Source organism: Candoia aspera, chromosome 3 (assembly GCF_035149785.1).
Source record: "Candoia aspera isolate rCanAsp1 chromosome 3, rCanAsp1.hap2, whole genome shotgun sequence".
Taxonomy (NCBI): Eukaryota; Metazoa; Chordata; class Lepidosauria; order Squamata; family Boidae; genus Candoia; species Candoia aspera.
The window spans coordinates 183,621,721-183,765,899 of NC_086155.1; the positions used below are offsets into that span (position 1 = coordinate 183,621,721).

General features: G+C 38.3%; 1 protein-coding gene across 1 annotated transcript; it reads left to right on the plus strand.

Moving 5' to 3' along the window:
- Positions 1-3,794: 3,794 nt before the first annotated feature.
- SLC26A7 (solute carrier family 26 member 7) lies at positions 3,795-76,325 on the plus strand. The gene is made up of 18 exons (XM_063300258.1): positions 3,795-4,248; positions 17,502-17,612; positions 21,109-21,281; positions 24,334-24,498; positions 34,046-34,198; positions 36,002-36,084; positions 39,141-39,288; positions 39,463-39,576; positions 41,040-41,117; positions 42,772-42,867; positions 53,865-53,971; positions 55,296-55,362; positions 56,203-56,343; positions 59,882-59,930; positions 61,570-61,706; positions 70,409-70,463; positions 70,561-70,664; positions 75,812-76,325. The coding sequence occupies exons 1-18, from the start codon at positions 4,056-4,058 to the stop codon at positions 75,845-75,847; spliced, it is 2,010 nt and encodes a 669-aa protein (XP_063156328.1). The 5' UTR covers positions 3,795-4,055; the 3' UTR covers positions 75,848-76,325.
- The last annotated feature ends 67,854 nt before the right edge of the window (positions 76,326-144,179 follow it).

Genomic DNA, 144,179 nt, shown 5'->3' on the forward strand with positions numbered 1-144,179 from the left:
CTTCCTCTGAGTGTAAAATTGCATTTGGCGTAAGAAATCTTTCTGACATCCCTGGACTGAAGAACACTCCAGAATCTTTTTGCATTTACACTCCATGGTCTGTCTCTTTTGCCTTTTGCAATGTTACTTCTGTGCGTTCTTCAGTGATGCTTTGTGCTTCATATAACCTAAGATTACAACTTTGTCAAAATTAGAAATCACATTTTAGAAAAAAGATGAATGTCTTTTATGTAAAGGAGATTAGTTTGAATGTTACTCATTACCCACTGGGATGGTAGGGAAAATCCTTAATGAGTTTTATGGACTGGATTACTTGACATTCACATTGTCACCGAATCGTTTCTATTACATGTAAACACAAAAGGATAGTATATACTTTTAACAGAATGCCTTTATTTCCCTTTTTCTTGGATGCTATAAAATGTATGATACTTAAATGCCTAGGCTTTTATAGTAGAATCATATATTCAATAGAATAACATCTGGAAGAAAGTATTTGAGTTAGGGACAATAAGAAATCACTAGGCATTAAAGATATTTAGAGAATTGTCTCCATAGAAAGCATATTAGCTATATAAACTGCCAGTAGGGGACAGGAGATTAAATAGCTATAAAATAAGACTCACTGGGTGCAAATTACATATTAGAAATTGTATAGCTAGGTAGCTGTACTTATCAGGGCTAGATTAGTCACCCTGCAAGGTACTATAGATCCTCAGTTATTTACATTATTATACTATGTAAATCCCAATTTTTCCATCGTAACAAAAGCAGTCTGTCTCTATTGCTCTCTCCACTGGATGTTTTTAAAACTCCTAGTAATTCTTAACAGTTACAGATTTATTACAAGGTAAGGATACAATACCCATATCTCCGGCTGGAGAGACTAATATGTCAGCATTTTCTGATGTTCACTTTTACAAGCTTATCACCTTAAAGACATTAGGTTCTGTGGCTACAGATATTCTACAAAATTCTTTTATTTCTAGCTGCTAATATGTGTGCAAGGTAGGGGTAATTGGTATCATTTACACATTCCTTACATTCTGTGTGCCTTCTTAAGCATGTAATTCAGAGGTAGTTCAACCGAATATTCATCTGACCTAGTCCTGCTTTGCTTTAGGAAAATGTATTTAGTTGTTAGATTTGTTAAGATGGCCTAATTCCACAAAGACTCTGGGAGGCTTACAAAAGTTGCTGTGTTATATGTCTTCAAACTGTAGCCTTGCCATATTTAGCTGGCATTTAACTTATGTAATCAATAGCTTGTAAGCTGATTAGAGTCAGTTTGATTGAAGCCACATAGAAGTTTCAGTAAATAAATGAATAAAATAATAAGGGTAGAAAATGCCCTTCATACATGTTTTAAATATATAGTGGTGAGGAAAAGTTTTTAATGAATTGTAATTGCATCAAGGTATACTTTACAGTTTATTCCATACTATCACTCTTATTTTATACAAGTTTTAAATCCATGAAAACCAGTGGGTTCTAAGGAACTAAGCTACATAGACTGGCTTATGGCAACTGACATAACAATTGGCATTGTACACTTGCTTTTAAGTTTTTGTGGGCCAGGTAAGGTATGATGCATTTATGATAGTTCTTCCAGAAAATCACATATCAGTTTAATTTATGATGGTCTCTTTTTCCTCAAAGACTTCAGATGTGGGGAAGGAGATTCAGCCAGTGCAGCCTTTCCCTTCTATTCATGGCCTGATGTTGGTATATAATTTTGTCAGGCTGTATCACAGCTGGATAAGAAGAGTTGCAGTGTTGGCAATCATATAAATGAAGAGTAATAATAATAATGGTTATAATAATGTTGATCTAAACACAATTCAACAGAAGGATGTGATGCAGGTATCAGTGGTTCAGGTGACAACAGGCATTCATACATTGTCATGTTGTGTTTCTCCTGGAGTAATTATTTAAAAAGGAACAGGTATATCCTATGGTGGACAGCTTCATGTTAGAAATACCTCCAGGTTTCTTGTAGTTTTGGCAAGAAACAAAGCTTGGACCAAAACACTGAAAAGTTCACCCAGTTATACAAGGACAGTTTCTTGAATGTCCCCTCCTAACTTTGCTTCACTGAATGGTTCATACAGCTTTGGGCTCAACTCTTTCTAGCAGTGACTCCAGCTCACCTTTGGAGTCCTCTCTTGTGCCAAGCCAATCCAGTTTACCAGGGTTCTTCAAACCTCTGAACAGCATTTTCAGGGATAGATTTGAAAGCGCTGTAAGAAATAGAAACCAGAAAACCATGTTTCATAAACTCTGTTCCACCAGTGAAACACCAAATATCACACAGTTTATACATGTTTTTTATGTACAGTATATCCCAGTTTACATACAAATACCATCAAATGTCTTTCAAACATTTTTATCTACTCCCCATTATCTTTCTTGTGCGCTTCAACATTTTAGGTATGTTTTCTAAAAGCATAGAGATGCAGAGGGCTTTACAAGAGACAGAACTTACAACTCAGTGGTACAACACATGCTTTCATTTATTAGTGTGGCTTGTATGATTGTAGGCAGCTTACAGTAAATACAGCATCAAGAGAATCAATTAAACAAATATCACAGTCAAATTAATAAAAAATATTATAGCCAAGTGCTCATAACATCAGCACTCTCATGTCCGTTACCAGGAAAAACACCATCATTGTTCACCTAACACCACCCTTCAGTCCTGGAAGCTCTGTGGAAGAGCATCCTAAATTCTGCGAGGGAAGGAACCATTCTTATCTCTGAGGGAGACCTGTTCCAAAGGTGGAGAGCCCCATTGTAACTAACAATGCTGGCTTCCTAGCCCCCTTTTTCTTATCTCCCCACAGATGGGGATTCACAGCATGCTCTCTCTGCTAGACTGTGTCAAACAGGCAGATTCTTTCTGGAGCAGATAATCCTGAAGCCACTGCCTTTCTCTACAGAAGGTCTCCTGCAGGGATCCTTGTCATCTCTAGTTCAAGGGAGCAGATAGTACCTAATGAGAAAGGACCCCTGCTTGTTCCCCCAGGGCAGGAATGGGCAGTCTTTTTTCTATAGCAGATCAAATTCCCTTGGGAATAATTGTTTGGAGCTATAGAGTGGGCAGAGTTGAAGCCAAAGTTAGTAGGGTTGCCTATTATCTTGAATATTCAATATTTTTTTATTTTCTGATTTCTCTCTCCCCCAGGTCACAAGGCATCAGTGGCAATATGTATGCACACAGACCATATTTACATCAGATCAGAGCACCTGAAAATTTCTGCATAGCAAGCACTTCTTAAAGCAGCAGAAACAGGCTAGCTCTGGGTTCATCTTTTCTGGCCAAACCTTGTCTTCGTTTGGCTTTTTCTCCAACTTACCAGAAAAACTGCTCTGCCTTTTCAACAGGTATTAGCTTGCCAAAAACAAACTCATCCCAACTCCTTTTCAGAAGAGAATGCTTTAATTAACATATTACATTTCAGGAAAGAAAAAAAAAATCTAACAAATCTGGATCCAGCTAAAGTTACAGAATATGTTTAGTGGCATTGGAATTCAAGGAACTTTTTAGCGCACTGATGAATCTTTGCTATGGGTAGAGACAGGCAGGTTTTGTGTTTTTTCATAGTAACAGCAGTTTTTTTTTAAATAATGGTTGGCAAGGAGACTCATGTCTAGCTGGGCACTTCCTGATTACATTAGCATAGCCCATCCCACATCGAACATACGCCCAGCACTACTTCATTTTAATGCTGGATCCAGGCCAAAAGCATAAGCACTACACTGAATATAAGGAGGAGAATGATTGCAAAGAGAATTATAAACTGTAATAGGACTAGGGTATATTTCTGTCTAGGACGGGAAATACTATGCTGAACATAAGGCTTTAGATATTTACACAGTTGAAGATATACTTAGCAGAAAGCAAGCAGGCTGTGTTTCTCTTCTAGCTCTGAAACTATAACCTGACAGAAGATTCACACAGATCTGGTGCAGTTCCATAGAGGAGGTGTTTTTTGTTTTTTCCTCCACAGAAAAAACGAATTATACAAAGGGAAGGAGGACAGTGGAAATAAAGCATGACAGGAACAAAGAGGAAAAAGGACAATACCATATGGAGGAGGATCCATGCCTTTCGCTATGAAGACTTCAAACTCTGGTGTGTAAGCAGGCTGCCGGTTTTGGAGTGGGCACCACACTATTGTTGGAAAGTGGAGCTGATCCCTGATATAGTTTCTGGGATGATGTTGGCAGTTCAACAGGTGACGCAAGGTACTGTGTTAAAAATGGTGTCAGTGACTTGTATTGCTTAAATTGAACTGCTCTAGCCTTGAGAGTAGAAGTTCTGTTTACCTACTTACTCCTTTCTTTATGAAGGAGATGGGCATCTCTTTGCTTTTCTAAACCTGGATCCATCATATATAACTTACCTTACAAACCTCTAGGTTTGCCTGGAAGTATGTCCCATTGCATGTAATGGGGTTTATTCTCTAGTATTCAGTTTTAAATAGGAGTAATTCCTTCTGATCATGTTAACCTAAAAGAGTATTATAGATTGGGAATCAAACAATAGTACTTCTCTTTAACATGCAGATAATGCTGTTCACACATTTATGTGTACACGTGCACACATATGCTCATTGTGGTGGTTTACATAATAGATGTAGCTTATCTTTCCATTTCTTCTCTTCCTATACTTATATCTATATAGAAAGGTTTATCTTTGTATATATAAAAGGAAGGCCCACTTTAATAATAGCTTATTAGGCATCCAGTTAAATAATCTTGCTACTTTTATCTTTGTGGTTGAAAAATTGCATTGTACAACATCAAAAGAAGGATTGCAGATACATATGATTATGCCTTCTGATGTAAACCTTAACAGTGAAAGGATTCCTGCTTTTTGAAATACTGAGTGTGAATGTTGTAAAACATTGTTTTATGAATATTCAGCATTTTGTTTTTAATATAGTAATTTTCCCTCTCTTCCTCAAAGTATGAAAAAAATATTAATCAGACAAATGATAGCATTACTTCCAAAATTATCTGGTATTTCTCTGAAAACAGTAACTCACAAGCCATAAACTTTCCAGTGTATAAAAGGCCAAGGCTGTGATGTCCTATTTTTCATATTACCCCGAACTGCCCTATATCATCTTATCCATAGCATCTTTTCTTGGAGAACTATAAATGAAGATAGTGCTCCAATTCAGTTAATCACCATTGATAAAAATAAGCCTGGGTTATATACAAGGGCATTTTTTGCAGGCGACAATTCAAAAAATGCTGCAATAGGTAAAGATTTTTCATATTATTGCATTTTAGGGAATTTCTGCATCTGATCATGTGTTAAAATGGACTATAAATCATTCAGAAGCAAAAGCTTTCTGATAGCTGCTCTTTTCCAGATTCCTTAACAGCTTGCTTTACTTTTCATTCATGCCTTGAAAATTATAAGCACTCCTTTAATTGAATTATTCTGCAGCTGGAATCATCCGGTTTGTGTATGTATTTGTGCTTTTGGAGTAATTAGTAACATCTGCATTGGCATGATTTAAGTTAAAGGCCTTAATATTGTAATACTGTAAAGAATCTTGTTCACTGATACATTCATACAAAAAATAGCAAATTAAATGGTGCTAATAATGACATTTTAGAAGCCAACCAAAACAATGAGCTTAAAAAAAAAAAAGCAACATGGGTACTTATTTCTGTCCTTTTGGTGAACTTCCACAGAACAGGATTTTTACTAGTTATGGCAGCTTTCCCCAATTTAATTCTTTCCAGATGTGCAGGGACTACAACTCCCAGAATTCTCAGTCCATGAGAAAGGCACCACCTGAATGGAAGGCTGTTACAACTTTAAATAACGCTGGTGATGTTGAAAAAAAAAAGTGGTTTCCTTAAAAACATAGAAACTGGTTTATGTACTTAGATTTATCTAATCCAATACTGTTTACTCTAAGCTTATGTTCCCTATGTCCTATGATGTTGCTTTTGCCATATCCCAAGCCAATAGCTAATGCAGCTGAAAGTTATATTTAGCTGTCCAGTTGGGAAATAATGTGTTCCCTTTTTTCCCCAATGCAAGTTTTGCTGTGAACACAACTTAGGATGATTTATTAACAATTTGGTTGATAAAGTAGTCATGGGCTGGCATTTGCCCAGCTTCTGGCCACTGGGTTGCCACTTAAGGCTATTGTGGGTACCAAAACATATACAGGTTCCTTATATATATGGAATTAGCAGCCTTTTGAAGGAGCACTAAACCTGCTGCTTTTATGAAAGAGCTAGCCTGTGCTGTGTGATTTGAACCTGCCATCTCTGTGTTACTGATTATGTCACCAATAAGTATATTACTGGGTTTCCACTGCTTCTGCCCAAAAAAGAGGTTTTATGATTGTAGTTTGTACTGTTTTTATTACTTTGGGAAGGGGAGCAGAATGGCATGTACTTTGCCCATGCCATGTACCACTGCTGACAACAGCAGCCATCTAGAACAGGATTTGTTACCAGTCACTCCCTCCCATTCCTCCCTATGCTCCTCCTTGACAGGTTACAGGCATAGAGACATGCATGGGGTGTAGCAGGAGGGAGCTCAGTAGGAGAGAGAAAACCCCAAGTGCTCCTTGCAATCCATTCTCTGCCCCTGTGATCTGTCAGATAGATGTTTCTGAAATGCATTGAGCACTCTCAAGATCTGACAGGTGGCTAAACCTGCTATTCATAGCATTCACCTACATTTGCCTAACTTTGCTTTCCCAGCCCTGTTAAGGAGGGTGACTGGTGTTTGTTTTTCCTACCTGCAGTTGATGCTTGGTGGAACGGAATCTCTAGTTGCTTTCTTTAACTTGCCCCACATTAAATATTTTAAAGATAGCACCACTCACTTGCCTTATTACTGAGGCAGTCTGGGGCTTATCCATTGGGACAGTGTAATTTAAGCTAACATACTTATCTGCCAGATCAAAAACTGGTGAACTGAATTTTAGTGCAGTTTTCTGGCTGTGCCCTCTGACTGGAAATACACTTCACCTGCAGTCTGCCCTTTTCCTTTAAATCTGGAAATGCCAGGTGTTAAACCTGAGAAGTTGCATGAAAATAATCTACTTTACCATCATATTGGCTGTTTAACTGTTGAATCACACCTTGCTTATATTCAGATGGTGGTCCACTGGTACTCTTGAATCTTCCTCACATGTATTGCTGCCAAGCCAGATCTCCCCAATGTTGTAATAATGCATGTGATTTTTCTTATTTGGACATAAAACCACTGACAATCATCCTATTGAATTTGGCCCACTGTTCAAGCCTGTTGAGGTCATTGAACTGAGATAAGTTATTAATGTGCTAGCTAATATATCTAGCTTGGTATCATCAACAAATTTAATAAGCGAATTTAATCTTCCTTTAGAGGAAGATTCCATCCTCTAAAGAAGTTGGATAATACAGATCTGAGGATGGAGCCCTGGAAGACCCTAGTGGGTACTTCCTTCCAGGTTAATGCAGAACCATTATGAGCTCTTTTGGGATGTGTTTTTTTTTAACCAATTGTAAATCTGCTGACCTGCAGTACCCTCTGCTGGTCTGTAGTAGCCTTTATCTATCTTGTCCACCAGGATATAATCAGAGATGTTTCATTTTTGTTATTGATATCAAGGTACATTACATCCACAACATTATCTTTGGCTAGTAAATGAATCACTCTCTCATAAAAAGAGAAGGTAGACTGACATGACCTATTATTGACAGACTCATGCTAACTCCTGATAGTAATAATTATATCCTTTTCTAAGTGCTCATGGATGGCTGCTTGACAATCTGTTCTAGAAACTTGTCCTGTACGGATGTTAAACTGGTTTGTAGTTTTCCAGGTCTTCTCTCTCCTCCTTTTTTTGAATATTGGGATTATGTTTGTTCTTTTCCAGTTTTCTGACATCTCACCAGTTCTCTAGAGAATACCAGTCAGTGATTCTTAAATTATATCTGCTAGTTTCTCCAGTGTGCTGGAATGTAATTTGTCTGTCTTTGGAATTTGTTCAGGGTAGCAAGGAGGGTTCTGCGTACATCTTTATCAATCTTGGCACAGAATGTGTAATATTTAAAAGCTAATGAACTACAGTGAAAAGTTAATGTGGGAGGATGGAATTAAAATAGCTCAGCTGTTAATCTCAAATTTTGTAACATAAACATGTTGCAAGGATATTCAACTTTAACAGGCAGGTAGAAACCCAACCCTCTCTGAAGAAAATTGGTAATGTTCATGGGAGTAGGTGGAGACACCTGTAGAAAAACAACTTATTCATTTTGCCCCTTGTCATTAAGTCCCAGGGCTTCAACTTTTCACATCTTGGCTGTCAAAGTGTCTTCATCTGTTCTTGTTGACTACAGTCACTTATGTCTTAAGTAGCCTCTTTTCTGCTTGTCACTATTTGCCCTCCCAAATCCTTTTCTGTGCCGAAACAGCTATCTTGTCAGTCTTATCAGTTGAACTGCTGATGTCATCCAAGTTAGTTCTGAACACAGCACCACAACCACCACTATCTATTTCACATCCTCTCTGCCTGCTGCAAATGTTGGTATGCGATCAGTCACATAATTGCTATCCTCCTAGGCATATATTCTGCTAATTTAATTGGTAAAGAATTGAGTTTTAAGGCAAATATCAAAGATACTCTTTGGTCAGTCCTTTTGCCTTCTGGTCTTAAAGATGGATTACAGTACTTGTTTGTGAGGAATAAACTCAGGGAGCTACATCAAGGACTATATATATGGATCTATTCCTGGTAGAACTACTGAATAGAATAGAATTATGGAGTCCTTGGTGCTCTCTGAGCCTTGTTGTTTTCTTGCAGATGTTTCATTGCCAGACTAGGCAACATCTTCAGTGTGAAGAGGGAGTGGGCCTTGCTCTCATTTAATATACAGTGGCTTGCCCTGCTTGTGTTGGTGGGGGTGTGTTCTCTCCTTGGGAGTTCTTTGATTGGGCTGTTGTTTGCTGCTTGGTTGATTGACTGTTGTTTGCTGCTTGGTTGATTGTCCCTTGATTAACATGTATTGTGCTGTTTGATTGTTCATCTGGTGTTAATCCTAGTGTTGATTTTTGCATATCTGGGTGTTGATTGCTGGCAAAGGAGTGTACTGGTCTTTTGGCTTTTCTATTGTCTCTTTTGAATGGTATGTAAATATTGTTTACCTCTATGGGTCTGTTGATGGCTGCTTTGTCAGAGTGCTAAGCTTCTAGGAATTCTCTGGAATTTTTGGAATTGGCTTGGTTTAGGATGCTCACAGTTTCCCAGTTGAAACTATGATTGAGTCTGTCCATGTGTTGTGAGATTAAGGAGTTCTCATTGTGTCTTCTGATTGCTGGTTGGTGTTTGTGGATTCGCTCTGCTAGTCTTCTGCCTGTCTGTCCTACATAGTGGCTGTTACAGTCTTTGCACGGTATGTTGTAAATAACTCCTGTTTTTTTCTTCTTGGGCTATTGGGTCTTCTGGGTTGCTTAATATGTTTTGAAGAGTTTTAGTTGGTTTATGTGCTATGGTGATGCCATGTGGTTGTAACAGTCTGTTGGTGGTTTCTGATCTGTTGGTATATTTCTCCATCAATCTGAAAGTAGGTCGTAAGGCAGAGGTTGATGAGGTCCATTATCCTGGGTATTTCTATTTTGGTGTATTTGGTAGTATCTGGATAGAATAGAATTGATCTATTCTGGATAGAATAGAATTAGTAGTATCTGGGGGGATTCAATCTTTGTTTAGTTACTATGGTTTGTGAAATAAATTAAAGTGTATTAGTGCATCCTTGCTTCAGCAAAATCATACATAATATCTGAAGCTATATGCCTCATGAAAATATAACATATATTCTACTGTATGCTTACATTGCATCTCTTGAGTCGCTATTAAGATTTAAAAAAACACTTCCTAACTCATCTTTCCTCAGTTTCCATCTCCATCTCCAACCCCATAACCTTTGCCTCATTTTGAGAGCTATCAACATTCATTCATCAGTTGACCAAAATTGTTTCATAATTACTGTAAGAAGAATAGTTGCTAGAGTAACCTTGCTGCTTATATTTGAACAGATCAGTGATGCAACAGTCATTTATAGTTTTTCATTCTCTAAAGAACAAATTTTGGTGTTGATTGATGACACTTTCCATAAGCAGAGGAATAAATTAACTTTGATTTTGAAAAAAAATGATAAATTCACAAAATAGAGACCCAAGAAAGACTGTTTCCATCCATGAGAGGTATCTTTAAACGGATGTGGATGGATGGACATGTTTTAAGAATATTTTAACTTGCAATGTGCAAGTAGTTAGACTTCTCTCTCTCTCTAATTTTATTTTATTTTATCTTATTATTTTATTTTACTTTTAACTAAATGGATTTTTCCAAGTGTACAGTTCCATGAATCTGTGAACCTTTTTCTTATCTAAGAAAAGTTATATAAACTGTTCCAATAGAAGAGGAGAAAACAAAGGAGGAAACCACACCCCCATCAAAACTGGCAGGGCAAGCTACTGTATATAAACAGGGAGCAAACCCCACTCTCACTCGCACTGATGTTGTTACCTAGTTGGGTAATGAAACATCTGCAAGCAAACAGCCTAGCTCAGAGCACCAAAGACTCCACAGTATATAAACTGTGATTTAAGCAATTGCCTCAATCACACAATTTCTATCCCTTTTCTATATCTGCTGAATTCAAAATATTTGCAATAATTTATCTTGGCTCTTCTTTTTAATAAATGAAAATAGGTTGATTAGTTAACTTTTAAAAATTAATGTAGTGCAGGATGTTTGCAAATCATATCTTCAGAATCCTGAGGTCATTCCAGCAGAAGTTACCATTTAATGTATACAAGATACCTATAATGAGAAAATAAGAGTTTTCATATTGTATCAGATTAAGAAACTGGGATATTTTCAAGGAAACGAGTATGACGTATGAACAGTATCTTTAAACTTCCAAAACCAGCAATGAACGTTCAAGGCTTAAAAATTGTGTCATTTGAAACCACTCTGAACTGTTGCTTTTTGGAAAGAAACTCTGTACAGTAATACCTTCACCTTTACATGGCAAAATGTATTTGGATACAAAAGGCAAGAATTTAAAATTCTTCAATCCTGTTTGACAAAAGAAGATAGGAGATGCCACATTTACTTTATTATTGTTTATTCGTTCAGTTGCTTCCGACTCTTCGTGACTTCATGGACCAGCCCACGCCAGAGCTTCCTGTCGTTCGTCAACACCCCCAGCTCCCCCAGGGATGAATTCATCACCTCTAGAATATCATCTATCCATCTTGCCCTTGGTCGGCCCCTCTTCCTTTTGCCTTCCACTCTCCCTAGCATCAGCATCTTCTCCAGGGTATCCTGTCTTCTCATTATGTGGCCAAAGTATTTCAGTTTTGCCTTGAATATCATTCCCTCAAGTGAGCAGTCTGGCTTTATTTCCTGGAGGATGGACTGGTTTGATCTTCTTGCAGTCCAAGGCACTCTCAGAATTTTCCTCCCACACCACAGTTTCAAAGCATCTATCTTCCTTCTCTTAGCCTTCCTTATGGTCCAGCTCTCACAGCCATATGTTACTACGGGAAACACCATTGCTTTAACTATGCGGACCTTTGTTGTCATTGTGATGCCTCTGCTCTTAACTATTTTATCGAGATTTGTCATTGCTCTTCTCCCAAGGATTAAGCATCTTCTGATTTCCTGACTGCAGTCAGCATCTGCAGTAATCTTCGCCCCTAGACATACAAAGTTTTTCACTGCTTCTACATTTTCTCCCTCTATTTGCCAGTTATCAATCAAGCTGGTTGCCATAATCTTGGTTTTTTTGAGGTTTAGCTGCAAGCCAGCTTTTGCACTTTCTTCTTTCACCTTCATCATAAGGCTCCTCAGTTCCTTTTTGCTTTCAGCCATCAAAGTGGTATCATCTGCATATCTGAGATTGTTAATGTTTCTTCCAGTGATTTTAACTCCAGCCTTGGATTCCTCAAGCCCAGCATGTCGCATGATGTGTTCTGCGTACAAGTTGAATAGGTAGGGTGAGAGTATACAGCCCTGCCGTACTCCTTTCCCAATCTTAAACCAGTCCGTTGTTCCGTGGTCTGTTCTTACTGTTGCTACTTGGTCGTTATACAGATTCTTCAGGAGGCATACAAGATGACTTGGTATCCCCATACCACTAAGAACTTGCCACAATTTGTTATGGTCCACACAGTCAAAGGCTTTAGAAAAGTCAGTCAAACAGAAATAGATGTTTTTCTGAAACTCCCTGGCTTTTTCCATTATCCAGCGGATATTGGCAATTTGGTCCCTAGTTCCTCTGCCTATTCTTGCTCCATGAATTGCTGAAGTCTACCTTGCAGGATCTTGAGCATTGCCTTACTGGCATGTGAAATGAGTGCCACTGTTTGATAGTTTGAACATTCTTTAGTGTTTCCCTTTTTTGGTATGGGGATATAAGTTGATTTTTTCCACTCTGATGGCCATTCTTGTGTTTTCCAAATTTGCTGGCATATAGCATCATCTTGCACGATTTTGAACAGTTCAGCTGTCTCCTGCTGCCTTGTTATTAGCAATGCTTCTTAAGGCCCATTCAAGCTCACTCTTCAGGATGTCTGGCTCTAGCTCACTGACCACACCGTCAAAGCTATCCCTGATATTGTTACCCTTCCTGTACAGGTCTTCTGTATATTCTGCCACCTTTTCTTGATCTCTTCTTCTTCTGTTAGGTCCTTGCCATCTTTGTTTTTGATCATACCCATTTTGGCCTGGAATTTACCTCCGATGTTTCTAATTTTCTGGAAGAGGTCTCTTGTCCTTTCTATTCTATTGTCTACTTCCACTTCTGCGCATTGCTTGTTTAAAAATAATTCCTTATCTCTTCTGGCTAACCTCTGGAATTTTGCATTTAATTGGCCATATCTCCCCCTGTCACTGTTGCCTTTTGCTTTCCTTCTTTCTTGGGCTACTTCTAGTGTCTCAGCAGACAGCCATTTTGCCTTCTTGGTTTTCTCTTTCTTTGGGAGGTATTTTATTGCCACCTCCTGAACAATGTTGCGAACTTCTGTCCATAGTTCTTCCGGGACCCTATCTACTAAGTCCAGTCCCTTAAATCGATTCTTTACCTCCACTGCATATTCCTTAGGAATATTAGTAAGCTGATATCTATCTGATCTGTGGGTCTTCCCTAATCTCTTTAGTCTGATCCTAAATTGTGCAAGAAGAAGTTCGTGATCTGAACTACAGTCAGCTCCAGGTCTTGTTTTTACCGACTGTACAGATGTCCGCCACCTTTGGCTGCAAAGGATGTAGTCAATCTGATTTCGGTGTTGTCCATCTGGTGAAGTCCATGTATAAAGCCATCTCTTAGGTTGTTGGAAGAGAGTGTTTGTTATGCAGAGTGAGTTGTCTTGGCAAAATTTTATCAGCCTATGTTCTGCTTCGTTTTGTTCTCCCAGGCCATGCTTACCTGTAATTCCAGGTGTCATTTGACTGCCCACCTTAGCATTCCAGACTCCTGTGATGAAAATAACATCTCTTTTAGGCGTGTTGTCCAGTAGGTGCTGCAGATCCTCATAGAACTGCTCTACTTCAGCTTCTTCAGCATCTGTGGTTGGGGCGTATATTTGGATCACTGTGATGTTAGATGGCTTGCCCTGAATTCGAATTGAGTTCATTCTGTTGTTTTTTGGATCGTATCCAAGCACTGCTTTAGCCACTTGACTATTAATTATGAAGGCTACTCCGTTTCTTCTGTGGTCCTCTTGTCCACAGTAGTAGATCTGGTGGTCATTCGATGTGAAGTGGCCCATTCCAGTCCATTTCAGTTCACTGACGCCCAAAATGTCTATCTTTAATCTTGACATCTCACCAATAACCACATCCAATTTGCCCTGGTTCATAGATCTTACATTCCAGGTTCCAATGGTGTGTTGATCCTTAGAACATCGGATTCGCCGTTCACCACCAGCACCGTCAGCTGATAGCCGTCCTTTCGGCTTTGAGCTAGCTGCATCATCACGTCTGGGGCTAGTTGAGCTCATCCTCTGTTCCTCCCCAGTAGCATTTTGACCATCTTCCGACCTGGGGGTCTCATCTTCCGATGGTATACCGACATATCTCTGGTTGTACTGATCCATTTAGTTTTCACGGCAAGAATACTGGGGTGGGTTGCCATTACCTTCCCCAGGGATCACATTTAGTCTGACCTCTCTGTCATGACCTTCCCGTCTTGGGTGGCCCTTCACGGTTTAGCTCATGGCATCATTGAGGTGCTCAAGCTCCAGCACCATGACAAGGTAACGATCCTTTGCTGAAGTTTACTTTATTACTTAATGGTAAATTGTGTGAGAGATTCATGTTGAGGCATCACTGATTAATCTATGATCAGAGAAGTAATTATATATGTTAACTGATTGGAGTTCACTGGAGTCCCAAACTGTCATTTGACCAGATGTTCTGACTTGAGGGTAAAATAAAATTGTTTTATGATTTTTCTCTCAATCACCTTCTCCAAGATTATGGGCTATGGGTGCCAGATAGAGAAGTTTGTTTTAATCCCCAGATTCCTTTGAGGCTGTTTATGTTTAATAACATAACTTATTAATATAATTTTTAAAAAGTTTTCACTAATTCCTATACCTGCTCTTTAGTAATTTCAATTAATCTGTGCTTTCAAAATAAAATTTGCTAGCAAAGGATTCTAGTAATAAGCTATAGGACAAAGCCATCTGCTACCTAAGGAAGCTCTCAATCTTTTACTTGGATTATGGGTTTCTTAGAAAGCCAAGGAACTTAAAAGCTTCATGAGCTGGCAAAGGCATTCTTTCTTGGGCTGTTAATACGTATGCTTGAAATGTCTATTTAAAAAAATTCAGAGAAATGGATCACGTGTATTCATGAGAGCTGCAGTCAATAGCTTCTTGAAATTCTAGAAGGGTAAGGGCTAGAAAGCTAGGGGGGGAATCTGAGTTTTAACTGAAATGATGGAGAGGAATATTCTTTGTAAAAACTAGCACTTCTGTTAGCTCTGCTGGCTCTCTCATTCTTTAGTGCATCACCTGGAGGAAGTTAGGAATGTTTACATTTTTCTGAAATTGTTTGGATTAAATACTTAGTAGTGCATTTCTATTCTTGTCTACTCAAAAGTAATCCCCATTAAATTTAATTAGATATACTCCTAACTGGATTCAGCCTTAGCTTAAATCTAACTTGATCTTAACTGGATTTATTAAGTTGGTATCCTAAATGTGCACTAAATTGTTCAGAGTAGTGGTGCTCCCAGGTGATTTTTAAATTCTCTTTTTAGTATGAGGATTAGAGTGGGTAGGGTTAGAAGCAAAGAGCCCAAGATCAGATAAGCCCTTTACAATAGTGATACACAGATGTCAACTGCTCCTTCTACACAAAAGTGAGAGAGATTTTGGACCCATTATGTCACAAAGGTGGGAGAAAGAGAGGTATCAGGTATGAACCTTCTGCTCTTTATAAGGTTGACTAATAACTAATTAATGTTTTTTCTAGGGTTTGGAATAAGACTAGTTTATCAGAGCAGTGTCTTTGAATCTCTGCCTATAGGTCTTACTGGAACTCTAAGTCTGGGAGAAACCAGGCATCTGCTTAGCTTCAGGGGTGACATTTTGATGGCCTAGATTTTTTAGACCATCTGTGTATTGCTTACTATTATCACCTTTTACCAGGTTTCTAGTAATTATATTAAAAAACTAATATAAATTAAAAGTAATTTAAAATAATTAAATATTTAATTTAAATTAATAATTAAACAATTTAAATAATCAATTGAAAGTTTAAATAATTAAATATTTAAAAATAAATTTAATATAAATTTAATTTAATACAAATTAAAATTAAGCAGATGGCTTTGTCCTATAGCTTATTGCTAGAATAAAACAATTTATTAAAACCTGGTTTTGTCAGCAGGCCTGGAGCAGGAAGAGGAATAGCCACTCCTGGGGATGGTTGGCGCCCTAGAATGCTCCTAGAATGGCCCTTAGCCTCACGGACTAATAAAGAACCTTTAGCCATCTAGATTTTATCATATTTTCATTCTTATTGTATTTTGTATTTATAATTGTTTTGAATTTTAATATTGCTTTTTATTGTAAACTGCCCAGAGTCCCTCCTTTGGTGGGGGGAGATGGGCTGTGATAAAAATTTGAAAAATAAATAAAATATTACAATTGCAAAATTATTGAAAATGTAGTTATGGGAAAATAGGTGTCCAGAAGGAGCATATTTGAACCCAGAAATATGCTCTACACTGAAGGCACTCATATCCAAACCCACTCTAGTGAATATCTTAAATGACTAGTTCGTAGGATCTTAACACCTACATTCCCCTTTCAATTCCCTTCAGTGCTCAAATACATTGATTTAATAATTTTTTGTTTATTTATTTTAAAGGCTTATATGGCCTTCCATCTTAGAGCACAACTCTGGGTGACAATGAAACCATAAAACCATAAAAGTCATAAAACAAAACCTAAAACCTGGCACCTCAATCATCCTCCTGGGATGCCTCAGCAACCATCTGCAGGCTCCCATCATACTCTATCCCAGTGCCTGGGGGAACAGCCAGGTCTTTATGGCCTTCTGGAAGGCTAAAAGGTGGGGGGGCCTGCTGGATCACTGGGGGGAAGGTGTTCCACAGGGTAGGGGCCAGCACAGAAAAGGCATGCTTCCTAGGTCCCACTCGATGGCAATACTTCAGGAAGGGACCTGGAGCATGCCCATTAAGAATTGAACAATTTAATATATATTTAAAACAAATTTGAAAGATGCCCCTGCTCCTAAATTAGACCTAGTTAAGTTTTTGATGCTTTTTTAGAAAAGATATTATAGAATTTAAAGCCAAATTCCAGAGCATAAGAATGACTAATGTGATCCTTAATCCTTAGTATTGTTTTAAGTAGACTTTTTGCCCTTCTGGTTATAACCTTGAACATGGGCAACATGGAAGTATTTCTCAGCAAATTGCACTGGAGTTTGGTTTATGATGTACTCTAATGGAACTTACTATTTGTGCATTACTTTCCTTCTTTGCTTTTCCTTTTTCTACCATTACATAATTTAGTGCTAGGCTATTCCTTCACTCATTTAGATCCTGGCAAAATGAGTAACTTTGCATGAGTCTACACTGAAGAAGGTATACCTATAATTTGTTTTGCTTTTTCACACAACTGGGCAGCACATACCTGTCATTTTATTTTTTAACATTGGCTTTGACTGCTGTATGACATACTGTTTCTGTGTGTAGTTCATCATTAACTATTCCAAATAGCAACAGCTTTAAAGGACAGAAAAATTCTTTTATTAGAAAGGGCCAGATTGAAAGAGATGGGGATTCTTTGCCTCAAAGCTATTGCCCTAATATAGCTATTATACTATATTACCTCTTAAAATAGCCCTAGAAGGGGATTCTCCCTGTCAATTATGTTTATATTTTCATAGTGACTTATACTGAAGCTTGTCATTCCCATTCTACAGGGCTTGCTTTTGCTGTTCTGTCTTCAGTGCATCCAGTATTTGGTTTATATGGATCACTCTTTCCTGCTATTATTTATGCCATATTTGGGATGGGTCGACATGTTGCTCCAGGTAAGTTGCTTCTAAGTCCTTGTAGTCCAGTTTGAAAAACTTAGCCAGTGTCTTTGTCAATTCTATTAATGTTATTTTCTATTTTATTCTGCAGTATTTCTTACAATATAATATGAGCTGAATATAATATATATGCATACAACATACATACACACTAAGCCAAATTAAGCAAAACAAATTGTATCATACAATTAGTGCTACATATACAGAGATACAATAAAATTTTGTTCCTTCCATAGGAGAATAATACCAGGTTGGCTTCTCTGAAAGTTGGCTGGAACTATTCAGCTTCTATTCATTTGTAAGAACCCCTTGCAAACCCATTGGAAGCAAATGGAGCATGGATTTTGTCAATGCATGATGAGTTGGGTTTTCAGTAACTACGTTCCTTAAGTCATTGGCTCAGTGACACATATATTAACATGAACAGTATGACTCTTCTAGGATTATGGTTTCAGTCATGTACTGTAGTTTAGAGGAGATAAACAATACATCCCAGAAGCAAGATTTTTCTTTCGTGCCTCTGTGTACTGCCTTTACATCTATATTCTCTCCCCATCATCCCATATTTTAAGAAATTTTGGGAGAGTAGGTGAAGCAAGTTTAAAATGTACCGGGAACTATGTTTTCTTAAAATTCCTGTAGTTAACGTATAGGATTGCTATGCACCTTATATGATTAAGTCAATAGTAGGTTCATGACATCCTATTACTTTTATCTCTCTTTTCTCCTCTTCCTTCCTATGAAGTTGCCTTACACTGAAATGCATTGATCGATATAGCTCAAAAGTGTCCCTCAACATATTAGCAGTAGATTGTCAAGGTTTCTCAGCCCTGCTTAGAGACTGAGTCTCTTGGTTACAAAACATATTTTTATTTATTCAGATTTTTTTATCCCACCTTTCTTATTTTTATGAACAACTCAAGGTGGGGAACATGCCTAATACTCTTTCCTCCTCCTATTTTCTCCACAACAACAACCCTGTGAGATGAGTTGGGCTGAGAGACAGTGACTGGCCCAAGGTCACCCAGCCAGCTTTCATGCCTGAGGCGGGACTAGAACTCAACGTCTCCTGGTTTCTAGGCTGTTGCCTTAACCATTAGACCAAACTGGCTTTTCCAATGAGTGACAATCCTACCTCTTTCTTCCCTCTTGATACCTTAGTCTCTAGTTAAGTCCAACAGGCAGGGATCATTCAGGTTTGTTGTGCTTCTCTGTATTTCATTCACTCTGAAATAATGACAGTCTTCAAGTTAATAATTAAAGACATTGAATTTTTAGAATGTGAAGCAGGCTTATTTCATAGAAGAAATCATCTGGTCTTAGTTGCAGAAAACAATGGAACTGGGTAGGGGGCCATGTCCCATTATTCAATATGGGTTGAAAATGATGGAGGAAGGTAAAGAGCTGTGTCTTTCAGATATTGGGGAGGGTGTCTCTCTACTCAGAAATTCAGAACTCTGTGGAACCACACAAAAAGCTAAATCCTCTGGGACTGAAAAGCTCAAGTATATGCACATTCCCGTTGGTTATTATTATGCTTTCTAAGGAGCAGTCATTTTCTTTTGAGTAATTGTGTGGCTTTTTGCAAATAGCCTGTATGCCAAAAGTGCATTCAGCATTACATTTAACAACTCTGTAGGAGCCATGTGGTCTACTGGGATAGCAACGTTCCATCCAAAGTACATAGGATTTGCATCAGAATGTATTCAAAGCATTTTGTTAAAGGCCCCTTGCAACTCACTGGCAAGTTGGACTTGAATTTTGTGGCAAGTTCCTTGGAAGAGATTATAGTGTTGAGTCAGCAGAGTAGATGTTACGTAGTTATTTCATTTTAAGAGTAATAATTGCCCAGCTGGGACATGATGCACTATTGGTTTCATTAAAAAAGGCATTTAAGCCATCTGATACTTTGGAAAAATGTGGGATGCAGTTTGATTCTTTTTTTTTTTAAGTGGTAAAGATCTGAGCAGTATGGGTGATACAGATTCTGCTGTTCCAGTATTTATCTTTAAATGAAATAAGAATCCCCAGGATGAAAGTATTCATTACAGGGACACATTCTGAGTACAGTAGTGGAAAAGTAAAGCTTCTATTAAAATAAGAAAATACAACAATTAAAAACTTAAGTGATTGTTGGTTCTTTAAGGACATGTTTAAACATTTGTTGTAAAAGTCTCGAACCTACATTAGAGATGAATAACTCAAGGCCTCAGGGTTGTATAGGGCCTTCAAAACTTTATTCCTTAAGATCTTCAAGAATTACCAAATTGTAACTGTTTAGCTAGTAAAAGGAAGGAAGTATTAAATACATAATTAAAGAACAGTCATATTAACTACATTTGATTTTAATATAGCAAATGTAAATTAAATTAAATTAAATCATTCTACAATCTTTTATCTCCTAGAGGTACCAGATTACAGTTCTCATAATTTGCAGTCTGCCAGCATCCTTGTTGGCTGTGCTGCCAAAAATGTATGCAGTTAACAGTCCCATGCATTAGGAAGGAGGCATATAGGAAGACATTCTTAGATCTCTGACTGATGGCTGCAGATGCAGTCCATAGGAAAAGGGAAAGGTGCTTTTTGCAGGCTAAACTATTTGTCCATCTAGGCCTGTATTGTCTACTTGAACAGGCACTGACTCTCTAAAAACTGAGATAGAAGTCTTTTCTATTACATGCTGTCTGTTTCTTTTACCCAGACAATCAGCCATTGATTTCTCAAGCAAAGGACCAGCTTCTACTTGTTCTAAGCTATACCTTTCCCCCTTATGTTACAACTAACATCTATACAGCCTAGGTCTCTGCTGGATAGGAAGCTATCCCTGGAAATATTTCCAGAAGAATTCAGATAGGCCTCTGCATAAGGATTCCATGTGCATGCAGGCATATGACTCATGTTCATGCCAAGAAGAGTGAACAGCTTGTTGCCTAGAATTTGTATAATGTAAAATGGAGCTCTGAATGTGGAAATGAATGCTCATGGCAAGAGGAAACATATAAAGATGATATTTGCAGAAAGCAAAATATATGCAGGGAAGACTTAGAGCTAGGGTATCTGAATGTAGAAATGGCACACTGCCCATAAGAAGAATTCAATCAATCAATCAATATTGTCATAACTCACAACTCTTGGAAGTTCAAAATGGTTATAAAATATGTTCACAATGAATTCAAGTTAAAATTAGAATTAGTTGGACATAGTCTAGAATTATACATCACATTTAGCTATGGTTTATTACACCATGATTTTGTTAAATACGCTATAAATGAGAAAGGTCAATCATCATAATAAGCCACATTTTGTAGTTTAAATGTAGTGGTTGGGTTCATATAACATGTCAAGCCCAAATCTAGCAAATTGAATCATGGTGTAGCTGTAGCATGAAAACTTTGCCCTAGATTTCAGTGGTATTTCTTTCCTCCTAAGCCACTTAGAGTCATTTGATAGGAATTACACAAATTAAAACTAAACCTTCTCTCTTCTTTCATAGGAACCTTTGCTCTGACCTCCTTGATTTCTGCAAATGCTGTTGAGCGTCTTGTTCCTCCCACAAACACCAATTTCACTACAGACAATACATCTGCAGTATTGGGCTTATCTGAGTTTGAAATGCAGCGAATTGGAGTTGCTGCAGCAGTTTCATTACTGGGAGGGCTGATTCAAGTAAGCTTTTCAGAATAGCCAATTTTATAACTGGAAAATCAGTTCTTGCACTAAAATAGTTTCCAGGAAAAGCAAGCCAACATAGAAGGAAGTATTTCCACATGATCTGAGATTATGTTTCACATATTGTATGAAGACATTGTTTAATCATGATTTGTCATGCAAGTTGAAACTGACTTGGTTCACATAACACAACAAATATAAACATGGCTTACAAACCACAGTACCTAGGTTCTCACAAAACACCGATTCAAAACTGAACAAAGTCTGCTTGGTACAGGAGTAGGTAATCTGTGCCATCCCAGAGATTAATAAATTATAACTCCTGGCATCCCTAGGAAGCATAGCCAATGATGAGGGATGATGGAAGCTGTAATTCTCAATATCTTGAATGCTTCTGCTCTGCATGATTTGAAGCCATGCCTCCGGCTTAGCATGATTTATAACCCATCAATGGGGTGATTGTGTTTGAGAAGAAATCTCATTGCTGTATCAGCAATGTTAATTTGGTTGATTTTTGTACATGAAATGGGGAAACCATCTTCTCCTTCACCTTGCATAGCAAATGTTAGTGTAGGGTATAGCCACATGTTCAACAGTTACCATGCACAGTTTCATAAAAAGGTGAATCATCTGAGTAACTCTACATAGTGACTTTGCTTATATCATAGAATACCATTTATAAACCAGCTCAAATAGTGAGTTGTACATATGCTCTTTTCTCTAAAAGTGATAATTATGGTTCTTCCATTTTCCTGGTGCAGATTCAGTCCCTGAAAAAATGTGAATGCGTGAAGGATGAAGAATAATTTGTGTTGCTGTATTGTTGCATGTTTATTTTTGGGAATCTATGGCAAAATGGACAAGTGTGCATGGATCACATGCATAGTGAACTACTGGATTCTTCCAGTTTTGACATGAAAGCAATTTTCATAGAAATTGTATAAAATATTAAGTGGGTCTCCAAAGCTGCTGCATATGCTTTCTTTCCATTTAGTTATAGGCCTTTGCTAGACAACATCCAACTCAAATCATTGATTGAATGATTTAGAATTGGTTTGGAAAAAATGGATTTGTGCATATGTGTAGAAGCATCCAGATTTATTTTAGAGGTACCCAGTTTGTCCAGTATGATATTCAGCTGAATCACCTTTGAATGGAATATCTGAATGAAATGTTACAGCAATAGAAATTAAGCACATATTAGCAATAGAACTGGCTGTCATTTTTGTTTCTGGAATCTGCCTTTCTATACTGGCTCTTGGTTTGCTTAAAGCCTTATCATTACTTACTGATAAATACTATCAGAAAGAAAACATCTTTTGTTCTCACTGAGCATGACCACAAAAGCTAATCGGTCTTTTCTATTCTAATCCTTATTTATCCAATTGAGAGGTAAGGAGTGCTTTTGAATTGAGCTACTCTGGGTACAGAATTCTGGGACACCTTTATTTCTTTTCAGAGTTTTATTTTATTCAATCTTTCATCTCTCAGCAGTTTTGGTCTTTTTATGTTTTCTTCTCTTTTCCTTCCATCTTACTCTCTTTTTTCATCAGCTACAGTACAGCTTCCAGAGATCTCCAGAAGTTAATAGCACATTGTAATTTTTAACATGGCAAACAGACAATTGTTAAACACATGTGATTGGAGAGTGATCATATTCATTAGTCCCTGCTGATATTTGTTTTGTACACTATTTTCATTATTTACCATGTTGTGTGAACCTGACCGATTGTGGCTTGTATCACAAACCATGCTTTAGCAGATCATAGCCTAGAGCACAATGTGCACACTATAAATGGTCTTTTTGTTCTAAAGGAAGGCCAACAGCAAAACTTGTTGGGGATGTTCTGAATGGCTGGATTCGTGCTCTGCTGAGATTTTTCTTTTTTCTTTTTAAAAAGTACAAAATAATGTGAGGTCAGCGTGGCAATGATCAGGGACAAGTCTGAGCTGCTAAAGCTGTTGAATTTTATTTCCCAGCATACAATCTTCATATTTTAGATATGAATAGATAGATGACTCTATATATATGGCAGAATATAAATATAATATGTAAATAAGTAACATATTACCTCCCAAGGGATGTTTAGTAAAGTGCAATGGTTCAGAAGTGGTGGTTGCCTTGAACCTCTGAACCACTTCCATCAGAACTTGAGTTCTATTTAATGGGCCTTGATTTAGCAGACTTTGGGTGTAACAAGCAAAATTTATTAACAACTTATCTAAAAAATGGCAGCTTAATCCAAGCTCAGGAATAGATTCAAAATGTTCAAAGAAACTCTGCCTTAATGAGCTCACTATTAAATTAGGATTGGAGGTTTCTAACACACTTTCCAAGATTCGGTACTTTACCCTTAATGAAATCTGTGTGATCCTTTTTTCTTTGGCTATGCCCTTGGTGCAGGGCTTGGCAAAGCTACCTACTTCACAAGGCTGTTGTGCTGAGAAATGAGAGGAGGGTGTCCATGTGTACCTCCTTGAGTTCCTGAAGAAAAGGTGGGCTATGCATCTAACAAAGAAACATACACACACACACACACACGCACGCAACTATGGCTCTTTCTTCTACCTCTTCAGTTTGTGGTGTCCAGAAACCTGACTTTTTAAATTTCAAATCTGTTAGAAGCTGAAATTTATGAACTGAATAGCTTTTTAACTATATCCAGCCTGACTTCTGTGGCTTAATACTTTTCCCATCCACAGAGCTTATAAAGTTTGTACACTGGAATAACTCAAAGCCAACATTCAGAGAGGTCACCGCAATGAATACACATTGGCAGAGCCAGCTGTTATAACTAATCTCAGCGCAGAGCCTGGTGGTAAACTAGCAATATGAGAGAGATAACACTGTAATAACTGTATGAAAGTTAACATATGTTGAAAGTTTATTCATGGGTGCAATGAGTAATGAGATAACTTCTAGTTGATTAGCTCATGAAACTATCTCATCTCACTATTAAAAAAAACACAGGATAGGCGTATTTTTTTCCCCTTCATTAGAATCAGTAACTGCATTTAGCTGTAATCTGTTATATCTCTGGTTTCTCAGGTAGCAATGTTTATGCTACACTTGGGCAGTGCTACCTTCTTGCTAACAGAGCCAGTGATAAGTGCAATGACAACTGGGGCAGCTACACACGTTGTGACTTCGCAAGTGAAGTACCTCTTGGGAATGAAAATGCCATATATTTCAGGACCTCTGGGATTCTTTTATGTGAGTATATTGGTAAATATTTGCCATGCTGCTTTGCTCATATTTGCATGTTGATTAAAGTTGCAGGATAAACCCAAAATACTGTTGTGATATCTTAGATCAGGCCTGACTCTATTATCTCTAATTGGAGTCAATTCTGGATGCAGTTGCAGGCTTGCTATCTGGGGGTCTTCGCCAATTTTGTAACCAGAATCCAAAGTGCCTTTCATCAGGTTTGGTCCCTGCTGGACTGCCTGATCCTGGTTATCTACTTTTTATTAACGTTGAGGCTAGACTGATACAATATATTATATGTGGCCTGCCTTTGAAGACTGCTTGGAAAATGTTGTGCCATTATCTAGTGCTAAGCTACCAGCTGATGGGAACAACCTGTGACAATCATGCTGCCCTTAAAGAGCTATGGCTCCATTTCAAGTATAATTCAAAGTATTGATGCTTATATTTTAAAACCATAGGGCCATGCAAAGCATTCAGAAGGGTCACTTCACAAAGTGCATTGTGCAATTGAAGCATCCCTCCTTAGAATATTAAAGCAGCTGCATCCTCCAGAATGAAAGCATGGGTTCTTCCAAGGCTTTTATCAGAAATCTGCCAATGAAGTGGCTCTGCATATACACACATGCAGACAGCCAGAGAAAATCTTCAAAACTGCCATGTAGAATTTTCTGGAGGATACCACTGCTTTAATGCTTTAAGGAAGGATGCTATACTTGCAGGGCCGCAACTAAGATCTGTGTTACCCAGGGCAAACATGGATTCTGTGCCCATTTTGGCGCCCCACCAGTGTGGTGCCCGGGGCACATGCCCCCCACTAGTTGCGGCCCTGTATACTTGCACAGTAAGTTTGCAAATCACCCTTATCCTAGGAAAAGCCTACATCTCAAATAAACCATCTTATTATTTGAGGTGACTGTGGAAAGAGATTTTTTGCAGAGAGGGAATAGCCTTTGAATTTGGCATTCTCTCTCTGGAAGCATAAACTGATGTCTTCTAAGTACTCTGCAATACCTTCTAAAAGCTGTTGGATGTCTATTTTCCAAGGCTTGTAACATAACTTTTCTCAAATTATGTTATGCTATCTTTGTTAGTTTTTAAAATTAATTATAGTTTTAATTTATTTCACTCTTATCAGTGAAGCAGATGAATACAAATCTTCCTGAATAGTTTCCTTGTGAAAGTTTTCCTCAGGAAAAAAATATTATCCTGTCTAATTTTGGGAAGAAAAAGAGCTATTATACCCTTCTTGTACCCATAGCAACTATTTTTCTCTTAGCCTTACAGATTTATAGCTCTGCCAATCGTTGTAACTGAATCTTAGAAGTTTCAAAATCTTAGCACTCATCAAACATTGCAAATGTAGCTGTGCTGTTTCTCGGCTCTAAATTTATGAGAAAAATTGTTTTGGGGAAAATGTCATTATTTTGCAAGGAAAAAGGACAGAAAAATAAAGATTTAAATTGTAATTGTTCTGCTCATAAGGTGTTTGGAGCCAAATTGGTCTATAAATGTGACTATTTATGCATCACCAAAAGAGAGGGAAAAGAGGGTACCAATTTGCAACAATTATCAATAGACTTCTTACATGTTACTGTATTTCCTTACAGTGGAGAAGACTGCAATGAAGTGGCCTATGCACCTATTCAATCTGCTCTTAAGCTTTAGTTCTTTAGCTCTTCAGCTTCAGGTGATGGAGCACAGGCCTGTGCAAAACTGGATAAATGATCAGTCTATGGCCATAAACTAACTAACAAAGAGATGGAACTTCAGTAGAATAATCTTTTAGGGCTAACCAAAACATTGGAAAATAGTAAGATTCTTAGGATTCTTTTTCAGATTGGATGTTGTCTTAAAATGACATTAAAAAAAAAGGAAGGAAGAAGGAAGAATTAGTCAGCTGAATCAAAGTACTTTTGTAACTTCTCATTGGTTTTGAAAATTTAGAAAATGTAATTTCAGTATGAAAAGGAAAACTCAGATATTTGGATAGGGGTAGGATCATCGATCATGTACATAAGGGTGTTTGTCTTATGATGAGTTCCAAAGCCCAGCCCACATTGTAGTGACTATTCTTCAAGATACTATGTAGATGTATGAAATAGGTTGTTTACAAATGTTAATATTTTCTATCATATAAACTACAAGAAAATTGATAATGCCATCTGGTGGTACTTATTTACATATATATTGAAAATATTTCTATTTTTGTACAGCACACTGTGGACAACAGAGTGTATAGTATGACAACAAATAAGAAATAAATGCAGGGAAATAACCCTAGTGTAGTGCCCTGGGGTGATAGTGTGTCTACCAATTGTTTCTTGGTGTCTTTCATAACCTTTTTTCAGTTCTTTTAAATTAAATTAATAGAAAACTAGCATGCCACAAAAGCAAAGAATCAGCCTCAACTATGTTTTTTATTCCCAACAATGCTTCTGAGCCCCACATAGACCCCAGTGGCATTCTTAGAAAATAAAATGATGGCTAGCTGAAGCCCAGTGCTTTGTTTGCCTTTTGATCTGGTATATTTTGTGATTGGTCATGTTTACCTTGGCAATTTTGTGAGTAACAATAACATTCACTCAAAATTCCAAATATACCCCCAGCCCAGAAAGATGAAAAATCTTTATCTATTTGCTTCATCTCTATAATAGTCAGGGACGCAGTGGCGCTGCGGGTTAAACCGCTGAGCTGTTGATCGGAAGGTCGGCGGTTCGAAACCGCGCGGCAGGGTGAGCTCCCGTTGCTAGTCCCAGCTCCTGCTCACCTAGCAGTTCGAAAACATGCAAATGTGAGTAGATCAATAGGTACCGCTTCGGCGGGAAGGTAACGGCGTTCCGTGTCGTCATGCTGGCCACATGACCCGGAAGTGTCTGCGGACAACGCCGGCTCTAACAGCTTAGAAACGGAGATGAGCACCGCCCCCTAGAGTTGGACACGACTGGACTTTACGTCAAGGGAAACCTTTACCTACCTATAATAGTCTTGACTGTATTATGAATATTTCTTGTCCTCTTGCCCCCCTAAAAGTCTCGACCTGTTTGTGTTTTATACTGTGCTTATACTTATTATTAGAAATACTACTATACCTTAAAGAAAATCATGCTGTGGATATGTGTATGGGTTCCAGAATCTGATTAAATCAGGCAGGGCTGTATAGATTCCATTTTCACCCTTTTTATTCAGTTTACAAAGATAGGAAGAAGCAATGTGGATATTACTAAGGCCTTATCAGAGCAGACAAGCACATCTAGTCCCTTTTGGTTCACCAGCAAACTTTTACTCTAGATAGAAACCAGAAGACCAACCACTGAAATGTAGATAATTTTTTTTAGTAGTTTGCAGATTTTCTAAATTCACAAATCCTTTCCATACTCTGTCTTTCACCAACAATGAACATTTAAGATGTGTTCTCATGGGCATATACATACAGTTCATGAGGCCTCAGAACTGCTGGGGGTGGGAGGGCAGCACTTGAATTGCAGACAGGGCCTATCGCACATCCAGTATAATTTGACTGCTTCTCTATAGAGAAGAAAATTACTCACAATGGATAAAGTGTCCTTTATGAAGCTTGTCTGCATTACTGATCTTGTCATTGAGACTCCCATAAACACCTGAAGAACTAGTTTATCAGAATAAATTTGTTACATTTGTTTTACCTAATTGCACCCTAGTCATTTTAAAAACATGGTAGCAAAGGATTAAAAAATGTCTTCCTTTCGTTGCTTTTTTTTATGGAACAAAATCATGCTTTTAAAATGAAGATTTATCATGTGGCATTCATATTTAATATCTTGGCTGAAAGTAGACACTTTATTTTTATTAGAAAAGTTGCTTCCCTTTTAAAGGGGCTGTTCAAAATTAGGGGAAAATCCCACGGTCATGTATTCATTTATGTGCTGCTAGGGAGAGGGACCAGGATCACCATCCAAAACACCACACATTTAATAACTTGAGTTGCCATGGAATTATTTTTATATGAAAAATACAGTTAAGTAATTATGTATAGCTCAGCTGGCATAATGCCACTGCAAAAGACAAATTTGGCAAAAACTTCCCTGTTCTGTTCTTTTTTTAAAATCTACTTTGTAATTTCAGCATGTTGCTGCTGCTTTACTTTCTTTTACAATCTCCACTTTTTTTCCTTTTGGCTTAAATGCTCCTGGATTTCAAAGAAAGGATCATGGTTGTTAATAAAGTGGGGTTAAAGAGTCATAAAGAAAACAAGCCAATAAAACATTTTGTTTTATATAGAATGAGATCATAATTCAGTATGAACCATGAAATGTATATGGAGAGAACCAACCTACTTTGAAGGACCCTTGTGATTAAATATCACAAATTTACATGAAACTGCAATGTGGTTCAACCCAAATGTCCTTAAATAAAACATTTTTTTAATATGTATTTTGCCTGATGAGGTTGGTGTTTCTACTATGGTTCTTTCTGTTGCAGAGTGCTGGAAAGCATTTAGCCCAGAGAGATCAGAAAAATCACACACCAGGCATTTCTATAAAAATAAATTTATTTACAGACAGCACAAAACATATTTACAGGCTTGTGCATTCACACACGCTCTCAGAGAGGAGAGAGCTCTCTCAGCTGCTTACTCCCTACAAGGCTAAAAGAAAACTAACCAAGCAAGCTGCCCTCCCTTCAGGCAATGCAACTATTAACACCTAAACTGAGGACAATTAAATTCAACCTCTTCATCTGGCCAGAATAATTAGTTACCTTAATAGTAACCTTAATTTCTGTAGCAGAAAACAATATACCAACACTTTCTATGTGGCTACAGATCCAGGAAGAATTGTCACATACCGAGATAGACTGTTAATTCATTAGTATAACTGACACTGACTATATTATTGGCTTTCTAGGATCTGAGACTAGAAATACCTAGGGATTTTGGGATTGGATCTAGGAATTTCTGCATAAAAAGTTATTCTCTAGCTGTGGCCTTCCATTAAGTATATAGCCACTGTGGAAAGTGAAAAGCTAGAAAGAGATAAGGGAGGTGTCTACAGAGGTCCCATTTTCCATTTTGGCTCATGTATTGAAAGTATTCTTGTATATATATTGAAGAAAAATAGGAGCTCATTAACCTAGCTGGCAAGCATCTTCCAGACTGATACCACACTTACATGGGGAACGATCATGTCACATACATTTTTCAAACTAGCTGTTTCAAGCTTTACTGGGCTCTGCAGAATGTTGAGACATGGCAATATTAAAAAGAAAGCATCTAATTTTCAAACCAGCTTTTTCAGGACAAGGCATGGCAGGATTCCACTTGACAGCTGAACTGCTGTGTAGCACGTTTTCTGAAAATAAGAAGAGAAACAGATATAAATACCTCTTAAAAAGTAAATGTTCTTATTTAGGACCTGGTCTCTTATTTTTTTATGAACAAGTTTCTGAACTAGATGATTCAAGTCTTAGATTTAAATTGTTTTTGTAAGCAATTTCATTCCGAATCTGTGTTGCATTTGGCTGCCAATTGTTGGAGAAAAGCACTTTTTAGCAACTCAGGGGGGAGTTTTTGCCTGTAAAATTGGATTATGTTAATATAGGTTCCAATATTTTGAATAAATGTTTTTTCTTTGATATCTGCACCCATGTAGAATTTTAACTTTAATGGCTTTTCTTTACAAGTATACTTTTTGGCATGCTAACTTGATGATGTCATCTGTACATCTTAGCATGCACTAATGAATGATGTGGCTGAATCAGACACACACACACACACATCATTAAAATGTTAAAAAGATAAAAACTAACAGAAACTAATATTTAGAATAAAGAAAAGAAAGAAGAGAAAAGAGAAGTAGCTTCTGATTTTCTTTACAGCAGTAATAAGTATAGATGTAAATTAGTAATAAGTATAGATGTAAATTACTCTATAGTTACAGCATGACTTAATCACTTTTTAAAATTTTATCTATATGACAGGTGATTCTTTTTGTGTTGCTGCAGCTATTTTTTGAATTATGATTTAATTAAATGTCAACAAAGATAAAATAATGTTGCTCTCCTTTGGTCTCACCAAGTGTCTTTTTCAAGTGGCCTGCTGCGTTTTTGTTGAAACCTCCAGAGCTCCTCATTGCAACCTGCATGGGCTGAGAAAGCCATTTTATCCCTCTGTGATTCAGTTCTGGAAAACCAGAAATTGCAGTCAGTCTCAGTGTGTTGTTGGACAAGGGCAATGTAAGCAGAGTAAGCAGTTAAGCATGGGGGTAGAGTTCCCAGCAACCTGCAACCCACCAAATTACCTATTATGGGTAATTTGTAGATGTCATCTTCACTGGAATTAATTGCCATTTGGAGACACTCTGGGTTCATTTTACTTTGTTAAAGCAGAAGAAATTCCTGCATCAGTAATTTTTAAATGAATATCTATGCATGCCAGATGTTTTTAAAATTTCTTCACAGAAATAATATGATGAAAGAATTCTAAGCATACTGGGCACTTTGTTCAAAGTGAATCCTCTCCATAGATATCTTCAGGGAAAGCCATGCCTATGTTACAAAGAGTGAGGCAGTTGCCTCAGGTAGGGAATTCTGGACATTATGAAAGGGCAGATCGTTGTTTGCTATTCTAATTATTTATTTTGTTCTGTATTCTTTACCTGTCAGAGAGAAGTACTTATGGGATTGTCTGCCTCATATGCCAAAATAACATTTCTGGAGATATATATAAAAGTTATTTTGGCACATGAGGCAGACAATCCCAAATGAATGAATGAATGAATGAATGAATGAATGAATTTGAGATTGTCTGCCTTATTTATTTATTTAAATTTAGAAACCACCCAAGTCCAGACTGGAATTCTCTGCACCATAATGTCAATGTCCTACTCACAGAGAAAAATATTTTGGGCTGATCTAGTGCCAGAACTGCATATGACAGAATTTGTCCTCCTTTATATGGTAGTTTAAATGTCATCCTGAATGTACATAATGAAAGAAAAATGATGAACTAAAATGCAGGATTATTATATTTATGGTGCTGAATATTATATTTTTCCAATTTTAAATGGTCACTGTATAAATGAAGTGCTCAGATAATATCTTTTGTCACCATTCTAAACTGAAAATCTATAGAAGTGTGAGTAGAGTGCAAGATGATTCATCATATGTTCTAATGACAGGTTTTGTACTACTTATCATTGGTACTACACAGAGTGAGGGGGAAAGTTTCACACTGAGAAATGAGCCTATGACACAGGGATGGGTACCTCCATGGGGTATGATTTATATTTATTCTCTTATTTTTACCCTTTCCCAAGGTCTGTAAAGAGTGTGACCATGAAATGGGTTGGGCTAAAATTGTTATCCATTCTGTATTAAAGGAGTGGGGCTTATCTGAATGCAAAATTGAATGCAAAATCATATTGTTTTACTCCTCCCCTGCAAAGGTAAACAACTGCACTGTTGGGGGCTGCAAAAATGCAGCTGGAATGCTGCATGAGAGCCATAGGTTGTGTATTGTTACTGAACATAAAGGTGCCATAAATTATTATAAAATTTAAAATTTAATTTAATTTTGTAAGCTGCCGGGAGTCTCTGAGTGAGTTGGGCAGCCATATAAATTCATTCATTCATTAAATAAATAAATAAATAAAATGTGTATGATATGAGAAGTTGAGTCATGAACAATGATTAAATAGGGGATGTTGATCTACAAGTAGCAAACTACAGTAGCCTGGGTGATGATGATTTGCAAGATTATCTGCAAGTCTCCATTTCAGAATATCTTCATAAGCCTTATAAACTCAGTATCTACCAATGGGCTAAGAAATATCGTCTAGCTTCAGACCTTGCAGTGTGTCATATTTAAAGAGTTGATAGTAGGACTTGCTTACCCCCTCTTTTTTGCTCACTGGTTGCTCTTCAGATATAACTTTTGCTCTTTAGATCTCAATGGATTGGTCTGGATTTGACTTTTAGTAGCTTCCCAGCAGTGATGAATTTGCTAACATTCTGACACAGCATTTCAAGTTTCTGTCTTTTAGCTTAGTTGACCACAGTTCCTAGTGGGGCATGGAGCCAAAGCCACATGGTTTTGGCAACAGGCTTTTCTGGGTAGCCATGACATTCTATCTGCCAATTCCTAAATTATCTAGTATAATATCTTCATTGTTCAATTACACAAGAACAGTAGGTGAGTAGAAGTTGTAGCTTCATTGCCTTCCAAATGTCTGGCTTGTCTATTAAATCCATTCCTCCTCCTCCTCCTCTCTTCTGTTAGTCACACAAGTGTATCCCTGTTATATATTCCTGAGTAGGTTAAATCTGACTTAGCTCTGGGATATTATGTATTTATTTATGCACTAATTTATTTATTTTCATGTATGTCCTACTTTTCCTATGTGGAGCTCAAGGCTGCATACATAGGGTCATCCATTCTCACAACATCAAACAGGTTAGTTAAGTTTGGATAATAGAAATTATTGCCCCAAAGTCACCCGGTGAACTCCATGACTGAGTGGAACTTGAATCTGAGTCTCTCTGATCCTGTGCAACACTAAACCACTATACTACATTGTAGTTAGCCCATAGGATTGTTCTGTAAAGATTGGTTTACATACTCTTTATGTACATGTAATATCTTATGTTACCAAACTGTCTTAGAAAACACCAGATAGATATATTCTCATTTCCTTAAAAATATTCATAGAATCAGTTTCTATTCTTATCAAGGAGGATGTACTACATCACATACACACACACTCACACACATTCCCATTTTACTGGGTTTCATTGTAAAACTCTTATATTTTTATTTCTTTCATTTCTCTTGATTCTGTCTTATTATGAACACAGTTTCCCTGCTATGAAAAGGAAATATGTTCATAACACACCTTGTGCATTATGAGAGGAATTCCCATGTAGCTTTTGTCTTTGAATGGGGAACATTAACCCCTATTTGCTTGTGTGTTGGAGGTGAGCCTTAGAGCTTGCTACAGTTGCCGTTTCTTAAATGATGCCTTGATTTGCTTCTCTGCCATAAATGGCAGCTTCTTCTGTAGCTCATTGGCTGTCAGTACTGATATTCCATGGCATAGTATTTGATGTTTTTAATCAGGTAATTTTTGGAGCTCAAGAAACTGTTAAAAGCATAGTTGACTAAATCGGCAATGTCAGTTGTCTACCTTACATCTTTTACGTATTAAATATTATGCATATATATATATATATATATATATATATATATATATATATATATATTTGTGTTCAGCTAGACTTCTGTAGGTGTGTGAAGCAAAGATCCCAGATTCACACTGTAATCCAGAAAATTGAGAAACCTCTGGAAATTACAGGAAAGAGGAGACCTTTAGCAGAAGTTATCCCCCCTCCTTTTTCTCTGACAAGGATATTAATCTCTTCAGAAAACAAAAGAAACTCTACTGTTTGTGGAGGGCATAGCTGGATCCAGTTTACAATATTCAGGAACTGGTCTCAATTTTGGAAACCTGCTTCTATCACTTGAATGTACCTTTAAGTATTGCTTATTTATAGAGAATGCTCTTTCTTTCTGCTATAGATTTATGCCTACATCTTTAAAAACATCAAATCCGTTCAGTTGGAAGCTGTGCTGTTGTCTGCATCTAGTATTGCCATACTGGTCCTTGTTAAAGAGCTAAATGAAAAATTTAAAAAGAAAATTAAAATGGTGCTTCCCATTGATTTGATTCTGGTAAGTATAACATTTTAGGTGCTGCATTGGTAATCTGCTACAGTTGTTGGGTCCTTCTGCTTATTTTGAGTGGAGCAAATATGTATAGATTTAGCATTATAATGATGTGGTCAGTTTGCTAGGACTGGAGTGAACCAGTTCAAGTCTACCTTCAGGCATGGCAACTCCCAGGATCTCTCTCTCTCTCTCTCTCTCTCTCTCTCTCTCACACACACACACACACACACGTAAATCTACTCCACAAGGCATTGTTGCAGGAAGAATGGGAAGAGGAGGGAGTGCTGTGTATCTTCTTTTGGAGGAAAGACATGATATAGAGTAAATCCAATAAATACATAACCCAGAAAAAGATAACATATCAGATTAATATTTTATTTTATACCATGATTAACAAACCAGCTAGAATATGTTTCATGATATATTAAAAAAATTAAAATGCCTGGAAAACACCATAAATAAATAAAATAACTCAAGAAAACTTGATCATACTGTTTGAAAATTCTTTTCCTTCTCTGTTACAATCAAACAGAATGAAACTGACAAGCAGCACATCTCAATAGTCCACTGCCACAAGATTTGTATAGTGTCTCATAAAACATCTGAGAAAAATATTACATTCTTATGAAAGAAAATGATAATGAAGGTTTTATCAATACAGATACTCCTCAACTTACGACCATTTGTTTAGCAACTGTTTAGTGTTACAGTGGTGCTGAAAAATGTGACTTATGACCTGTCCTCATACTTAATGACTGTTGCAGCGTCCCCGTAGTAACGTGATCAAAATTAAGGTGCTTATATTTAAGACAGTTGCAGCATCCCAGGGTCATGTGATCACCATTTGTGACTCTCCCAGGCAGTTTCCAACAAGCAAAATTAATGGGGAACTGTGTGATTCACTTAATGACCACCACAAAAAATGTCACAAAATCAGGTGTGGTCATATGATGCCTCACTTAATGACGGCACCACATAACAATGAATTTTCTAGTCCCTATTATGGTCATAAATTGAGGATTACCTGTACTGTCTGTGCCTGTTAACTTCAGTCAGGCAATGTTATGATACATTAGCTATGGTAATTAATTTGAAAAATGCCCCAATTTGTTTCCCTCAAAAATGTCAGATGAGTTAGATACATTGATCCTTTTTAGTCAACACTGATTATACAGTTATAATCTATACTATGGTTCCAATGTAAAGCTGAATAAATTCAGTATTAAATCTAATTCCCCTCTTCATGCAGGGACTCTAGGGCTGCCCCTGCAGAGGTTTTATCATATCCTTACCTGGGATTTTTACACCATTTAGAAAGGATGGTTAGAGTATGACTGTATGACTTCTACCTTTCTTTCCTGTTCCCACAGCCACCTGGAGTCCAGAAAATGTCTTTGGAAGGCTGGGACTCTCTTCAGTAATATGGGTTAGGGTGTGCATGCTGCTGGGAGTTGGGGGAATGACTTTGGAATTCTAAAATAAATCAAGAAATGTCAGAGAAGGAAAAATGGCCACAAGGTGCTGGCACACGGCTCCCATTGTGGTTTCCCAGCTGCAGTGTGGCCTTGGGATCAAAAAAGGTTCCTTTATGTCTCCCCTAAACCCAGCAGATGAGGAAATCTTAACCTGTGTCCAGTAATTATGGTACTCAACAAGCGATCTCATCTCATAGTTGACTGTATGGTTGGTTCTAATTCATACAGTATTTCTAAGAAAGTAGAAAAACACAGTTACACTACTTCTTGTACTTTTTAAAAAAATATCTTGTTCCAAATCACTTAATCTTTATTGTTGCTTGATCAATAGGTAATTGCTACCTCTCTTATCTGCTATTCTGCTGATATGGAGCACAGCTATGGCCTGGAAGTTGTGGGACATATTCCAAAAGGGTAATTTGTCTTTAATAAATAAGCTTTTGTGTTCATGTATGTATGTGTGTGTGTGTGTGTGTATCTATGTGTATATCTATGTGTATATCTATGTGTATATCTATCTATCTATCTATCTATCTATCTATCTATCTATCTATCTATCTATCTATCTATCTATCTATCTCCAGATACAGAAATGTGGATATTTCTTACCCAGATTTTATAGTCTTCCGTTGTTAATGTGAACTAAGCAACAGAACAGTTGAAGAATGAAAATAAAAGTACACAGTTTGCATTAATACATTTGATAAGAACATCTCAGGAGAAGAAATGAAGTCCGTATCTGTTACCTAATACATTCTCCTTTTAAACAACAACATATTATTATGTAAATGTTTTCTGCCACTCTTCAAGCGCACTTTTTGTAGTTAGTACAGAGAGTTTTCAGAGGGATAAATCAAATGCTTTTACATTTATAAGTTCAATAATAAATAATCTACTCTTTGTTTTTCATTCATTTTTAAAGCTGTGAATAAGGATTAAGGTGCAACCCTGGGCAGCATCCCAAGAGGCATAGGATTCTTCAGACTTCTCTGTCTGAGGTCACAGATGAGGCTTGGTCTTGGGTGGAGAAATCTGACATCAGATCTACCTTTTGTACCTCTCTGCCACCTCCGCAGCGATTTGCTTCCAGTGTTGGGAAATTTGAAGGCTCTGCTCTGCTCTCTCCCCATCCCCGCCACATCCCCAGGACCTGAAACACATTAAAATATGCTCAGGAGTTGCTATAAATATATTTCCTTTCATGGTGCATGGTGGGGGTGGGAATGTTTTTTTGAAAAGAGAAAAAACTGGAAAAGGCATTAGAATTATCAGAATGTTCTGTTTTCGCAGCACCCACATTTGGGTTTTGTTAAAAGGTGCTTTAAATTCAAGGATAATTAGTGAGGAACAAGGTAACAGTGTAACTTTTATTAACCAGCAGAGTTGTGCACAGCATTTGAAAGAGGTGAATTAAAGCTTTGGCTTGTTAAAAATGCTGTCTGTGCATGTATGCATGAGCCCAGCCACTTATTTCACCGGAACTGCTCTTTGTGCATATACAAGCATGCACGTGCAACCAGGGACAGCATTCTGAGCAGCCATGGCATCTTCCAGGTAATGTGACTGCTCAAATATTTTGAAGAAGGGTGCTATGTCAAACTAACGCACTCTGTGAAGTATCTCTTTTAAAGGCTTTGCACAGCCCCATTAGCTAATATAAGAGAGCTCTGAGACAGAATGCATTATTTTTTCTTATTATTACCACAGTTGGTATCGACACATTTTTATAAAAATTTAAAACCTAATTATCAAAGTAAGGGCAGAAACCTCATAACTTTAGAATTTAATGTTTGGGAAAACCACCTACCCTTATTCCTCTGCCAGTATAGTTCCAGGATTCAACCAAAATTTGAAAGAGAATAGTTTTCAGGAGCATTGGAGGTGAAATGAGACATTTTTCTGTGAAAACATATAAATGTTTATACGCTTTTGAAGTGCTGCAAAAAGCTTGAAAACTCACATGATAATAGGGAGATTATATAAGATCAGTAATTCCTAGTCATAGCTATTTTCAACCCTGCCGACATTAGCTTGTTTTCAGCCCCTTTGCCCCACCAAATATACATGCCAGAAGCAATTTTTATGTGTCATGGGGGCTTCTGTTTGAGAAACATAAGTGTAAGTATTTGAGTATATTTCTCTTTGAACCCTGGCCAGTGCAAATCTTTATCATTTTTAAGACATGTTGTATAACTAAAACATTAGTTAAAGGTTACTGATTTCAAAATAGAAAGTGGCCTGGGATATCAGGTCCCAAATTAAGTAACCACTGAAACTATCCAGAGGAAAATGATACATAATAATAATAATACTATTAATATAACTCTGTTCCTAAATTCCTTACTGTAATAATGCATACTAATGGAATAATTCTTTCACACAGAGTCCGTATGGAGGCAGCACCAAACTAGAGCAAAATAAATAAAAAGCAAGCAAGCAAGCACACTGCAAGATAGGCCAGTTAAATTACTCTAATATTACAAAAAGCATGATGGACTCTGAGATTGAGACTTGCCTATGGTTCTCAAGTAATTAAGCTGATGACTGAAATTTAAACGGCATATTTCCAGATCATGCTCTTAGCCTTATGCTAATTTTGGAACAGTTTAACAGTTACTAGGAGCACAGAACTGCGCACACAACTGGTAACTAGGTAGATCCTATAACGCAGTAACCATAATGCACAGAAGAATGCCTTTGCAGGTTCTAGTTTAACTTTATTGATTAGTCAATTGACCATATCAAAAAATTAGGCATCAGCCACAATAAAATATAGTAGCCTAAGGCATATAAAATACAATAAGATAAGATAAAATAGGCTAAAGTGAGATAAAATAAGATAAAATATAGTAAGGTGAAATAGAGATAAAAGAGTAAGATAAAAGAGTATAAGATGATGCAGAGGCTTATAATAAAATTATTAATGAAATACAAAAACAATATGTGTTCAGGTGAATTCATCACCTTTGCATGCCACTCCAATGTGATCTACAAAATGTGTTCTCAATTGGACAGCCCTGACGATAAATTTAGCAGTTCTAGTGACTACATACAGTATGTGTTTGTGCCCTGAAGGAAGTAACATAATCGTTTGTTATAGTCTCAATGTATGGTTCTGTCAATTAGTGTCGCTAGGTACTGAGACCTTGCTGGGGCATATAATTGGCAGTTAAATAGGACATGTGCAATATCTCCTATTTCAGATGCTCCACAAACGCACGTTCTCTCAAAATATGGCACTTGATGGAATTGCCTGTACTTAACCAAAGAATCTAGCTTTTAACCAAAGAATCTAGCTGCTTGAATCTTGCTCTGGTGCCTTTGCAGGTTCTAATGATACTTGTAATGGTGGAATAATACACAGTACAGCTGACTTCTCTGTGGTATTCATGTAACATTGACAACAGTCTTGCCACCTTCTTCTATTGCATGACATTTTCTGCCACCTAAAATTGCCCTTACTTTTACAGTATACCGGCACCAAGGTCTCCACCTTTGAATATCCTCCCTGAAGTAGTGACAGAGGCTTTTGGAGTTGCGTTAGTTGGTTATGTGGCATCTCTAGCTCTGGCCCATGACTCTGCTAAAAGATTTAATTACTCTGTGGATGATAACCAGGTAAAAAAATTAATAGCCTTAAAATTTGACTTCAGGATGCATTTATTTGGGCACGATGGCATAAGAGATGGGAAGGCAGTCTGAATTCAGCTGAGAGTACTTGGTTCAATGGGACTTTAGTCTAGTCTTAACAGAACTCTTCCTTTATTCTTACTTTTTTTTTAACATTTCCAGGAGTTCTTGGCCCATGGCCTCAGCAATGTGATCCCTTCATTTTTCTTTTGCATACCAAGTGCAGCAGCCATGGGGCGAACCATACTTCTATACAACACTGGAGCAAAAACACAGGTATTCCTACTGCCAGGGTGGGGTGGACACAATGACCTGTGTGGAATAACTATTCAGCTCAGGGGAGTAATGAGTATCTAGTAATACACCATCTTTAAAAAATCCTAGAAGTCTTAGTGTGACTAAGAACCAGAACAGAGTGGTAAAGAAACTTTAAAATGTATAGTAATTGATTCATTTGGCATTTAGAGCAGAGTCACATTTATGAAAGGGATGTAGTTGCTGTAGAAAACAACAGTTCCCTTTCTTTTCTTTCTTCTCTGACAACATGATGCTCCATATGTCAGAGAAACTTCTGGCACAACAATTTCTCATTACACAGTTCTTTTTTAATATGCAAAAGGAGAGAGAGAAAGGAAAAAAATGACAAGAGCTGCTTGTTTTTGATGGCAGCTGTGTATCTTCCACAATGTATAATCCACTGTAAAATTCTTGAAGGCAAAACAAAGTTTTCTTAAAATGAAGAGTAAGTTAGTCACATCAAAGTACTCTGCAGTCTACACAGAGTAGAAGAAAGGAAAAGGGAAACTTCTTTAAGAAAATATAAATCATTCACATACAAATCAAAATTGAAGCATGTTTTTTTTAAAGTAAAGACTTAATTCTCTAGTATATAGACACATTTCTTAGCACCAGTGTTAGCATGCTGGAGTAGCTAGAGCAGACTTCTCCATTCTGAAGACTTCCAGATACATTACAACAATATTTCCCAGATTTCCCACCATGTTCAAAAGCCATGGTAGGCCAAGTGGTGGTTTTGTTACATATGCATCTATACAAATGTAAATCTGTCCTACATGATTTAAATGAAATATGTGGAAAAAAAGGTGAAAGGTTCCCTGTGCAAGGACTGAGTCATGTCTGGCATTTTGGGGGGATGCCCCTTTCACGACATTTTCTTGGCAGACTATAGAGCGGGGTGGTTTGCCACTGCCTTCCCCAGTCGTCACCTTCCCCAGCAAGCTGGGTACTCATTTTACTGACCTTGGAAGGCTGGAAGGCTGAAATGTGTAAACATGAAATGTGGGTATATACAGATATCTGTGGATTTCAACATTTATAAATATACAAGCAGACAGTGAACACATTGTTATTTAAAAAAAAACACACAACTTCACATCTTTGAGTTTTCTTCTTTAAAGCTGTCCTTTAGTGGTGTACCTGAAATGAAAAATGCCCCTTTTGTGTTTATATTGTATATGCTGTTATTTGACCTATGTATTTGCTTCTTGAGTAGGGTAGGAGTACCCCATAACAAGTCAAATATTAATTTATTCGCAAATGCTTCCAACTCCAGATTATGTGAGAGCCAAAAGTCCCTTTCCCAGCTCCTTTAATTTTTGTATGTCTGCAGTGGTTTGTTATGCTCAGCAACTTTGAGAAAACCAATCACTTTTATTTATACATGCTTTAGAATCTAAATAATATGATTATTTATACTTTTTCTTTCCAACTATTTTTAGGTGGCTTGTCTGATATCTTGTATATTGGTGCTTGTGGTTATCTATGCAATAGGACCAATTTTATACTGGCTACCCATGGTACAATCCTTTTTTTCCCTTTTAAATGTTGTTGTTGTTGTTGTTATTATTAGCATTGTATAACTATTTAGCTTAAATTATTTCTGAAAATGATCATTCCACTTTTCATTATGATTCCATTAAAATGAAAGAACACACCATTGCTGTGTGCCAAGAACAAATATGCAAAAAAGTACTCTTTATTTTGCTTGGATAAGAGCAAAATTGCTTGCTTCCAGTGGAACTTATTGCAGAAGCTTAGATACTTTGCACCTAGTATATAAGATTACAATAGGCCGTAGGACTGAGCTGGGGTTTCTGGCCCCAGCACAAGAACATAATTTATTCTTCCAATGTATAAGCAGAGAAGTATTTATTTTTTGCTTAAGAAAAAGAAAGCTTTTGTGTGTAACAAAAGTGCTTGCACAGGGACTTAGGTTAATAGATGAAAGGGAAGTAACTGTGGGGTAATTTGCTTGAGCTACCTGGCTGGTTTAGGTTGGATCTGCTTAAAACTTTGATGGGAGATCACTAGAAAAACCCTGAGCTATAAGCTAGGTGGGGAAGTAAAAAACAAATAAACAAACCAGAAGAAGGCAGTGGTCCATCACTTCCATATGGCCATTTTTCATACAGTGTTTTAAGTTTCTGGTGGAAAGATGGGACATAATTATAAGAAAAAAAATTGTTGCTAGAAATCTGTTCACTGAATGTAGTCTCCAAGAGCCAACTTTGATTCAAAGGAGTTTTTACTTTTTATATTATGCAGAAGGAAATCCCCCTGCATTCGGTGGAGATTATTTTTACATATGTAACTGCACACAGACTGCAGATTCATTCAAGAAAAATCATAAAACCCAAGAAGGCTGTCATGCACAGGTGGAAGATATCATGATTGCCAGCAGGTCATTACTTTAATCATTAGTTGCTGTTGGTTGGCCACCACTGAAGAAAAGAAATATCTGATCTATACTCATTTTTGAGTATATAGAAACCTATTTGATCCACTTTTAGTTGTAAAAACTTAAGAAAATTCATCAGGCTCTTCATTAGGGGAATGGTGATTAAGCAGCAGAAAGGAGCTACATGAAGTTCACATATCACACTGAGCCATAATCTCAGTTTCATTAAGGTGATTGAGTCCAGACACTCCATACTGCACTGTGGAAGTTGGCATAGAGGTATCCAGGGAACAGCCATCATAACTGCTTTTTCTAAGAAGTACTAAGCTTTTTATACTTCTACCTTAGTCCTGAAGGTCCAGACAGAGAAAAGGAAAGTTGTAATTCAGATATTGTATGCCTATAATAGTATAAAACCAAGAAGAATCCTAGAGAAGAATACAAAATAGGTCAATCTGAATATCAGATCAACTTTTTTCTGAAGAAAGCCTTTAAAAACGAAAGACTTCAACAGTGAGAGTTGTGGGGCAGGACAGAAACTACAGGGACAAATGATAGATACAAGTGTAACAATTCCATTCAGCTAAACAGCTTCCAGTTTTGTTTTGTTTTTTTGAATTTTGAATTTTGCGTTATGTTTATTTGGGGGAGTGAATGATATCTGTAAGAACAATGTCTGTTGCTGCCTTGTTACTTGCCAGTCCTTTTGCCAAAATAATTCCCCCTCCACAATAATGAACTTCATGTTGTAATGAATGTTTCTTTCATTTCAGGGTGTACTAGCAAGTATCATTGTGGTGGGGCTGAAGGGAATGCTGATGCAATTCCGAGATTTAAAAAAATATTGGAGTGTGGATAAAATTGAATGGGTAAGTGAAATTGAACTTCAGGATGCTTTACTGCATGATCTTTTCGGTACATGGAGTAATCGTAGACATTTTGCCCCCTTATCCTTGTATCCTTTTTGTATTATCCCAAAAAAGTACACATGTAGGCCATCTGCTCTTCTGGGGGAGGTAGAGCAAACTGCAGATGGCTTCACAAAAGCAGACCTGATGACCTGTGTCAAAGACCAAGGAACCAGTGAGTAGACCAGTTCCTTGGAACTTTTCTGGATAAGGAGAGGATGGGACATTGCCCACATGTGCTCCGGATGACTGCTTCTTGGAGGAGACCTCAGGACAGAAGTTTTCCATGGGTTTGAATGCTGGGAGATGACAGGAATAGTAATCTTGCTCACAACCACAGCAGAGACTTTTAAAGGACACTAAGTTTGCAAACCTCACTTTCTAATAACTTTTGGAAATTATTCATTAACTACTTCTAAGCTATTAGAGACCTTCGGACTGACAAGTTTGAAATAACTGGGTGAGTCTGCCTTCAGTCCTGAATAAAATAAAATTTTAATCATAAGCTTAAGAATTTAAAGAATCTGAAATAAACAGCAAAAAGCTAAATAAGATTTTGATTGTAGAAAGTTATAAATGGACTAAGGGTCCAGATAAAATTGGACTATTGAAACTTTTACAACAAGAATTTGGAATTTATTATAAAGAATAAACAACTTCTCATGGGAAATAGATTCTGTTTTGGTTTTTACAAGACAAAACAAAGATAAGAAATTTCATGATTTCAAAAACTGGGCACTAGAGGAGACTAAAGCTTTTAGGTAGAGGAAAGATTTACAAGCCTGTAAAATGTTGCAAAACATAATAACAATGAAAATACTGAAGGACACTTTTAAAGAATGGAATCAGAAAATAGTAGTGACAATATCAACAATGTCAGTAATGATATCTGCTTCTATGGATAGACTATGTCCAAAAGATGTTATTGAAGAAATGACAGATGTAGAACAAATTTTATCTGAAAAGATAGAGATGGATCAAAAGTGCATTTACAATTGACTGGCCAAGAGAATGACTTAGAAAAGAATGTTTCACTAGATCTACGAAAGAAACTGGCTGAGGTTTTAAAATTTAAAAGGGAAATACAAATGACAAACCGAGAGAGTGACCTGGATAATTTTTTTCCTATTGGATTTACAAAAGAGGCTTGTTAAAGCCTTGAAGAACTTTGTGTGATGGGACAAAGAAGAAATGAAGAGAAATCAAATGCTATGACAATATTTGAATGAACTAAAGATTAAGACTGTTAGAAGTAAAAGGAAGGAATATAAAGCTGGTTTATTTGATCAAGGTTAAAACAAGATATATTGTTACTTCTGGCAACCCTTTATGGACTTTCTGCTGACACCAGGACTGAAAAGATGTTTCATGGATTTGTTTATAGATAAGAGATGGTATGTGGGTTGAAGAGATAAATGTTTGTAACCTTAGAGAGGGTGAAGAGTCACTAAATTTGTTTATACTTGTAGTGAAGGTTGGAAGTAACTTCTTTATATATTTATTTTCTCTTTATTATATTCCTTTCTCTTTCTTTTCTTTTTTCTTGCACTTTTTTCTCCTTTCTATTCTCTTTTCTTTCTTTTAGTTTAGTTTATATTAAATTTTACTGTTATAATCAAAATTCTTAATAAAAATTATATATGCCAGAAAAGGATGCATGCAGTGACTCAGTACTGGGGTCCAAACAATGGCCTTTTATTCTTCTCCAGAAGTTCACCACAAGAACATTTAAAATTCAAATCAATCTTCAGATCAGTTTGCAGCTGATTAACAAATAGGGGACCTTTCATCACTGTTCAGAACATGAGAAGGGCTTAACGTTTTTAGTATTTCTCAAGGAAACTGAAACTGCTTGAATCTGGGTATTTCTGAACTATTTAAATTTTACATGTTCATTATATGGTCGCTTGTTCTTGCTGTCCATGTGTATGAAAAATGATGCTATTCTGTATAAAATGGAAAGATGAGTCTTGGAATGGAAATTATATATCTGCTTTGAATTATGCATCTGCTTTGAGGAATAGTTGTGCAACATTTTGTGACAACACCTGACACAAGACCTTGGGGATCTGCCTTCTTATTTGTGGCTAAAATGGCAATTATCACTGTTCTTTTAAAAATCCATGTGGAATTTTAATCTTATAAGAAAAAAAAATTGGATACTTTCACAGAGTATCAAAGAAACATGATTGCAGATAATGTCAACTTGGAACTTCAGGGATCTCTAAACTATCTAATGGTATATTAGAAATACATCATATTTCAGGGAGGGTTCAAGTGAATTGAGGAAATAAACTCTCTTAAAACAATTGGAAATAATTTTTTGAGTTTGCATGCGAATAAAAATCATTTATTTGAAAGGTATACTTCAAATAACCAAATCAGGGTGTTATCTTTATTGGATTGGCAGGTAAAAGTATTCAAACATTTATGGTTAGCTTTTAAGATCTAACTGTTGTGATATTTCAGCTTTTCACTGTGCACAGGATGCATCACTTAATATTTTAGTTTCAAAATAAAAAGACTTTATTGATTGCTAATATCCTTCCGTCTTTCTTTTTTGTATGATGAGAGTTTATGTGCCAGTATAGAATAAGATAATGATTATAGTAATAATCTGTCTCTGCAGTGTTTTTAAAACTATGTTGCCAGAAAACCATGTATTTTTTAAATATGCCTATGTTTTATGGAAAAAGCAACAACATTTCTTTGCTCTGCATCAGGATAGTATCTTGACATTATTAATAAGAATTTTGATTGAATACCAACCATAGTAACTCTATGAGTACTAGGTAAGGAGGTGATTTTTTTTGGCCCATCTTATCCAGGCATTTGTGTCCTTTTAATGACTGATATATCCTAATGCCAAAGGTGGGGCCTTGACTTGCTCAGCAAGTGTTTTTGAAATAAATACTGTGATACTGCTTGGATGTTTAAAACTCCATAGGACACTCAGGGAAAGATGAGTCAAAAGCTAAAAGAACAAGAAATGGTATGGGAAAGAGAAACAATTAAACATTTTGCTTTATCGCATATCAAATGTTATATAGAAACAAAAATGTTCTGACACTGCAAAAACTTTCAGTCTTAAGAACAACCAGAATAGTTTGCAGACAGCCTGAAATTGCATAGCGTGAAAGAACAGAACCTCACTCTTAATTCTTAACCGCTTAAAGACAAAGCAAGACTTCACAAGCAGAGACTATTCCCACAGAACACCTGAAAAGTTAAGCCAATCAATCAGTTACCTTAGATGCATTCTTCTTTCTTTCTTTCTTATATTAATTTATTCAGCTGCTCAGCTTGCAATTGTGACTCTGGGCAGCAAACAAAGGATTTAAAGCAAACAGAAGCAACAAAAGCAGATCATCATCATCTGATAATACATCTTTGAGGTGGTGTTTGCATATAGTCATGTGGCTGATTGTAAAAGCGGGAAGTGAGATATATAATTTTACAAGTTTTGTTCCTTAGAGATGCCTAGGTTTGCCTGAATGAGTCTGAATGTGTTACCCAGTCAGGAAGCTATTGAAGGAGGACTGTGGTGGCCACTATCATTACTGACACCTCTCAGCAGCCTGGAAACATTGCTGGGAAGCCTAGAAAGTTGGTCTTTTGATATTTTTTTCAACATCAGGCAGCAACCAGTACAGCTGGGTGTGGCCTTCTTTGCATGATATACTTAGTTTGCAGGCTTTGAAATACAACACCTATTGCTGCAAAAATAGCTTTCTCCTTTGGCTGATCACTAGTTAGAGCTTTTGGCCAAGGTTCTCTTTTCAAACATTGATTTTTATTTTCTGCTATTCAGGATTTGTATAAAGGGTTGTCCTGACCCTTTGTTTTTTGTGCTCCTTGTCATCTGCTTGAAATTCATAGTCATCATTTTAATATGTAAGTGCTGAGCCAGTTGTTTTCCCAGGTTCTATGCTTCAATGCTTTTGCAAAGAAATGACTTCACTCCAGATGTGATTGTAATTTCAATTTGGCAAATTTGGTCTGAGAAGTATGCATTGTGATATGAATTACATAGGAACATGTCCACAATGGAAGAGATTGAAAATCATCAAACTGCCTCATTCAAATATCAATCAGTCACCAGAGGCTAATTCCCCATCATTTTGGTTTCCTTAAAACCCCATATGCTAGAGATGAAGTGGACCTTTGTCATAATTCCTGAGTACTCCGGTTTCTGTTTTGTTTCTGTTTTGTTTCTAAACACAAATAACATATTTTTTCTGATTAGAATATAATGTTTTAACTTAGTGCTCCTTCATCTTGTTGTTGTTTATTCGTTTAGTCGCTTCCGACTCTTCGTGACTTCATGGACCAGCCCACGCCAGAGCTTCCTGTCGGTCGTCAACACCCCCAGCTCCCCCAGGGACGAGTCCGTCACCTCTAGAATATCATCCATCCATCTTGCCCTTGGTCGGCCCCTCTTCCTTTTGCCTTCCACTCTCCCTAGCATCAGCATCTTCTCCAGGGTGTCCTGTCTTCTCATTATGTGGCCAAAGTATTTCAGTTTTGCCTTTAATATCATTCCCTCAAGTGAGCAGTCTGGCTTTATTTCCTGGAGGATGGACTGGTTGGATCTTCTTGCAGTCCAAGGCACTCTCAGAATTTTCCTCCAACACCACAGTTCAAAAGCATCGATCTTCCTTCGCTCAGCCTTCCTTATGGTCCAGCTCTCGCAGCCATATGTTACTACAGGGAACACCATTGCTTTAACTATGCGGGCCTTTGTTGTCAGTGTGATGTCTCTGCTCTTAACTATTTTATCAAGATTGGTCATTGCTCTTCTTCCAAGGATTAAGCGTCTTCTGATTTCCTGACTGCAGTCAGCATCTGCAGTAATCTTTGCACCTAGGAATACAAAGTCTTTCACTGCTTCTACATTTTCTCCCTCTATTTGCCAGTTATCAATCAAGCTGGTTGCCATAATCTTGGTTTTTTTGAGGTTTAGCTGCAAACCAGCTTTTGCACTTTCTTCTTTCACCTTCATCATAAGGCTCCTCAGTTCCTCTTCACTTTCAGCCATCAAAGTGGTATCATCTGCATATCTGAGATTGTTAATGTTTCTTCCAGAGATTTTAACTCCAGCCTTGGATTCCTCAAGGCCAGCTTGTCGCATGATGTGTTCTGCATACAAGTTGAATAGGTAGGGTGAGAGTATACAGCCCTGCCGTACTCCTTTCCCAATCTTAAACCAGTCTGTTGTTCCGTGGTCTGTTCTTACTGTTGCTACTTGGTCGTTATACAGATTCTTCAGGAGGCAGACAAGATGACTTGGTATCCCCATACCACTAAGAACTTGCCACAATTTGTTATGGTCCACACAGTCAAAGACTTTAGAATAGTCAATAAAACAGAAATAGATGTTTTTCTGAAACTCCCTGGCTTTTTCCATTATCCAGCGGATATTGGCAATTTGGTCTCTAGTTCCTCTGCCTTTTCTAAACCCAGCTTGTACGTCTGGCAATTCTCGCTCCATGAACTGCTGAAGTCTACCTTGCAGGATCTTGAGCATTACCTTACTGGCATGTGAAATGAGTGCCACTGTTCGATAGTTTGAACATTCTTTAGTGTTTCCCTTTTTTGGTATGGGGATATAAGTTGATTTTTTCCAGTCTGATGGCCATTCTTGTGTTTTCCAAATTTGCTGGCATATAGCATGCATTACCTTGACAGCATCATCTTGCAAGATTTTGAACAGTTCAGCTGGGATGCCGTCGTCTCCTGTTGCCTTGTTATTAGCAATGCTTCTTAAGGCCCACTCAACCTCACTCTTCAGGATGTCTGGCTCTAGCTCACCGACCACACTGTCAAAGCTATCCCCGATATTGTTATCCTTCCTATACAGGTTTTCTGTATATTCTTGCCACCTTTTCTTGATCTCTTCTTCTTGTGTTAGGTCCTTGCCATCTTTGTTTTTGATCATGCCTATTTTTGCCTGGAATTTACCTCCAATGTTTCTAATTTTCTGGAAGAGGTCTCTTGTCCTTCCTATTCTATTGTCTTCTTCCACTTCCGCACATTGCTTGTTTAAAAATAATTCCTTATCTCTTCTGGCTAACCTCTGGAATTTTGCATTTAATTGGGCATATCTCCCCCTATCATTGTTGCCTTTTGCTTTCCTTCTTTCTTGGGCTACTTCTAGTGTCTCAGCAGACAGCCATTTTGCCTTCTTGGTTTTCTCTTTCTTTGGGATGTATTTTGTTGCCGCCTCCTGAACAATGCTGCCAACTTCTGTCCAGAGTTCTTCCGGGACCCTATCTACTAAGTCCAGTCCCTTAAATCTATTCTTCACCTCCACTGCATATTCCTTAGGAATATTAGTGAGCTCATATCTAGCTGATCTGTGGGTCTTCCCTAATCTCTTTAGTCTGATCCTAAATTGTGCAAGAAGAAGTTCGTGATCTGAACTACAGTCAGCTCCAGGCCTTGTTTTTACCGACTGTACAGATGTCCGCCACCTTTGGCTGCAAAGGATGTAATCAATCTGATTTCGGTGTTGTCCATCTGGTGAAGTCCATGTATAAAGCCGTCTCTTAGGTTGTTGGAAGAGAGTGTTTGTTATGCAGAGTGAATTGTCTTGGCAAAATTCTATCAGCCTGTGTCCTGCTTCGTTTTGTTCTCCCAGGCCATACTTACCTGTAATTCGAGGTGTCATTTGACTGCCCACCTTAGCATTCCAGTCTCCTGTGATGAAAATAACATCTCTTTTAGGCGTGTTGTCCAGTAGGTGCTGCAGATCCTCATAGAACTGCTCTACTTCAGCTTCTTCAGCATTTGTGGTTGGGGCGTATATTTGGATCACTGTGATGTTAGATGGCTTGCCCTGAATTCGAATTGAGATCATTCTATCATTTTTTGGGTTGTATCCAAGCACTGCTTTAGCCACTTTACTATTAATTATGAAGGCTACTCCATTTCTTCTGTGGTCCTCTTGTCCGCAGTAGTAGATCTGGTGGTCATTTGATGTGAAGTGGCCCATTCCAGTCCATTTCAGTTCACTGACGCCCAGAATGTCTATCTTTAATCTTGACATCTCACCAATAACCACATCCAATTTGCCCTGGCTCATAGATCTTACATTCCAGGTTCCGATGGTGTGTTGATCCTTAGAACATCGGATTCGCCGTTCACCACCAGCACCGTCGGCCGCTAGCCGTCCTTTCGGCTTTGAGCTAGCTGCGTCATCACATCTGGGGCTAGTTGAGCTCATCCTCTGTTCCTCCCCAGTAGGATTTTGACCATCTTCCGACCTGGGGGTCTCATCTTCCGATGGTATACCGACATATCTCTGGTTGTACTGATCCATTTAGTTTTCACGGCAAGAATACTGAGGTGGGTTGCCATTACCTTCCCCAGGGATCGCATTTAGTCTGACCTCTCTGTCATGACCTTCCCGTCTTGGGTGGCCCTTCACGGTTTAGCTCATGGCATCATTGAGGTGCTCAAGCTCCAGCACCACGACAAGGTAACGATCCTTTGCTGAAGTCCTTCATTTTACTTTACAGGAAAATTTCTACATTACAATTGTGCTTTGAAATAAGGGTTTGAAATCCAGTAGCATTAGAACAAGTATCTGAAAATGTCCAAGCAAATGCAAAAATAAATATGGTTTAATTCCAGATTTGTTAAAAGGCACTTTTAATTTCCTGTTCATGATTTTTCCTTTTTCCCATGCTATGATATTTTTGTTTGAATCAGAAGAAATCAAGGGGATGTCAGAAAGCTATGGTCCTTGAGTAGAAGCAGGCAACCTTATGAAGAGATGATCTAAGAAACCAGAAGAGGCATGCATAAAATATATATTCTGAAATATATAAAATCATGCTTTCTTGTCATCTCATTTCACCATCCTGCTCACTATTTCATGCTAATTTCATCACCTCCATTACAATCTCTGATAGCAGTAGATTCCAGCACTGAGCAGAGGGTTGGCCTAGGTAATCTCCAAGGTTCCTTCTGACCCTTCCATTCTATGATTCTATTAAAAAAAAAAGCCTCAACTTCAATTCTCTTAGTGCCATGGCTTAAAATACATTTATGCTCTGAGGATCATTAATATCAGATCTTGTAGGAATATACAATACTTCAGGGTTGAAATTTATCCAAGGAAGTTATATTTTTCTTGTTAACAGTGTCTTGTTACTGGCTACAGTCACATTTCAGAGAATGGTATACTAAATCTGTAAGTGTCCATGGTACCATGTTTCATTTTGCCGCTTTTCTATAGGGATGGACATGCTAGTTTTGAAGATATTTGTAATTTCGAAACCTGTTCTCTGTTGCTTATCCAACAGTATAGGAATATTTATTTTCCCAATGATGTGTAATTGTCCAGGGGCTGGTCAAATTAATTTGTTAGAAATAAAAAATAAAGATCCATCTGTATGCATCTTTAAGCCTATTAGCAAAGAAGGTAGAAAATAACAGAGGCCTTAGCTGTCACAATACAGAATGTAAGTGTTAATGAATTCCCTGCCTTCAACTTTCTGGCTTAAAAGTACTGCTTCTTATGGTGGAGCTGAAGTAAGTTTTAATTAATTCACAATGCTGTACCAGGGATGCAGGTACAAATATTTATATTTCAATTTTACCAGCCTTCCTTGCATATACTTATAAAATGTATTGATTTTTCCCCTCTAATGTTGTGCTGCTTATTAAGTTACCTGCCGTATATTTATTTTTCAAGAGATGAAGGCCAATTCAATATATTTCCTAGGTTTCATAGTACCAATGTCCTGGAATGTGAATATGTACAGTGCTTTCGTCACACAGCTTGCTGCACATTATCATGGAACATCCACTGGTTTCTCCAGTAGGGAATAAACAGCTGAGGAATGATATCTACCATGCTTTAGAAAGTTTGGATCAGTCTGGCCACAGTCAAACCCCACTTGGCTATGAGGCTCACGGTCAAACTGCAGGTTGCAGAATGCTATGCCAATTGCCTCTTCATCTTTGCAGTGTGCCCCAGGAATTCTTTGCTATACACTGCCCTCTTCTGAAGATGAAGGGCCTGTCAAGTTGACTGGATACTTTCCATTGTATGATTTCACCTTCACTTGACTTGGATAAGCTGTTTAGTCACATTTAACTTATTTATCTCACGGGGATATTGTAAGTCAATGTGGCTGCTTTCATGGAGAAAGATAGGTCTAATCGTATTCCACGGACACTGTTTCTAGGTCCAGAGGTTTTCACACTTCCATGTTTTGTGAAGGAACATCTTACCACTTCTTAGCTTAACTAATATAAAAACAAAATCCTGCTTCGGTCATTACTGTATTGCTTAATGCACATTTTGATTTCTTTAGTGATCCATTGCAAGTAGCCACCAAAAGGGGTCTCTTAAAAATGTAATTGGAATACTAACTTAAGAGCTCTCATTGGAACTGTGCAAAGTGTTTGAAATCTGACCTGTTGAAGACCAAACACATTCACCAAGGTTTAAGCAATTTACTTTGTGTTGCAAATGAATTACAAACAGCAGCAGGCAGATCACACACATACTCCAGCAAAGTTTACAGAAATCTGAGATCTTGTCCAAGCCAGAGCAACGAACAGGTAGTATGGTCAGATCACAGTCCAAGGTTCAAATGTTCATGGGAAGGTCTTTGGCCAGTCTGAAGTCAGAGAAGCACAATGAAGTCAGAGAAGTTCAAGGTATGAGTTACAGGGCACAAGCATACAAGTTCCAAGCTGAATAGTGTCATGTTCAATGTAGTTTATACATCGTAATGTTTCACATGCCATGGCGCTGACACGCGTTTCCGTTTGGGAAGGAGCTGCTATGAGACCTTGTACCAAGCTCTGTATATGAAATCAGTACAATGGAACGTGTTTGGGTTATGTTATCTGTTCAAGGCCTTTTCCCGCAGACCATCAGAAACCATTAGGAGCACCTGGGATTGTGAACTTGAGAAGATTCTACGAGGGAAGGGATTTCATTTGCACTGAGGGTTTTTAGTTTGCATTTGGTGCACTTTCATCATTCTCAGCTTTCTCTGTGATCCTGCATACTATTCTTTAATAAGTCAGATATCTTCGAATTCCTACTCATGAGTCTGATGGTGTTTTAGAATAAGCAACCATTACAAATTGGTTGTTCCCAAGAGAAAGCCTATGGGCAGCAGTGGCCTTGATATAAGGCAACCACTAGGTGGGAACCAATTAAAGATGATGCAGCTGTTGCATCACAGGGGGGCATGCTGAGCCCCTCTATTCAGCTGCCTGAAGTTCATAGAGCTGCTTGGATTGGGACCCTTGTTATCTGAATTGCAGCATACACACTGTGTATGATTGCTGGTGGAGTCAGCTTCAAGTGCTGACAGTAATTGCTCCCTAATGGCTGAGGCTGAAATTCGACTGGAGCGTCCAGAATAGGCTCTGTAGCATCAGAACCCTCTGAGTCAGAGGACGGCATGGCAAAAGGGGAAAGCACAGTGAAGCACCCTTTTTTTGAATTGATAAAGCAGTCATGATTCACAAAGGGCCAGCTTGACTACTTCAAAGACTTTCCCTGGTTGTTTCCACATGTGTGTGCATGTACATCTGCTTTTCTGACTTCCGGAGGATGCAACTGCTTCAGTGCTTTGAGAAGGAGGGCTGGAGTGCCTCATTTGCACTAACTTGCCTAGCAAAGCACCCCTTCTGAATGTTACGCACAGCCTTAATTTCATATGTGCTTCAGCAGATGCTCAATATTCTAGAGAATGAAATACTCTTCATTTACTAGTTTAGAAGGTCAATATATCTTCTGAGGTATGCAGTTGTTAACTTATTCAAATTTAAAACATGTATCTTGTGAAATAGCTTGTCAGATTTTACATCTGTTTGTTTCTAATTAAAGTAATGAAAATGTTCATTATATAGCTAATAAAATCACTAGTAGAAAGAATTTTGTGTATCTAATTATTGAATATATTTTCATCTTTTATATCTTTCAGAGTATATGGGTCAGCACTTATGTGTTTACAGTTTGCTTTGCTGCTAATGTAGGGCTATTGTATGGTGTCATCTGCACAATACTTATAGTGGTTTTCCGTTTTGCAAGGTGAGACATTTTTTAATGTTTTTGGAAGCAAATAATTTTGTACCTAAGTTTTGGAAATACTAATTCTGCTCTGCTTATGACAGGTTGCATACTACAAATTGTTTTTATATATAATTGTTTAGCTGGGTTTTTTTTTGTTTTTTTTTGATCCCCTACAAATAATCTTGGAAGTTTTAATTAGTTGGAAATATAATTATTCTCTCTTGCTATTTCGGTAAGGCTTATCCCTGGCAAGCTTGATTAGAACAGATATAGGCCCACAAGGACACAAGTGCTTCTGATTTATAGCACAAAAGACAAGAAGCTGTTACAAAAAAATTCCGGTGACTGCTGTATATCAAATGCGAGTTCTATTTATACTGCAATCAGTGTTCAGATTCCTGTGCTTCTTTCTCCTACCTGCTCTGTAAAAGAGGTTAGAAGTTACTTGCTTTGGGATGGGGGAAACCATATCCATCTTTGGTAATGGCCAGATTTGGTATCACACCTTTTGCTTTTGATCATGTGAGAACTAGCTCCCACAATTCCCTATGTGACTTCAGCTATAATGACTAGGAATTATGAGTTGAGTACAGTCGGCATTAGTTGGCCCTTGACCCTTTTTCAGAAGGTCATTTTTCAAGGTGTAGAAGGACTATTGCAAGGATCAAAGTAAGCATTACAAGAGAAATGTGAGATTCCCAAACAAATATAGACTGAAAGATGATTATTTGCAGGGGAAAAATGGTAGTCAAGGGAAAGGTTAAACACCTGCCTGTGCTCATCTAATCTGCCCTCTCCAATTCATAATTACATTTCTTTTCTTTTGAACAGTGTTGTTATAGCCCAGTGCCCTCCTTCTGTGTTAGGTTAACCCCCCAAATTCACGATCTCCAGATGGCCAATTCAGACATCTGCACAGCTGCTGATGCACTGCAATACTAAACTAAACAGTGATTCTAAATAGCTTTTTACATGTTAAAATTTTATTAATCCAAGTTCTAGCAATTGGTATAATTTTCATGGAAATAAAAATATGTTATGTAAAATCTACCTGGAGAATGTTTATCTTTCATGATTGATTTTTCAATCATTGATCCTTCATGATTTCATGATTTATCTTTCAAGACAATTTACATAGGTATGCTACTTCTAGGATTAGCTTAAGTACGTTCTTAAGAATATAATATTGATGCTATGGTTTAAATGTGCAGTTACCTTACTTTAGGAAGTAATTTACAGCATCTGGAACACTTGGAATAGTACCACAAGAAAAACGTTTGATTTTTAAAAGATTTTCTGTTTTCATGTATTTGTTACACATTCTTCTATATATTTGTCATAGAGCAACAACACTGAACTTGAAGCACATAAAAGAAATGGAATGCAGATTCAAAACAGAAGTAGACTTTGTAAGCTTAACTTTCTTCTTCTTCTTTATATCTAAAGGATGTAGTTTCAGCTTGGGAAAACATTCCTCTCCTCTCTCTCTAGTTGTTCTGTGTAGAAATATAAAAGTTTCAGTCCTGTTTTCAGACTGTGTGAAGGCTGTGTGTGCAGGCTTTGCTCAAATGTACTCCAGTGGGATGAGAGAAGTATGACTTTATTCATATCACATATAATTCAGTGACAATTGTATTTCATGGCTGCTCAAGGCATACCCATGGCATTCCCTTAACTTTCAGGATAGTACTAGGCAAAATTATTGGGGGGAACCTGGAATCTCTTAGCTTGGGGCAGTCAAAGAGGTAAGTTGATACCTCTTTGTTCCAATGCATTTGGGTTTTCATGATAATCTTTTATTTTATATAGTCTATTGAACTTTATGAGAAAACAGTAACATCCAAGAAGAAAACAAATCTAAATATGAGATGGAAGCAACTCTATAAAAATGTAGGATTGCAAATATAAATTCTGAAAGAATAAAAATATATTGTAATTGAGGAATTTATGCAGCAAGAACAATTGCCCAGAGTGAACAATTATAGGGATATCAGATCTGGACTGCAAAAATCCAGACTTTCAAGAGACATAAAAATCTCTTTGCTGCTGCTTAGTAGTTGCTGATTTTTGTAGCTCAGATCTGGTAGATCATCAATTACTATAATTTAACCTAAATCATGTCATCATTGGTCTATTTGAAAATGCATTTGATTGTGCCCCTAACATTCAGTGTGGATTATGCAGGGGTTGTATGTTATAAAGGATTTAAAATATTCTATATTCTAAAGTTTGGTTTTTTTATTCTAAAGGAATCCTTACAACCAGTGAAAATAGTGTCAGTGAACAACCCATTAGTCTTTCTGAATGCTAAGAGGTTTTACACCGAGATAGTTAATAGAATCCAGAAGGAGTGGACATGTGCACAGCACCTGTCAGAAGATATGAACAAGGTAAAACCCACTTAATAAAGAGAAGGGAAAGGTGAAAATTAATTTGTGCTCCAGATTTTCAGTCAAGTGATTGTATTTTGTATTGCTGGGGACAGATCATGAGTAAGCAACTAGAACACATTTCAGACAGTCTAAAAGGGACCTGCCATGCTGAGTTGGACCTCTGTTCTCCCTAGCACACTTTTGCTGAAAAGCAGGTTTCCAAGTTTCTGAAAGAAGTCATATATGAATATGTCAGGGATTGAATCTAGGACTCTTTTGATGCCAAGCATGTTTCTCTCCTCCTACCCCAACCTGCACTGTCCCAATAAAGAACTCTCAAATTTTATCTCTGAAATATCTGACCAGAGGAGGTGTAACTATGAGAGAAGGTATAAATTTGGAAATACACTGTTGGCTGCGTGTAAAGGAGGACAAATTACAACAAAAATAAGACTCCAAATTATGTGATTATTACTTTACCCTGTTTCCCACCTTTAAATGTTGACTTTCCAGTGATATTAACCATGAAAGCTCATTTGTGAAAAGCCAAGGCAATCGATCAATTGAGTCATTTTTATTTTGAACTGACCAGATCTATAGAATAGGAAGAAATGGTGCAACTGTTTGATTCATCCAGATGTGGGGTCTTGCCTAAGGTATTTGGAAAAACAGACAGCTTCAAATCCTGTTTTAAGATTGTGGGATTACAATGATGCTGCTTTATCTATTGGAGATTAATGAGGTCTTGAAGTTATTACTACCATACTGTATGCCTATTTGATCCCTATCTACCTAAACCATTGCTGACATTCAGATAATATTTATTTCGGTCAATGACCAGATAAAACAAAACATATATAAACTAATTACAGCAGAAAGAGAGGGGAAAACATTTTTGCTGCAGTAATGCATTAAGCTTTTGCGTGCATGTTGAAGACCAATTGGTATCCTTGAAATAATGGCTGTGTCATCTGCATAAAGCAGAGGTGGGACATCTATATCTGCTATTCTAGGCGGATAGAAGTTTGGGTCTGAGAGTTCTTTTGCTAATGAGTTCATGAACAGGTAGTTCTTGTTTAACATCCACTTGTTCAGTGACCATTTAAATTTAAATGATGGGTACTTACGACAGATCATCATAGCTGCAGCCATCGCAGCATCCTGCAGTCACGTGATCACCATTTGTGGCCTTTGCTGCCAGCTTTCAACAAGCAAAGTCAATGGAAAGCCATCAGGAAGTCACAGAAGGCAGTCATGTGACTGTGGGATGCTGCGACTGCATAGGATTTACCTAACAGCAACTGGGACTGCAGACTGGTGGGAATGGCTGTTTGAGACACTGTCTTTTCGTGTTCCTTGTGGGTAGACCTGGCAGTGCGGCAATTTTTAGGGCTCAGGCAGGAAACCCTGGAGCCCAGAAGTGTTTTCCGAATCAAGCATAACTCCAAGAATTAATTCCTGTGTCCTCTGGATGGTTGGCTGTAGCCAGAAGATCGTAAATGGAGTTTAAGATCAAGCAGTGAGCAATCAACTGGGAGGGCTGTCATCTTTTTCCAAGCTGCACTGAAGCTGTTTAAATGGACTCAAAACTGGCCACCCCATTTCTTAACACACCAATCTGCATGCTGTTTTCTTTGCTTAAGGGATGCTTTTTTCAACACAGAGATGCGATTTCTCTTGGTGGCTTTTACATTATTTTTGAAACTAATGTGTTGAATATTTGAACTTGGTTGCATATTTTATGTTGGGGGCAAAAAGTGCCAAAAGCTGAATCATGGATTTACTTTTTGGAAGCAAAAGGTTTTTTTTAAAGCTACTTTTGGACTATTTGCTTGTAACATAAAAAAATGAAGTCTTGATTTTGGGTTTTGACGATTAAATGGTTTGATTTTAGAGAAATAATGTTATTAAAAGTTTAATTAAGAGTAAGAGATTAACTTTTTTATATGCTTTTATATTTGTGATGATGAAGGTTGGAAGTCACCTGTCTTTTATACTTTTATAACTATTCTTTCACTGTTTTAGTTTTTTCTTGTTTCTTTTTAGATCTGTATTCTGTTTTATATACTGTATTTTGTGTTTTGATTATACTTTGAAAAATATTAATAAAGCTTTAATAATTAAAAAAAAAGCAACTGGGACTGCCAGAACTGCCGCTGTAAGTTGACTTGGTCACGTGATATTGTGCCTTATGACTGTGTTGCTTAGCAATGTAGTTCCCGGTCCCAATTCCTGTCGGTAAACAAGAACTACCTGTATAGGTTGCACAGAGAAGGAGCTAAAATGCATCCCTGCCTGACTCCCCTGCATACAGGGATTGGACATTAGACCTTGTGGATCAAACCTTACTCTGATCCTAGAGTCAATATACAATTTCTGAATTAGAAACAGTAACCTTAGGTCAATGACCAATCCCCTTAGTTTTTTCTATAGAATTGGTCTTGAAATCGAGTCAAATGCTCCTTTGCCTATTGGAGATGAAGTCTTGAAGTTATGATTACCATACTGTATGCCCATTTGATCCCTAGTGAGGACTACCTGTAGATGCCTCCTGGGCTCATGCACACCTTCTGCCTTTCATCTTTCTTCTCAAATACTATCATTCTCTCCCTTCCTGGTTTGAAGCAAACAATAGTTTTCTGTTTCTTCTTATCTGACAAATCATGATTTGTACTTGCCTACAAACAAAGACTGAACACCGGAATTAAAACATAATTCCTTTGCAAAGGAAATGCACCAAGCATTGTGTCTCAAAGCAAGAATGGAGCTAGGGAATCAGTATGTGATGGAAAATGGGACACATTATATAAACATGAGACTTTTTGAAGCCCATCTAGAAATGGTGGTGTGATTTTACCTATGAGTCAATCAGGTATGTGTGCCTATGCATGGTTGCACAATTTATTGCTGAACTCCAACTCCCAGCAGCCACAGCTAGCATGGCCAATATAATAATGCTGATAGTTCAACATCTGGAGGGAAGCATGTTGGCTTCTTTCATGCACAGGAGTAACAGTCTTTTAGTTAGCTTTAAAATTAATCAACACTTTCCATCTCTGTTACTGCAGGTAATGAAAGAAATCAAATGGAAATGACTGGGTTTTGCTTCTGTTTTAACACTGCTACCAGTAAATAATAAAAAAATGAGTGAGAAGTATGTAGTTTTTTCATTGTTATTATTCATTATGGGTTAGCTTTGCATCCCAGGTAATAACAATGCTGTAGAATTTTCCCCATAGCCTTAACAATTCTTGCAAACCAGATTCTGTAAACATGCTTCCAGGGAAATTGTATTAAATCTGCCTTTTTGTTTTTGTTTGATCTGTATATAATATGCCCCTTTAAATGATAATATTGCTACTCTGGCGGCCAAGTTCTTGAAGGCCTATCATGAAGAAACTCTACAATTTCAGAAGTAGTGTAAAAATAACTGTCAGAGTTCTTAGCAAGGCAAATACACTGTATTCATAAAACAGTCAGAATAATCATTTTTGCAGCAGAAAATAAGAGTTAACATTGCAATCAATCAATCATGCTGCTTTTCTTTTTGTTTCAGTATGAACAGAACATATTGCTCACTTCATTATCCAATGGAAACTGCCATGGTGAGTGAACAATTCAAGAAATAAATACTAGATCAGTGCTTAATTTTCCTGTTAATGTCAGGTTGTTGAATCGTGGGAAAGAATCTGACATGTTTTACTGCTGTCCACGTATATTCCATCTGGCATGGTGAGCAAAAGGACCAGAACGAATGTCCGTATGGGTATGAATCCAAGAGAAGGGGAACAGATCGTTCCCTGAACTGTACTTCATGCACCTGAGTTGATGGAGTGAGGGGATTGCATTAGCCATGTAATTTAAAGGGCCTTTTATTTATTCATTCACGTGGAAGCCATAGGAGACAAGGAATGCATGTAGGTGAGCAAACTGTAGAAGAGGGACATAATGTTCACTCTTCCTCTGTGTCCAGCATAGAATCCAAATGGACTGCTGGGGCAGGGAAAAGCCTCATTGACACACAACATAGGAATTTAATGGGGTACTGCAGAAGAATATAAATCTCACTGCCCCTCCTATGTCAACCCCCAGGATGCTAATCAGCATTCTTCCAGGAAACTATTTTTGTGAGCTTATTTACAAGGTTGGCTCAAAGTTTTTCAATTGCAACATAGGGAAGGTTTCTAAGTATAAATGTACTACATTTTCAAAAATGCCTAATTCTGTAATCCATTGGAATTTATATGGTCTTGGACCTCTTGTTTATATTGACCTCCCTGATTTGTTAGTGTTTTATAAGTATTCATTTGCCAGCCTTATAATACTTCTGAGTTATTTGAAATGAACTATGTAGTCAGTACAGCTATCAGATCTGGACCATAAAAGTCTCAATGGCCATTAGCTGGCAGTAAAGAATGGCTACTAACAACTTCTTCCATGCTTGGGTTGTTGGTAGCCAAAGTTCTGAGACCACAGTAGCAAGACTACACTGTAGTAAAGGAACAGAGAAGTGCTAGTGCCTCAATATAAGTAAAGTATGCTGTCTTCCTAGAATTGGTACACTGTGTTCTCATCAAGACCCTTTTTTCCCCTCAGTTCTCAGTACTGTATACCTGTAGCTGATGTCCCTGTTGTAGCTAGGGGAGAATGTGGTAGAAGAAGAGCTTGACTTTTCCTATAGCTTTTTTTTTTAAATGATGGAAAGTAGAGAATCCTGAGAATGTTTGAGTGACACAGCAACAAGCATGTACAGAAGTGGGGACTTCAAGGCAATAAGTTATAATCCACAGACTAACATGTCCTTCAAAGTAATTTGAGAAGTAACATTTCCTTTCTCGGGGGAATAACCCTACTCGTTAGAATAACCTAGCAGGTCAGTGTTCGTATCTGACATCCTTGGCTGTTGCTATGTCTCAGCACCTAAGGCAGATATTTGCCCTGGATCTTCCTTATTTTTTTCCTGAGTCCATACTTCTAAGAGCAATGGGTTGCTTGCTCATCCTTCAATTCTCATTATGTCACTGACCCTGCAGGGAATTAGAAAAATGGCTTATATCTGCAGCAGTTTTCAGGTTGCAGCCTCTGCAGCTTGATAAACATATCAGAGTCAGCTACCAGGAAGGAAATCCACTAGAAGTCAAAACCTAAAATAACACAGGTTGCCATTCATTCCTGGATGGAAAGGCCCATATTTGTCAATTTCTAGAGAAGGCTTGTTCATATGGAAATGTCTATTTATTCCAGAAGGGAATATGGATCCTGCATCTGCTGATCTAAGAAATTCATCATTGCAACAACATCCCAGTGAAAGGCATTACCTAATATTTGACTGCAGTGGCTTGACTTTCTTTGACTACACTGGTATCTCTGTACTTATTCAGGTATTTATGATCTTCTGTATGTCCACCCACCTTCATGTGCTTTTTAAATAAAACTCATTCTACATTTAGTTTGTTGAAGCTGCCAACAAAGGCAGAAGATTGGTATTTAAAAACAAACAAACACCTCTTACTTATATTCATTAAGTTTGCATATAGATGAGGGAAGCCTTCCTTTTTAAAAATATTTTCCTTTCCTTCAAGAATATTGCAACTCCACAATTCAAAACTATGTACCTCTTGATGTTCCTGAAGTAGGCATAAAGCTATTGTGATGTTTCTTATTATTGGATTTTAGAGAAGGTCTGATTCATTTCTTGAAGATCACAATATTAAACTAGCTCTTCCATGTGAAGTATGTTTCAAAAGAATAATTTTCTCTTTAGGCTGTGAGTCATCTTGTGGGGTAAATTGGCAAGGGTGTATATGGAAATCAAGTTTCAATCTAGAAGGTGTATTTTACACATTGTGATACAGAGAAACTTTGATTTTACAGACCAGTTGCAGGGTTAAATTAGAAATGATATCATTTTAGTGATTTATATAGTTTGCATAATGACATTATGTAAATAACCCAATTACATAATTTGCATAATGTCATTGACACAAATTACATACATTTAACAGAAATTTAATTCTCTTATCCAAACTATTTCAGATGCAAAGGGCTTGTCATTTATTTCAGGGTAACATCAAGATAGAAATTTGGTCCATTGCAACTGAAGAGTGCTAACTGGAGATCTGTTAAAGTTTCACTCTATATTTTCTTTTTTCTTCCTATGTCAGTTTTGGTCTAGATTTTATAGTGAATCCAAGTAAATTTACACATCATAAAATTAATGTACATATCAGAACTTTTTAATCCTTTAAACTTCCATATTTCATCAAATTTTGCAGTTCCAACTGATACAATATACACTAGAAAATGTAAGGTTTGGGATAAAATATGTTTTGTAATGCATATTTTATCCAAACACATTATTGGATACATATTTTAATACATTTTTTTTTTCAATTTCACAAACTGGAACAGAAATGGATGAGCATGAAACATGAAACTGATCACAGAAATAGGTTACCAGGAAATTTCTTCATTGTTTCAGGATGATGATGGCTGCTGCTTTTTGACAAAATATGATTTTGTTCTTTTTTTCCACTTTCTGCTCCAGTCCTTTTTCCCTTTCCTATAAATATGACCTGTCCAAAATCCTTGGCAGCTTCCTTTGCTTGGGTTGGATGTATGGCTACTGGGAGGTTTCCATAGTAAAAGAAATGTTCAAATTATCACATAAGTGAAACACACCAATATTATTGCTTTATAACTGGATGAGAGAGAAGTAGTCAGAGAGTGAAGTCATATGACGTGTCTTGTTTGCATTTTAATGTTTTTTTGTGGAGGACTTTATTGGATGTTTCTGAAAGCCTTTGCCAGGTTAAAGATGGTAAGATTTGCCCTTAAGCAACCTTTCCCTGAGAAGTTTCACTGTACCTGGAAGTATCAGCAATAGCAATGATGAGGGTCTTGGGTACCTCCTTGCAAATTTCCAGTTAGCCTTCAAAGTGGTAACTTTTATATCTGTCAACTCAAATCCATTGGAGAAATTCAAGAATCCTTTAGTTTATATTGTTGTCCCAGCAGAGGCTTTCTAAAATCCACCTTTAGGCTTGATTTTAGATAAAATTGGAGGAAGAAGGGTGAAGGGGATTCTTGGCATACTATTGGAGTAAGTATTAATCTGTTCTGATTTTTTAAATTGTGTTCTAATGTGTCAGCACAGCTACTTATGGTCTACCCAGGCATTTGAAGTCACACCATGGAGAAGTCACAATTTGAATATTAATTGCAGATTAGATGGGGAGCAACTGCAGGATGATTATTAACTTCATACTCTCTTTTTGGCTTTCCAAGAAGGGTGGCCATTGAGGAACAAAATGTAGGAGTAGATAGACCTTCCTTGAGTTATTTATAAAAATAATAAAGGTGGGATAAAAATTAAACAAACAAACAAATCTCCTGTACAAAGTTGCATTTTGCCTTATTCTGAATTACAAAACCATGCTATTTTAGGGAATATTTATATTATAGAACACTTCCCCCTAGTGGCCATTTGAAATACGCCCTGTGATCCCCATGCTTTTCCCCCCATAACCTCCTGCAACCTGCCATGTATTTGGTAAGACCTTCAAATAAGTCCAGAACAAATCTTGTTTTCAACATTTACCTACAAAATCAGGGGACCATATAATAGTTGAATCAAATACTGCATCCTTTTTTAGATTGTAACCCTCCACCATCCAAATTACTTTTTCATTTTCTTAATATTTTGCTAGATTTTATCTCTGGATTTCATTTAGTAGTTATTTGACATTCTATTAATCTTTCCCAATGGGAGTATGCCTTTCTTTCCTCTGCATATAAGAACTGCTTTCAGCTACTTTATTTCTTGATTTCTCATTCTTTGACTTCTCCAGTTAAAGCACGTAAAATACTGTAGATGCTGTTACCACTTCAGACCATGTTGAGCTCATTGCTTTGAAAACGCATGGATATCTTTTGAATGGATCATTGCTAAATAATAATAATACAAAATTGTTAAGCAAATAGAATAGGAAATAGAGTTTTCACTATTCTGATAGAGAACAGAAATTAGGGTTAAGTTATATCACTGTCTTTGATATGAGACACTGCTAAAGCATTTATTCAGAGTCTCATTCTGGCATAAACTTTGAACAGAATGAGGTACTAATTTGCCAAAATCTAATTTTTAGAGGAGGACATTAAATAATTGTTACTGCTTTATGCATCCCATCCATCTCTTATATTTGACTGCCATTCATTCTTCACTGATTCTCTTCATGTGACCAGACCATTCAATGAGTTTTTTGGTACTGATCACTTACTTTTACATTTAATTCACATACATTCAGCATCCATTCCTTCTTGAGCCTCTGCCTTCTTGTTTACCATTCATGCTTCTCAAGTGTCCCATTCCCATGGCATCAACCTCTATGCTTCTGATATACCCAACTGTCATTTTATATGACAAGGGGGCAGAAGCATGATCTTACTGTATACATAGCCATTTCTCCTGCTGTTGACAAACATTCTTTCCTCACAACAGGCCACATACTACCTACTACTTTTCTATAAGCATTTGTGTATCTTAAAATTAGAATACATTCTACCAGAGTAGGATGCTCTGTTTTTCCCACATAACTATAGCTTGCAATTGTTCATTCCATTTTCTCTGTCAAACACACCTATTCATTGCATTATACAATCTATTTAACATTCTCTACAGCTCATTCAGGATCTCAGCCAATAACATGCTGCAGATGAAATTACAAGTGCTTTCATATCTCCAATAACACAGCTCTAACATCACTACACACATTCTGTATACCTTTATTCATAGGTATTAACCAACTTCCACTCATCTTTGTTGAACCATTCCCTAAGCATCCTATTTATTGTCATTTACTTTATTGTATTATGTGAGTAGATTAATAGGTACCGCTTCGGTGGGCAGGTAACGGCGTTCCGGGTAGTCATGCCGGCCACATGACCACGGAAGTATCTACGGACAAACGCCGGCTCTTCAGCTTTGAAACGGAGATGAGCACCGGCCCCTAGAGTCGGACATGACTGGACTTAATGTCAAGGGAAACCTTTACCTTTACCTACTATTTTATGCTCTGTACCATATACTCCTCCTACATACCACACTACAACCTTCTATATACTATAGTTGTACCAGATGAACTCATAGATGTTAACCTCTGCTACTCATCATGGTTTTGGTCAATTTGGGCACATTTTGACCAGCATGCACAAGCAGAACTAAAGCTCAGGTTTATTCGAGCGCACACTATTCTATGTAAGCTGGAATCTCTAATCTACAGACTATCTTGCAAACCAACATACTGTTGCCTATATTCATCTATTAAAAGGCATATGCACTATTTGGAATGAGGGAGTGATCAGTAACTAGAAAGATGGTATGCTGAGCCCATCACTCTGCTTTGACCCAGCTGATTTGACAGACTTAGCTAAAGTCCTGTTTTGGAAGATCAAAGAGAAGAAAAATGTTGAAAAAAGGAGTGTCATGTAAATGCAAAGGGATACAGCCTATTGTAAGAACCACAGATATGTGAACCTCAGCATTCCTCCAGCAACAAGGAAGAAGAAATTGACAATGAACACATCCAGGGTGAGATCCATAAGATAAGTCATTGTGGTAAACAACATACTGATTCTGCCTCAATCAAGTATTTGATCAGACAACTCAAGTAAGAACTAAAACTGGAATGGGAAATGTCCATAACTGATAAGAGAGGACTTAGCAGGAGTGCCCAAACAAATTAATAAGCAGTTTAAGGAAGTGTCAAAGTGAATGTCTGACATAGCTTACACAATCAGCCAAGCATATGATTCTATACAGAATATATCTAACATACAAAAAGTTCAAAAATATATATTTTAGTTTTCAGGATACACTTGGCAGATATGAAAGATTGAAATAGAAGAAATAATCTCAGGGTCAGAGGTCTAGATAAAATGCTAGAATGTGGATATAATTAGCTATGTGGTAACAACTTTTATTGAATTGTTTCCTGTTCTAAAAAGAATACTGAATATGCTTATAGAGTGTTTACTTCTAGGCTCACAAAAATACAAAGACCATGAGACATTATAATAACATTTCTCAACATTCACATGAGATACAAAATTAAAAGGCATGTGACCTGGAAGAAATACATTGGGAAGGAGATAAAGTGATAAAGTTATTTCAGGATATCAGCCAGGCTACTTAACAGAAAAGGAGAAACCCCTTACTGAACAGCTGATGAAAAGCAAAATAAGATGTAAAAAAAGTGGGGGAGAGCTTCCTTTCAAATAAACCCTTTTAGTCTTCTGGAGCTGGCTTTTTCCCCAGATGCTAGGATAGGGTGCGATGGAAGCTTGTGGATGGTTTTGTTGGAGGCATCCAAGGAGGATGGCAGGGTGTCTAGTTTTTGTTTTTATGGTTTTGTTAAAGTTTTATTGTTGCTGTGAGCTGTCCAGAGTTGTGTTCTAAGATGGGCAGCCATACAATTCTTTTAAATAAATAAATGAAATGAAATGAATAAAGCTTTAGAGGGCCTTAAGAAAACCACTTGTACATAAGGTGGCCATGGAACTTCTGAAAAACAGCTGTAGCTGCAAGAAGGAAAAGATAAGACAGAATATAACAAAAGCAGTTAGGACCATGACCTCTATGAATTACATACCTTGTTTAATATCAGCATTAGGAGAAAGGGGGGGGGGAAAGAAGATGGAATGTTAATAGAAGAATATGAGTAGCTGGGAGAGAAGAGATTGGAGTACAGAAGAGCACCCCTTCTTAGACCAAGGAGAGGCTTATAGGAGCCTTTGTAATTTTTTTTCTAAAAAGAAGAGTGGTGGGAGGGTTGGGATGGGTGGGGGGAAGGGAGGAGAAAGGTGAAGCAGTGGGAGTGGGATGGAGAGATGGAGGGGGGAATGTGAAAATGTTCTTTTAAATATGATAAGGTTGTCACTGACATCAATTTCAGAGGGTGTCCAAGTGAAAGATAACAATATACATCATATAAAAAGTAAATATTAGCAAGAAAAGACAATCCTGAAGACTGACCAATGTAAACTAGTTTCCTTGAATGTTAGGGGTTTAGGACATATGATCAAAATGATTTGAATATTTAAATATTTAATTTTTAAAAATATTTAATATTTAATACTTAAATTATGTATCATTTAATAAATATTAAATATGTAAGCTTTTTAAATCCATCTGTAGTAATGTTACAAAAAACATAAGATGGAGGACACTAAGGGGAAGTATTTTGGAACATAATATTTTCTGGGGGGGAGAAGGAACAAATAAATCAAGAGATGTGTTAATCTTAATGAAAGCACTGAATTATATACTAAAACAATACCAAAGGATAGAGATGGAAAGGTTTATTGTCTAAAAGGGAAACTGCACAAGAAAATGTTAATGCTTGCTCTAATCAGGGACAAATAAGGCTCCTCCAAAAGTAATTAAATATATAAATAGATTTGGCATTGAGAACTTGATATTGGGAGGAGATATAAATGCAGGCACAATTTGGGGAAAAATGGGTACAGTGTTCTAAAAGACAAATCCTTCTTAAACTTATGCTAGCTTAGGTATTAACTGATACTTGGGGAACTATGAATCCCCAGTCATATGGATTTACATATTATTCAGACATTAAGTCTTACTCAAAAACTGATTATACTGAATATGGGTCTCCAAATCCTTATTACATGTGACTCAACAAGCTGAAATTGGTCCTATTCGTATATCAGAACTTGTACCAGTGATTCTAGAGTTAAAATGGAATAATATACCCCACACTAATTTTTGGTGTTTTAATTCTATTTTAAAGAGCCAATTTCATGTAGTTGTTAAAGGCACAAGGCTAGAACCTGAGAGACTGAATTCTAGTCCTGCCTTAGACATGAAACCATCTGGGTGACTTTGGAGCAATCATTCTCTCTCAGGCCTAGGAAGAAGGCCATGGCAAAGCCCTTCTCTGAAAACACTGTCAAGAAACTGTGTGGACTTTGTCCGGTCATGTGGCATGAAAGAAAAAAAAATCATGTATTAGACCTTAAGCAGCAAAACAAAATTTATCTTAAGTCTTAACAAATGTTCACTGTTCTTAAAGAAAACGATGCAAAGCAAATGAGATAGGAGGCTATGAAAGCAGTAATATGAGAATGCATAAACCAGTTAAGTGTAATTAAAAAGAAATCCTCACAATTAGCAAGTAAATTAGATTTAGAAATCAAGCAGTTACTGGCAAAATACAATAAGACAGGCTCCTAAAATATGCATAAACAGTTAGAAAAAAAAAGAGAATTGAATACTTTAGAAATTAGTAAAATCTGTAGAGCTTTTTTTCTAAAGCAAGAATATTATGAATCTTGAAAAAAACCCTAAACATTGCTAGTAATTATGTTGAAAAAAGCAGGGAAAAAACTATAAAATCAGTACAAGACTTTAAATTGTTGCTAGCACTACCAATATTAGATGAATTTATTATTTTTTTCAAAGATTTATATGTTTCAAGTAATTCCATAGCATATAAAGTTTAGATTAGATTAATAATTATCTAGATACATTGATAATTATCTAGATTAATAATTATCTAGATACATTGATAATTATCTAGATTAATAATTATCTAGATAAATTGAAGTTGCCAGAATTATCAGTCAAGGACATTGCAGGGAGCAGATGTGAGTTTAGAAAGACCCCCAAGTTGTGTACTGGTTCTGTATGGGTCTGTGTGACCTCATCTAGAACCAAAGATGGAAAATCTCCAGATCAGGTAGCCCTAAAATCTATAGCCAGTCAGTCTTGCTAGGACTGAGCCTAACCTTGTTCTTTCCCATGTAACCCCTACAGCATCCAGACACTGGGACAAAACTGTAATGGCATCACTTGGCTATCCTAGGGTTGAGACATATAACTCATCAGCATACTGATGATACCTAACTCTGTACTGATGGATGACCTCACCCAGAGATTTATGTAGATACTAAATAGGAGGAAGAGGAGAAAATTGAGCCCTGAGACACCCTAAAAAGCAAGGGCCTAGGGTTGGATCTCTTCCTCCCCACAGCACTGACTGGAGGAAGGAAGAAAACCATCACAACACCATGGCTACCACTCCCAACCCATTGAGCCAGTCTTAAGAGGATATAATGATCAAAGGAAAGCTGCTGAGGGATCAAGGAGGGCCATGATGGATGCATAAATACCATCCTGTACTTAAGCTCATCAACAAACAGAAGCAGTGCCATCTCAGTAGTGTGCACAGGCCTGAAAACTAACTGGAAGGGATTTCGGCCAGGGCCTCTTGAAACTGCAGCCCAACCACGTTCTCAACCAGCTTTCCCAGAAAGAGGACCATTGCCTCCTTAAGTACACACAAGGATGAATTAACCACCACTGGAACCCAACTGCATGTTCTCTCCTGAGAAGCCTTAACCATCCAGGAGAGATATGGATCTAATAAACAGGTGGCCACACTCATGGCCCCAAGGACCCTGTCCATTCCTTGGGAGTAGCAGGCTCCAATTCTTCCCAGATAATCAAGCCAGACCATACTTCATCAGTTCAGTAGGACCTACACAACTACAGTCCAGCTGAGAGTAGATCCAAGCAATTTTATCTGTTAGATGACTTGAATAATTCTTATAGCTGTTCTTCAGATGAATCTTCGATGTATCCCTTCCTATGAGGGACTGGGTATCTCTCTCTCTCTCTCTCTCTCACACACACACACACACACACATGACATATAAGTAATATATAATAAAATGTATTATATGTTGATTATATTTTGTATAATTAGACTGGAAATTTCTATTCCTAATCTTATCTCATTAAGATATGAGTTGGGAAACCGAAGTAAATCAGACTTGATGCCACTACGTCACAGTAATAATTCAGAAAAGTATAAAGATTGGAGTTTTGGGTTATGTTCTGATTCTTTTATCTATATTGGTGTAAGAATTAATTTTATTAGTAAAGTTATTTATTAACATTGTAGTTGTATTTGTCTTGTACTTTTTTATTAGTTTATATAATACAGTTTAAAAAATGCTTCATATTCCTCAATAATATATGTTAATATTTGTTCTCTTTTAGATCTACATGGATGCTCAAAAAAATAATATAGATGTTTTTCTGGTAAACTGCAAAGGCAAGTATTAATTTTCAGTGAAGATAACTTTTATGAATTATGCTTAATTTTTGGTGTCCCTGCTCCTCTTTTACAAAGCTGCCTTCTCTTATTACAGCTTCTTTGAAAAAGGCACTGAAACTCAGTGGAAAGATAGAATCAGAGAATGCTGTCTTCTATGAGTCAGTTTCTTCTGCTGTTGCTGCCATTCAGTTTAACAAGGTAAGTCTCAGAATAGGAGAAAAACAGATGCTAAGAGGTCAGCAGTATCTACCTCAAGTTTTCTTTCTAAAGTGGACAGCTGAATCACAGAGAGATAGAGGGAATGGAAATGCCCAGGTCTTATTCTTTGTCTGTTTATATGTATATGTATATACGTTTACTTGTTTATTTTCATCATCTAGTATTCATGAACTCTAATAAAGCAGATCTATTTCTAGCTTGCATGGTTTATCACCACCAACAGCATCTTTTCATCTTTCATCAGAGGGCTGAGACTGGATTTGAAATAATCTACAACAGTGAAGTTCATACATAAATTACAGATTATGTGAACTTTCAAATCCCTTTTTTTTCTTGCTAATTTCATTGGATGGCTTGAGGTTTATATGCTGAGAAGGGTGAGTTATGGCTTTCCAATTCACTCTGTCCTTCCATGCCATTGACTCGATCTTCTGAACCTATGGGCTCATCCTCATATTCAACTAACCATGGCAAAAAATACATAGTATTGAAGGATATGACGTCACCTTTGTCTCATCCCCAGGCTCCCATGGAGGCAGCTTAGATTTGTCTTTCTGGTGTTAAACTCATGTTTTCCCTCTTCTCTTGGCACATACCTTTCCATATGAATGATCTACATTTCATCCAATCATATGGTCAATGATGCAGTCAGCGGCTGAGATCTACTCAGCTGTGACAACTGCAGTACTCAATTCCCAATCTTAGTAACTTTCAGACATTTTAAATAGATGCATAAAATTCTTTTATTGGAAAGAAGTATACAGGTCTAGTGCAAAGCTGAGAATGCAAATTCCCACTCTTTTCCCTAATTAAAACATTCCACTGCCCATGCAGCCTCACCCCCGCTGCTGTTTCTCACCCTCGTTCCAACCGTCTCCTTCCTGCCTGTCTCAGAGGTCTCCAAACAGCTTGTCCTTGGCTTTTTGCTTTCACCAAAACAATATCTAACTGCTTCTCTGGTATTTCTCCCCCTCCCATCCAGTTCACCACCAAGCTTGACACACAGGTTTTGACACGTGTTAACACCTACGGCAGGGGAACACAACCAGATGCACTGTGTTCATCTGATTGTGGATCCTGACATCAGCTCCCATTGGCCATTCTAGGTGGCTGTAGGTATACCTTCACTCTTCTGGTTCCTGGGCACAGTTTTCCAGGTCTGTTGTGCTTTTGGTACCAGCAGATACGAGTTCTTTCCAACTGGGATTCCCTCCCACTGTACAAAATAGCCATCTCTCTGCACCTCCCCTCCACCCCTCTAAAGAGGTGGAAGCAGATTCCTCTTTCTTCACCAATTCTCCAGTTACATTATATTACATTACCCTACACTAAAGGATTGGAGACCTGGTGGGTGTTTCCCACCCCCATTCCTTTCTTCTCTTGCCAATCCCCCTAGTACTTCTTCTCCCAAACTGGGAGGGGTGGCAAGAGAAGTGTGGGTTTGCATGGGATCAGAGATCCTATCCCCCCATCTGCTTCTTTTGGCACCTCACCCAACTCTGGCAGCTGTGCTTGGGGAGCTGACTGTTTTGCTGCCAGTCCCTGATTGCACAGGGCTGAACCATGCAATCAGAGATCTGGCGGGGAAACAGGGAGTTCCCCACAGACAGCACTACCCAGCTAGCTCAGGAAGTGGCCAAAAGGGTGGTGTTGTGAAGCATGAGAAATCTTGCTTCTCTCCTTGGCCCCTGAAACACCTGTTAAGTTTTTTGAGGGCTACTTTTAAACACAGTTGAGCATTTTAGGCCCAGTGGCAACCAAAGTGCTTTGAGGGAATTTCAAAGAGAAATACTGAAATATAGTATTCCCTTCTTAGCTGTGCATTCTGGATTCCCAAGATCATTGGTACACCAACGGCAACCTTCCCAACAGCCTTTTTTCTTTCCTAACCTAAAAAGTCTCATTAAGATGCTAACGTGATTTAGAGACATATATATGTTGGCCATTTTGTAACCCTAACATAAATAAAAAAGTCAAGTCAATATATGTGTATTTGTATTCAATAATAGCAATTATTGAATACAAACAACTCAAGAGCAAACAAAAATCTGAACATGGCATCTTCTTCTGCAGGAAGCTGGAAGCTCTGACAGTAGTGGCCCCTGTCATTTCATTTGCTTTGCCCTTTCACTTGTCAATGTTTCCAATTCACCTACCTAATGATAAATGCAGCTTTACAGCTTCTGTGAAAAAAAGCATTATGCATATTTGGGTTGGAACTCATCTGATTGAATATAAACTATGCTTTTATGTTCTCAGTTTTATGAGGCATAAACTTACTTTGTATGTAAACTCCTGTAAGCTTCTTTTCTGTAGCTAAACCAAATCTTCAGGCTATATTGAGCATTTCCATTACCATTCTTTTAGATATGAGTTGGTCGGAGTTTAAGACAGAGTCCACACGAAAAGAAAAGCGCAAAACTAATCAATGAGCTGTTGCCTAATTTTTCTCCATCCTCTTATTACCATAAACATTCCTGTTATTCAAAACCAACCAACCAACCAACCCAACTATTATGCCTTTCCCACTGAAGCTAGTTAACTTTGATCAACTGAAGTTAAGAAACTTAGTGACATTTGTTTAGACGTATTAAAGAATGGAGGGCATATTGTGATTAACCTTTTAAATGTCTGTCCTCTGCTTTTCATTGTATAAATATAAGGATCTCATGAAGCTTCCCTTAGCAGCAAAAAATAAGAACAGATAATACTGAAGGTGTTATTTATATCCATGCAATAAGTTTGGAATTAACTCCATGGTTTATCCCCTCCTTCCCAAATCAAACTATCACAGTCATGATTATTGTAAATTGTTGTTAGAGACTCCAGATCTTGTACCAGGAATAGAGATAGATACCTACCTTAATGAACAGGCCCAGTGCCAATCAAATGCTAGGGCCTACTACAACTGATGTGAGTACTGTATGTCTGCCAAGTTGGATTTCACTCAATTTCTCATTTTCCAGTGCTAAATTTATTCCATCTTGTTTCTCCATCAGTTTCAGTAAAAAAATAAAAGAATAAAAAATGAAAATTTCTATTCATTTATGTAAGCATTTCCTTATATATATTTTACAGACACATTTCCTTGTGCACTATTTTTGCAAACAATTTTATTATGCATTTTTATGTGTATTGTTAGCAAATGGAGTGTAAAATTTAAGAAAGGGTTGTTGTCAACACATAACAGCACTGGAGTACAGACATAGGTTTGAAAAGTGTGAATTAATTAACTCAGTTGGCTACATGATCTGCCTACCAGCTGGTAGGTAGCAAGGTGGTAGGAATGAAAGGTGAGACCTGCTAATGATAGATTTATTAGCTGATAAGTAGATCAGCTAATTACTTCAAGTTCAGGGTTTCCAGCTTAAGCCATTGATGTCATGAAATAAGACAGTTTTGATTTGGATTTAGTTATCCATGATGCTTGCCTGATTCTGCTGGCTATTTGCAAAATTCAAGATTTTACTGCAAATAAATTCTAATCTGTCTCTCCAGATTGTGGGTTTCAGATCTCAGATCTCAGCAGTCAGCACAGCTATTGCTGAGAATTCTGGGAACTGAAGTTCTCAAATCTGGCAGGGAGCAAACTGGGGAAGCCGATCAACCTTTTACTCCTTGACTAACCTGAACTTCATGATATGAAGTATGGTGGCTGATCATTTACTCAGCATAAGTAAAATCTATTCACTGAATTATCCTGGTGGTAGCTCAAAGAAGAACAGGGTTCTGCTAATTACATATTCATCTTCAGACCAACCCAGTATTTAAATAGACATTTGATTGATCAGTATTAAAACTTCAGTTAAGTTAAAGATGCTTGTGGTAGATAAAGTACAAAGGTGATAGGAAATAAGATGCACATAGAAATGGAGAAAGGGGTGAAAAATTTATGTTTTGCTTTTCTCCTTCACCTTAATAATAAACCGGGACTGTTTATTTCCTCACATTCAAAAGGAAGGTTTGGTCTGGTGGGGGTGGGTGGGCACATGTACTGGTCTAGAAATGTATCTGTTTGAAAAAAGCAAACACAAAATCTGTACTCTTCCTCCTTCAAAGCTATTTAGATTAATAAATAAATGTATGTATTTGTGTGAAGGGAAGGTTTGCCATAAAGCATCAGAAGAGATACCAGTTGCCTACACCCTAAGTGCATTACTGTATGTTTTTTGTTTCTCTGTCAAACTGAGGAGAGGAGAGCAAACTTAGGGATTTGATTTAAGACCTACTATTTTTCATTGAATAAATGAAAAGACCAGCAGTATGAGTTGAAGAAATACCTAATACATAAGGGAGCCAGATTTATCTCATTCACATGAAATTAAGGCATTTCCACACTACCACCTTCAAGTAAACGTTTTCTTCACGGGACTGAAGGTTTTAAGAAGGTGAAATAAGAATTTCCTCTAATAATTATATCAAAACACAAAAGATACCTCCACCACCACAACACATCTGTTTTCACAGTATTTTTAACTATGTTGCAGCTGCAGTTGAACCAAAAATAAATTGATCCAGTTCTTTAGGGGAAACAGGCCTGGAACTGCTTTCAAACTGGCTCAAAATCCTCATATGGAAATGCCCTCACACAATGGCAAGTCAATAACTCTCAAAGGAATTCCATGTGGAAAAACTTCTTAAGAAAAATTTACAATGTGATTATTACTATCACCCAAAATAATTAATAGTTCAATAGTAGAAAACTTGTTTTGTATATGGAACATCCAAGATTCAGTTTCTGATATATGTATCTAGCAAGTAGATGACAAAACTTCAAGAACTACAGCCAGCACTGAAAAAAATGAATCAATAATTGTACAGTGGCTTCATGTATGATTCTTCAACTTCCAGAACTGGAAGTCTTCTGAACATTTGCTGGCTGGAAATTATAGGAGCTGTAATCCAATGCATCTGGAAAACAGCAGGTTGGGGAAGGCTGTTTTACACTACTATGCTTTCTTCTTGCAATGGAGTATATGCCTCTCTTTCATTGATATAGGAATATAGATAGGGAGCTTTAATTTTAGCCCTGTTTGATAGTTCATTTTTCAAAGTGATAACCATAGATAGATAGATATGGATATACACATGCACATAGTAAAATGGCTTTATTTCTTACATTTCAGAACTTTTGCAAGCTTAATGAACGTACTGAGGTTTGATGCCAGTCTGATTCCAATCTGTCTATCAAACTGCTCACTTACCAAAGGAATGGTGCCAAAGTATTTCTTCAGATGTTTAAACATGGGATTTTGTTGGTGATAATTGCCAAGTATATTTAAGAAACCAACAGCAACAGTGTTTTCTGCCTATATTTCCTGAAGGTTTCTCTCTGAGTTAACCTTAGTGACAGGGTTTATTTTTGTAACTTAGATTCTTCTTTGATGATCACATATTTTTCTATGCATGTAGATTTAACAAATAGAAAGCAATTTAAGATACTGCTATGATGTATGCTGTTTTAGCTGTCTTACTTAAATTTAAAAGTATGATTTTGTGCAGAAGAGAATGCAACATCATTGAATTTTGTAGTGCAATGTATCTAATCCAAGGTCTGTCACTTTTTACATGCAAATGCAAACTGTAATAAAAGGCCATTTTTTTCTTAAATACCTAGAATTAACAATCATATCTTGCCACTTCCACATTCTGCTAAAGACATTGAAGTTATTGATTATTTTGACTTTTGTCTCATAATTGCATTGTTTTAAATGAGGGATATAAAATAATTTCACTACAAATTCCTTTGGGAGTAAATTTTAGGTTTTGTCAGGGTAGCCTTACTTCGAATAAGACACGGACTCACTTAGAGGGTCTAAGGATTTCCGGGTTTATTGAAGCAGAATGCATACGGAGAAAAAGACGGGAATGCAGGCGTGGTAGCAGGGTGCCCCATTTATACCCTGGTGGCAGACCTTGTCCTCCTCCACCCCCCATTGTTCCCCAAGCCGGGTCCGGATGGGTGATTTGAATTGGTATGGGTCTGATGATGGGCGATTCGGGTGATCTCCAATGGTTTCCTTTGTCTCTTTGCCCTGGTGCGTCCCCCAGGGTAATGTGTGGGAGTTCCCCTGATCTGTTAATGGTTTCCATGTCCTGTCCGAGGTGCGCTTCTATTGTCCTGGTGATTGTTTTAGGAGTTTGGGTGCTTAAGGGATGATGTGTGTGTTTAAAGGATAATGGTTATCCCTTCCTCTTTCCTGATGGGCATGTTCCCCGTTGTGATGCACTTATGCCTTGCAATGGGGAACATGACAGGTTTCTACATCAGTAGAATCTTGGCAGGGAAAACAGTTCCCATAAGCAAAGGCTGATTAGCATTTGTTCTTTTGTCAAAAAATATATGAAGGGCTGAAGATTGCTCTTACTATTTTTACATGCACAAAGTGGCTAATGGGTTGTTGCAACTTTAAAGGACAAACGCACCTACAGCAAACAAAGTGAGTATTTGTAGCTCAGGGTTGTACTGTGGAGTCCTTGGTGCTCTCTGAGCCTTGCTGTTTTCTTGCAGATGTTTCATTACCTAGTCTGGGAATGAAACATCTGCAAGAAAACAACAAGGCTCAGAGAGCACCAAGGACTCCACCTACAGCAAAGCCAGACTTATTTCCCTATCTAGCACTTCATGGACCTACCATGGGACAAAGCTTCTACCATTCTTATGAAGGTATCTCTGATTTAAAAAAGAGCCTCATCAAAAGCTGCTGAACCAGAAAATGTCCTTAACAAGGCAAGCAGTAAAGGCAACACATTTCTGAGAGTGCACAGAGCCATGTCTTATCTATCTTCTTTTTAATTTACATTGTTCCCTAAAATAATGTGTTGTCCTTTTTTAGTTTTGGACTGTTGTGTATGTATGTAAATTAAATTAGCTCCATTAAGTTCAGCAGAATGTACTAATATAAAATGTTTGGGAGGATCTAAATGAGACTTATTTTTAAACTACATTGTGAAGGGAAGAATCTGTATTTTCATATGAATATATTTGCATGAGAAGAGCTAAATGGTTTGCATATTCAGAGGGAGTTATTATAACTGTAAAACGTTCCTCTGAAGGGAAGAAAAGGGTGAACCCAAAATTTCCATTTGCTGGCTTGAAAATAGTTTGCATGTCTTATAAAACTAGGGGTATAATATTGATTAAAATCCAAGCAAGGGAAAATATATTTCTGTATTGGGTATGGAGAGCATCACCAGAAGGCCTGGTCATTCAGTTTTCCTCCCTGTCTTAGGATACTGGTCTTGTCATATCCCCCAGGCATGGTTTTTCCTGCTGTTCTGCATTCTGTAAAAGAGCTGCAAAATTCAAAGAGGAGGGTGAGAGAACAAGGCATTGTGCACCAACAGTTATTTTTATGCCATAACAGAATCTGGGTTCCACTAAGGCAGTGTTTCTCAACCTCAAGAACTTTAAGATGTGTGGACTTCAACTCCCAGAATTGCCTAGCCAGCAGTCTGGGAACTGAAGTCCACACATCTCAAAGTTGCTGAGGTTGAGAAAGACCGCACCAACATACGCTTGTAAGGAAAGGCTCACAATCTTAAGTCATACTATCCATAGACCTTTTTCTAAACCTTTAGTTAGTCTTGTTACTATTCGCTTTAGACAGCTTATAGCTGTCTAAAGGGAATCGTTGAGGGGTCTTTCAGAGAAAGAATCGAACACCAGTACAGATATAATTAGAACTGTAACATAGTCCAAACTGGGCTTGGAATAAGCTGAGCTATTGCCCATATCAGAAACTTCGTTTTTCTTTCGAAGCCAATTCAATGTTGGTGAACTGCTCCCCTCATCTTCCGTTATGGAGCTACAATCAGTAACAGCTGTTGGCTAGTAAAAAGTGCATGAGGTGAAATATCCAATTTCTGCCAATTCCCCAATTGTAGCCTTCCAGCCATATCCCATATTATTAAAACCCATCCAAGTTCTTGCAGGCATAATGGGAAGAGTTGGCAAAAACAAAAACACCAACTTGCTCAAGCATTTTGGGTAGTGCAGAGTACTCAGGGGATATAACCAGGTTTTGTTAATTTTAAATTCGGAAATGCTGTATAAGTTAAGACTGGGAGTGGTGGTGGGGGAGAATGGGTTTACTATCTGAGTAAATTTGCATTGAGTAAGGCAAAGTGGCTATAGCTGGAGTTACCTGTTAGGAAATATTGTCACCTCAATTATAAAATCTGTATGCCAATATATGAAACAAGTTATGGAATGATGCAGAAATACACAGTTTGATTTGTGACATCTAAGCACGGATGATATAACCATTGCTATGGTTTTAAGTTATATTAAAAACTGTGTTCTTGATATTGATTTTCTTTCCCTCCCTCCAACACAAGGGAGAACAAAACAGCCACTGATTGACTTTTTTTTTATACTTACAATGTTCTGCACATCGGTTTGAGCATTGTTTTTCCAATTAGGAACAAATATACTGCAACACTTTTTTTAGTTTGCTATAGAAATATCAGAGTACTACTTCATTAAGAATTTTCCTAATCAGATATAAGCAAACATTGTTATACTAAAATTGAATTGCTACTTTTTTACCTGGCTAATTTCCGATAGCATAGACAACATTTTTGCAAAGGAAGATTGTTAAGTTTATTGCAACTACAGTATGGCTATCTCTATTTTTAAAAACTTACCTTATCACATATGGAGAGAATTGGGTTTATGACATGAAATCAATAAACATTAGATTGCACTGTATTAAAAGTTGCATAAAAGGAGAAGGAAATAGAATAGACTCTATATATTAGCATGCTGCTTGTTCACAGTAAGCCAGGATAACTCAGGTATCTTGGTTTTTATATGCATGCAGAATTAGCTTATTGTATAACATACAATTAATAAGTTTTTAGCAGCTGTTAACAGTTAATTCTTTTCTGGGCTGGATATTTAGTTTGGGCTTATCTACTAAACGGGTGTATTTGTAGGTCATTCATAGAAAGTACAGCTAGCAACCCCATATTAAATGGAACGCAAACATTTGTGCAGTGTAAAGGCATGTTAGCTGAGAATTCAGCTATGGGCAGTCCGACAACTTTCCACTGCTAGTGCTTATTGTGGTTATGATCTGTCGATGTGCCAAGAATGTAAGAGAACTGTGTTCTGCCCAGAAAGCTCCAGGCAGTCACACTTAAATTATTGCCTCGTATTGTGTTGGATTATGTCAGTTGTTTACAGTGATGATGTCTGCAGCACATGGGTTCGTTTTCTAAATTGGCATTCTGGGAGGGGTCAGTTGAATTACAGGTAGGTATAAATTAAAACAATCACAACCACAACCCACCCCCATAGGATCTCAGTCTGTTACTTGCTTCTCTTCTTTAATTCATAGAGGTAGAAAGAGTTTAATTAGAGTAGACATGAGGAGAGATCGCTTGTGAAGAGAGCAAAGTAATATTTAGCTATCATCTCTAACATAATTACATACTGTCTTTTGTACCTAAAATCCTCAGACACGGACACTGACGTTTGGACATGCAGAAACGATTTATTGGCTGGTTTGTACAGCATGTTCAGCCATCGTTCATTTTAACACTGGTCATTGAATAAACCACAGTTGGCTAGGATTACACAACAATTATCCTAATAAACCACAGTGGTGGGATTTGTATAAACTACGTATTCAAAAACAATCCACAGCCTGCCTTATGTCATTGAGTTTTAGCAGGAATTTTGTTATGAAGTAAGCCCACAGATGCAATTGGTGTTACACAAAAAATGACAATGGACATAAAATGGTGGAGTTTGTGTGTGTGTCTGTGTATGTATATGTTTGTGTATGTATATTCATATAAGCATGCATAATGGGCTGCAGCAATCATTTGAAGAGAACCTCTGGTTTTTATGGTAGGATAACAAACGAAGGCCAGATCTGCTCAGGAGAGCCACATGCCAATGATGGATGAAAGGAGAAGCCAAAGTGGATTCCTCTTGCACAAGAAAAACTGTACATACCATTCTAATCTCATACCATAGTCTCTCATGCTACACTTTCTCATACCTTAATTGCACATAATCGTTAATGAGCCTTAATCCTCACCCTTAACTGAACCAGATCCCCCCAAGTCATTATTCTCCTCCAGTGCTGATATGGTTAATTTAAAATGTCCAAGGTAGTGTTTTTCTTTGTCTACCCCAAAGGAATGTTTTATCCCTTTACCTTCAGAGTGGAGGAAACAGGAATGAAAGAAAGGCAATTAGTTGTTAAGACAAGGATAAGGTGTTTGTGCCTTGAGCAGAAGAAACAGGAATAGGACTAAGGCTGAAAGGATGGCTCAGTTGCCACATTGTTAAGGAGCATATAAGACAACTCTCTGTAAAATCCATCTTGGGCCAGAAGAATCTTGCTTCCTGGAAATATTTTTTTTAACAGTTAATAGTTTTTAACTGCTGTTAATTGGCTTTTAATGATTGAATTTTGTGATTCTTAGTTTGTGTTTTAATTGTGTACAGCACTCAGAGCCACATGCAAGTGAGATGGGCAGCCACATAAATTCAATAAATAAATTTAAGACGCTATATTATAAAAAGGCAATAGATGCTAACATAAAAAAGACTTTATGGAAGAGTCAAAGAAAATGACATCATGCAGGAAGAAACCCCCGGTTTGGCAGTATGAAATCCTCCAGGGTACGATCAATTAAAATTAGCAGCAATAAAACCATGTGTTCTTGAAGAGCCCATCTTTGGAAAAGACTCACAAAGGAGTGTGATAACAAATTTTAATGGAAAAGATTTCAGAGTCATGTCATCCCCTTTAAAAAGTGTTAATACTTCTTGAAAAGACATGGGAGTAAAGATCTCTCATACTTTTCAACATTGCTATGTACAAACCCTTAAAATATAGCATACAAAACAGCCAACAGTGGAATGTTGGCTAACTCACAGTTATTGTTTGAAAGGGGGTAGGTGATGGGAGCAAGAGGGTCAGATTGACAAAAGGAGCATTGTGGCATTGTGATGCAAGCCCTGCCCCTTTCCTAGGTGTGCTATGATGTAGCACACACAGCCCAAAGAGGTAGAATGTGTGGCACTGTCATTTTGACACTTCTGTTGACAGAGTATGCTCAACCATAAACTGCAGAATATTTTTGCACGGTTTGCTGTGTGAATTCAGACTGTAAGAAATGCCAGGAAGATGCTAAACAAAAATTATAGACAGTTTCTTTCCATATCTCTGAACTCTTAAGCTTTTAAAACATGATAAATTTGTATTTATGTAATGATTGCCTATTCAAAGTCACTATCAGACTCACACAAGGCTTTCATGGATATCTGATTTAATAATGAATTAATTAGTATGCAGGATCACAAGCAAAGCTGAGAATAGTAAAAGCATGGGATGTCTCCCAATAAAACCCCAAACAACTCCCAGTCCCTCCCCCCAAAGTCAGTACAATCCCATGCCCACAGGTGCCCCTAACAGTTCCTGCCGGTCTGCGGGAAAAGTCCTTGACAGGGCGAGATAACCCACACATGCATTCCTCATTCTTCACTCCTCGCATCGCAGCCTGGTACAAGGAACAGGAGCAGCCCCCTCCTGTACAAGAACTCGTGTCAGCACCATGGCATGGGAACCCATTACGATGTTTTCCAGGAACATTGGAACAGGGACCATGACAATTTAAGTCCCATCTCATTCATTTTCTAAAACGTTCAAGGCAAAATATATAGTTGCAACCCCTTTAAACTCACCAAAAAAAAAAAAAAAACCTGGGAGGTAGATTGAATACTGAATGGGCCCAAGATCACCCCTGAGCTGATGTCATGATTGCCATTGCGATATTTGCGACATCGTAACGGCTCGCATGACGAAGTGCAGATGCGTGTCAATGACTGGAGAGGTGCGGGTGATAAACTGGACAAAGAAGGTAATGGGTTTGGGAGATCTATTGAACAACAAGGTCTCATCGCCCGGTAATCGACCATTGACACTATTGTCAAAGAAATGATCAGGGCAAGGTTCGGAAGGGCGCATCCGGGCTTTCGAGGAATATCGAGGTCTAATCGCCCGGTAATGGACCATTACCTCACAGGAAGATAAACAGGGCGATGCCCGGGGCGAATGGGGCTGGACGACCTCTCACCTATCAAGTCTTGATGACCTGTCACTCTGTGGAACTCGTGGGGCACACCTGGGGAGTGTGGGGGTGGAGCGCTGTTTGGCGCGAGACTATTTAATTCAACTTTTGGCGCGCTTCCCTCACTCTCAGCTTTTTACTGGTGTGCATTCTATTCTAAATAAAAGCCAGAGCTTAAACTTGATTTAGAGTCTGAGTCTTTTATTTGGCCTTAGGCATTCCTCACAGCTGATCTGAATCAAGCTCTCCCCAGTTTTAGTCCTGCATTCTGATACTATGGGATTGGTTTAAATCACTGGTTAGGTCTCTCTTCCATTTATTAAGTTGAATACTTGATCAAAGGGGAAATGAAACATACACATTCAATGCAGATAACATTCTAGTGAACGATACTTGTACTGCAGTGCAGTTGAAGCAAGAGATTATTTAAAGTGGTGTGAAAGGCTTGACAATTGGAACAGTGCAATTGTTTACATTAGTAGTAGGCAGAGAAAAGGCTGTAGAAATCCTTTGACAGAGGTGCTTATTGTGGGTGGAATATTGTGTTACTGTATTTTTTTAGTTATGAAACAGCTATGGGATATATCTTGCCTTTCATTATTCAGGTTGGCAGCTTCTATGTCTGCCACACTTCTATGACATCTCAAGGAAAGAGTTCATGAGGAAAGAGTTCATTCTCAGTATCATTACAAAGAGGAAGTTCTCTCCTTGAGAAAATTAGTGAAGAATTTCTCCTTTTCCTGCAGTAATTCAGAGCAATTGTCCAGCCAGTTTCACTACCTGCAAATCAAGTGGAGAGTGTGTGCCTAACTCCAGTTCACTTTTATTGTTATGGTATTGAATAACTGAATAATAATTGAATTGATATGAATAATCCCCCTCCCCCAAATAAGTAAATAATAGCCTTGAGTTTAAACGCTTTTGCAAACAAGCTAGCAGAGGAATGCTGCTTTGGTACACTGAAACAGACAATCCTTTAACATTAACATAGATTTTTATGTGCAAATTATCAGCTAAATTCATTATGAAAACCCATTTACCAAAAGATTGACACCAGATAAGCTGGAAGCTGCTATGAATCTCTAGGACATAACATCTGTTCCATAAAATTTAACTCAGCCATTCCAGCTATTTGTCTATTCACTCTTGCTTTATATTTTCTCAAAACAGCCACTTTTCTCCTCAGGACACAGCATCTCAAAGGCCAAATGTCTTTTTCAGTTCTCTAAAGCAAAGTGAGTTCGAGGCAGATGACACAAATACCATATTAACTTGTGAAGAGAAGACTACCTGCCCATTAAAAGGGGAAAAATAAATATTTTGATTTCTTCCTTCATTCCTTGAGACCCAGAAAGATCCCTTCCCATTTTAGAATTGTGCTGATTTCTGTGTAGGTTTTCTGCCTACACAATGAGCTTAGATATTTTATGTGTGCGAGTTAGCAGTTTAGCTGATGTGCAAATGGCCTTCATTCTAATTGGGGATTCTTCCTCTGGCATTTCAGAGAGCAGCATATGTTGCTATTGCCTGTGATTGATCATCAACAGCACCAGGATCCATAGGCTGAAATTTCCATTTGTCTACAGCTCCAAATTATGCTTTCCTTCTCAATAAAAAGAAGGAAAAAGTGGAAACAGCAGCATCTTTTCTCCATATCTTGAGGCTCTCCTTCCGCCTTTGCTTCAAGGATTCAAGTTAGCGTTTGCATGGTAATGATTCTTACCATGAAGTTTATATTTTGTTGTGCAGAAGATTAAGTAGGAAGCTGATTATTATTATTATTATTATTATTATTATTATTATTATTATTATTATTATTATTATGTAAATGGGTATACTGCCCAATCAGAAAGACTACCAACAATTTACAGCAACCAAATACATGAAAACATACAAATCAAATCATCACTCAATCCCCATAAGAGTTATATTTTCCCTTTAACTTAAACATATATAAATATGGAGACCCTACTATTCCAGTAGATTACTTACAGTAGTTGCCAGTACACAGGCAATGTGCCCTGGGTGCCATGCTGGTGGGGTGCCAAAATGAGCGCTTGGGGGGCACCAAAATGAGTGCTGGGGGGTGCCAAAATGGGTGTGGAATCCCTGTTTGCCCCGGGTGACACAGATGCTAGTTGCGGCCCTGCCAGTACAAAATTGTTGGGTTTCCTTCTACACTATCCAAATCCAGATCTAGTTCTCCAGTTGGCTATGAAGTGGTTCTGGGCAAGCCATTATGAGTTAAAATGAAAATGGTCTCATAAATACTCCATTATATTTGCCAACAGAGAAATAACAATGTTGTTAATTATTCTCTGATGGTTTCTTGTGAACAGAGAAAGAAAGGAAGGTAGGACTGCAGGACTACCGGTCAACAGGGGGAATTAGTACAGTAACTTTCCCCCACCCTACTTTTCCCCCCATATTGAAAGTAGGAATAGCAATACAGGTGGCTCATATTATTTGTGGTGGTTCTGTTCCAGCTTACAACCAAGGTTAATGAAACCATAGATAAGGAGAAATTCCCTGGAAATTGACCGAAAAAAAATCACCATAAATAGAGGGAATAAAGAGAAAAAGTAAAAATAGTTACTGTAAAAATCTTTTAAGAATGGCACAAAGGTGACATGCTGGGGGGAATCTATGTGTCTGGCTTCTGAAAGTAGTATGGAAGCTCCTTTTGAGGTGGATAGTTATTCAAGCATGGCCTTGTCTTCCCCATAAAGTTTTTGAGGGAGGGGCAAGACTATCCCTGCAATCGACCAGACCAGCCATGGTTGACTGCTTAATCCATCCAGGGTCTTCCCGCATCTCTATATATGGGGGATTTAATTGGGAGGTGGTTTTGTCATTGTACAAGAATCACTTCAACATCCTAATTGGAAGCTGCTTAATATTTCGTCTACTTAATGTGATTTCCAGATGGGTTTTGTTCCTCCAACTTATTCTGTGGATAGGACCTACACTCACTCAGAGAATCAAAAGTAAATTCTAGATGTGAAAGTTGAAATCTGCAAGAAGAAATGGAGTAGAATTCCATCTGAACGTATCATCCATGATGCTGACAAATGGTGTTTTTAAACTGAGAGAAAGAGTGATCTCTGTACTCATGAACAAGAACTTGAATATGGAATGTCTTGCCACTTCCATAAACTTATTTCATTGCAATCCTGATCCTGTTCTTGTTCTTACTTGGCTACCTGCCATTTACAACCATCATTTGGCTCATGTGGAATGCAGTTGACTTTGTAGTAGCTAGATGAAAATTTCTGCTAAACTCAAAAGCTTGCATACTTGAAGTTTAGAATATACCAGGACTATTCAGGAACTGAAATGGTCCCTATAGCATAAAGAAAAATTCAAGAATTCTTTAAGAATGACATAAAATAAGTCTAGGAAGGTCAGAATAAATTTTCCTAAAGGAGAATGTCTTCAGGGGGATTATTAAGGAAGACGGATTAGCTTGATGATCATAAAAAAAGGAAGCTTCTGTCATGTACCTGGCCCACCAAACAGCAAAGATACAGATGTAAGAAGAAAAATGGAGGAGCCAGAAACACAGCAGACAAAAAAGTGTGTGTGAAAAGGAAGAAGGCATTCAGACCTGTGAGCTCACTACTCAATTGTTGGATTATCAAGTTGATGAGCTGCACCTGTAAAAATGCTGTACCCTCAAAGAATAGGCCAATTTGATTTCAAGCAGAGACTCTGCATCTCACTTTCTAATACTTTGGCCACTGTATTTTACTTTTACTGCACTGCACTATAAAATAATATTTCATTTCATTGCAGGCTACTTTGGGATCTCTTGAAATAAAGGAAGATCTAAAAATATTTACAATACATATATACATAACAAAGCAGTCGTCTATTTGAAGGGAATTCAGAAAACAATTTTCTACTTGAAGCATCCCCAACTTGAAAGGCTGTCTTGTCCATGGCTACTTAGAGAACTAAAAAAAAATCCTATGAAGGAACAGTAAGAGCCTGGGAGTTTTCCATCAACTATTGTAATCTGAGTAGCAGATTGAGCAAGTACAGAAATCAACACCAGCTGGCCACAGGCTTCCCTCATTATAGTAAACTGCATTCTATTCCTACTTAAATCATTATTTAGAATTTTTTAACTATACATATTCATCACCACATGCAAATCTATGCAAATATGTTATCTTGGGGGGCGTTGTATGCATTCTTCTTTTAGGGTGATATGTAAGTTGCCACCTTAGATTTCAGTGGAGCAATTATCAAAAGGTTAGCTCTGCTTAACAATACAAGGGCATGTTTAAAACAAATTATAATGTATGGGTCTGAAAAGATTTGGCTTGTGATGAGCTTTTCTCTATAAAAGACTTTTAAATTGCCATGACTGCAAGGAATATGGGAAATAATATCCAAATTCTTGGCCTCCAGAATCCCTCTTCATCAGTTCCAACCCCATAAATATAAATGTAATGTACAGATAATTTGTTAAGTTCAGCCTTCCCCAATTTGATATTCTCTAGATGTGTTGGGACTTCAGTTTCTATTGCTTTCCCAGTCAGCATAGCCAATAGCCAACAGCCATATTAACTGGGGGATGATGGGAATGAAAGCCTGATTGAAAAACAACAACAATAACAACTTAGTGCACAAAGAGTTCTTGAAGCCAAATAACCAAAAGTTTGGGGAATGGAATGAAGGGGAAGACTTTGAAGAAACATCCCAAGGCATAACATACAAAATCACTTTGTTTAATCAAAGAAACATTGTGAACTTGGCTAACCATTGATTTAACGAATGACTTTTTTTGTCATCCAGCTTCCAAAAATAGAGTTCAAAACTATATATTATATTCATCAATTCTGAGCCATCATTTTTTTCAGCTCTGAAAGATAGGAAGCATTTTTGACAGCACAGAATCCAGTGTTATGCATCCAGTCACTTTCCATATCTGCAAACTGCCCAGCTCCCTGTTAACCTGTCAAAATGAAGAGAATTAAATTTGTTCTCTGAGTAGTAAAACAAAATTCCTCTGCAACAGCACCTGGGACCAGCTTAATCAAGACAATGTTTCTATGTATAACAATTACTTCAAATTGCCCAGAATATTTTAAACATGTAGGTATTTTTCTCTCATAATTTGAATAAATGTAAGATTATCCAAAACTTTTGATAATAGTTCTAGCTCAGTGCAACCATCAGGATATGTGCAACGAAGAAAAAATAATTAGAAATCAGTATTGACATACATATGAATGTATGCATATAAATTACAGATTTCATATTGTAGTGATTTTATCTAATCTAAAATCTAGGAAGTGTGAACTACTAAAATTTAGTGAGCTAAGAAAAAAATGGGCAAAGTATATAGCTGTGTAACTATTGTGGAGTTTCTATTGGGAAGTAGATGAATGTGGAGTCTCAGTGCCTTTTGAGACAGGATTTGGAGCAGAAGTGTACATTGCTCTGGGGATATACATTACAAACAATGAAAAAATAAGATGCAAGCTAAACATTACACTCAATATCCTACTACATCTTGAAATGAAATTGAGCCCCTACTGGTACATGATCAACGGTCACCAGCTTTATTTATTCCAAATGCCCCTCAAGAAGCAGTTTTCTATATCAAACTATATACAGTACCCAAATTTGACAGGCTGTAGTTGAATGCCCTGTTCTCTCCTGACTCATGCCATGTAGCAGACTGCTTGGAAAATTCTCTGAATTTCAAAATGGATGCATGTGTTGCTATTCCAGAAACACAAATCTTCCTTAGACATCTGAAACTCACTAATTCCTAGCTCTGGAAAACAGATTCCTGTTGAACACATTTGATAAAAATCCTGTTCCCAATAGATTAGCATATCCTTTTATTATTGTTAACAGCATGCTTCCTTGCAGAATGTGATCCAAGAATCCATCTATGCTGGGCCAGAGTGCATATCAGCATTTGGAGAAAATGTTATTGCTGTTTGGAAGGCAAATCTATGAGAGCAAGTTTCTAATCTAGCTTGTATTAATAGACTGATACAATTCTCTGTGGAAGAAGCAAATGTGATTTGATCCGTTGTGGGCTCTCTTCATAATATCTATTTAGGCTGGACTTAGACAAAACCTGGGGTGAAGTCAAATAGGGAAGTTTTGACCTTCATGTGCAAAGGGATAGATTTTATATCTCACATCTTTCCCTCAACGGGCTCATGTACTCACCTTTCACTATCCCTAAATATGCTTCTCACATCCTTGTGCCTTCACATAGGGATGGTTAGACACTTTTCCTTCAATAGTATTGACTGGGAAATGCAGTAATATTCCCTATCCAGAGTGCTTATGTATATGTTCAGACACTGAAATTAAGAGAGTCACACATGTGCTCTTGAAATACCCTATCACCCTTGGAGGATGGAGTTAATTTCTCCTCTAATCACAAATTACTGGGACCAGTTCCAATTGGCAATTGCACGTCTCCAATTAAATGATGAAGACTGAAAAGTTTCTAGGAAGATGGCTAGAATCTGTCTGCCATTGAAACTATTGGGTCTGAATACAAGACAGATATGCTTAATTCCTGCTGAGAATAGACTTTTTATCCTCAATATTTTGTAATTTAACATTGTTTTCTTCCTTTCCTTTCCTTTCCTTTCCTTTCCTTTCCTTTCCTTTCCTTTCCTTTCCTTTCCTTTTTTGACTATGGCTATTCATCCTTCAATAAATAAATATACTTGAGGTCTAACCATGAGTGTCCCATTTTATGAAGGGCAAGTGAAATATATATAGAGAGTAGAATAATAATAATAATATAGAAAGACCCCTCAGTATTCTATTCGCAAAATACCTTTTCAGTGAAAGAGTTTTGAGGAAAATGAAAAACGAAAATAAAAATCAGGGCAGTTTTGTGACAGGTTCTGAAAGAAATGTAGCAGTGATTCAGTTAATGTATAACAGACATGTCAAAACCAGATGGGGAAGTATCAGACACCATATAGGCCAAACTCATAGCTGTCATTACCATGTTTCAAAGTCACTGTCTGCAATTTATATTAAAAAGAAACATGTAAACAGGAAGTAAATATGACTTCTTGTTGCATTTGGTACCTATTAACTCAGCATCTGATCTTAATAAAAAAAATAAACACAACCAGATATGTGCATATTGTCTAACCTTTGAAAGTAAAACAAATTCCCACCATCAGGATCTAATAACTATTCATGTCTCTGTGGGCCATGTTGCTTGCAGCCAAGGAAATGCCTGGCTAACACAAACATGTCCAACACATTATGAATGATGATCAAGGAAAGTTCTAAAGAATAAAAGAGAGAGAGAGAGAATGAACCTCAGGATCTGGTAGAATATTTCCAATGGTGAAGAGCTTTATATCTACACATAAAGCTGAGATGGATACTGGTAATCAATCCTTGCAGTGCCCTTTATCCATTTACTTCATGCTGTCCCTGTATTTGCATGAAGGACTTACAGGAGTGCAACCTATTTATCAACCCCCTAGCTTTCTCCGCTTTGAAAATTCGTATTCCCATTTATGTAGTTTATAAATCCCAAATATTATGCAAGCTAGATTTTGGCAAAAGATCAAAATCGCTTGCCAAAATCTCTAGCAACAATAGTACATAATTGATTTGTCTTGTCATAGTAGGTTTTTAAAAAAAACAAAAAACCATCAAATGCACTGCTGTTGTATTTTAAATCATAAAATGCTGAATACTCCCCTGGATATATGCACATAATTCTCAATGAAATAAATTAGAGTCATTCTGATGTCAGGCATCCATATCTGAGGACTGTCTTTAATTTCTAACCTTCTCAGTTACCTTGCTCCCCAAAGATTTCAATACAAGCCCTCTTGCTTCTTCTAGTCATGACTTAGATTTCTGGGTAGGAAAAAGGGAATTGTTGGCCTGTTAGTTTGTGATTATCTTTTGAAAATGTTATTGTAACATGAATCCTTGAAATTAGTTTTCAGAAATATCTACGTGAAGTGGAGAAAGTATGAGATACTGTATAAACCAACATATGATTCTGCATGGACATTAGAACAAATTGAAAATGAATTCTCTTAAACTACAGCTTCAGTGAGTTCATAATCAGTGAGTCCAATGACTATTGACAGACACACCTCAAGTTATATATTCGGTACACCACATGATGCTCCATCATAATACAAACATACCTGTTGAAACTGTACATCACTAGTTACCAATGGAGACCATGCTTGGCAGGATATTAGGATGTTTATGTCAGCCTTACCAGGTGGACCAGATAGAAAATATGACCAGATGAGCTAATTTTACCTTATTGTAAGGCTACAATAGCAGAATCTTGCAAGTCTGAAAGTACAATTCTCCCCATCTCCTTTACACCCTGAGAAATTAGGGAGGATCTCTTCTGAGCCTCTTGCCTTGCCCACTACCCAGCTGTAGACTATGCTGTCTCTTATCTGACTGTTCCCTAGGTAGTGTCTCTGGGCCCAGTCTCCCCAGGTGATTCCCACATACCATTACAGTTTATCAGATTTCATAGTGAAAGCAGAATAGCTATCTACTAGGATGCTTTAATGGGGGTGGGATTTGATAGCCTAAATGCCTTCTTTCCAATTTTTTGGATTCTTTGATCTAGAATAATATCAGAATAGGCAACCTGGTACCCTCTAGATACTTTGCATTTCACCTGTCATCAAGTCATCAACTGTCATCAACTCCAACCAGCATGACCAAAAATAGCAGATCATGGGAATCAATATTCAAAATATATGAAAGGCACCAGGCTTGCCTATCACTATAATATGATATCTGTATGGAGGATGCAGGTGGCTAGGACAGAGAGAAACAGGTAATCTGATTCTCAAAACAGGACTCAATAAATGTCTTGGTGGCGGGGAATTCAGTATTGACTCTATAGCAAAACAGTTATCCTTTGTATTGGTATTTCCAAATCCTTATTATTATTTTTCAACACTGACTACTCATTTGATTAAATGTATACCACTGACTACAGGGCGCATGGCGGGTCAGTGGTTAAGACACCAGGCTTGTCGACCAGAATGTTGCAAGTTTGGCGGTTCGAGACCTGAGTGCCATGCGGCAGAGTGAGCTTCCGCATTCACCCCAGATCTTGCCAACCTAGCAATTCAAAAGCATGTAAATGCGAGTAGATAAATGGTACTGCTTCGGCAGGAAGGTAACAGCGTTTCCATGACTGTCATGCTGGCCACATGACACAGAAGTGTCCTTAGACAATCCTGGCTCTTCAGCCATGGAAATGGAGATGAGCACCACCCCCTAGTGTGTCATTAGACATGACTAAATGGGAATCTTTACCTTTTTTTTACCTATACCACTGACTACTCTGCTGCAGACATGAAAATTACAGAATAAACCTAGTAGCCAGTATTATCAGCAAAAGGGTGTCAATGTCCATGCTCAGATACAATCCTACAAATGATAAAATGACCTCAAGTTGAGTCCAAGGTGAGCTAATATATCTAAGTCTATACCCTGACCACAAATGCAGAGAAGATGGAAGCTGAAAACGTATGGGGACTTGCAACACCAGAAAAAGACATCATAATAATTATAGGAGAGTGATACTTTGCAGACAGCACAAATAATTGTTAATGGAGATTTAACCAAACTGTATGAAATCCAAAAAGGAATAAAACAAGGTTGCCCACTGTCTCCTCTTTTGTTTATTTTAGTTCTTGAAATATTGAATAGAAACACAAGACAAGATGAGAGGACTGTGGGCGTAAAGATTAGAATCATAGAACCATAGAATCACAGGGTTGGATGGGACCTTGGAGGTCTTCTAGTCCAACTCCATGCCCGTGGCAGGAGTCCTCATACCATCTCATACAAATGGTTGTCCAATCTTTTCTTGGAAACCTCCAGTGATGGAGCACCCACAACTCTGGGAGGCAAGCTGTTCCACTGCTTAATAGTTCTCACTGTCAGGAAATTCCTCCTTATTTCCAGGTTGGATCTCCCTCTGACAAGCTTCCACCCTTCTTGTCCTACCCTCAGGTGCTATGGAGAACAACAAAAAAAAAGGAGTCATACAAGTTAAGAACTTTTGCAGATGACTTGGTTTTGGTTTGGGTTTTGGTAGACCCTTTGAAAGGAATTGAACTTTTAATGAGTAAATTAAAAGAATTTGGGGCATTAGCAGGTTTCAAGATCAATAAACAAAGACAAAGATGTTAACAAAAAATATGAAGATACAAGATCAAACAGAATTGATGAATAAAACAAGTTTGAAGATTGAGAAGAATGGAAAATACTTGGGTATAAGTATGACAAATATCAATTGTATGTTATTTCAAAATAACTATGTTAAGACATGGAATGAAGTTAAAACAGGTATGTCAAGATGGGACAAATTACAGTTGTTACTGTTAAGTAGAATTTCTGTGATTAAGATGAATGTTTTACATAGAGTGTTATTTTTGTTTTAGACAGTACCTGTTTTGACAACAGATGTATCATTTAAACAATGGCAGAAGGATATATCTAAATTTGTATGGCAGGGGAAAAAAATCACAAGTTAAATATAAGGTATTACAAGATGCAAAGGAAAGAAGAGGATTGGGCCTACCAGACTTGAAATTATATTTTGCTGCCTGCTGTTTAGTTTGGATGAAGGACTGGGTATTGTTAAGAAATAGAAGGTGATTGGAGTTAGAGGGACATGGTTTTTGATTTGGGTGGCATGAATACTTACAGTATGACAAAGCTAAGGTGAATGTAGATTTCAAAATCATTATGTCAGGCAAGCCATTCTCAGAATATGGAATAAATACAAATTTAGGTTTTGCCTGAAAACACCTTTGTGGTTCTCACCCCAAGAAGCATTTTATAGATGAGAAATGATAAGTAAACATAAATGGTTAACTTACCATGATGAACTAGAATTTTCTCAAGGAAATGTAAAATAAAATCAAGAGAAGATTTAACAATAGAAAGATTTCTTTCTAATGTTCAATTATCAGAAAGATTTAAAGTGGATAAAAGATTTTATGGTTTTGAACAATGTAAGACTGAGTTTGAAACAGAATTATGTACTAATGATGAACATGTTTTTGCTAAAATGTATAAACTTTTGTTGACATATGAGACAGAAGAAGAACAAGTGAAAGACTTATGATAAAATGGGCTAAAAACTTTGGTTACAATTTACAAATAGAACAATGGGAAAATTTGTGGCTAAAAGGATTGAAATTTACATTATGTTCTAACCTTAAAGAGAATTTTTATAAAATAATGTATCGTTGGTATTTGTCACCAGAGAAATTGTCTAGAATGTATAAAGGTGCTTCAAATCTTTGTTGGAAATGTGAACAACATGAAGGGATGTTTTATCATGTTTAGTGGATGTGTAAAAAAGCCAAAACATTCTGGATACAAATACAGACATTAATTCAGAAGGCAGTTGGACTGGAATCGAAGCTTAAGATAGAGGCTGCACCATTTATATTCTCATTACATCTTCTTACGTTCTTGGGGGAGTTCCAGATTCTTCCTCCAGTCCCAGTGCTGGTGCTTTCTTCATTATTTTCAGTTGTTCTCATATCATATGGTGGTGCCCTGAAAACATCTTTTTCCTTCAAAAAGAGCAAGGTGAATGGTACTTGCCACCTGCCATAATTAATAGCATTCTGGTGGCAACCCTGACATCTACCTCTATAAGGGCTCTTTAATATTTCTAGATTGAATACTAGGATACAACTTAGCCCTGTAAGTCATATAACAGCTTCCTGAACGTTGGCTCTGTGGGCTTATTGACTGGGAATTCTGGAAGTTGTTATTCCAATACATTTGAAAGTTTCAAAGCCAGAGAAGGCTTTCATACAAGATGCAATTCAGTTGTGGTTGTTCAGTTGTTAAGTCGTGTCCAACTCTTCGTGACCCCATGGACCATAGCATGTCAGGCCTTCCTGTCCTGCATTGTCTCCTGGAGTTTACTCAGATTCATGTTCATTGCATCAGTGACGCTATCTAACCATCTCATCCTCTGCTGTCCCCTTTTCCTTTTGCCTTCAGTCTTTCCCAGCATCAGGGTCTTTTCCAGTGAGTCCTCTCTTCACGTTAGGTGGCCAAAGTATTTGAAGTTAGCTTCAAATACTCAAATATGCAGTTCAGTAATGAGACATATTCCTTATTATCAGTAAAGGGGAAAGAAAATTGTTCTCCTTGCCCTCAAAGGAAAGTGAAATCCCATCCTCAGCAAAGCCCGTTCTATTCCCCTTCTTTCTACTGTGTTTCTTTTTGCAAGGCCTGACTTTGGTCCCAGCTGTTTCTTGTTCCTGCTGGGGAGAGGAGTAATCAACGGCACATGGATTTCTTGCTCTGGCGTCTGGCAGCTCTGTTATCCTCAGTGGGCTACAGCTTCTTCCAGTTTTTCATTCCATGGTTCTCCGGAAAGGAGTCCTGACAGGCTCCATGTGGGCTCCATGTGCCTCAAAATATCTCCTTTTCCCAAACCATTTATGTAAGGACACTTGTAGTTATTTTCTTGTGTGTAGTCTCCAAACATCTCCATACACAAATCTTCAATAGACCAGTTTTGTCCTTAATTTGAATAAAAGGGCCATCAAAGGCATTCAAGTCAACCATTAACATACTTAAATTCTGAGCTGTATTCATGGGTAACTAAGGCCTCATTTACTCTCCCATTTAATGAGGTCTTGCTCTCTTCTTTTTAATTATCAATCAGTTCACAGCTATCAGCTATTAGGCTTGCTAATAAAGTCATAGGGAACAAATGGAAAGTGTCCTTATGTCCTTTAGAAAGGTGGAAATAATTCTGTATGTTATTTTTCTCATTAAACTATACACCTAAATTGTTGATTTTGTATGTGTGTTTGTGTGTCTCATGCCACTCCACTGGCAGCATTAAATTTCACATATTAAAGCTGCAAATCTCACGTCAAAATTGAACAATTTGGTTGTGGGTGAGTGTATACGTCAGGGATATCTTTCCTTCACAGACAATGCAATAGCCCTCCATCAAATCTTGATATATTGTAGGAGAAAGGTTAAAGGAAAGTATATAATTGTATGCAGTGTTGTTGATGGGAGTGCAGATCTGATTGTGGAGTTCATTCCTATCACCCGTGATCATGTAACGGTAAGCATCCTATTGCTCAGCATTGCACTGCTTCTTTCTGCTCTTCTCTTGAGCTGCTCTTCGAACAGGGAATTCCTATTTACAGACAGTGTAAATGTTGCTGTGGAAATGACAGCAGTTTGGTACTGTGGTACACGAAGTGTTTTGTATAACCCTTGGAGGAGGACACTTGACCTGCCTTGCTTCTCACCCCAGAACTGGATAATTCAGCAACATATGTAGCTTGGTGGTTTGCCACCATCATGGGGACACCAAATATATACATATACATATACATATATAAATAAAATCCCTTTTATGGAATGGGTGTATTTTCAGCATAAAACTGAGGGAATGGGATGGAGCATGTCTTGCTTGTTGGCCGTTAAGCACTGAGTGGCTGAGATACCTCTGTGGTCATCTCTGTGTCAGTTCTTTGCAAAAATTGTAGACTTCCAAGCTATTAACTGTGTTCCTATAGAACCCTAGAAGAACCTGATTAATATCAGCTATATTTCAATAGGGAATGTGAGGAGCTGGATGACAAAAAGACTGGTTGACCAACAGTGCCCTAATGTGAGAGTAACCCTAAGTGTGAGATATGCACAGGCTTGCACTAGGAATCTGTTACACATTTATACAAGTCTATTTTAAATGTCACTAGTCCTTCGTTCCTATTAGCTTAAACTAGTTTAAGTCCCTTTACATTGTTTTAGTTGCAAACTCAATAAATAATAATGAAATTCCATAAAACCTAGGGATGTATGAATGTGTCCTTTATTTTTGAAATTCCCACAAAGCTCTTCAGATGTTTTGGTGAAAGCAGGAAGTATCCATTTTTCTTCCCTTGGGATACTACAGAAGGGCGTGAAGCCGGGAAGGCTGCAGATCGCTGAAAGGAGGACCGAACAATTCAAGACAAGACATTCACACAACCCCTTGATCACCCCATGTCACCATGAGAATTTAAATGAGCCTTTTTCCTCCTTTCAAGAAATTGTCAAGGAAATGCTCCTTTTTCAAAGTGCACAATGCCTCAGGGCACCCAGCTGATCTTGTCTAACTGTCATGTTCACTGTTTCAATGTGCGCTGTACATCGTAACGTTGCTCATGCCATGGCGCTGACGCGCATTTCTGTTTGGGAGGGAGCTGCTGTGAAACCTTGTGCCAAGCTCTGTATCTATGTTCATTTCAATGGAATGTCTTTGGGTTATGTGCTCTGCTCAAGGACTTTTCCACCGCATCATCAGAAGCAGTTAGGAGCACCTGGGATTGTGAGCCTGGGAAGATTCTACGGGGAAAGGGATCTCATTTGTACCGAGGGTTTTTGGTTTGAATCTGGCGCGCTTTCATCATTCTCAGCTTTCTCTGTGATCCTGCATACTATTCTTTAATAAATCAGATATCTTTGAATTCCTGCTCATGAATCTGAGAGTGTTTTAGAATAGGCATTCATTACACTGACCTGGTTAGATAGAAGACTACCAGGGCATGCCATGCCAGGGCTGTTGGCTAGACTGGTAATCAAAAAACATCCCACAAGCAGACAATGGCAAACGCCTTCGGTGGCCAAGAAAAGTACATGGGTGTGTCTATGAAGTAACTAGCAGTCAAACTCCACTTGAAGGTGACTTTACCTTGTATGAAAAAAATACAGGGGACATTTTCAACACAGTACACCAGTGTTTCTCAACCTCAGCAACTTTAAGGGTGTGCACTCCAACTCCCAGAATTGCTGGGGAGTTGGGAGTTGAAGTCTACACCTCTTAAAGTTGCTGAAGTTGAGAAGCACTGCAGTGAACAAACGTTTGTTACACTGGACACTTCTGACGGGTGTAACAGCTAGATAAACAGGTGGGATGCTGCTGCCCAGCCCTGGCTACCTTTATGAAATCCTCGGTTCCCCGAGACCAGGAGCAACAGCACACTCTAGAAAACAGCCAAGCGACGGATGGCTTCTTTGCACTGCAGAGCAACACACCGGGCATTCATCCCGTCTCAACTGCGCATTTATCCCGCAGCTTGCCTTTTTCTGTCTCCGGGCCCCTGACTTGAGCTATTGGGAAGACTGGCGCGTCCTCAACACGCGCGCCCAGCATTTTGAGCCTGCCAACCAGCGCGGCGGCGAGCGGACGATTGACTTTCACCAGCCTGCAAGCGGGCGCGGCGCCTCCACGCCGCCCGCCCCTTCGGACTTGCGCAGCGTCTTCAGACCGAAGCTCCGGAGGGTCGGGAGGCGAGCTAAGTTGCGAGAAACCAGAAAGTCCCTGGACGCCATTCCGTGCAGCCACGTGCTTCCCTCCCGGGTCGCTTCTCGGCGCTTCCAGGATCGGCTGTCTTAATTTGTTCCCGATACCGTTCCAGACGGCTTTGCTAAACTGGCTGCAGATGGCTGGCAGCGCCGCTCCTGCCACAATGGTTACCGCGACCTGACCGGCAAGCTCGTATTTCTTCGAGGCTCGCGGTCCCGCGGCACGGCTCTCCTAGCAAGGCAGCAGCATATGGCGTAGAGAGCCTTTTTATCTACCTACAGCTCCTGATGCTCCTCACCTTTCTAGCCTCCCCCACTCGCGCCCCAGCGCGGTCGAGGCTGCCTGCCCCTCCGCATCCGAGCGCAGAATCCGTCCTCTGGCGCCGAAAAGAGGGAACGAGGGGAGGCTGAGGGCGAGCTCGGTTATCAGTCCCTGCGCGGAAGCTTGTCTGATTCACTTGCGGATCGCGTCCTCAACCCGGAGACGCATCGGAGATAAAACCTGTGCCACTAAAATGAAAGGAATGCCGGCCGCAGTGCTCACCCACCCAGATGTCGTGTTTTAACACGCGCGAGTGGAAAGTCGGCAGGCTAAAACCTGGACAAGACTCCAGTGCGCTTGCTACAGAGAAACAGGACCGTGAAGCTTTCCCTGGTTCTTGCTGCCTTTCCTGAACTCCGGTTTCACCAAGAAAATGTCTGAAATTAATTCCAGAACTGGAGTACAGAAGCTTTGCCAGAGTTTTCAGATGTTACTTTGTCTGTACTACCCCTTTCTCCATGTTAATAACACAATATTCAGTGGTAGAACACTGACATCTCTTGACATAACTCATCTTTGGATGGTGACTTTCGGTAGGCACTTACTTCCCCTGATGCTTGTCTTTAAAAGGGATAGCTTTATTTTGTAAAATGTTTAAATTATGTTGAGATTTTTACAAACAAAATTTCAAGTAAACAAACGAACAAAGAAAAAAGAAATTCAAATGCCATCAGAGCAGTAGCTTTGTTAGGTCCACCTTAAAGCCATAAAACTGGAGCAGCTGCCAGAGTCTTTTCATCAGAATGAGAATATCTGACTTAATGCAGAATCATGAAGTTTGACAGACATACAGTTGAGATGGGAGGAGATTAATAAAGTAAACTCTTCTTTGCATTGAGTTACAGTTCTGCTGACTTCATGGACGCTGAATACTTATAAGGGAAAATGCATTTCAAACTATAGATTGTAAATTCATGTCTTTGTCCAAGAAATGACATAATTTATAATTATGCTTGGACATTTTTAATTTTAGTATCTCTATAATTAAGAGAGTTACAGATACAGCTCTCTGTCTTATAATATGCCTGTGTCAGTCCTGAGTCCTGGCCTGGACAAATCCCTGCAGTTTTCTTGGCAAGATTTTGGAAGTGGTTGCCATTGCCTCCTTCCTAGGGCTAAGAGAGAGTGACTGGCCCAAGGTCACCCAGCTGGCTTCGTGCCTCAGGCAAGACTGGAATTAACAAGTCTCCTGGTTTCTAGCCTGGTGCCTACACTACACCAAACGCTCTCTTGTCCTAAAAATTACGTATTTTAAATAAATAAAAATAATATTTAAAGGGCTGCATTTTTACCTACCACAAGGATCTGAAGAACATTGCCCTCTGCCTGGAGAGAAGAAACCGAATGAGGAGGAAGTAAAGTTTAGTTTAGCCTAGGTCAATAAACTGAGTTGACTCCTTCCTACTGTTTTTCTGCATCAGAGGAATGACCCCATTCCAAAGCAACATTTAATCAGCTAAGCCACCACACACAGCCTCCCAAAAGAGGGAAAAGATAGGCAGCAAAAAATGGCCAATCTGAACGATGCAACTAGCCAGCCAGTGATGGGAGGTTCTGGAAAGCTGAGAAAGGTGCAGAAGCCCTAGGTTAGTGCAGAGTGCTTCAGCTGGTGCACCCATATAAAATCCTAAGAAGGTGATAATATCTCTAGCTAGTTCTCCAAGTCTAGTCTAGGGCCTAGAGGCAGAGGATGTGATTTCAAGCACTTGCCTGTCACAATTTTTTAAAATATAATTTCGTTAAAAGTTTTAAAAACAAAGGTAAAAACTAATACAAACTAATATAGAGTAAGGAAGAAAAAAGAAAAAAATGAAAGAGGTAAAAGTGCAAGAAAGAAAAAAAAGTAAAAGAAAAATAGAAGAAAGAAAAAGTGGCTTCTGATCTTCTTTACAGTAGTTATAAAAACAATTATAAATTTACCTCTTTCTCTAAAGTTACATCATGACTCTCTTTTTTCTATAATCTATCCTATCTTATCATGAAAACCATAAATCGTAAGTTCATTTTTTTCTGTTTTACGCGAAGCCTGTCTCAACTGAGAAAGTAGTTCTACCTCAGAAAAAGATGATCATGATTATCTCTGGTCCCTCAAACTTCCAAAACTGGTCTAGGAATGTCACAGCAGCCATTCACATCACCTGAATGTCATCCAAGAAATAAACTCTCCAACTCTTCCAAAATATGGTCTACTGTAGTTCTATGAATCTTGGCACACAAAAGTTCCAGCAAAAAAGTGTAAGTGGGCAAGGCTCCCAAGCAAGCTCTGTATCTTTCAGCTTTATTGAACGTCAGAGAGAGCAATGGCATCTAAACTTGCCACTCCCCCACACAAGCTTTGAGCACAAGGGGATCTGGGGCTGCACTTGCCACCACATCTTAATTTTGAAGGAGAAATGTGAAACTATTGGATATTTATGGAGTAATCATAATAATTTAATCCTGACCCTACATACTTCTGAAATTACCAGTTTTTGACAGTGCAGCCTTTTTGTTGTTGTTAGTTGCCATCGAGTCGTTTATGACTCATAGCGACCCCATATATAACAGAACGAAATGCTGTTCAGTCTTGCACCATATGCCTGACTGTTCCAATGTTTGCATCCATTGTTGCGGTAATTGCATCAATCCATCACATTGAAGGTCTTCCTCTTTTCTGCTGGCCCTCGACTCTACCAAACATGATGTCCTTTTCAAGTGATTGGTCTTTCCTGATGATGTGCCCAAAGTATGAGAGTCTAAGCCTAGTTATCTTCACCTCTAGGGAACATTATGGTTGTATTTCTTCTAAAACTGATTTGTTTGTTCTTCTGGCAGTCCATGGTATTTTCAATCATCTTTGCCAACACCACAATTTGAATGCATCAATTCTTCTTCTATCTTCCTTTTTTAATGGAGCACTTACAGTACTTTAAATCCTAACATGAAACTTAGGCTGAAAAAGATTGTACAGCCTGAATTATATGGAGACTTTTGAGCTCTGCCATAGTCATTAGTCTTATTGCAAGACTATGTTTTTATGCCACTATTGACTGTCTTTTTCTGATTCTTTTCTAGCAGTTAGCTAAGGGTCCTCCATGTGGGGGAGATGGGCAGTGATAAAAATATGATAAATAAAATAAAATAAATAAATAAGTCTTCTGGTGATTTAGCTTTTTGATAACCTGCTACCTTGTATGTTAGCAGGCAAAACAGCCCAGCCCAGCCCAGCCCAGCCACCACTAGCTCTGCAGCCGGCTTTCGGTTTTCACTTGATTACTACTACCATGATCTTACTGATATCAAAAAGGCTAACAGGGTCAGACCTAGCTAGTATTTGGACTAAGGACACCAGGAAATAATAGGACAATAGGCTACCCCAAGAAGTAAAAAAATAAAGCAAAATGCATCCTGGAAGGAGGCAATGGCAAACCACTTCCTTATTATTGCCAAGGAAATTGCATAGCCATATAACTATAGTTGTCAGAAAGACAAAGACTTCTGCAGTTCCCCAGCACCTGTGGGGTCAGCAGGCCTCAAAATACCAGCAATTGATCAGCCCACTTGACAAGGGATGACAAGCAAAGCAAGTGCTCCTCTGCGAAATTGAAGCTCTACATCATCCTGCATGTTAGATCAAGCAATGCAAACCTTGCACAGTTACATTTGCAACTGATAGCTGCATCCTGAGTGACAATCATCTGTCTGTCTGTCTGTCTGTCTATCTGTCTATCTATCTATCTATCTGCAAGGTTTAGAGGATGCCCAACTCCATAGGTCTCTGGGCAGCTTACAACATTGAAATCAATCAAGTAAAAACTATATATGTTCCGAATAAACAAATTCTTAACCAATAGAATTCTACAAGGGTTCAGTACCCATCCTAACCCAAAGCCTGGGGGGTACAGGCAGGTTTTCAGAGACTCCTTGAACATCATCAGATTGGGAGACATAAGGTTCTCTGCTGGAATGCTGTTCCAGAGGGCAGGGATCACCACAGGGAAGGCATGCTTTTTAGGTTCCAATAGGGAGTATTATTTAAGCAAAGTGACCTGGACCACACCTGCACTTCCTAATCATATAGAACAGGTGTTGGGCAAAAATTACAGGAAATAGGTGGTCCCTCCCCAGGCCTTACACCATGAAGGGCATTATAAGTGGTAACTAGCACCTTGAATTGCTCCTAAAAGCTGACTGGCAACCAGTACAGCTTGCAGAGCAACAGTGTCATATGGACAGGCCAAGACATACCCATTACTGCCCATGCCATCACATTTTGGACCATCTCGAGCTTCTGAGTGGTCTTCAAGGGCAGCCCCATATAAAATGCACTGTAATAGTCCACTTGTGAGGTGACAAGGGCATGAGTGACCATCTGGAGGGCCTCCCAGTCCAGGAAGAGGCATAACTGGTACACAAGATGAAGGCCTTCTTGACTACAACTGTCATCTGCTCTTCATGCAGGATTTGTGAGTCCAAGAAAACCTCAGATTATGCACATGTCTCAAGTGGGGAAATGCTACCCCATCCAAGGCTCAAGATGGAAAGTTCCCAGAGCCAGGAGGCCCAAATAGCCACAGACCCTTGGCCTTGTCAGGACTGAGCTTGAATCTGTTCCTCCCCATTCAGACCGTCACAGTACCCAGGCAACGAAACAAGACATCAACAGCATCACTTGGGCAGTCTGGGATTGAGAAGTATAATTAGGTATCATTTTGTACCCTTGAGAGAAAAAAAATGCCACTGAAGATTCAACATCTTTCTGTGATTCATTATCGAGTGAGAGAAAAATGTGCAGTTGGCCTGGCCCATTGAGAGATCCTGGTGCAAGCTCATATACTGAGCACAGAAATGAATAGTTTTAAGACAGAATTGTGGAGCCAGCTGAGGAAAAAAAACTTTGCATACGTAACTGTGCTCATCCTATTTAGGGCTTCCAATAGAGTTTTCATTTTTGGCAACTGTGCCCTCAAAAGGTGATAATGCACTTGGAGGGAAATCTGGTACTGCAACAGCAATTCACAGCCTCATAGATCCGTGGGACTTTAGGTAGTCCATCTGTGTTCCTTTTTTATTGTGGCTGTAAAGTATTCTTCACCAGATGAAAACACTCCAGATGGTTTGGAATGTGTCTTTCCAAATACTCTAATTAATATGACTGTGCACACTTCAGAAATGATTTGGAAGTGCTTTAGACCTCCCTGCTACTCATTAAAGCAGCCTCACTTTTTTCAAGCTTCCATATGGCTCTGAAAAAAGGATGCAGCTTCTTTAAGAATTGGATTAGCTTTAATGTCTTGATGCTTTAAGTTAGACTCAATGGTGGATGCAGGAGGAGGTGTTTATCAAAAAAAGGGATGATTATGGTTGCAAATGATGCACGTATATAAACAGTTGGGCTTCAGTCCTGCATTTATGGCCACCATCTTCCCTTTTAGAGCCTTCCCATGGACACTGCTGGTTGGCTGCTTTAAAAGTAAAGGGTGCTGTGATTTTTTTGAAGCCATGGACAACCCTAGTAATGAGCACAGTGTAGGCTAAGAATTCTGGGACTGACGGTCCTAATGCATCTGGAGGTACCATGTTTGGAATGGTGGATGAAGAGTATATTTGCTCTACAAACACAGTTAATGATTCCAGCGTAGACTTTGCTCCATGGTCTGTGACTCAAGTTTTGCTAACCTTGAGAGCTAGATATCTAATAATGTCACAGTAAACTCCAGTTATGAGAAAGTTAAAAAAAAAAATTGAGATTAGGATTATTGTATCTGGGCTGCGAAAATCTTGATAACCAGTAGTTGGCAGCAGTGAGTTAGTTTTCTGCTTAGTTTTGCTGCCATTCAAGTCATTCTCTGAATTTTTGTAACTTAGACATGGTAACCTCATCTGAAATAAAATATGCTAGGAAATGAATGTATCTTTAATTTGAACAATTAACCCCAGAATAAAGCAGAAGTGATTTCAGAGTATTGTTGAGCCTTTCTCTAATTAGAGAAATAATGTAACATGTTTACATCAGAATTCTTGAAGCAAAATACCTTCCATATGGGTGAACCAATGGCAGAGAATTCTGGGAGCTGAAGTGAAGAGATCTGACTTGGGGAAGTTTGCATTAATTTTTCCAGTCCTAAGGAATCAGGTACCAATTTTCTCTCCCTAAAATCAGGTATGCTGGAAGAAAAGAGTGCATCACATACCTGTCTTCAACATGGTTTAAGAAGAAAACAAAAGTCTTTACCTTCAGCCTTTCTGATCTTTTCCTTCCATTGGGTGTTTTAGCATAACATTAAGTACCATGAAAAGACAGACAAATTTCCTATGACATTTGAGATGTTTACACAGTGAACAAGCACCCTCTTCTCCAGAGGGAGAGCCATGTAAACAGTTGATACCTCCTGGGCATTCATCTTTGGGTGAAGGGCAGCTGGTTCAGCCCATCAGCAACTCCAGGTATGGTTCAGTCAGCCAAGAGATGCCTGGAAAATCCAGATGTAGCTACAGTAAAGGATGCTGGGAAAATATGCTTGGCTACTGTTGCTTTCATTCTTTTATTAATGCTTGGCCTGGCTTTGGTTTGTCCTGATTTAAAACACCTGGCCTGATGTGGGATGCAGATGTTTGTTACATTGCCCAGGAACCAACATTTGTTCTCTTTTATAGTCTGCATTGTGACCTTGGGGAATTTTTAAAGCTGTTGTTTAACAGAGTCTTGATTTTCCTCTGTTTCTCAGCTCACAGACTGACAGATTAAGTGGCAGGGGCAAACAGAGATGAAAATCTTAATTTTCAGGGTCCCTCTGAGCCAAAACTAATTGGCAACAACTTGGTGTAGGGTTTTGCAGTGCACCATACCTCAGTTTAAGTTTCCCGTAGGGATTCCCTGCTTTTAGATTTCTCATCACCAACGTTTAAAAATAATTTTATTTCACCTTCTGAGGCGGCATTAAAATGGGGAAGTGATGATTTTTTAATACATGCAGTATTTGGGGTTCCTTGGTAATAATTACGGGGTCAGGTACTTCCATGCATCCATTCTTAGTTTAGTAGTTTGTGCATTGTTTAACAAATGTAAACTTCATTCCTAACGTTAATAATACCTGCCATTTGTCCATTAATAGTTTGATAGTTCAGCTCTACTAGCCTGTCTTATTTAATGGAAGAAAGACAAGAAAATCTTAGGGCAATTTTTTTTTTCCTCCTGAAAATGTCAGAAGTTAAACACTGAGTCTTGGTCTGAAGTATGGAAATAATGTATTTTACTTTTTAAAGGGGCTTTTCCAACTATGCCTCTCTTACAAGGATGCAGAAATCTGGTCTTGAGGGCCAAATGCAAATTGATCTTAAAAGCATAAATGTATGTAGAGTTCATATCTTGTCTGCTTCCTACAGTGGGAGCTGCCCAGGGAAGAGGAAACAGACTAAAGTTTTGCTGCTTACTCTTTAGAGCTGCTATTTGCATTTTAAGAGAAGCAATAACAATATTAATTGCAAAATTGGAGTGGCAATTTTGCAAGCAAAGAAAGAGCCAAATTTCCTCCGTCTTCCTTGCATGCAAAAGCTGTTTCTGCTTCCATGGGCAACTCTCATATTTACATTATATGCCTAATTTGGCCCTGAGTCCGTACTTTTAACAGCCAAGGGAACAATTCTACCAGATGCATAGCTTCAGCATGGTTTGCATTCTTCTACAGTAGTGTATTGCACCTCAGATGGGAATAATAGAGGAAAGCTCTTTTAATTCTTAAATAACTTTACTGAATATTTTCCTGTCTGTGAAGAATAACCTGGTAAGTACTCTGGCGGGTAATACAGAGCTGCACGATAGCATGGTGCAATACTATTCAGGGCTTTTTGAGTGAATGAAGGAAGAAAGAAGGAAAAACTAAAAGCGTTACAAGGAAGAACTAATTGTTACATTCCATGTTCATGTGATTTTTCTTCCAAAGCAGTCTCCCAGTATTAACAATTAAATGTGTGCATATTGCTTGAGGAATGTGGATTCTTCTTAACTGTTGGCAGCTGAGTGGTGCTATCTGTCCTGACTAAGCAAGAACCACGCCGAGACGAGGAAGAAGTCTCTAGTGTTTTATTACTGCTAAAGTAGACAGGAAATCCTACCAAACTGAAGAAGCGTGGGAAAACCCAGACAGGTAAACCCCAAAAGTCAAGGTGGGTCTGTTCTGGGCCTCTTTGAATGACAGCTCAAAGTCTCTAAACTACGCATGCATTTCCCCCCCTGGTTAGGGGCCCCCTCCTGCTCACCCTCAGTACTCATGACACTATCCCTTTATTCAGAGCCTTTTAAGATGCAGAATGACTGGGAGGAGCTGCAGAATTTTCACATGATCCTCCCTACTGGATGAGGTTCCCTCCCTAGATAGGTCCAGGGTCAGCATCCCCCCAAATTAGGTGCTGTTTGAGATTCTTTCAAGTTACTGCAAGTTTTTTGTTGTTTCTTCTCAAATTACGTGATGTGAATTGTAAAATTAATATTTGTAGAGGACATTAATGACTGAAAGGGTAGGGAAGAGGACTGAATTAGGACAGATACAGAGCTGACTCACAACTCTTGGCAGGATGCTGTTTTGGGAACCCTCCTATGTGAGCAGTGGGGACAGAATCCACTTTATGCCACAATTGGGAATATCATTTAATTTTCCTCAACTGTAACATGCTATAAGTCAGTGCTTTTCCTTTTCCAGCCAGCAGATTCATTAGTGAGAATTCTGTGTGCTGAAATCCAAATGTCTAGTAGTTGCCAAAGTTGGGGATCACTAATATAAGTTGGGGTTCCTGCACATTTTGCAAATGTGTGTTGGTGGTTCAATTACTAAGCCAAATAATGGAAAGTGGCTGTATATAAGACAGGTATTGACATAAGACAATGGTGATGGAAGAGTTCAAAATTAGGACTTTTGATAATTTTATGTATTTTCTTTTAAGCCCTTCAGATTATTTAACTTTAAATATAGAGCACAAATTATGCTTACATGTTCACTGTTACTGGGAACAAATGCACAAGGAGGAAGCAGGATTATCCCACTGGCTGTGATGGTATATTTCCAGACTATGATTTGCACATTCAACATATTATGAAAAGGGGCTGTGAAGTGTGCTGGTACATCAGGTTTATTCATACAATTGGAAAACTAGGCCAATTCAGTCAGTACATTTGACATTTAAAATGTCAGTCTCTTTCCAAATTGTTTTCTTTCTAAGAAAAACCCAAATCTAGAAGTCCAAAATCATATTGGAAGGAGACCCACAAGCAGTTCCTGAGTCCTGCTTAGGAGGAAAAAGGCTCCTAATGACGTAAACTGGGTGGGAGGGACTATCTATTCGTTCTCTCCTTGTGGTGGGACAGAAATTTCTGGGCAAATGTTGTTCATAAGCAGAAGGCTTTTGAAACTGGGCTGAAAGCTTTCCTAGTCCATCAAATCTCACAAGGAAAAAAAATGGGATTGTACTATATATGCTGCAGTTTGTGTGAGGGGAAAGAATTATTTTTTTCTACAGCTGTAACTCATAGGATTGCCTAATGATGTGCATAACAATTTCTATAGATTGGTATGAACACAAATTCTATTATCTAATAAAGTCTCAGAGATCATACCTGAGAAATATCAAATTAAGGTTTTTAGTGTGGATTCAGCTTAGATGTGCTGAGTTTAAGCACGATCAGACCTGGTTAGTACTTGGATAGGAAGTCATCAGGGAATACCAGGACTGAAAACAAGGATCGAGCTTCACCTGCTAAATTCACCAAGGTGCCTTTCCTGAAGAATCACAAACGGATCATTCTTGCAGATCAAATACAATATATGCATGTGGAAGAGAACATAAAGAAATAAAACCCATGTCTCCCACATGATGTCACTGTTTCTCTTTCATAAAGAAAAATGGATTCTTAAAAGGAAGCAGAGGAGGTACCATTTAAGATGACCTAAAAGCACAGACATAAAGTAAATCATTGTCCTTTTGTGTTTGTGAGTCAGGCCATGGAATATATTGTCAGTGGCAAACAACAATCTGCTATTGAGCGTAGTAGTCCCAGTTGTACCCTGATTCTGATGTTTTCAGTACATTCCACAGCTCATAGCAGACCTGAGCTTGGCTCATTCAGACAGCTGCTTTAAAGAGCTTTCCTCCAGGGTGTGCAGCAGCACAGAAGTATGCCAACATAATTTGCTGAGTGACAAGCTCTATTCTGCCTCAGTAACAAAGCCAGTGAATGGTGCTGTCCTTACAGTTTTAAACTGGGGCAAGTTAAGGGCATGGATTGGTGGCTGCAGTCCCACTTTCATTTGTTGGATGGAGGAAACCACCATAAATCACTCCTAACCTTCCAGTGGGGTGAGATGGGCAAATCAGAGATCTGGCACTCTTCTTTCAAGGAAAGCTATTATAGATGCAATGACAGTTTAACTGTCATATGACAATTGCATTGGAATTAACCAGAATGCTCTGGAGCAACATTGACAGAGTCCCAGAAGGAATACTGCAACTACCACTCTCTTTTACCACAAGTTATAAACCAGAGCCTACTGCGTTTTCCATCTCTGGAGGTTCAGTTGAGAAAGTGAAAGTAGCAGCTCTTGGGGAAGGTGCCCCCATAATACTAGAAATCTTGATGTTAAGGGAGAGTGTAGTCAAACACATATTGTGGATGTTGAAGTAGTGGATTTTAATAACCTCAGAGCAGTTATAGGTAGAATCTAATGCAGTGTTTCTCAACCTTGACAACTTTAAGAAGTGTGGACTTCAACTCCCAGAATTCCCCAGCCAGCATGGCTGGCTGGGGAATTCTAGGAGTTGAAGTCCACACATCTTAAAGTTGTCAAGGTTGAGAAACACTGACCGAATTGCAGGAGGAGCTGATGACAAAAGGCAGTTCAAAAGATGGGTAGGAGTTCCAAAAAGAGAGACTAAAAGCATAGTTGTGAACAACTTCAGGGAAGAGGCAAAAAGAGAATGGCAGCAAAAGAAACTAATGTGGCTATGCAAAAAGTTTAGTGGAGATCTGTAAAGAAAGAAAAAGGAAATGGGAAGAGTTCCAGGTCACAAAGGAGAAATATAGAAAGTTAATCTGGAAGTATAGAGCTGCTATTAGGAAAGGAAATGCTCAGAATGAGTTGACTCCAGCAAAAGATCCTAATATCAAAAAGCACCTCTTTAGGTATGTTCAAAAGAAAGAGAGAAGAATCAGGAGACCAACTGCTTAATGAAGGTGAAATGCTAACACGGAAAAGGCACAGCTTCTTCTCAACTGCTATTTTAGTTTGGATTCTCCAACAGTAAGGAAATTGTGAAGGGCAGGCTGAAGGGGCAGGACTGAAGCTCAGAATTAATAAAATCAGCTAAGTGGAAGCTTCTTTCTTTTAAACGGGTTTAAAACCTCCAGGACTACATTAATTGTCTCCTAGAATACTGAAGGAACTAGCTGATGGCCTGACCAAACCTTTACATTTTATTTCTATTTATGACCTTACAAAGGTTCCTATTAGTGATAGGGACAGATGAATTTTGAAAATGTACAAGGAGACATTCAGAAGGTGAAAAGTATACAGTTAAATGTTCACTAGCAGAGATAATCAGATCAAAAGAAGAACTTTTAGGCAAGTGTGAAAAGTCCAGGACCTCTTCATTCCTTCACTACGTGTTTGTGGCCCTGATAGTGGCAGCAAGTGCTTTTTCCACTAGTGCTGGGTAGAAAATCTCCTACAGCTGAGATGTTTGGGCTACCAGGGTGGCTTCAGAATGACAGAAAACAATGGCCCCTGTGCTTCTGCCCTCTAACACCTCCAACCACAAAGCATCTTCAAGAGAAATTCAAAAGAAATTCTCAAGCAACCTGAGAATAAGATGAAAACACAGAAGCCTCTTTCATAAAGGAAGAGAACTTTTGAGAGAGGACAGCCCAATCTCGGCACACTGTCATTCTCCATCAATGCTCAATATTGGACTTTTCCCTCCATTTTTGTACTATACAATCTTAAAGTTGCAGTTATTCATTTATGTATGTATTTAAAACTTGGATAAGTCACCACTGTAGCTGTCACTCTAATCTGATTTTGGATACCATCACTTGGCACTTATTGTATTGACACAAGGCCAAAGCGAAGTCAGAGAAATCTGTGGAAGAGTATAATTGATGGGTACAAGAGACAACAATGTTCCATTTTGCCAAGCAGCATTAAGGAGGGTGGTTACTGTCAGTAAGTTGGGAAAAGCTGTTGACTGTATTCATACTAGGTTAGTTAAAGACTTTCCCTTCACACAACAGGTTAATTCACACAACAGGTTAAAAGATATTGACTGTATTCATACTAGGTTAGTTAAAGACCTGCATTCACACAACAGGGTAATTTCAGTCGGTTTTAATCTTGGCTTGCTCTTTCTCTCTCTCTGTCACTTTTGGGTAGGGAAGCATGTTGCATAAATCCAGGCTACTTTCCATTTTAGTATATTGTATGCACATAGAAATTGGATTAATTCAGAAACCAGGTTAAGCACATGGTCACAGCCTCAGCCTGCAGGCTTCCCTGAAACTTTGTTATTTATGTGTGAGGAATAGGAGGCCTCTTCGCAATTCCTACAGTTATCAAGTGGGGGGACATTTTTGCTCAGTTGAAAAAGACATTTGAAATTACCTGACACATTGTGAATCACATTAAGATAGCAGCAATAACAAAAACAAATCTTGTGCCACCTTGAAGCCCAATCAAGTCCGCTTGGTAAACAGCACCAAAAACGATTCCGTCTGCCTGCTTTGGCAAATTAACAGTTGCCCTCTGGAAATTTGTTTTTAAAGTTGAACAGGTTCATATTGCTCAGCAAAGCAGGAAGAAAACAAAACAAAGCAGAACAAGAAATGAGAAACAAGAAAAATCCAAATAGACTGTTGTACCTAAAGCAACTCTGGCTAGGGCTAAAGTTCCTGTTGAATTTTTTTGGCCAGGGAAAAGGTTTTAATTGTGTTCTCATTCCTCTCCAAACCCTGTCAAAATATCTGAGAAACATCAAGAGAAAGCCTTTCATAAGGAATATTTTGAGAAGACTTTCATGTATTCCTGCCTGCCCTTATTATAGAACCATTGTATTGTATGAGAGCTAGTTTGGTGTAGTGATTATGGCAGCAGGCTAGAAACTGGGAGACCAGGAGTTCTAGTTCCAGCTTAAGCACACAACCAACCAGGTGATTTTGGGCCAGTCACTCTCTCTCAGCCCTAGAAAGCAGGCAATGGCAAACCACTTCTGAAAACATTGTGAAGAAAACTGCAAGGACTTGTCCAGGCAGTTGCCAGGAATCAAAAATCAACTTAAAGGCACCAAAAAAAAAAAAAAAAAAAAGAGCCACCAAACTCTGAGGGAATGATCTTCAAGTCCATAAATCTTAGGAGTGCTAAAAAATAGACTTCTGATATGATCACCATAACCTTGCTGTTTACCCATTCTGCATTAAATGGGTAACTTCTGCAGAGACTAGGTTTAATTTGCATCCTACAGTTGTCAATCCTCTGGCCCCCTGACATAATGATTGTTATTGTTTTCTTTAAACCTAAGTGTGTGCTAAGGCTCCAAAAAATATTTCATTCACATAGCCTGGCTGCTGGAGCCTCTTCTTATCAAGAGCATTCTTAACCAAACAGTATACATGTGTGGGTATACATATGTGTATGAATAAGTTTGGGGGAAGATACTTGATTTTTTTCCCACTGTGAGACAGAGATAAAGGAAGCATGAGAGTGAACAAAGGAAGGAACAGGTTGTCTGTCTTGCTGGGAGCAGATGGAATTACCTGGCATTTTGGGGGAAAGCATCATTTGCTGGATCACAGAGAGAATAAAAAGTGGACTTTCTTTTTTTAATAATGTCCTATCTCTCTCACTCTGCTGCCAAGTCTCTTGTTTCCTCAAGCCATGCCTTTGTGTTTGGAGAAGATTTTGGCTTTCCAAACCCTGAAACTACCCTCCAGGAGTGGAGATCTTCTGATCTAGGCCACCAGATGTTTGGGCCATGCCCAAGGGTGGGGAGATGGAGCATAAATGGAAGTGTGTGCATCATTCCCAATGTAAAAAATGTCGTATCTAAGCATTTCCATCTTGCAAGTGTGCAGCATATGTAGTTAACCAGTTAATGAGGACCTGTAGTACAACGGTTTGGTGAGTCTAGGATGGTGACGTTGCCAAGATTTTTTTGTTATTCATTCTTATATATGAATCATACCAAGACTCAGTTCTGATCTCACATACAAGGCAAAAATGATAGTACCAAAAATTCTTCCTTGGGTGGTGGTTGCTGTTTTTTTTTTAGTAGAGAATAAATCACATCCTTTCTTTAAGCTACTCACTTCCAAATATGCGTATGTATTTATATTGCATGTACTGTATAATGTACTTAACGATTAAAACATTAGGGAGATGCCACTAGAAACTCACAGCAAATACAGTCTCAGTGCATTAGTTTTGCTAACAATTATGCTGTGCCTTAGTGCAAATAATAATAATAATAATAGCCCAGAAATCTTTAAATCCTGACCCATATAAACATAGGGCAAACCTAAGACATACAGTATTGCTGCTGGGGTCAAATAGCACTGTGCACTGCACCAATACATAAAAATGTTGAGAGAGCAATATCCGCCAGAAAGTGAAAATAGTCAGAATAGCACCTGGACCATGTGGTCAAAATCCCTCCCCTTTTTGGAACACATGGAAAAGGGGCAGGGCTTTTAATCAATGTGGGACTGTAGCGACTTTTTTGACACCTTCCCACCCACAATGCCTCTGTGTTGGATTTAGTCACAAATATGTCCAATGGCTAAGAAATCAGGTGCATCTTCCCAGATGACTTTCCATGTGACCAAGGAAGGTCCCAGGATAAAATAAATACCTACTTTCCCCTCAGTATTCCTCACAGCTGCATATTACAAAAGTTACTACAAGATATGTCACATTTTGTTGTTGTTTATTCATTTAGTCGCTTCCGACTCATCGTGACTTCATGGACCAGCCCACGCCAGAGCTTCCTGTCAGTCGTCAACACCCCCAGCTCCCCCAGGGACGAGTCCGTCACCTCTAGAATGTCATCCATCCACCTTGCCCTTGGTCGGCCCCTCTTCCTTTTGCCCTCCACTCTCCCTAGCATCAGCATCTTCTCCAGGGTGTCCTGTCTTCTCATGATGTGGCCAAAGTATTTCAGTTTTGCCTTTAATATTGTTCCCTCAAGTGAGCAGTCTGGCTTTATTTCCTGGAGGATGGACTGGTTTGATCTTCTTGCAGTCCAAGGCACTCTCAGAATTTTCCTCCAACACCACAGTTCCAAAGCATCTATCTTCCTTCTCTCAGCCTTCCTTATGGTCCAGCTCTCACAGCCATATGTTACTACGGGGAACACCATTGCTTTAACTATGCGGACCTTTGTTGTCAGTGTGATGTCTCTGCTCTTAACTATTTTATCGAGATTTGTCATTGCTCTTCTCCCAGGGATTAAGCATCTTCTGATTTCCTGACCGCAGTCAGCATCTGCAGTAATCTTCGCCCCTAGACATACAAAGTCTTTCACTGGTTCTACATTTTCTCCCTCTATTTGCCAGTTATCAATCAAGCTGGTTGCCATAATCTTGGTTTTTTTGAGGTTTAGCTGCAAGCCAGCTTTTGCACTTTCTTCTTTCACCTTCATCATAAGGCTCCTCAGTTCCTCTTCACTTTCAGCCATCAAAGTGGTATCATCTGCATATCTGAGATTGTTAATGTTTCTTCCAGAGATTTTAACTCCAGCCTTGGATTCCTCAAGCCCAGCATGTCGCATGATGTGTTCTGTGTACAAGTTGAATAGGTAGGGTGAGAGTATACAGCCCTGCCGTACTCCTTTCCCAATCTTAAACCAGTCCGTTGTTCCGTGGTCTGTTCTTACTGTTGCTACTTGGTCGTTATACAGATTCTTCAGGGGGCAGACAAGATGACTTGGTATCCCCATACCACTAAGAACTTGCCACAATTTGTTATGGTCCACACAGTCAAAGGCTTTAGAATAGTCAATAAAACAGAAACAGATGTTTTTCTGAAACTCCCTGGCCTTTTGCATTATCCATTGGATATTGGCAGTTTGGTCCTAGTTCCTCTGCCTTTTCTAAACCCAGCTTGTACATCTGGCCATTCTCGCTCCATGAATTGCTGAAGTCTACCTTGCAGGATCTTGAGCATTACCTTACTGGCATGTGAAATGAGTGCCACTGTTTGATAGTTTGAACATTCTTTAGTGTTTCCCTTTTCTGGTATGGGGATATAAGTTGATTTTTTCCAATCTGATGGCCATTCTTGTGTTTTCCAAATTTGCTGGCATGCATTACCTTGACAGCATCATCTTGCAAGATTTGGAACAGTTCAGCTGGGATGCCGTCATCTCCTGCTGCCTTGTTATGAGCAATGCTTCTTAAGGCCCATTCAAGCTCACTCTTCAGGATGTCTGGCTCTAGCTCACTGACCACACCGTCAAAGCTATCTCCGATATTGTTATCCTTCCTATACAGGTCTTCTGTATATTCTTGCCACCTTTTCTTGATCTCTTCTTCTTCTGTTAGGTCCTTGCCATCTTTGTTTTTGATCATACCCATTTTTGCCTGGAATTTACCTCCAATGTTTCTAATTTTCTGGAAGAGGTCTCTTGTCCTTCCTATTCTATTGTCTTCTTCCACTTCGACGCATTGCTTGTTTAAAAATAATTTCTTATCTCTTCTGGCTAACCTCTGGAATTTTGCATTTAACTGGGCATATCTCCCCCTATCACTGTTGCCTTTTCCTTTCCTTCTTTCTTGGGCTACTTCTAGTGTCTCAGCAGATAGCCATTTTGCCTTCTTGGTTTTCTCTTTCTTTGGGATGTATTTTGTTGCTGCCTCCTGGATAATGTTGCGAACTTCTGTCCATAGTTCTTCCGGGACCCTATCTACTAAGTCCAGTCCCTTAAATCGATTCTTCACCTCCACTGCATATTCCTTAGGAATATTAGTGATCTTATATCTAGCTGATCTGTGGGTCTTCCCTAATCTCTTTAGTCTGATCCTAAATTGTCCAATAAGAAGTTCGTGATCGGAACTACAGTCAGCTCGAGGTCTTGTTTTTACCAACTGTATAGGTGTCCGCCACCTTTGGCTGCAAAGGATGTGGTCAATCTGATTTCGGTGTTGTCCATCTGGTGAAGTCCATGTATAAAGCCGTCTCTTAGGTTGTTGGAAGAGAGTGTTTGTTATGCAGAGTGAGTTGTTTTGGCAAAATTCTATCAGCCTATGTCCTGCTTCATTTTGTTCTCCCAGGCCATGCTTACCTGTAATTCCAGGTGTCATTTGACTGCCCACCTTAGCATTCCAGTCTCCCGTGATGAAAATAACATCTCTTTTAGGCGTGTTGTCCAGTAGGTGCTGCAGATCCTCATAGAACTGCTCTACTTCAGCTTCTTCAGCATCTCTGGTTGGGGCGTATATTTGGATCACTGTGATGTTAGATGGCTTGCCCTGAATTCGAATTGAGATCATTCTATCGTTTTTTGGATTGTATCCAAGCACTGCTTTAGCCACTTTATGATTAATTATGAAGGCTACTCCATTTCTTCTGTGGTCCTCTTGTCCACAGTAGTAGATCTGGTGGTCATTTGATGTGAAGTGGCCCATTCCAGTCCATTTCAGTTCACTGACATCCAGAATGTCTATCTTTAATCTTGGCATCTCACCAATAACCACATCCAATTTGCCCTGGCTCATAGATCTTACATTCCAGGTTCCAATGGTGTGTTGATCCTTAGAACATCGGATTCGCCGTTCACCACCAGCACCGTCGGCCACTAGCTGTCCTTTCGGCTTTGAGCTAGCTGCGTCATCACGTCTGGGGCTAGTTGAGCTCATCCTCTGTTCCTCCCCAGTAGCATTTTGACCATCTTCCGACCTGGGGGTCTCATCTTCCAATGGTATACCGACATATCTCTGGTTGTACTGATCCATTGAGTTTTCACGGCAAGAATACTGGGGTGGGTTGCCATTACCTTCCCCAGGGATCGCATTTAGTCTGACCTCTCTGTCATGACCTTCCCATCTTGGGTGGCCCTTCACGGTTTAGCTCATGGCATCATTGAGGTGCTCAAGCTCCAGCACCACGAGAAGGTAACGATCCTTTGCTGAAGATGTCACATTTTACCTCTTAACAATAATATTTTAATGAATAATTTTTATTACAAGAAGATTTTACAAAGGCTTAAAAACTACAGAAACATGGAAGCAGAAAGTGAAATAGAAAAAGATTATAAAAGGATAAAAGAAAAAGTGAAGAATAACAAAAAAGAAAGAAAAAGAAAGATATCTAAAGAAGTGACTTCCGATCTTCTCTGCAGCATTTACAAACAGTAATCACCATCTCCATCCTCCCATATTGCATATCATAATTCCCTTTTTCCCCATAAACACACCTTTTAAATTAATAAATCCTGAAATCAGCAGTTCATTTTTATCCATTTTCAGCAAAAAGTCTATAAGGGGTTTCCAGTCTTTATGAAAGTACTTGTAGTTCCCTCCTTAGTCAAACAAGTAAATTTAGCCATTTCTGCACACTTAGCTCTCTTCACAGTCCATTCCTCCATTATTGGTGTTTCTGTGGTCTTCCAACTTTGTGCATATAACAGCCTCACAACCGTCCATGAGCCTTTTCTAGTTGAGTGTCTGTAAGTCCTAATAAGAAAAGATCCAGTTCCATCTGAATGTTAATTTTTATAACTCTCTGCATCACTGTATGTATTTGTGTCCAGTATCTTTTTGCTTTTCACAAGTTCACCATGCATGATAAAATGTCCTTTCATGTTTTTCACATTTCCAACTGTGATTAGAAGCACCTTTACACATCTTAGACAATTTCTCTGATGTCATATACCAACGGTACATCATTTAAACAAAGTTTTCGTTTAAATTGTAAGACAATGTGAATACCTCTTAAGAATAATGTTAAGGTTCCTCTTGTTGATGCTAATATATCTGTAGAAAGCCCTGACAGAAATATTCAAAAGTAGTTACAAAAGGAAAGCACTCCTTAAGCCCTGGGAAAGGAGGTAGCATTTTGCACCTCACAATAGTAACTGCTGCCCATTCTCAGTGGCCATAGTTGGAAGGTTTTCAGGAGCCACAAAAATTGGGATCATGGGACTGTGGGTTAGTGATAGGCAACTGAGGGTTCTGTGCATTCTTCACAAAACCCGATCCTCCCTATATCCTCAATATCTAGAGGTCAAATCCAGTCCCAATATAAGCACAAATACTCAGGTATAATATCCAGCATTTGTGAGTGCTGTGGCATTAACACCTAGAGTCAAGCCACTGCAACCTCAATATGACACCACTGAACCACCTGGGAAAATCAGTACACTGCAGAAATTACATACTGTAGGTCTCCTTGGTCATGATGAGAAAAGATTCCAAAGATTCCAATGTGAATTACTTCTAGGAAATCTTTAGATAATTCCTCCCCCCTCCCCAGTGTCTGCTCCTGAGCAATTCTGACAAGGGCACCGCCACATACTTGCCTGGAATTTCACTACAGTATTGGGATTTGCATTGGGGCAATGGTCAATGATAGGGTTCACTTTTTTGCACACAGGAGACTCCAGATGAAGGATCAAGTGGCAACAGGTGGTGTGCTGACATCGTGGGACAAATAAGAATGCCAAAGTTCTTCTTCTTACTCCAGGCATTCTCTGGCTCCACAAAGGAGTCATCTCATGGCAGCAGTGGCGGGCACCTTCACATTCTGGTTGCCTCCCAAAATAAACAAGCTGTTTTCAACTGATGATTTGGTGGCAAATTTCAGCAACACTATCATTTCAGTGGCTCAAAATTCAGTGCCACAGTGGTACTCTGTGGCTTCAAAATAGTGATTGAGGGATCACATGTGATGTGGGGGTTGCCTGTGCCTGTTTTAAAGGCATATTACATCACATCACATCACATCACATCACATCAGATCACATCACATCACATCACATCACATCATCACATCACATCACATCACATCACATCATCACATTACTCCCTTCAATTTTCTTGGCAAGGTTTTTTGGAAGTGGTTTGCCATTGCCTTCTTCTTCCTAGGGCTGAGAGAGAATGACTGGCCCCAAATCATCCAGTTGGTTGTGTGCCTAAGGCAAGACTAGAATTCATGGTCTCCCAGTTTCTAGTCTGGTGCCTTAACCACTACACCATACTGGCCTTCTATATTATATTATCATTTGTCATAAAACATTTTCTGGTAAATTGTGTCCGGCTAAAATATAATTTCATTTGTAAACATAGGTAGGTGTCTAAAATAATAATAATAATAATAATAATAATAATAATAATAATAATAATAATAATAATAATAAAAATATCCATCTGCTGAAACTATTAAGTCGGCTTCTGATGAGTCCTGAAAACAGGTTCTTATGAACAAAAGTTATACTGAAAATTAAAATGCTTCAACATTCTTATTCACTGGCTGATATCTTTGTCTCTCTCTGAAAGCAAAGGATTTCATTATGAAATATAGAGGCCTTTATTTAGTTTGAAAAAAATTTCTTTTCAATTCTGTACAAAAAGATCTTTGTTTTAAAAAAATGAGGGTCCTTGTCATTATCTAATAGCACTTTGTCAACATTTTAACAAAATGTCAGTTGCTGGAATCAATATGTATTAAGAGAAAGTGAAGGAAATCTGCATTACTGGCATTAAATATTGTTTGCAGTTCGTTTTCAAAGGCAACCTTAGTAATATTGTACTGAACAACAAAACTTCAGTAACATGAATTTGCTGTTCAGTACAATATTACTAAGGTTGTCTTTGAAAATGAGATAACAGTTCAGCCACGTGGCTGCAGTGCACATAAAAAGCAGGCAGAGCTTCAACAGCACTATTGTGGCTACCTTCCTATTTGACCCACACCCTGTGGACACCCCTGTGCTGGGGAACATTGGAGTATCAGGAAAGCCTTGGACTTGACTCCATATGAACATGTTAGTTCTCTTTCTTCCTTCCATATGCAAGAGGCAAGTTAGGAACTCAATCACTTGTCAAAAGGGAAAATCTAAAAAGTCCTGGCATGCTCCCTTAGAAATCTTTCGATTGCAGCCTTATTGTTCCATGGCTATTCTTTTCCCTATTGACTCCTGCCAAGTTTTAGTTTATTTAGAATTTCAAAAATTAATTGCAGTATTGGAGAACATGCTGGAACATCTAATCAGTTTGGTTTACTAGTATCATATTCTCCAACCTCAAGTTATCAGCATGCATACATGCAATGTGACAATGTGATATCACATAGATTCCATACATCCCATTGCTCGATATACACTCAAATGCATGACTAAGATAATAAATTCCCAAATCAAGACACAGTTATTTCAAGTTGGTATGTGTAGTGTCTTAATGATTCATGTAGATACATATACAAATCAGCAAAACACCACGCACAAGGAATCATTATACAATCATGTGTACAATAGCATAAAGACTGTGTCTTCCGCTCCTTTCTACACTGGCCACATCTGCTGGTAAAACAATGATGTGAAAAGATACATATAAACCCAACTGTGTGGTCCCTAAATAACTGGTATTGAATGACATATGCCCTGGAGGTATGGCAGTATCTTTTGACCCTCATAGATAATAATGATTACAGGGGGCAGGGATGGGCAACATTTTTAGGTGCTGAGAATAATTCTGCGATCTTGTAAGAAAAGAAAATGTGATTGAAAAAGTGGTTAAAATCAAGAAAGACTGCATGAGATTTTGCATTATCTCCTAAAATCTCTGACTTCTTAGGATGTTATGTAGTCTTACAAGATTTCACCAATTTCTATATTTTAGGTAAGAAATAGATTTGTGTGCTTTCATGGATACCATCTAGGGATGTTATACATACTCTGATGCCAGTGGGTGTTGTGTTGCTGACTCCCCTACTTTCAATTGTTATTGCTACTGAGTTGCAACTGCCCTGTGATCATTGAAAGGAGAACTGCCCTTCAGGGACACTGAAGCAGCTGATCTAGCCCTTGACCCAGTCCCATTAGCAGCATCAACATTTCTGTCAGGACCAGGGAAGTTCCTGTGGGGTATCCAAAATAAGCTTGTGGGACTGCACATGGCCCATAGGCCATGGATAGTTTGTCCCTTTCTTGCCCAGTTGTCCTAAGGGGTGCAAGTAGAAGAGTGCAAGAATTCTCCTGATATAATGGTTATATGAGTTCCTGCCACATGAAGAGTGAGCACTGTTGCCTTTGTAGCATGAGTGGTGCCAGCACAATTCAGTCTTGCTTCATGGTTCTCGCACATCAGCCACTCATGAGACAACACTTTCATTTCACCAGATGTAACCCAGATGGTATGTATTAATTTATAGATGGAGGCTGGAAAATAAATATATATATTTCATTTGAAATCTTTTAAGTATGATTTTTATGTTCATTTGAAAATTGTTCATTTGCTTTACTTCTGCCATAAGGCAAATACAGTGTGGCTCCCAGGTGAATGCACATTTGTTCTGAACGGTGCCAAGTGTCTGGAATGCAAAGCTCATTCACATGGTGCCTGTTTCTGGCTTCTTGGAGGAGATCCTGACTGGTGTTGCAACAACGTGTTCTTGATGAGTCCTCTACTCGTTGAACAGAAATGTTGATGAGATAAATTTAGAATATCTTTCTTCTCATTCTGGAACTTGCCAGCAGTAGCAAAATATATTGAATCAAGCATTGTTGCTGCTGTTTTTTTTTTAAATTAAAGCTGAAATAAGAAGGCATCTTTAGTAAGGTGCCTTTTCAAGAGTTGCCACTTACTTACTATGTAATTTGATGTGTGTGTGTGTATACACACATATATAGGGGTATTAGACATATTATGTACAATATTATCTAGTGTAAGGGGTTCTGTGATCAAGGAAAATCACAGCTTGTAAAGCTGTCAGTGATTCCATTTGAGAGTATTTATTTCTATATCAGTTATATTAACGTATTGCTTTTTGGACAATATACTCATGTCTGATCATAGATTAATATATGTATATGTATATGTGTATGCATTTGTATGTATATGTATATTTATCATCATGATGAGATCAAATCAATTCACTGCAGGTCAAAGTCTCTTCCTTGAAGGTTATGGACCATAGTCTACTATACCTGTCCAGTGTGGGCTGGTAGAGATAGATAGATAGATAGATAGATAGATAGATAGATAGATAGATAGATAGAGGATAGAGGATAGAGGATAGAGGATAGAGGACAGATAGATATTTACTTTTCTGGCTAAGGATGAGAGAGAGTGACTGGCCTAAAGACACCCAGCCAGTTTTTGTGCCTAAGGGAGGACTAAAGCCTGGGTCTACTTGCTCTTAGTCTAGCACTTTAGCCACCACATCACACTGGATCTCTCATATATAAATATTTTCTTGTTCTTACCATATAGTATAGTTGCTGATCTGTTATTTGTTAACCATCATAGAAGGCTTACTCAGGCTAGATAACAAATTCATATCTTCTTCCCTAAAGGAACAAAACTGGAATATGAATCGCCGATTCCACCCATTTTTCAAACTAAATCTATTGCTGTCTATTGACAAAACTATATAATGGCAATATCCATAAATAAATAATGGTTTAAACAAGGTAAAACTAATAATTCCCATAAAATTACATCTTAAATCAGTTAATTCACACTGAGCAACTCAGCTGGTTTCAGTGAAAAAGTTCTTCTGAGTACATAATTCTCCCTAAGCATGATTCATCTCTATTTCTAGTGTGATAGAAAATAACTTGATTAAATACATGTAGAATAATCCTGTTTACTATAATTAATGTAATTTTATTTAAATTTAATTTTGGTTCTAGAGTCCGCCCTTCTGTGTTCTTTCTCAGCCTATTTTTTTGGATTGTGGCTCCTAAAGTCCTCCCAAAGGTTAATTGTGGCTAGACCTGAAAAGGTTGCACATTCCTGTCTTGCAGTTTGTTCCCTTCCCCCCTTCTTTATTTTCCTCTATTACTCCGATTCCTTGGCTCAAAGTTTTAATTCTGTTCTGGAAAATTTAGCCATGCTGACAGCTTCAGAACAAGAACAATGCTCTGGAGGAATGCAGCATGAGAAGTCTCATTGTTTATATAGTCTGGCCACTAAATAAATATAAGGGACTTGCTTACAAAGAGGTACCAGCATCTAAAGGTTATGTTCACCCATCATGTTCATCCCTACCTCTCATGCACGCCACTGTCTCTCAGCCCAACTCACCTCACAGGGTGGTTGTTGTGGGGAAAATAGGAGGAGAAAGGAGTATTTGGTATGTTCCCCACCTTGAGTTATTTATAAAAATAATAAAGGTGGTATAGAAAATAAATAAAATAAATAAATTTCACCCATTATGTGCATAGCGTAACAGCTGAAGTTTCTAGCCTACCATTTCATTTGAGCCCAAATACCTTCATTTTGGATGTTCTAATTTACTATATCTGGCTTAAAGATGCCAGTTCTTTAAGACTTGAATTACTGGATAAGCTTGAAGCCTCAGTTAAAGAGCTGTTTCATGGAAGAATAAAATGATGCTCCATGTGTGTACTCCATGTGTTTAGCACTAACATAGCTATAGCTACCTCCTTCTTTGACAGGGCCACCGTGTGATGGCTTGGAGAGAGCCTTTGAAATGGCCAGTCCTGAGCCCTAAAGAAAGATAGAGCCATATGCTGACATATTACTAGCTTCTGATTGATCAAGTGGACAGAATATCACTTGAATAACGTTATTGACACCCTTTCATATCCAGCAGGCCTGCCCTTTAATAAGCTTTAATAGTGATCAAGTATCCCAAACATTATTTTTACTTCATGAAAGAAAACCATTGTTCTTTTTGGTCTGACATAACTTAAGCACAATTTATATTAAACTATCTTGAGTTCATGCACTCAAATTCTTGTTTTTTCTTTCTTCCAAGCACCCACAGCATCTGTAATTCCTGTTTCCTTGGCCTTCAAGGCTGACTAATAGTTATCACATTGATCTTCAACCTCTTTATTCTAGTGTGACCAGATGTCCTAGTTTTGAGGGAGGGACCCTCAAAAAATAGATACTGAGTCGCCTCCAGAGAAGTAGAAAAATGTTCAAGTTTCTATGAGCCATAAACAAAGGCTGGAATATTTGTGCTGATGTTTATTCACTTGATAAATGCTTCTGCATTTATCTAGTCCTGGAGACTACCTGCCTCTGCTAATGTTCTGTTCCATTGACAGTGTCTGTTAATTAGCTTGTTCCTTAACTAAAAAAAAAGTCAATTAAGAGATAATGTCAATGAAACAGAATGTCGGCAAAGTGGAAGCTGATTCTGCTGCCACCTTGACTCCTCTGTTGAGAGTAGCTTGCTTAGATTTAAATTGGAACATCCAGCATTCATTTTGCAAGTTTTAAGTAAAACCCTCATTTTTGCTTTAATGAACATTAAAGCTGTGCAACATTTCAGATCTGAAGACAAAAATGTGCCTTGGAGTACATGGGAGCCAGAAGGAAGCACCTGTCTGCAACTTTGTAAAGCGAACATACAGTATCTTTTTCTGGGATTGCATTACAGCTTTGGAGGGCAATCACATGGTCCTGGGAAAAGATGCAGCTGGTGTAAGGAGTTACATACAGGTGCTACAGGAGGGTCCCCACGGATTTCAAAGCACCTTTTGGCTTCGGAATCTGTAACAAACATAACTTTGCTTGCAATGTATGCGTTTCAGCTTAAACCTTACAGCTATTTTCTTCCAGAATGACTAAATCAGTCATCTTTAGCTTAAATCCTAATACTAAATGGCAGGTTGAACAAGATCCTTTCCAGATGCAATGTTCTATTGTTTTAGTTTCTATAACTTTTGCCTGAATGAAGTTCAGGCAAAATTAAAAGCAAGTACTCAAACTTCCAGGGCCAGAACAGATGTTCACATGATTGCCCAGCTGGCCATCAGCTGAGGTAAAAGCACATATTTAAACCAAGCCTGGGAAAGCAAAGCAAAACATACTCCCCGCCCCACCCCCCTGATCATAGCTTGTTGCTTTTTAAAAGCCATTTTTCCCAGCTGGACTGGAATAACAGAACTGAGCAGGGTGGCAAAATACTTTTTAAAGTGTGCTGAAAAACGACTAAAGACACATGGGTTTTCTTCTCTCCATCATATACTAATATAAAAGCAGGCCCCTTGCATCCTGGCTTGATAGCAATCATTGGAATCTGTACTTAATCACAGTGATGACAAAATGTGTGTTGTGATGTCACAAGCTCCACTCTTTTGTGTTTGCATCACACACAAATATGTCTGGAACAGAATTTGCATTGCGATATCTTGACACACACATAACCATTTGCCCCACCTTGTGGACATGTATATATTTCTTAATGAGATGTATAATAAACACACATACTCATCATAATTTGTCCTAAAAGAGAAACAACGCCTTATTATAAATCCAGTGAAACTCTAAATAATGTACTTCTTGTTGCTTAAGTTAGAGCAGAATAAAAGTGTGTTTTATAGTTCCACAAAGAACTATGACCGGCCCTTTGCTGTTAGCAGAATCTGCAAGATTCTAGCTTCTGCAGAGAAAGACCATAAGAGCACTCAGAAGATAACTGATAAGTGTGAATATTTTCTTTTGTTGATGTAAGAGTTGTTGGAACAAAAGAAGCAGGGAACAGATAGTTAAAATTGTTTTACCATTCCTCTAGGTGCACTTCCAATCTATCATCCCTCTTTTTTTCTTTCCGAGTGAAAGAGTGAGGTTCATTCTTAGCAGAGTTATGCTGGTTTTCCATAGAGAAAAATAGCTCATCACATGCACATGAACATTTCTTTTGTATGGCCTCTGGTTTTTGTTCTTAATCTCAGCCGTACTGCCTTATCACGACTCCTCCATTGTCAATATTTCTTTTTAGCCTCCTAAGAGCAGAGAAGCTTTCAGTGTTGGTTATATACAGGGGTGGTTTTAAATATCTGTGGGTCTGATCCAACAACAGGCTTGGATGACTCAGTCCAAGATTAAGATTGCAGATGGATTCCTGCAAAATGAGATGTTAAAACTATACTTTCAAAATCAAATACCCACCGAACCTGAACCAAAAGTTAAAGTTGTACCTACCATATTGGATGTACAGTAGAAGATTTTACACCCAGCAAAATCTTGCTTAACTGAATTATCCCATTGGCCCAAACTACCTGTTGGTTAACACAAAGCTATGTTAACTTATGGTGGAGCTGGCCACCTGAAAATTCCCTCAGCCCACTCTACCTTTTGACTAACAGGAAGCTGCAATAGCCAATGGGTAGATTGTCTCACTTGAAAACTCTGTCAGTCTGTACCATTGGCTAAAGCAGAGTTGTGTTACCCTGTGGATGCACCTGTAGAGGGCATAGGGAATGGCCTTAAAGGACAAGAGGAAGATCTATTACCAAGGCAATGATCAGACAAGCAGGGGTGAGTCTATTCCAAGAAACTAATTTGAGAAAATGTTTCAGACAAACCTCTCCCTAATTTACACAATAATACAGGGAGGGAGGGGGGCAAGGCTGCAACTGGGGGGGGGGCAACTGGGGCATGTGCCTCGGATGCTGCACCGATGGGGTGCCAAAATGAGCACAGGGGGCACCAAAATGAGTGCTGGGGGGCACCAAAATGGGCATAGAATCCATGTTTGCCGCGGGTGACACAGACCCTGGTTGCGGACCTGGAGGAGTGAAGCACATTCAGACTTGCAAGATTCTGTTATTATTGCTGTTTCAATAAAAGCAGTTCTAGACCTGTATGCCTTTGGCTTCTTAATCTGGTCTACCTTATACTGCTGACAGGACATGCCCACCCCCAAACCACCCGGGCCTTAAGCATGCAGAGACAAACTACTGTAGCCTCTTTGGTGCTGCCACTTCAGCCTGGTGCTCTGCTTAGAGGTCACTCCTTTTCTGGAGTGTAATGCAGCTGCAGGCACTGTGACCCTCCTTGAACAGTCCTGCTAAGTTACCTGTAAGCTGACCAGTATTTTGAAGATGCTACAGAAAACAATCACAACAATAATAATGAGATGCCATTTCAAAAATTTGAAAGCCTAGTAAATTCTGCCATATATTGCCAAATGCCAGTCTTGCCAAAGTACCACATCCACCCTGGGATGAAATACCAAAGAAGACAAGTCTTTTCTGAAAAATGTAATAATATGGATTCTTCCATCATTTCCTAGAGTTGCTCGTGATTCCTGCTTTATAACTTTCAGGCTTCTTCCATCAAAAGAAACAGAACAATTTTGTTCTCAGGAACTTTCTACTCCTCCCTCTTCTAGGGAATCATGTTGAATAATGGAGGTCCTTTAAGAGGTAGTGTGATGCACATGAGATAGAAACAAAGAACAGATAAAGTAGGAGTCAATTTGCATCTGATTTGCATTCTCCTTGTGAACACTGATTCCACTGCTATTTAATTTCTTCTTAAGACTATTCAAATGTGCAAACTGTAACCTTTTGGAACACTTACAGCTGTGCTTCTTTGTCTAATTATTATCTCAGGTGTTGACATGATTTAATGGTTAGAGCCATGGCTGCTGAGTGGCAGAAGCAGGAAATTCCAGAAATATAAAACTGGTGAGGGTAAAGCTAATTTTACCACCAGCGCAGAAATCATTCACCTTGGGAAAAAGTTACAGGTTTGAATTTTTTATAAATTAATATCCCTTGGCCACCCTCCAGCCCTCTGGATTTATTTAATCTTGCTAATAAAAGAAATTGCTTTGTTTAAAGTCCTGTTGACACATTCTGGACTGTCTTGATGCTTCTTTCAAATGAAAGCACTCTCTAGAGCAGGAATGAGGAATATATGTTTCTAGGGATTATTGGATTGCAGTTGCCATCAGAGATATCCACAGGATATAGTCCAAAAAAGTGATAACAATATCTATAAAAAACAGGTTGAGCTTCAATGGCACTGTTGTGGCTGCCATCTTGATTTTTTTTTGACTCCACTCTGTGGACACTGCTGGCTGCCATCACAGCCAATCAGTTCTTGCTAATAGACAGGGATATGTGGATCAGTGGAATTCTGATCCATTTTACTGTTCATGTTAGTTGATGAGTACTTGGTTCATTTTGTTTTAATTATTGGATATTTTGAAAAAAAAAACTATTAAAAATAGTAATTTTCCAAAACATACTAACCCTCTGCATACATTTTCCCCAACTTAACCTATCTGAACATAAATTGTTCAAAACACACTTTTAAGGTAAATGTTCTGATGCTGTCTTTATTTATTTTATGCTTTTCTAGTCCTGCCCCCCCTGCTTGTTTCCCTTTACAAATTAAATGTATAAACAGCAAACCTATACTGTATGGACCTAAAATATTTTTCTTTTCATCTTCCTCTCTTATTCTTGTCTTTTTTGAAATGAATTACTTAGCAATACAAAAACAAAGAAACTGAAAAATGAAGAAAAAACAGGTGAAGGGGATTTGGAGAAGAAGGATGAAGATATAAGATCAATTTCCTCATAGGGAAGTGTTTGCTACCACATCTCTCACATCACTATCACCTGATGTTTCACAGCTGAGGGGCGGAGCCTGAATTACTGTACACCTAGTCTGGAGATGCCACTAAAAAAACACTTGAGGTAACTGACTCCCCTTTCCACATAGTAATCTTTAGGTGTACACCATTAAGATCCCTTATTCTCCTGGCATGCCTGTCAGGAGTGCTGAGATCCTCAATGTGTTTAGAATTATAAATGTGTGGTAAACACTTCTAAATGGTGCAACTGAGGCTAGAGATGGGCTGCATGGAGAGGTTGCCTTCTATGACATCTGGAACATGATGTTTAGTGCATGCACCAAGCTGGTATAAATACACTTCATTTATCAAATGGGGTTGCATCTGAGATATGTCAAGTAAGCAGCATTTATCGAACTGTATTTAAAATAATGCAAAGTGGTTGAAAAGAGCCGTATGAGTGTCTTCACCTACCACATTTTGCACATACAAAGAACACAACTGACACACTGATGGTATGATCTAAAGGAAAAACAAAAGCCTGAAACAGACTCAATTAATTAAGAAAAATATTTTAATGGTCATTTCTCTTAATTTATGTCCCAGTTTGTTGATTCCTCAACATATTTATTTCGGGTGTAAACATACATTGATAGATTGAGTGAGTGAGTGAACAATGCTTCTCATCTATTCAATAATCAGTTCTTTGAGCATCTTACAAGGTTACTTAAAATATTAAAAGTTTCTAAAATATCTTAAATCTCTAATTTTGCAGCCTCCCCTGCAAAAATCAAAACAAGTATACATATCAAAGTGTTGTTTATTCTCAAATAAAATATTTTTGGATTTGGAAAAGAGAAGGGAATAAGGCATTCATATATCTCTTAACATTAAAGATGTATTCTCCTAGTAGACTATATGAAACACCATGCTGTCTCTTTATATATTGATTTTTAATCACTCCTTTTCCTTGGAGAGATCATTAAAATTGTAACTCTTAAATAAAATCAGCTGCTTACAGAATGATCTACCCAGTAAAAATGTGTGTGTTTTGTAAGTACCCAACCACTGTCCAATATAATGTGTCGATGAAGATTCTCAGTCATCCAGGTGGAGTTGTCTGTAGGTTGAATCATGGCAACTGGATTTTTTCTTTTTGGTTGAAACGTTTCACTGCTTGTCCAAGCAGCTTCTTCAGTCTGGGCAAAGGTGGTGAGGGGACCCCATATATGTCTTCCAGGGTGGCTGCATTGTCCCTACACCTGAATGGCTTGTTAATTGTGCAATGGAGGTGTGGATTGACTTTGGGATGTCTTACTCCTAAATCCATGAGCAAGGGATTAACAATTAACAAGCCATTCAGGTGTAGGGACAATGCATACAACCCTCCTACAAACACCCTACATAAAACAGACAATTTCGAGGTTGGGGAAATAGCTGGGAAATGGTCTTTCCAGCTTAAATACTGTCATAGTATTAGGGAGTTTATACATATATGGAGGGCCACAAGAGTTTCTGCTCAGTTGGAGAAGTGCTTTGTACATATTTCCTTCACATTGATGCCTAAAGCATAGTTACCACAAACATGTCCAGTGCTTACCTTGGTGGCAGAATTTATGACTAGTGGGGACAATCTCACCTCATTCTCATGGGGTCACAGATGCACATCGGAACACCCTCACACTAGAATATTATTTTTATTCATTAAGAATACATTCTTTATGAAATAGAACTCTAGGGGTATCTGATAAAAATACAAAGACAATACTTTTTTTTAAAAAAATTACATGCCTTCAAGTTGTCAACTCTTAACCACATACATAGGGAGGGGGGGGGAGAGAGAGAGAGAGAGAGAGAGAGAATGTGCATATATTTATTTCTCTCTCTCTCTGTCTCTAATCATCATCCTCTATCTCTATCATCTCTATCTCATCTCTATCTCTATCTCTATCTCTATCTCTATCATCTCTATCATTTCTCTCCCACTCACACACAAACACAAACACATTCTCTCTCTCTCTTGCATCTATATATCTAGATTAGTCCTATCAGGATTAGCATAAAAGTACAGAGGAGGAGCAGGTGGGTGGGGGGAATCTATTCAGATTTTTTTTTTCATTAGCAGCAGAAACTAAAAAACATCCCTTGAGGGAGCCATTTCACAATTTGGACAGAGGAAAATATCCTCTCACATTCCTTGACAACCTAGTATTAACCTTCATTGGAACTCAGCACTCATACTATAATCATTGCGAAACCTGAGCCACAAAAGTTTCTCAGCCACTTTTCAACACAGCAAGAATGAGGGACACCCCCCCCCCCCGGCCCAACTGACTGTCCTACAAGCAGCCACATTTCTAAAGAGGTAGGTATAAGAACAATATAATTAAAGGGAGTCCCTACTGACAGGGAAGTGGCATACGCAGTTCAAGGGAGCACCAGCATCTGAATGCATAGGCTTAGTTGGCTGTCAACTATATGTGCCCATCTGAAAAACTTTAGGTTACCAGATTTAGGCTGCAAAAATCCAGATGATTACTAGATGACAACAAAGAGATTACTGAGTTTTCTAACTTTATTTCCCTTTAGTAGTCATACAGATTTTTGCAGCTCAGATCTAATAGCTGCTCCCAAAGTAAGATTTGTCATGAGAAGAAGACTTATCATAAATTCTCCCTTCCAGTTGGGATCAATCTTGGGTAAGAATCTGAGAAAACATAGCATTTGGATATTGTAGGGAGCCTGTTGCTCAGCATCTGCAGATTTTCTCTAGCTCTTTATTCTGTGGCATTAGTGCTCCAACTCAGACCGAACCTCCAGGATTTTTGTCTCTGTATGCTGGCTCATCGGGCAATCTAACACAGGCCATCAGTGCCAAACTGAAATATATCTGAAGGAAGCAGAGTTGAAACAGCTATTTACTTTACTTGATAGGTAACTGTTGCTCTTCATTTTTATTTATATTTATTTAACATTTATAAATAAATTTATATTTATTTAACAGTCAATATTTATATATTGACTGTTCATTGGAAGCACAGATATTGGAGCTGAAGCTCAAATACTTTGGCCACCTAATGCAAAAAGAGGACTTACTGGAAAAGACCCTGATGCTGGGAAAGACTGAAGGCAAAAGGAGAAGGGGACGGCAGAGGATGAGATGGTTAGATAGTGTCACTGATGCAATGAACATGAATCTGAGTAAACTCTGGGAGACAGTGGAGGACAGAAAGGCCTGGTGTGCTATGGTCCATGGGGTCATGAAGGGTTGGACACAACTTAACAACTGAACAACAACAACTATTGCTCCTAAAGCCGAGAACCTAAATGTAAGATCTGCAAATGAGTCTGAGAGTTATACCATTATGGCAATAACCATGTGTGTAAAAACATATTGAGATGTGTTCACTCATCCTTCTCTGTTTAACTGAGTGACCCCATTGCCTATTAATTTGTTCTTTTAAAAAATCTCTTTCATTGATGTGTGTTTTTTAAAGCTATAACCAGGTCTGAAAAGGAAAGAGTTGTGGCAAGAGAAATCAAAGAAAAATAACCCTTTTTCCTGGCCAATCTACTGTGGCTAGGATCGCAGTGCTACTGGTAAATCCTTCCATTTCCCTTCCTTCACTCCCATCTTCATGATAAGGATGTGTATCTAGGGACATATGCTACAGGGAGGAAATCAATTACCTTAATGGCATCAACAACACACAGACACACATTACATTTCTCTTTCCTGATTAGCAGAAATCTAGAATCAGACCTGCAGAGTGGGTACTCAGGTTTAAGACTTGAAATATGTTTTACACAAGCTGTAACTATTAACCAATTAACACATAAGACTAATCACTTCACAAATTAATTCCCAAATATTTTGTAGATTTTAACATCTGATTTGAGTCCACCATCTCTCTTGAGAAAGAATAGCTAGTAACAGGAACATGCAAACTATCTTTATCAATATGTTGTTTCAAGCATCACACTTAATGTGCTGTTCGGTGAAAAATAATTATATCTATATGTTACTATTGTAATACCTCATGTATTGATGTACTGCAATATTTAAAATATTTATTTTAAATAATACTTTGACCTTGTGTTATCTAACCAGTTTTCATAAAACACCTTTCCCAAACTTGGGGCCTTTCATTTGAGCTGGACCATAATTCTTACTATTTAGCCATGTTCACTGAAAATTATGGAAGCTGTAGACCATTACATCTGCAGCCGACTGATTATTAGAGCTAGGCAAAGCATTTTGAACAAGTGCTTTGTGAAGAATGTTAACTCAAACAAAGAACCTCTTTTCAACATGTTAAAGCAACCACATTTTTGGCCACCTTCATGCCTGGGATGCAAACCCAGACAATAGTTCCACCAGGACCTACCAGCTAAAAAAGTGACCATCTATGTAGACAGATGTGCTGACCATCAGGGACAACCTTTGAAGCAGCCTTGCAAGGTTTGCAAATGATGTGGCTGCTTTAATACTTGGAACTCTTTGATACTGGTTCATGCTAACATGTTTCATGGAGCACTCCTTTCTGTATTCCTAATTTCTGAAGCTGCTGTGGAGTTGTAAGATTTGTTTGTGTAGGTTATTTTTGTAGCCACCTTTCTTTTCATAATTGTAAACCACCCAGAGGATTTGGCTTCTGGGGCTCTATAAATACAAGAAATGAATAAATAATAAAATAAATAAGATGACATCAGCAGAACAATGGCAGTTACAGGGCTGCAACAAGGGGGGCAAGTGGGGCATGTGCCTCAGGAGCTGCGCTGGGGGGGGGGTGCCAAAATGACCATTGGGGGGGTGCCAAAATGGGTGCGGAATCCATGTTTGCCCCGGGTGACACAGACCCTAGTTGCGGCCCTGGGCAGTTATTGAGGGTATTAGCAGTGGAATTAGCCCATCTCCAGAAGTTGTATTTGGCTATGTGTGTTTGATAATTGTAATGATACTACATTATTGACACTACATTATTTGATTATTGTAATGGTACTACATTAGTTCTTATTTCTTTTCTCTTTACGGCAGCCTTGCTATTAGTTTCAGGAATGTGTGCACTTTTGTGTAACTTGGTTTTATTTATTCTATTTTGCATGCAGTGCTAAGATTCTTTAGCATGAACAGCAACGTATCCTCCGTTGCTTCTCCCCGCCCCACCAGATCTAACAGAGAGGGCATGATCTGGGTCTCTTCCATCAAACAATGTCATCTTATTGGAGCTTGGAGTCATGCCTTCTCTGTGGCTGTGCCTGCCCTGTGAAACTGTATCCCCTCAAAGATGGCCCAAGCCTGCTAGCCTTCTGTCAGGCATTGAAGACCTGGCTATTCCCCCACGCATTTGGGCCAGGAAGTGAGCTCTGTTGGTGATGTGGCTTTTTGTTTGGGGGTTATTGTTTTAACTGGGAGTCATTGGTTTACATCATTATGATGGTTTTAATCTTTGTACACCACCCAGAGTCTGAGCTGAGAGATGGGTGGCTCTATTAAATGGTTTAAATAAATAGATAAATATTCAATTCCAGCAGCAGTCATAAAAATAGTATCAAGAACAACAATAACAATTAACACCTCTAGGCACACCTCATAAGATGCCTGGAGTATTTCCAGGGCTCAACTTCCTAAAAGCACTACTTTAAGTTTTAGATATGCAAAGACAAAGCAGCAGGCTGAGAATCATAATCTTTTCTAGGCGTGGTGAACATTTTATCCTAACCAGTGTATAGATTGGTAGAGATACGTTGAGCAGTGAGGTGCGAGAAATAATATTATTTCATTCTGGCTCTGTATAAGCTCATCCCATATTGGATGGGAGAACTTCCATTCCCCAGGGAATGAGGGGAAGATGGAAAGTGGAAGATGCATCCTCCTTGCTCAAGCTTTGAATGGCATTTCTTCCGCACTCAAATTAGAACTAAGAGCCATACGGCTAGCCGAGGAGCTCCGGCTCCTAATTTTGATCAACAGCAAAACATTTGCTCTGGAATCTAGAGATTTCAATCCCAGCTGGAACAGCAACCTTTCCCCTATAATTAATTTTTGCGTGCTGCAGTCCATTAGAGAAGAGAGTGACAGGCTCTAGATGCAGATTACTGGCTTGTGTATGGCCCAGAGGAACATTATGGTCTTAATTAAAGGTGGCACAATATGTCAATGGTGGTGATGATTTCAGCATTTTTAATACAGCCGGCACCTCACCACCTTAAGAGAATTCTAGTTGCAGGCAATTGAATAATTGAAAGGCAGCTCGCGTTCTTGTGAGTTTTTCAGGACTGCTATTGGGAATACTTGATAATTTATGAAGGCTTACACCACCAAATTAATTACATTTTCCTCATCCTGCATGTCTATTTTTTTTAATACAGGCTAGCTTTGAATTTTAAGTAACAATGTTGTACTTGTACATGCCGTCAGACCAGGCAGTGGTTCAGTAATAATGCCAACAAATTCACTCATTGTTCCTCCAAGGTGTCATTTATCTTCACATCTCCATGCCTCACAATGGTGTCAGCTCTCTTCTTTTGGGTTGTTTCTGAAGTTGGGCATACCTAGTTTTATGAGAAAATTATCTGAATGGGCATTTTATAGTTTTTTTGTGACAGTTTGTGAGAGCCCACTGTGATGTCACTATCAACATGGCCTTTCCACTTTTTGAAACTTCCAGAGAACAGCCTTGAGAAGCATTTTCGTCTCTCCAACTCATATTATAGCAATGGATAGAAAATGTCTAAAGGCACGTAGTCCTCTGCAGGTCTTCATCCAATGTACAGTATGTGAAGGCAAAAGTATGTGTGGGGAATTGTGTTCAGAAGCCCCAGCTCCAATGCATTCCACAAACATAAGGGGATGTAGAAGGATTTGTAAACACATTTGGCTGAATATGCTCACAAATCCTAGAGGTCAAGGCCTCTGCTCAATGCTCAGTGTTAGAAGATCTGCAGAAGAGCCACACATGCAACAACTCTGAAAGCAGGCCTTGCTAAACATGCTAAACATAGGAAGATGTGTCCCAATTTTTATTCACATTGTTTCTGTGAATATATACAATGACTGGACTGAACAAGGTCAAAAAAATGAGAAATGGAGTGAATTTAAAGCTGACCAATTGGCCTCTCCATAGACCACCTGAAAAGTTGTAGGAGAGGTCAAAATGCTTTTTTAAAAAAGTGAATTTTGCCTATGATTTAGCACAAACTTGTCATAGTCAGGAGATTAACCTGCTTCTTCCTCTAACTCAGTGTTTTTTCAAGCTTGGCAACTTTAAGATGTGTGGATTTCAACTCCCAGAATTCCCCAGCCAAAATAGTGGCTGGGGAATTCTGGAAGTCGAAGTCCACACATCTTAAAGTTGCCAAGCTTGAAAAACACTGCTCTAACTCTGCTAGGATTGTATTTCTTCCCAAGCTGAATCCAGAAGAAAGAAATACTTGCAGGATGAGAGCTACCAGAACATAATAGAAACACTTGCCTTTGAGGCTCTTTCAAGGGAATGATATTATACTGCAATAGCAGTTTGATTAAAAGGGATCACATATATGCTGACAATGAACAGAACAATAGAAGTCTTTCAAGGTTTATTTGCAAACCTATATGTTTTTTACAAGTAAACAAATATACATTTGATTGTATATATGAACATTCAAATAGGAAAGCAACATAATTGATAGTAATCATAACTAATAAACTAATAGTTAACATTATGGCCAAAAGCTTTATCATTTGTACTTCCCTCCCTCTGATCCACTAGAGAAGATTCAAACTTCTACTCCAAAGTCAGGTTCAATATTTTATTACCTTGATGTTTTTAACAATCTTTCAACAAATTGATGGGTGTTGCTTTATTTGGAGGAATAGCCATTTTTCTTGCTTAATCATGGATAAATGGAAAATGCATTGCAAAGCAAAATGTTGCTGCACAGTATCTATTTGCAGATAAGTATAAAAAAATAATGGCAAAGCAAAAAATAGCATTACAACTCTATTGGCACAAAGATAGTTTCAAACTAGCCGTGTATTAAAAAAGAAACCATTTTTAGCACTTATTCTCTTTAGTCTTTAGGGAAAAGGGAAAGTCAAGGTACATTTAAACATTTATGGGCAATGTTTCACCATGTGAAAAACCTTTCTTGTTTGTTAATATCCTATCACATCATTACTTCCCATACATCACTGTTTTTCTTTTCTGTAAACAATAGATTCAAAAATATGAAAGTTATGATATTAAATACAGATTTGCATGTCCTATATTGGCAGTAAAATTGGATATACCAGTTTAAGGTCTGGTTTTTTCTTTCTTTTTTTTTGAGTAACATAATATACTGGCAAAGCTCTCTGCTTTAAATCTCATTTCTACCATAAACCTAGGGTCAAATTACGTTATATTATGCACATATTTTGGGTTAACGAATGTTAACAAATGTTTGTCATAAATAACAGACATCTGGAGGTCTTTTCCAAATTGGCATGTTGTTGTGGGGAGTAGTTATTTGTTTCTTCTATGTTCTGATTTCCTGAAGAAAATTCTGCTCAGCAATGCTATTTGCTTCTAACTATACCATTTGTATGTTCAAATAACAAAGTAACATGTAGTTCAGCCTGGATGCTCTGCAGATATGTAGCCTTCAATTCTTACAATAAGCAGTAACAGCCATGCTGGGTAAAGAATTCTGTGAGGAGAAATCTATAGATCTGGAGGTTGTCCATGTTGGGAAAAACTGAAGTTGCTGGCAGACCTTGTGATGTTGCAACTTTTAAGCTTCAGCTCTTGTACACAGTTGGATGCCATAGTAAGACGAAGCTATTATGAAGGATTTCCTGGAAAAAAATCTATGGGGTCACTATGAGTCGACACCAACCTGATGGCACATAATTTATAAAGGATTGTCCCAATGGTTATTTTATTAAATTGTTTGATGTGCTGTGAAAATGAAAAAAAATGCACAGCATTATTATTATTATTATTATTATTATTATTATTATTCATCTGCTTTCTAGATTTGGAATATTTTATGTCAATTTTTTTCAATTGATATCTTAAAGGTAGGTGAATAGATGTCGCTGTTTTATTTACTTACAGGATTCAAGCAAGGCGCTCATGCACTTTATCTTAAACACGAAATGCCTGCCCATGGGCTGAATGATACAGGGACTCTTTTAACTGTATGTTACCCATGGGTGGAGCAATGCTGCCCAAAATTCTTTTGGGGGGTCCGTCCAGTACTTGTGACTCAGGAGCTAGTGTGGATCTGCAGCTGGTAGAAAGAACATTGCCAGGTCTCCATCTGTTTGCCACAACAGTCCATAAAACATAGGATCTGCTTAAATAATTTCCATATGCCTAAATATTTGTATGTTATCAACTTGCAATAGAACATTTTGGCGTACCGAGGGATGGCTTAAATATGGTACTGATTAAAGCCACCACATAGCGCAGAGCAGGAGGGGGGATTCACTTGCGCTTTCCATTATGATTCAGTTTTTCAGGCATGTAGCAGGAGAATGAAGTGCTTCCCAAGTGGAATTCACAGTGTTTCCAGAAACATGGGAAATGACGTCTGGTGTTCTATAAGTAAGAATCACTGTCTTTGTCTGGTGTTCTATAAGTAAGAATCACTGTCTTCGTATCTATGTTTATACAGATATCTGAATAGAATATTAGGCGCTTTTGCCTAGCCAAAACACAGACACAGACACAGACACACACAAATTAAACCCTGCTCCCACCAGCAGAATTCTCAAAATTCTGCACATGAATTAAATCCAGGGGCATCCGCAGGGGATAGGGAGGCCTAAAAAAAAAGTCAAGATGGTGACACAGTTGAAACCCTTCCTCTTTCTCTGAGTCACAGAAGTTTTGTGGTGGTAGGTCTACAGCTTATCAGCACAACCCTGTTTCTTATCCTGTGTACAATTCTGGCCACTGCACCTCAAAATTTAGTGCACATGAAAAGACAAAACATAAAGCTGAAGAGATTCCTTCATGAAGAAATAATAGGGCACTCTGATATTTTAGAAGTACCAATGCTGTTAAATAAAAATCCTGCAAGATAATTAAGTTCCACATATCTATCTTTTCTTAGGAGCATCTTAAATATCTCTAAGAAAGAGTATATATTAAAAGATAATATATTATCAGCCTTAATTTGCATATGATGGTGAGTGACCAAAGATATGGATACTATTCAGACAGGTGGCAGCAGAGAAAGGCGAGAGGTGTGAAAGTCACAAGATTTATTTATTTGTTGGTTGGTTGGTTGCTTGCTTTTGTTTCTGAAAATCCACATATTAGTTGTCGGCTGAAAATATGAAGCACTCTGCTTGTTCAGTATAGGATGCTGGGGACATTTATATATAATTTCAATTTAAAGAATGCAGATGCTTTTCTCTGGAACATCTGTCTACACACAGTGAAACAAAATGTATCTCTTATGTGCATATGACTGACATGAAGTGAAGATGTGAAGGAAAGAAGCATAACCTGGGAATATTCATGTTGAGTTGAACACCCAATTTTTCTAACCCAGCACAGCAATGGAGTCACTGTCATATAATCACATATGTCCTTTGTGATATGAAGAAATGGGGGAGGATTCCAACATAGTGGAATCCTATTCCCAATGTCCCTGAAGGCAGGGTTTTCAGCTGGATTGGGAGCAATCCCTGAACATGGAAAATGGATGATCCAGCGAACGGATGTGTTGGAGCAAGGACAAGTCAGACATCTATCTGGGACGCTATAATCTGGATTCTTTCACTGAGTGGGGGTTGGCCTACATAACCTAAATGGCCCCCTCCAACTGTATTATCTTAATTTCCTCTTTGAAATAGATCCAGGCTGGAAAAAAATTCAATTGATAACAAACAAAGATGGCATAAAAACTTTCTATGGTCCCCTCAGCATATGTCCCGCATACCCAAAGAGCTACAGAACTCTGCTTGTTGAGACATAAATCTTGCAGACCGTGCTTATGAGTACTGAACATTTTAGACATCTGACAGGTTTGTCCAGTTGCAAGAAGCAACAAAGAGAAAGATCAAACTGAGTTAGTATAGTCATTTTCATGACCTAATAGGGTTGTCAGGAATTACGAAATGTATCATAATTTAGCTAATAACGATGGCAAGATGGAAGATTTTATTTAAATATAACAAAATGTTCTCCAGATGAATTATGAATAAGTTTCTCCAAACAGAAAATGTCATTTGACTTCCGCCAAAACTTATATTATTTCATTTCCATTTTTTTGCAATTGCTTAACAAATTGCTGAATGCATTGTAAATTGCACTTTATATGCAGCACGTGATTTATAATGCTCTCTGTATCTCCTTAATGATTACAAGGAGAACAACAGCCACACATAAAACCTTCTGTTATTGAGCATTTCTTCCAAATAAATCCAGCTCAGATGCTTGCTGCAGATAGGGAATTTAGTCTGAAAACTGACAATTTATAAATCACCCACTTTATTTAACAATGAGACAGAACATCTGCAATCCATATTTATTTCACATTAATAATCGTAAGGGTGCTGCTGTATTAATTGCTGGTGGCATATGTACTTAATCTTGCTGAAAAAACCCCACTCATACAGTCAAAGGGAGCATTTATCTCAGATCCAGGAAATATTCCAGGAGGGAGGCTGTTTGAATGGCAGAAGGTATACAGTTGGGTTGTTCAAATAATCTTTACAAATGCATACTGCTGCATTAAATACAATTGTGCTTAATGTTCTGATTTTGTTTGAAGTACATTCAGTGAACAACAATAGTGTGTTTGTATGTTTATATTTTGCAGAATAAATCCAGTTGTTCATTAAAGAGCAGAATAGGTATCTGTATCTGTATCTGTATCTGTATCTGTATCTGTATCTGTGTAATGCTGACAATAATAAGATTATTTAGATCAAAGATATATAAACTGTAGTCCCAACAAAGTTTTGGGTGGGGCCACAGGAGCCATAGCAAAAGTCACCACCAAATTATTACTTTTAATGTGACAGAAGGGGAAATAATTAAAAACATTGAGAATAATGATGTTAACTGTATTTAATTTAATGCTAAATTTAGTTTACTTGTTAAGCTAATTAAATTTCCATTGAAATCAAATTTAGTTTTTGTGTCTGCCCCACCTACATTTTACTGTGTGGCCCTTGGGATACCCCTCAAAGACAAGGGGGCTTCTCAGCCTTCCTGAAGTTGTATGCTCTATGCTTCAAAGGACTTTCAAGATGTTTAATTAGTTTAATAGCAGGTGATCTACGTAACTGAATAACTTGCAATCTAATGCAAAATAAACAATTTTAATGAAATTTGCAGAGTGATTTGGTGTGTGGGTGGGCTGCAGAAAATTAGAGTGCAGTTTATTGCTACTTTTCTTTTCCACATATGGAAAACACCAGGAGGGGGAGGGAGAAGAGAAAGAAGTTGAGTGACTGATAGTTCTAATCAGTGGGAACTGTTTACCAGAGGCTCTCTAATTACTGTGTTTTGAGGGGAGGGATGTGGGTTTTGTATAATGCTTTGCTCCACAGTCTCTTTACTTCAACTGTGCAGGAACATTTGAAGAGTTTCCTGGAGCGAGTGATGGTGTGTGTGTGTGTGTGGCTTGTACATTTAATGCTCCCTTCCATCTCAATGAAGACTTATTCAGGCCCTCTCCGCCTTTTGCTAAAACCCTTCATTCAAATCCTTTCAATCATACCTTTATTACCCTTTTAGGACAGAAGTGTGCAGTGTAGGGGGGCAAAAACTCACTTGAACTTTGAGAAGAGTGGTGGGAGCTGCTAGACAGGACAGAAACATTATTCAGTTTAATTTAAATTTTGAGCAGAATTCTGTTCACAGGTCTGCAGGATCGGTCATGAAATAATGCCTAGAAATTGCCAAGTAAAAAAGCTTCAAACAAAATTATTGGAAAAGAGGAACAACATCCAAAATCCAAAGATGTCAGTGCAAATGCAGAAATGCTCTAACTGTCATGGATCTACTTGCTTGCTTGCCTACTGAGTGACAGGATTATTTATTTTATGTTATTTTTATCCCACTCCTCCTCCCAAGGAAACTCAGATGGATGCACAAAGCAAAAACAATAAAACAGGATTTTAAAGCTTAGACAAGCTTAACATAAAGAAAAAGCAGCATTAAAAAGTGATCTAGTCTCAGAGCAGTTATTACCTAGCAAAGGTAGGTGAACATGTTGGCATTTGCATTTATCCCAACATGCATGGGACTGAATGATTCCACCTGGGGAAGACAGTCCTGAAGGTACATAGGTGTAATGGTATGTGGGAATGACCTTGGGAGACAGGGGGAAGAGCCACAGCCAGGGGAATGGTCAGACAAGAGGCAGCCGAGCCTGCAAAAGGAATGTGGGGTTGGCAAACATCTAAGAAGGGACCCTCTCTGGTTTCTTGGGCTGTAAAGGCAAAGGGGGGAAATGTACTTTCAGACTTGCAAGATTCTGTTAATGTAACCTTACAATAAAGTAGAATTAGTGCACCTGGTCAAGCTTCCTGTTTGGACTACCTCGCTAGGCTGATATCACGACACAAGCAATGTCTCAGCTATGGCAATTCTCATTCACCCTAAGTCAGCTGCTGCATTCTGAACTAACTGCATTTTCCAAGCGGTCTACAAAGACAGACTCAGAGAGAATGCCATGTCGAGCCATACAGCAGTGAGGGCATGACTCCTCCAGCTGTGATGGAACATCTATAGCCTGTTGCAAAAGAGACACCTTGGCCCAGGGAATGGGGGAAGCATGAGAAAGAGAGCAACTCCTCCTTAATTATGCTAAGTAGGAGTTGAGTGGGAAAATTCCTCTGAGAGACTTTCAAGATTATGTTACAGTACCCCACCAGCAATAAAGATCTTTACAGAAACCCAAGTAGTTCTTGTTTCCAGAGTTTGCAAGCCTCCCAGGGCTTGCCTTCAGTTGATCGTCATGCATGGCTGGAGTAATACTGGGATGGACCATGTTTTAAATACTAAAGGTATTTAGTGACTGGTATGCTTGAACAGGGCTACCATCTAGGACAGTGTTTCTCAATCTTGGCGACTTTAAGATGTGTGGACTTCAAGTCCCAGAATTCCCCAGCCAGCATGGGAGTTCTGGGAGTTGAAGTCCACACATCTTAAAGTTGCCAAGGTTGAGAAACACTAATCTAGGAGTGGCAATAATCCAAGTGGCCACTAAATGGCAAAGAGGATTGGAAGTGTTTTTGTTGCGCTCCTATTTCAGTGGGTAATCCTATGCTTGAATCTTCTGAAAAAGCTTTCTTTTTATGCTGCTTCTCTGCTGGCCTCTTTCTATAGGTCTGTCATTTTTAGGATGAGCTGAATAGGAGGTAGCTGAGCTTTACTATTGCTACTTTCCTCCATTGCCATCAATAGATACAAGTATGAGCTTCTGTTAAAGCAGCTCTTGTAATATCCACAGCTGCCGCACAGATGGTCTCCCAAAGCGATGCTGGTTGAAAATATGTAATGTCATTCAATAGCAGGGTCTCAACTGAAGAATGAAACCTCACAGACATGTAGGCAACTATTGCCTGCTACCCAGCCTACTATCTGGGCTCTGGAGATAGTTTGTTGCTATGGAAGTCCCATTTTATTGTGAAGCTTCCTCCTAAGCTAAAATTCTAAATTTCAGTTTAACCACAAATCTGTGGGCCATTGGCAGTGCAGTTCATTGTCATAGAAGAAAATCATTCCTGAAAACTGGAAGAGAAAGCAGAGGATTACCTTTGAGCGTGTTGGACAAAAGTCATGTCACTGAGGAGCACATGCTAAAGTATGTCCAGAAAATCTTCAGAAAGATAATGGAACTGTGCCCACACAAAAAAGGGGTACAGTGTAAAATGTGGTCCTCGTTTAACAATGCTAACTGGGACCAGGAACTCTGTTGCTAAGTAATGCGGTTGTAAAGTGTGATGTCACGTGATGGTGCTGACTTATGACAGCAGTTCTGGCAATCCTGGTTACCATTGTTAGGTGAATCCCATGTGGTCGCAGCATCCTGCAGTCACGTGTTTGCCTTTTGCAACCTCCTGCCCGTTTCCCTATTGACTTTGCTTGTTAGAAGCTGGCTGGGAAGGTCACAATGGCAATCACATGACCTCAGGATGTGACGTTGTAATTGTGAGCTGGTTCTGAGTGCCTGAATCATGATCAGGACCCGTAAGTCCCCCTCATTTCAGTGCTGTCATAACTTGGAACAGTTGCTGAACGAGTGGTTGTTCAGTGAGGACTACTGAATCTGTATAGAAATCCTTTGGTCTGCATGGAAAAGTAAACTGCATATCCAAAATTCTATCCTTTTTGAAATGAAACACTGTTTTTCTCCATTATTTGAAGAAAATGATAATTATTGATCATTATCATTTTCAAAAAGACTGTTTTTATTTCTTGCTTTTTAGCTTGGCAGTTTTAAATTGCTCATGAGATATTAAAGGACTTCTCTAAATAGCAGTTGCAGTTCAACTGAGCAAGATGCCAAGGGAATTGTCTTTGATCTCTGTATCAAATCAGGATCTGAACTTTATCCAGGATACAGTTACATCAGTGCATAAATGAAATCCATAATAGTAAACATTGTATACTGTATTTATAATTAAAGCCAATCATATCTTATTGTTCCATTATCTGTAATATGTAGTTTGTGCCTCATCTCACAATTTCTTTGTCCCTATTACTTCTTAATATTATCATACATCAAAATGCTGAAGACATGTCCACTGGCGATGCCTCTTGCACTTAGCATACAGAATGATTATTGCAAGCTCCTCTGGGTAAGTATGTACTCAGTTTAGCTTCCAATAGTGTGAAGGTCACAAGCTCAAAATCATGCTGCATAATTGCACTCAAGTGGCAGTCACAGTGCATGAAAAGCCAAGGACCAAGTAGCTTGGGTCGCCTTATGTGTAAAAGAAACATTTCAGTAGGGCCAGAGTTCGGGTACCTGTGAACAAACAATGTGGGGAATGCTTCCAGAAATGGAGCAATGTCACATTTTAATTGCCCTTAATAGGAATATAAAGGCATGCAAGCATTTTAACATTGTTAAAATGTTTGCTTGAGTTTTTAATCACACCTTCCCTCTAAAATGTGCACTGACTTCAGTTTTTCAAAATAAAATAACTTACGATATTGAATATTTGTAGATGTTTTAGATTTAAGGGCAGAAGAGCAAAAACTG

Coding starts and splice junctions, on each gene's coding strand:
- SLC26A7 (XM_063300258.1), top strand. CDS start 4,056: ATGACAGGAACAAAGAGGAAAAAGGACAATACCATATGGAGGAGGATC. Junction 41,118..42,771: donor TTTTATACTGGCTACCCATG/GTACAATCCTTT, acceptor CTTTCATTTCAG/GGTGTACTAGCAAGTATCAT. Junction 42,868..53,864: donor GTGTGGATAAAATTGAATGG/GTAAGTGAAATT, acceptor TATATCTTTCAG/AGTATATGGGTCAGCACTTA.